The sequence below is a fragment of the Thamnophis sirtalis genome, unplaced genomic scaffold (assembly GCF_051295495.1).
Source record: "Thamnophis sirtalis isolate CommonGarterSnake01/CBP01778 unplaced genomic scaffold, rThaSir2_p1.2 scaffold_13, whole genome shotgun sequence".
NCBI lineage: Eukaryota > Metazoa > Chordata > Lepidosauria > Squamata > Natricidae > Thamnophis > Thamnophis sirtalis.
In genome coordinates, this window is record NW_028261393.1 from 9,230,427 (window position 1) to 9,370,802 (window position 140,376).

At 41.5% G+C, this 140,376-nt stretch overlaps 3 protein-coding genes and 4 long non-coding RNA genes across 7 annotated transcripts; all 7 read right to left on the reverse strand.

Annotated features, from left to right (window-relative positions):
* Positions 1–1,246: 1,246 nt before the first annotated feature.
* On the reverse strand, positions 1,247–17,651 carry LOC148043014 (uncharacterized). Its single transcript, XM_087727998.1, has 22 exons — positions 17,583–17,651; positions 17,452–17,499; positions 16,558–16,629; positions 16,412–16,459; positions 15,280–15,312; positions 13,802–13,849; positions 12,624–12,671; positions 12,459–12,491; positions 11,841–11,873; positions 11,638–11,667; positions 11,041–11,073; positions 9,401–9,433; positions 8,609–8,641; positions 6,577–6,609; positions 6,088–6,120; positions 5,085–5,132; positions 4,030–4,062; positions 3,922–3,948; positions 3,819–3,836; positions 3,701–3,733; positions 2,397–2,435; positions 1,247–1,306 (listed from the first exon to the last, which is right to left on the reverse strand). Exons 5-22 carry the CDS (start codon positions 15,280–15,282, stop codon positions 1,247–1,249), a joined length of 618 nt encoding a protein of 205 aa, XP_087584124.1. The 5' UTR covers positions 15,283–15,312; positions 16,412–16,459; positions 16,558–16,629; positions 17,452–17,499; positions 17,583–17,651.
* Positions 17,652–21,832: 4,181 nt separating this feature from the next.
* LOC148043015 (uncharacterized) lies at positions 21,833–22,276 on the reverse strand. Its single transcript, XR_015698266.1, has 3 exons — positions 22,227–22,276; positions 21,954–22,025; positions 21,833–21,870 (listed from the first exon to the last, which is right to left on the reverse strand). It is a non-coding gene; the product is annotated as an uncharacterized LOC148043015 (long non-coding RNA).
* Positions 22,277–22,935: 659 nt separating this feature from the next.
* Positions 22,936–40,125, reverse strand: LOC148043016 (uncharacterized). Its single transcript, XM_087727999.1, has 15 exons — positions 40,095–40,125; positions 36,623–36,661; positions 35,873–35,941; positions 35,282–35,320; positions 31,218–31,253; positions 30,960–30,995; positions 30,543–30,581; positions 28,934–29,011; positions 25,791–25,823; positions 25,316–25,363; positions 25,001–25,048; positions 23,830–23,877; positions 23,527–23,574; positions 23,189–23,236; positions 22,936–23,067 (listed from the first exon to the last, which is right to left on the reverse strand). The coding sequence occupies exons 1-15, from the start codon at positions 40,095–40,097 to the stop codon at positions 22,936–22,938; spliced, it is 744 nt and encodes a 247-aa protein (XP_087584125.1). The 5' UTR covers positions 40,098–40,125.
* A 318-nt stretch (positions 40,126–40,443) lies between these two features.
* Positions 40,444–44,601, reverse strand: LOC148043017 (uncharacterized). Its single transcript, XR_015698393.1, has 3 exons — positions 44,508–44,601; positions 40,646–40,678; positions 40,444–40,479 (listed from the first exon to the last, which is right to left on the reverse strand). It is a non-coding gene; the product is annotated as an uncharacterized LOC148043017 (long non-coding RNA).
* Positions 44,602–48,895: 4,294 nt separating this feature from the next.
* LOC148043018 (uncharacterized) lies at positions 48,896–78,261 on the reverse strand. Its single transcript, XM_087728000.1, has 21 exons — positions 78,126–78,261; positions 77,453–77,485; positions 74,235–74,270; positions 73,503–73,538; positions 72,364–72,402; positions 70,762–70,830; positions 69,952–69,990; positions 68,997–69,032; positions 67,795–67,830; positions 67,204–67,242; positions 65,774–65,842; positions 63,110–63,136; positions 61,853–61,894; positions 60,481–60,507; positions 58,243–58,281; positions 56,184–56,219; positions 54,903–54,935; positions 53,279–53,311; positions 52,305–52,334; positions 51,993–52,019; positions 48,896–49,155 (listed from the first exon to the last, which is right to left on the reverse strand). The coding sequence occupies exons 1-20, from the start codon at positions 78,174–78,176 to the stop codon at positions 51,993–51,995; spliced, it is 777 nt and encodes a 258-aa protein (XP_087584126.1). The 5' UTR covers positions 78,177–78,261; the 3' UTR covers positions 48,896–49,155.
* Positions 78,262–87,615: 9,354 nt separating this feature from the next.
* Positions 87,616–97,444, reverse strand: LOC106544670 (uncharacterized). The gene is made up of 9 exons (XR_015698332.1): positions 97,420–97,444; positions 96,891–96,914; positions 95,097–95,129; positions 93,144–93,167; positions 92,251–92,283; positions 91,215–91,241; positions 90,601–90,633; positions 88,901–88,924; positions 87,616–87,893 (listed from the first exon to the last, which is right to left on the reverse strand). It is a non-coding gene; the product is annotated as an uncharacterized LOC106544670 (long non-coding RNA).
* A 13,741-nt stretch (positions 97,445–111,185) lies between these two features.
* LOC148043019 (uncharacterized) lies at positions 111,186–113,528 on the reverse strand. The gene is made up of 3 exons (XR_015698313.1): positions 113,495–113,528; positions 112,769–112,801; positions 111,186–111,219 (listed from the first exon to the last, which is right to left on the reverse strand). It is a non-coding gene; the product is annotated as an uncharacterized LOC148043019 (long non-coding RNA).
* Between the last annotated feature and the right edge of the window lie 26,848 nt (positions 113,529–140,376).

Sequence of the window (140,376 nt, forward strand, 5' to 3'; positions counted from 1 at the left end):
ATCCTAACAGAGAGTACAATAATTACAAAAAAGATGGGAAAGGCATGGTAATCACTAGGCAATATAAAAAACAACACAGCAAGTCTAGTATTTATGGTAACAGATACTTTACAAAAATTCATCACTGCCAGTACTTTGCAACCTACTCTAAGGGGAAACAGGATGAATCAGTTCCACTCTGTTACAATAATCATCACTAACTGTAATTCTATCAATTCTGCTATCTTTAGAATATAGGATACCATCAGGGGTGGGTTCCTGCCAGTTCTAACCTCTTCTATAGAAGAGGTTCCACAAATGTACAGTGCTGTTTAGAACCACTTCCAGTTCCCTCCCCGCTGCCCATTCGCACATCATCAAGATGAAGAGCGAGAGGAGGAATTCTGGGAGTTGAAGTCCACAAGTCTTAAAGCTGTCAAGTTTGAACACCCCTGGTTTTTTTTTTTCTAAAGGGTTAGGAGTGCAAGGGTCTTGTAACTTGACAGCTTTAAGACTTGCACACTTCAATGCCAGAGTTTCTGAGCCAACATTTTGGTTGCTAAGCAAGAACGTTGTTAAGTGGGTTTCACCACATTTTACAAGTTGGCCACGCCCACCCAGTCACATGGCTGGCAAGCCACTCCCACCTGGTCACATGGCCGGCAAGCCACTTCCACCCGGTCACATGGCCAGCAAGCCACTCCCACAAAGCAGAAGAGGGTTCTAAAAATTTTGAAACCCACCACTGGATACCATGGTAGAGTTGGAAGAGATCTTGGTGGTCTTCTAATTCAAAGGGCATCAGGAAATCCTGATTATGCATGAACATTGACACGCATGCTACTGTATCATCACATAAATATGAAATTGCCTTCTCGATGTCACAATTCACTACAACTCGGTGTGGCTCATCATCACATGCATGCCATCACCTGCTCCTTTTCTCCACAAGCATATCCATAAATGAGATCTAAATCCCCCACCCCCATTGCTGCACAATTCTCAGGGGCAATTTTAACCTCAATGTGGCTGCTGGATTGATTTGTAAGGGGTCAATTGCAGGAAAGGAAGATAAAACAGGCCAAATATTTTGGCCCCAGCTGCTGTCATTATACCCTGGATGCTTGTTCAGATGGAAGAAGAGCATGAAAGAAAGGCAGAAAAGAAACAAAAACTACTTCCTCGCATTTGACCTCCACTGACCCCTTTTGTGCCCTAAAAGAGAAGCAAAAGGTGACTATTCCACTCTGATAACAAAAATGAATTTTTAAATCATGCCATCAGCACCATCTTTGGTATCTTCACTGTCTGATAAAATACGTATGTTCTTGCAAACAGCATTGAGGGAAAAGGTACAAAAAGATGCACATATATTCAACAGTTCTGAGAGAATCTTTTCTTCCTTGGTTGAAATATTCTTCTGAGGCAGGAGTGGGTGCACAGGTGAATCCACCAGTGGCTGGCCAGGTTAGGTGGTCTTAATAGAATGGACCTTATAAATTTATATTAGCTTGACTTTTCACTTTAGTGCACTTGTCTTGACTCCTAACTTCCTCATAAGTCTTACAAATATTACGGAGGAGTAAAGGAGGGGCACAGGAAGCCAGGCATGGGTGTAAGATAGAACAGAGGTGAAACGGCCGATAGCTTAAGACATTATAGGAACTTCTCTTTTTTGTATTTTTCCTATGTACTTCTCTGTTTGTAACATTCCAAAATGAACTTCTCCTTTTCGAAATGTCATGTTTGTCTCGTGTATGGAAACGCCTTGAGAATGCACAGTGTGGAACATGGCATAAAAGCAGCATCCTGGGCAGAGCCCAGGCAGTTCAGATTTTGGTGTGTGAACACGCTGAACTCTTGATGCATCAAATAAAGCTGTTTCTCTCGCACCTTCATGGTCTCGAGTCCTGGTCTTTCATAAGTAGATTGCTAAACCAACCTCAATCTGCTGCTACACTTCCACATTCACACAACCAAAATATTGCCAGAGAAATATCTTTGCATTACATTTGTAACATAAAGTAGTACAGTAGACATTTATTTTTACAATTCCAACTCAAGTGGCTACTGGAATGTTGGGAAATGCTTTAGAGAATAAATCTCTAGTGGGTATCGGGAGAGGTGGCATTCACTTACCTTCCCTACCGGTTCACAAATGTGACCACGCCCCATCTGGGCATGTGCTCAGCCTTCTGTGCATGCACTTCGGCTTTAAAAAGTGACAAAATGGGACAGCACAGAGCCAGTGTGGGTATGTGGGGGTGCCTTCCCCTGCGATTTCCACTACCAGTTCAGGTCAACTGGTACAAGCTGGCAGAATGCCACCTCTGGGTATCGGGGATACATACGCAAGGAACAACAAAGAAGCACAAACAAAAGAAAATGAGAGACATTAAAAATATATAATGACTTACAGACAATATCCTGAGGAGCAGATCACTTGGAGTTTGTTGCTGAAAGAAGGAGAACAACAGTCATCCTGGACCTTTTTGTAATTCTGTTCTGTTGGCTCATGTTTTTGGCACATGTGAGGGCCTGAGCCATGGCATTTTACCCAAATAAGATTGCTTCCTTTGAAATCCACAGAGGATATTATTTTAATTTAATCTGATTTATTCAATTTTGATGGCCTCCTCCCCACCCCCAACTTCAGCCTTGAAACCAACAACATAAAAGAAGGTACAATAATGAAAAGAGAATGAAAAATGGGAAAGGCATCATATGACCATAAAGCCACACCAACCATTACAAAAAGGAAATAACAAGGAACTGATACAAATCTATTATCTAAGAAAAACGCAAAAAGAAATGAGAAAAATGGCAGTAAATAAACAAAAATCAAACTTCCTTCTTGATCACAAATCACTGCAACTGGTCTAGAGGTGGAGCCAGGGGTGGGTTGCAGGCGGTACGCCCCAGTAATGGTGTACCAGAACCTGCCCGGAGTACTGGATACCGTTACGGTATGGTGCTCCGGAGGGCCCACCCGCCCGCTTGAGCTCCTTACTGGCCTTTTAAGTCTTTGGCGCTTCCGCGTATGTGCACGGTGCATACAGCACCTGCACGACGCTCCGCTGAGTAGCTGGAGTGTTTTGGAGGCACTAAGATGCATGCACATGTCCATGTGGACACCTCCAGGCCCGTTCCAGCGGTACCAGTTGGAACAGGATCTGGGACCCACCTCTGGGTGGAGAGCTTCTCTCCTTTTGCTGCTCAATCCCTAGGGAGAATTTTCACATTAACTTACCTGTCTGCTGCTCCTTTTTTAGGGATCAGTTATTTATTAATTAATTTATTTATTAATTAGACTTATATACCGCTTCATAGGGCTTTCAGCCCTCTCTAAGCGGTTTACAGATTTTTTAGCAAATTGAGTCAGCAACTTGCCCCCACAGTCTGGGTCCTCATTTCACCCACCTCGGAAGGATGGAAGGCTGAGTCGACCTTGAGTCAGTGAGATTTGAACCGCTGAACTGCAGATCACAGTCCGCTGAAGTGGCCTGCAGTACTGCACCCTAACCACTGCGCCACCTCGGCTCTTTATTGGAGAGGAAGGTAAAAACAAACTAAGTATTTGGCTCTTCTTCCTGAGATTATATTATGCAGCCTTTGGGGATGCTTTTCGATTAGGAGGAAGAAAGATGAAAGGGACGCATTTTGCTACAGAAGAAAAAATGAGACAGAAAGGAATGGGAGAAAATACTTTAAAAGTACTTACATTCGGTCCACTTTTTACACTGCCATGTGAGTGCTAAAAGATGAAAGGGTTGTTTTTTGAGACGGAAGCAAAAAATATAACAAAAAGAAATGGCAGAAAATATTTAAAAAGTACTTACATTAATTCCATGCACGGGCTAAAAGATGAAAGGATTGCTTTTTTAGACGGAAGCAAAAAATAGGACAAAAAGAAATGGTAGAAAATATTTAAAAAGTACTTACACATATTCCACCCTTGCCATGGGAGTGCTAAAAGATGAAAGGGTTTTTGAGATGGAAGCAAAAAATATGACAAAAAGAAATGGCAGAAAATATTTAAAAAGGACTTACACTCGTTCCACTTCCACCACTGCCATACAAGTTCTAAAAGATGAAAGGGAAACTTTTTGAGATGGAAGCAAAAAATATGACAAAAAGAAATGGCAGAAAATATTTTAAAAGTATTTACATTTAATCCACTCCCACCACTTTCAAGCAAGTTCTAAAAGACGAAAGGGGTACTTTTTGAGATGGAAGAAAAATATGAAAGAGGGAGGCCAGTTGGCATCACGATGAGAACATAGTGGAGCATAGTGGTGCTCCAGTGAGCTTAGTGAAACACACCTGGTATCTGCTGGTTCTTGGGGGCTCTGGAGATGCTTTTGAAACCATCACTTGGTATCACCTATATAAATTCATTCAACCTCAAGATTGCAAAGAGCTAATTCAGTTCTTTTCAGGATCCTTTCGGTGCCTGAGGTTTTAGAAGGCAATCTCAATCTTACATGAGAAAAGACCCAAATACAACAAGACCAGCATACCTACACCCGTTTATGTGTGTGTGCATAATGCTGCCTTGTTACATTTGTGTTGCGTTTGTGTTGCGTTTGTGTTGCATTTGTGTTGCATTTGTGTTGCATTTGTGTTGCCTTTATTTATCAGCACAAGTGCAACACACACACACACACAAGCATACATACAAACATACATACCTACCCCCATTTATATGTCTGTGTATAATGTTGCCTTGTTACATTTGTGTTGCATTTGTGTTGCATTTGTGTTGCGTTTGTGTTGCATTTGTGTTGCATTTCTGTTGCATTTGTGTTGCGTTTCTGTTGCATTTGTGTTGCATTTGTGTTGCATTTATTTATTTATCGCACAAATGCAACACATATATATACATACACACAAGCATACATACAAATATACATACCTACCCCCATTTATATGTCTGTGAATAATGTTGCCTTGTTACATTTGTGTTGCATTTGTGTTGCATTTGTGTTGCCTTTATTTATTTATTTATCAGCACGAGTGCAACACACACACACACACACACACATATGTACACACACATACATACATACAAATATACATACATAGACACACACACACTGACTTACATTTAGCATCTTCAACAATGAATTTTCTGTTGGGCTACTGCTGGTTTTCTACAAGATAGAGAACAAGAGTCATCCTGGATTGTGGGTCTCTTTGTAATTCTGTTTTGGTAGTTTGTGTTTTTGACACAAGAGCGTGGTTAAGCGAATGTCACCACATTTTGCAAATTGGTCACGCCCACCCAGTCACATGACTGCCAGCCACTCTTACTTGGTCACATGGCCAGCAAGCCACTCCCACCCAGTCACATGGCTGGCAAGCCACTCCCACAAAGCAGGCGACACCTACAGAAGAGGTTGTAAATATTTTTGAAACCCACCACTGCGTGCGCTACACCTGCATGCACAGTTTAAAGAAAACTTATCTTCCACATTACTGCTGGGGAGTAACAACAGCTGAGGCGCAGCAATCCGCTCTACTGCACAAATCAACTGAGAAGATATGGGTCAGTAGAACACAGGGACAGGCGTGGGCCCACCTGATTGTTGAAGCGAACCTGGTCGCTCCCAGCTGATCCTCGGAGCTATCAGTTTCCTGAACCGATCCAAACCAGTAGAATTCCCCACTCCCCCCCTGCTCTGCAGATGCTTTTGGCTTAGGAGAAAGCTGTAAGGGTTGTTCTTCAGAGGACGTGAAAAATACGAAAGAAATGAATTGCAGCTTCATCCTGGATTGTGGTTCTCTTTGTAATTCTGTTTTGGTAGTTTGTGCTTTTGACACATGTGAGGGCCTGACCCACTGCAATTTATACAAATAAGATGTATTCCTTTGAAAGCAACAGAGAATATTATATTAAATTTATTTTATCTGATTCATTCAATTTTAACAGCGCCTAACTCTAACAATGGAACCAACAACAGATCAAATATTTTGGATCTTCATCTTCTGATTGTGTTCACTGGAGATGCTTTTAGAACAGAAGAAAGAGAGGTAAAAGCAGGATTCTTCAGATGGAAGAAGAATGTGAAAGAAGGGAATGGCAGAAAATAAACAAAAACCACTTACCTGCCTTCCAGAAGGGCTATTACTAAACATGTTCTGAAAGGGAAAGAAAAGTTCAGTGTTGTCCTCTAATGAGAAAATACCCAAAACTTCCCCAACCATCATGACCACCCTTGGTATCTAATAGAACAATTCCTTCCTTCTTCAGGTAAGAAACATGCTGTTCGTTTGTTAATTCTTTTGAACAACCTTTTGGTTGATACTTTTGGCTTAAAAGGAAGGAAGGAAGGAAGGAAGGAAGGAAGGAGGGAGGGAGGGAGGGAGGGAGGGAGGGAAGGAAGGAAGGAAGGAAGGAAGGATGGAAGGAAGGAAGGAAAAAAGGAAGGAAGGAAGGGGAAAAGATCAATTATTTAGGCTCATCCTTTCTTATTTTTCTTCTGGGGACTCAAGACATGCTTTTGGTGTAGGAATAAGAGATAAAAGGAATTCTTGTTTAGGTAGAAGAAGAATGTAAAAGAAAACAATGGCAGAAAACAAATAAACACTACCTACCGTCGTTTGAGTATTATCATTTATTTTCATGCCCTAAAGAGAACCAAATGGGAATTGCTCAGTTGTGAAATCATAACACCTGGGACTTCTCAAAACCATTACATTCTTACCATCTTTGGAACCTTATAGAAAAATCCCTTCCTTCTCCAGATGGGAAAGGATGGTTTTTCACAGAACGTTTAATGATCGGGACCAAAAAGACACCAGTGTATTAAATTAATTCTTTTGAACAACCTAGCACCTCCAGCATCCTCTTATCTAGAGTAAAAGGGCCAAAGACAGAATCAGTTCTATTCAACGACAATTGCCATCCAAAAAGATTAGCCCAATTCGGCGGCAGGAAGCATTTTTTTTTTCACAGGTTAGCTGTTTGAATGGAATGTAAAAACAGGGCAAATATTTTAGCTCTGCCTCTACTAATTATGCCCTGGGGAGTCTGGAGCAGTGGTGGGAGCCTGGCAGTTTAACAACTGGTTCGGTGATTGTGCACACCCGCACCTAACGTGCACTCAGGGATGGGTTCCTGCCAGTTCTAGCCTCTTCTATAAAAGAGGTTCCACAAATCTACAGTGCCGTTTAGAACAAGTTCCAGTTCCCTCCCCCTGCCCGTCCGCACATCATCAAGATGAAAAGCAAGAGGAGGAATTCTGGGAGTTGAAGTCCACAAGTCTTAAAGCTCTCAACTTTCAATACCCCTGGGGGTTTTTTTTCCTAAAGGGTTAGGGGTGCAAGGGTCCTGTAACTTGACAACTTTAAGAGTTGCGTGCTTCAAATGCCAGAGTTTCTGAGCCAGCATTTTGGTTGATAAGCAAGAGCGTGGTTAAGTGAATTTCACCACATTTTGCAAGTTGCTCATGCCCACCTAGTCACATGACTGGAAAGCCACTCTCACTCGGTCACATGGTGGGCAAGCCACTCCCACCTGGTCATGAGTGCAACACACACACACACATAGATATGTACACACACATACATAGATACAAATATACATACATAGACACACAAACACTGACTTACATTTAGCATCTTCAACAATGGATTTTCTGTTGGGCTACTGCTGGTTTTCTACAAGATAGAGAACAAGAGTCATCCTGGATTGTGGGTCTCTTTGTAATTCTGTTTTGGTAGTTTGTGTTTTTGACACAAGAGCATGGTTAAGCGAATTTCACCACATTTTGCAAATTGGTCACGCCCACCCAGTCACATGACTGCCAGCCACTCTCACTTGGTCACATGGCCGGCAAGCCACTCCCACCCAGTCACATGGCTGGCAAGCCACTCCCACAAAGCAGGCCACACCTACAGAAGAGGTTCTAAAAATTTTTGAAACCCACCACTGCGTGCGCTACACCTGCATGCACAGTTTAAAGAAAACTTATCTTCCACATTACTGCTGGGGAGTAACAACAGCTGAGGCGCAGCAATCCGCTCTACTGCACAAATCAACTGAAAAGATATGGGTCGGTAGAGCACAGGGACAGGTGTGAGCCCACCTGATTGTTGAAGCGAACCAGGTCGCTCCCAGCTGATCCTCGGACCTATCAGTTTCCCTGAACCGATCCAAACCAGTAGAATCCCCCCTACCCTCTGCTCTGCAGATGCTTTTGGCTTAGGAGAAAGCTGTAAGGGTTGTTCTTCAGAGGACGTGAAAAATGCGAAAGAAATGAATCGCAGATTCATCCGGGATTGTGGATCTCTTTGTAATTCTGTTTTGGTAGTTTGTGCTTTTGACACATGTGATGGTCTGACCCACTGCAATTTATACAAATAAGATGTATTCCTTTGAAAGCAACAGAGAATATTATATTAAATTTATTTTATCTGATTCATTCAATTTTAACAGCGCCTAACTCTAACAATGGAAACAACAACAGACCAAACATTTTGAATCTTCATCTTCTGATTGTGTTCACTGGAGATGCTTTTAGAACAGAAGAAAGAGAGATAAAAGGGGGATTTTTGATGGAAGATGGAAGATGGAAGAAGAATGTGAAAGAAGGGAATGCCAGAAAATAAACAAAAACCCACTTACCTGCCTTCCAGAAGGGCTATTACTAAACATGTTCTGAAAGGGAAAGAAAGGTTCAGTGTTGTCCTCTGATGAGAAAATACCCAGAACTTCCCCAACCATCATTAGCACCCTTGGTATCTTATAGAACAATTCCTTCCTTCTCCAGGTAACAAACATGCTGTTGGTTTGTTAATTCTTTTGAACAACCTTTTGGTTGATACTTTTGGCTTAAAAGGAAGGAAGGGAAGAAGGAAGGAAGGAAGGAAGGAAGGAAGGAAGGAAGGAAGGATGGAAGGAAGGAAGGAAGGAAGGAAGGAAGGATGGAAGGAAGGAAGGAAGGAAGGAAGGAAGGAAGGAAGGATAGATGGAAGGAAGCAATAGTTATAGCCATAGTTAGGCTTATATACCGCTTCATAGGGCTTTCAGCCCTCTCTAAGCGGTTTACAGAGTCAGCATATTGCCCCCAACAACAATCCGGGTCCTCATTTTGCCCACCTCGGAAGGATGGAAGGCTGAGTCAACCTTGAGCCTGGTGGGATTTGAACAGCCAAACTGCTGAACTGCAGTGCTGCATTTAACCACTGCGCCACCTAGGAAGGAAGGAAGGAAGGAAGGAAGGAAGGAAGGAAGGAAGGAAGGAAGGAAGGAAGGAAGGGAAAAAGATCAATTATTTAGGCTCATCCTTTCTTATTTTTCTTCTGGGGACTCAAGACATGCTTTTGGTGTAGGAATAAGAGATAAAAGGAATTCTTGTTTAGGTAGAAGAAGAATGTAAAAGAAAACAATGGCAGAAAACAAATAAACACTACCTACCGTCGTTTGAGTATTATCATTTATTTTCATGCCCTAAAGAGAACCAAATGGGAATTGCTCAGTTGTGAAATCATAACACCTGGGACTTCTCAAAACCATTACATTCTTACCATCTTTGGTATCTTATAGAAAAATCCCTTCCTTCTCCAGATGGGAAAGGATGGTTTTTCACAGAACGTTTAATGATCGGGACCAAAAAGACACCAGTGTATTAAATTAATTCTTTTGAACAACCTAGCACCTCCAGCATCCTCTTATCTAGAGTAAAAGGGCCAAAGACAGAATCAGTTCTATTCAAGGACAATTGCCATCCCAAAAGATTAGCCCAATTCGGCGGCAGGAAGCATTTTTTTTTACAGGTTAGCTGTTTGAATGGAATGTAAAAACAGGGCAAATATTTTAGCTCTGCCTCTACTAATTATGCTCTGCTGGGTCTGGAGCAGTGGTGAGAGCCTGCCGGTTTAACAACTGGTTCGGTGATTGCGCACGCCCGCACCTAACGTGCGCTCAGGGGTGGGTTCCTGCCAGTTCTAACCTCTTCTGTACAAATCTACAGTGCCATTTAGAACCAGTTCCCTCCCCCCGCCTGTCCGCACATCATCAAGATGAAAAGCGAGAGGAGGAATTCTGGGAGTTGAAGTCCACAAGTCTTAAAGCTCTCAACTTTCAATACCCCTGGGTTTTTTTTTCCTAAAGGGTTAGGGGTACAAGGGTCCTGTAACTTGACAACTTTAAGACTTGCGTGCTTCAAATGCCAGAGTTTCTGAGCCAGCATTTTGCTTGATAAGCAAGAGCGTGGTTAAGTGAATTTCACCACATTTTGCAAGTTGGCCATGCCCACCCAGTCACATGACTGGAAAGCCACTCTCACTCGGTCACATGGTGGGCAAGCCACTCCCACCTGGTCACATGGCTGGCAAACCACTCTAACAAAGCAGGCCACACCTACAGAAGACGTTCTAAAAAAATTTTTAGATGCACAGTTTAAAGAAAACTTATCTTCCACATTACTGCTGGGGAGTAACAACAGCTGAGGCGCAGCAATCCGCTCTACTGCACAAATCAACTGAGAAGATATGGGTCAGTAGAACACAGGGACAGGTGTGGGCCCACCTGATTGTTGAAGCGAACCTGGTCGCTCCCAGCTGATCCTCGGAGCTATCAGTTTCCCTGAACCGATCCAAACCGGTAGAATCCCCCCCTACCCTCTGCTCTGCAGATGCTTTTGGCTTAGGAGAAAGCTGTAAGGGTTGTTCTTCAGAGGACGTGAAAAATACGAAAGAAATGAATCTCAGATTCATCCGGGATTGTGGTTCTCTTTGTAATTCTGTTTTGGTAGTTTGTGCTTTTGACACATGTGAGGGCCTGACCCACTGCAATTTATACAAATAAGATGTATTCCTTTGAAAGCAACAGAGAATATTATATTAAATTTATTTTATCTGATTCATTCAATTTTAACAGCGCCTAACTCTAACAATGGAACCAACAACAGACCAAACATTTTGAATCTTCATCTTCTGATTGTGTTCACTGGAGATGCTTTTAGAACAGAAGAAAGAGAGGTAAAAGCGGGATTCTTCAAATGGAAGAAGAATGTGAAAGAAGGGAATGGCAGAAAATAAACAAAAACCACTTACCTGCCTTCCAGAAGGGCTATTACTAAACATGTTCTGAAAGGGAAAGAAAAGTTCAGTGTTGTCCTCTGATGAGAAAATACCCAGAACCTCCCCAACCATCATTAGCACCCTTGGTATCTTATAGAACAATTCCTTCCTTCTCCAGGTAGGAAACATGCTGTTGGTTTGTTAATTCTTTTGAACAACCTTTGGGTTGATACTTTTGGCTTAAAAGGAAGGAAGGAAGGAGGGAAGGAAGGAAGGAAGGAGGGGGGGAGGGAAGGAAGGAAGGAAGGAAGGAGGGAGGGAGGGAGGGAAGGAAGGAAGGAAGGAAGGATGGAAGGAGGGAGGGAGGGAGGGAAGGAAGGGAGGGAGGGAGGAAGGAAGGAAGGAAGGAAGGAAGGAAGGAAGGAAGGAAGGAAGGAAGGAAGGAAGGAAGGAAGAAAGGAAGGAAGGAAGAAAAAAAGATCAAATATTTAGGCTCATCCTTTCTTATTTTTGTTCTGGGGACTCAAGACATGCTTTTGGTGTAGGAATAAGAGATAAAAGGAATTCTTGTTTAGGTAGAAGAAGAACGTAAAAGAAGACAATGGCAGAAAACAAATTTACACTACCTACCATCGTTTCAGTATTATTTCTTTTCCTGCCCTAAAGGGAACCAAGCAAGAGCGTGGTTAAGTGAATTTCACCACATTTTGCAAGTTGTTAACGCCCACCCAGTCACATGATTGCCAGCCACTCTCACCTGTAAGGGTTGTTCTTCAGTGGACATGAAAAATACGAAAGAAATGAGTGGCAGAAAATACTTAAAAGCTATTTACCATCATTCTGCCTCCATAGGTGCCATTCTCGCGCTATGAGACAACCAAATGAATAATTTTACTCCGATATGGTAAGTTAATTCAAAGGAATGTGAAAAAGCAAGATGTTTTGGCTCTGCCTTCTGTAATTATTCCCTGATGATTCTGGAAAAACCTTTATGTTAGGACAGGGGGTGTCAAGCTCACGACCTGGGGGCTGGATCCGGACTGTGGGATATGGCCCACGGACAGAGCCGCCCTGGAAACTGTGAAGGACCGGCCTGCAAGATGAAAATGGAGCTTGGGAGGGGTCACAAGCGGCCTTTCTGAGCTCTGTTTTAGCTGGCAGAGGGTTGCGGGAGGCCGTCACAGCCAAAAATGGAGCTTGGGAACCCATGTTGGCTGGCAGAGTGCTTGGGCCACCCCAGGGGCCCTGACTCAAGTGACCTAAGCTGGCCATGCCCATCCTGGCCACGCCCACCCTGGCCACATCCATCATACCCCTTCCCCCAATGTCAGACACAACCCTGATGCGGTCCTCAATGAAATCGAGTTTGACACCCTTGCTTGTTATGCTTGTTCAGTAGAATAATGGACAGGAAAGAAAGGAGTGGCAGATAACAAACAGAATATACTTACTCTCATTCCCGCTACAAGAGTGCCATTTATGTTCTGAAAGGCAAAACAAAGGACTACTCCACTACCCCAATATGACTTCTCCAACCCCTCCACCACTACCATCTCTAGTGGACAGAATTTCAATTCCTCAATTTATCAATTCTCAATTAATGAATAAGGACTTACCTTATGGGGATATGATCGTCTACTACCTCTTCTGCGGCTTCCTGGTGGCTGCAAGAAAAATAGTTTACCCTGGATTATACTTATCTTTGTAATTAATTTGTCATTATTTTTTCAACACATGGGTGGGATATGCCTGGGCCACTGCCATTTATGCAAATAAATGGGAGAGGGGCAGGGGTTTGAAGGCTGCAAAGAGTATCATCATCATCATCATCATCATCATCATCATCATCATCATCATCATCGAACGACCCCATAATCCCTTGTGGGGTAGTGTCTAGGCAACTGAATGAAGCTAACAGAGTGTTTTAATGGCCAGATGCCCTTCCTGATGCTAATGCAGAGGTATGTTCATCAAATATATTCTCATGGTACCCAGAGAGAGAAATATCAGCCTCTATCTAGAATCAAACTCACAACCTCCTGGAATATTGGGAGATACTTTGGAATGCCTGAGTTTCATGAGAACAATTATGGTTATGTACCCAAGGAATAGGATCACCAACATGATTGCCAACATCCAATGACAGATATGTGTTGTGGCCCAGCAGGAGCCGTTGGAGCTGCCACCAGACTCCAACAGTGAGGGGCCCTATGAGTCGGCTCTGGAGGTTGTGGAGTACCCTGGACAGAGTTCCGCCTCCGAACAGGGTGCAGAGAGGCTGGTTGGCCACCAGGAGGCGCCTGAGCCTTGGACCAGTGGGGAGGAGACAAGAGAGTGTGTTCCTGATGTCAACAGTGAGTTGTTCCTGGATGCCCGACACCAAAGAGCTAATAGGCATCAGGAACAGTTGCGCAAGTACAGGAGGTAATTGCACTCAGCTGGTGGTCATTAGGCTCTTCTCCAGACTATAAAAAGGACTGCTTGTGCACACACCACTCTTGCAGAAATCAACGCATTGACTAAAAGTTGGAGAACTTTTGTAACTAGCTTGGCAGGCTGGATTGCTGCCAAGGCTTGTCTGAGTTACTGCCAAGGTCCTTATCTGTTTGTTATGCTTGGCTTTCAGCCACCAAGGTTTTGGTTTCTTGCTAATAAAGTACATTCCAGTTAAGCTTATCTCGGCATTCGTTACTGGATGGAGGAGAGGGTCAGAACAAATATGGCACCAGAAGAAGACACAAAGAACAGAGAAAACATCAGGGAAATGGGAGACATTAAGCGCATATTGACTTACCCTGTTGTTACTTGGAAATCTACCAACCCTTCTGCGGCCACCTGAATTCTGCAAGCAGGAGAAAAATATGTCACCCTGGATTATGTATAGTAGTACCTTGGGTCATGACCATAATCCATTCCAGGACTTCAATCAGCACCTGATTTGCTTGGGACCAGAAGCAAGACAGACTGTGCATGCGGGTACACAAAAGAAAACATGGGTGCAGAAGAGAAAATCACTGCAGTTGTGTTTGATCGCCACCCGAGGATGTGTTTGTGAACAGAGTGAAACATTTAGTGGGTTTTTTTTATCGGCACCCAATTCGGTCAGAACCAATTATTACAGGTCCCACTGTAATAATTTTGTCATCTTTCCAGGACAGAGATAGGGCCATTCTGGGACCACTGTGTTTTATATCAATCAAATGGGTGGCCTTTGAAGGCTGCATAGCAGTAGACTTATATATACCGCTTCATAGGGCTTTCAGCCCTCTCTAAGCGGTTTACAGAGAGTCAGCATATTGCCCCCAACAATCTGGGTCCTCATTTTACCCACCTCGGAAGGATGGAAGGCTGAGTCAACCCTGAGCCGGTGGGATTTGAACCGCTGAACTGCTGATCTAGCAGTAGCCTGCAGCGCTGCATTTAACCACTGCGCCACCTTGGCTCATAGGGTATTAGTATATTTTAATTCCATTCAATTTATTCAATGTAGGCATCAACTAACCCCAACAATGAAATCAACATTAAACCATGCCAACCATTGGAAATAGGCAATATAGTTAGACTTATATACCGCTTCATAGGGCTTTCAGCCCTCTCTAAGCGGTTTACAGAGTCAGCATATTGCCCCCAACAATCCGGGTCCTCATTTTACCCACCTCGGAAGGATGGAAGGCTGAGTCAACCCTGAGCCGGTGAGATTTGAACAGCTGACCTGCTGAACTGCAATCAGCTGAAGTAGCCTGCAGTGCTACATTTAACCACTGCGCCACCTCGGCTCAAGGAAGCAAGACACCAAGTCTATGATTCAGGAAATGTACACGTAAGATTGTTATTTTAATGAAGATAGTTCTTGGGATCGAAACCAGAAATCAGAACCCTTGCAGAATGCCATCCCTGCTAGAAATAGGCATTATCAAGGAAGCCATGTGACAAGTTTATTACAAAAGGAAATGGCTACTTCAGAACAATCCAGCATCTGTGGATTCCCATGAAAAAAAGGGAAAAAGCTGGAATCACGTCTACTGTGATAAAATTGCCATCACAAACACGAGCCCAACTTGGATGCTGGATCGATTTCTAAAGGATCAGCTACTTCAACGAAATGTAAAAATGGGACAAATGTCTAGCTGTACTTCTTCCTGTAATTATGCATTGTTGACACTGGAGATGTGTGTGTGTGTGTAGGAAGAAAAGAGAAAAAAGGGATGCTTGTTCAGATCGAAGAAGAATACGAAAAAAAGGAATGACAGAAAATAAACAAAAGCTACTGACCATCGTTCCATTTCCAAGTGTAGTATTCAAACGCTGAAACAGAAACAAAAAGATTAAAAAGTAACACCAAGGAGGTCTCCAACTATGCCAACACTGACATCTTCAGTATGTAAGATGGCAGGATCAAATGCACAATCAGTCTGAGACCTATGCCCCCAAAAGAGACTAAATCATGTTATTGCCACTTCAACCTCCTACACATCCTTCGACTCCAATTAAATTAGAAAATGAAAAGATATGCAGTTATAAATTCAGATTTGTCTTGAATTGTCAAGATTTCGGCTACAAGATTTGCTATTGAGCTGGATTCTTCACTCAAACTTGGCAGGTAGATCCACTGATGATGACATCCATTACATCATGTCCAACTCTTGACATGATTCTATAGACTATGTCTCTCCATGTCTTCCAATCTTAAACTATTTCTTGGAGTTGTTTTATGCCCTGGCTGGTAGATCTATTTTTTAGGGAGTCATACATTGGAAGTGAGAGTAAAAATGAAACCAACTTTATGACTCTTCCTATTGTGATTATATCCTGGGGACTCTATGGAGGTGCATTTGTTGAAGGTGGAAGAAATCTAAGAAGAATATAAAGGAATCTCAAAAAATCAGCATAAGCTACCATTCTATGACCACTATTCATTGCCTAAGGTAAAGGTGAAGGTTCCCCTCACACATACGTGATATGTATTGACCCACTCCTAACCATACTGAGAGTCTAGGAATCCAGTGTCGAGGTCAGTTTTTCTCTCCAAATTCAAGGGGGCCTGACCCTAACCCTAAGTGGGGTTTTCCCCCCTATGGGATTTCCCAATGTATTTCACTGGGAACCATAGAGGGTGGGGGCTCAAAATGTCGACCCTCCCCTAACCATACCGTGGGACTAGGAATCCATTGGTAAGGTCAGGTTTGCTCTTCAAATTCAAGGGGGCCTAACCCTAACCCCAAGCTGGTTCCCCCCCCTATGAGATTTCCCTGGGAACCATAGAGGGTGGGGGCTCCACCTAGCTTCTGCAAGGTCAGGTCCAGGATTCCTTACACATTCATCCTTTAAATGTTTTCAACGGTAGAAAAGGAATAACATGGAGGGCATCAAGGAGATGACAGACATTGAATGGATATTGACTTACCGCTTGGTGAGTTGGAAATTGACCAGCAATACTGCTGCGAACTGGAGTCTGCAATGAGGACAGATAGGTAATGACTCTTAGCTTCTCTCTCATGCTTTGAGTTTCCAGAGCTTAAATATGTTTTGCCAACCATTCTCTCTGCCTACCTTCGGCAATGGCACATTTTGGGTTCTCTGGTTAGTTGGCAATTGAGCACCAGTATTGCTGCGAGCTGAATACTGCAAGGAAGAGAGACAGAATGACTCTTAGCTTCTCTCTCATGTTTTGGATGTTCAGTGTTTATCCTACTGCCTATCAGCTGCAAGGCTATGTCCTTGATTCTCTACAAATTCATTCTCTAGGCATTCCCAGACATGTCCAGAATCCTCTAGAGGTTCTTCTTGAATGCCAGGGGGAGTGAGTCCCTGGAGGCTGACTTTTGTTATAGTCACAAGGATTAACAGGGAAGATATGAATGATAGACATTGAATGCATAGTGACACCCTCTTGGCAATTGACCACCTGAATTCTGCAAGGGAAAAATGCCATCCTGGATTATTGACATCTTTGTAAATTATTCTGTCATGTTTTCAGCACAGGGGTAAGCCCTAGCTGGGCCACTGTGGTTTGCACTATGTAAATTGAGGGAGGGAATAAAGATTTACATGTTGTAAAGTGTATAGAAATAATTAAATTAAATTAAGTTAGGTTAAGTTAAATTAAATTTAGACATCACCCACCCCAGTGGTGGGATTCAGCCAGTTCGCACCTATTCGCAAGAACCGGTTGTTAACTTTCTAAGCAGTTCAGAAAACTGGTTGTTGGAAAAAATCTGTGTTGCTATGAGCTGAATACTGCAAGCAAGAGAGACAGGAAAAAGTGTTACGTTTCTCTCTCTAGTTTTGAGTTTCCGGGTTTGTGTTTTTGTCAACGAGCCTCTCTGCCAACCTCCTGCAAAGTCATGTTCAGGGTTCCCTACAAATTCAGCCTTTAAACATTTTTAACAGGAGGCAAGGAATAAAATCAATGAGATGACAGAGATTAAGTGCATATTGACTTACCGCCTGGTTAGTTGGCAATTGAGCACCAGTATTGCTTTGAACTGAATTCTGCAAGGAAGAGAGATAGGAATGACTCATGCTTTGAGTTTTCAGGGTTTAAATATGTTTTGCCAACCATCCTCTCTGCCTACCTTTGGCAATGGCACATTTTGGGTTCTCTGGTTAGTTGGCAATTGAGCACCAGTATTGCTGGGAGCCGAATACTGCAAGGAAGAGAGACAGGGATAATTCTTAGCTCCTCTTATATGTTTTGGGTTCTGGGTTGGTGTTTTTCCAACCCGCCTCTTTGCCAACTTCCTGAAGGTCATGTCAAGGGTTCCCTACAAATTCAGACTTTAAACATCTTTAATAGTAGGCAAGGAATAAAATCAATGAGATGACAGAGATTAAATGCATATTGACTTACCACCTGGTTAGTTGGCAATTGAGCACCAGTATTGCTTTGAACTGAATTCTGCAGGGAAGAGAGATAGGAATGACTCATGCTTTGAGTTTTCCTGGCTTAAACATGTTTTTCCAACCATCCTCTCTGCCTACCTTTGGCAATGGCACATTTTGGGTTCTCTGGTTAGTTGGCAATTGAACACGAGTATTGCTGGGAGCTGAATACTGCAAGGAGGAGAGACAGGAATAAGTCTTAAGTTTCTCTCTCTAGTTTTGAGTTTCCGGGTTTGTGTTTTTGTCAACCAGCCTCTCTGCCAACCTCCTGCAAAGCTATCATCATCCGAGGGTCATTAGTTCCTCATAGGATCCCTGCTCTGGAGCTTGTCGGGTGTGAGTCCTTGTTGGTGAAGTTGGACCTTGAGGGTCTAGTGGCCCTGTTGCTAACGTACCTTCCTCCCAACAGTGTTGTAACAGCCTTCCCCTCGCTCCTTGAGTCAGTAGCCGAGCTGGCTACTCTCTAGTAGCCGAGAGTTCCCCAGACTTATGATGCTGGGGGATTTCAACCTGCCTTCGCTCGGTGGACACTCTGGTGGGGCACAGGAGTCATGGCTTCCATGACAGCCATGGACTTGATCCAAGTAATCCAGGGTCCGACTCACTCAGCGGGGCACACACTTGACCTCATATTCCTCTCAGAGCAGTGGAGATGTGATCTAGATTTGAGGGGCATTAAGATCTTGCCCTTGTCATGGTCTGATCACTTCCTACTGAGGCTTGACTTTTGGAGACCAATCCCCCACTGTAGGGAGGAGGAACCGATTAGGTGGTTCCGCCCCAGGTGCCTGATGGACCCTATGGGATTTCAGACAGCACTTGGAGAATTACCTGACACTCTCGTCCACAATCCGGTAGAGTCCCTAGTCGCTGCTTGGAATACAGCGGCGGTGGGGGCCCTAAACCGGATTGCGCCTTTATGGCCCCTCCGAGGTAGTGGATCCAGGAGAACTCCTTGGCTCACAGAGGAACTCCGGGAGATGAAGCGCCAAAAGAGACGCCTAGAGCGCTGCTGGAGGGCCAGTAACTCCGAGTCAGACCGAGTACTGATGAGAGCCTTTATCAGGAGCTATTTCGTGGTAATACGGGAGGTGAAATGTGAGCATTTTGCCGCTCTTATTGCATCCGCTGAATCGTGCCCAGCCAACTTGTTTAGAATAGCCCACTCCCTCTTGAAAGGGAGGGATGCGGATGACCCTTTACAGGGTAGAGCTGAGGAATTTGTTCAGTTTCTAATGGATAAAGTCGCTCGGATTCGGACTGATCTGGACTCCAATTGCACGGTACCAGCCGAGGTACCAGGGGAAGGTCTTGAGCGAATTTTATCGAGCGAGTTTCAACTTGTCACTCCTGAAGAAGTGGACAAGGCCATGGGAGCAGTGAGTGCCTCCACCTGTATACTGGACCTGTGTCCCTCCTGGCTGGTCTCGATCGTGGCTGGATCCAGACAATAGTTAACACCTCTCTCCGGGAGGGGTCCTTCCTGCACCTCCTAAAGGATGCGGTGGTGAGACCCCTCCTGAAGAAACCTTCTCTGGATCCAGCCATTTTGAGTAACAATTGTCCAGTCTCCAATCTCCCCTTTGTAGGGAAGGTTTTTGAGAAAGTGGTGGCCTTTCAATTCTGACGGTCCTTGGATGAAACTGATTATCTGGATTCCTTTCAGTCCAGTTTCAGGCCTGGTTACAGCACGGAAACTGCTTTGGTCGTGCTGATCGATGATCTCTGGCGAGCCAGGGATAGGGGTCACTCCTCTATCCTAGTGCTTCTTGCCCTCTCAGCGGCCTTCAATACCATCAACCATGGTATCCTTCTGCGACGGTTGCGGGAGGTGGGAGTGGGAGGCACCGTTCTTCGGTGGTTCTCCTCCTACCTCTCGGACAGGTCGCAGTCGGTGTTGGTTAGAGGGCAGAGATTGACCCCTAGGCCCCTCAATTACGGGGTGCCGCAGGGTTCGGTCCTGTCCCCCCTTCTATTTAACAACTACATGAAGCCACTGGGTGAGATCATACGCTGGCATGGGATTAAATATCATCAATATGCGGACGATCCACAATTGTATCTGTCTGCCTTTTGCCAACTCAGTGAAGCGGTAGAAGTGATGTGCCAGTGCCTGGAGGCTGTCAGGGTCTGGATTGGAATGAACAAGCTTGTGCTCAATCCTGACAAGACCGAGTGGCTATTGATGCTCCCTCCCAAGGATGGTCCAGCTATTCCTTCTCTCAGCCTGGGAGTGAATTATACGCCCCTCGGAGAGGGCTCGCAATTTGGGAGTCCTCCTGGGTCCACAGCTGACTCTAGAACATCATCTGTCGGCTGTGACCAGGGGGGCCTTTGCCCAGGTTCACCTGGTGCACCAATTGCGACCCTATCTGGACCGGGAGGCCCTTTGGATAGTCACTCACGCTCTCGTCACCTCAAGACTGGATTACTGTAATGAGCTCTACATGGGGCTGCCCTTGAAGAGTGTTCAAAGACTTCAGTTAGTCCAGAATGCAGCCACGCGAGTGATTGTGGGTGCACCTAGGTACACCCACATTACACCTATCATCCGCGAGCTGCACTGACTTCCCATTGGTCTCCGGACACGCTTCAAGGTGCTAGTCGTTACTTTTAAAGCCCTACATGGTATCAGACGTGGTTACCTTAGAGACCGCCTCCTGTCAGTCACTTCCCAAAGACCTATTAGATCCCACAGACTAGGCCTCCTCCGGATTCCATCTGCCGGCCAATGTCGGCTGGTGTCCCCCCAGAGGAGGGCCTTCTCTGTAGCTGCTCCGGCCCTATGGAGTGATCTCCCCATTGAGATTCGGACCCTTACTACCCTTCCGGCCTTCCGCAAAGCAACTAAGACCTGGCTGTTCCGGCAGGCCAGGGGCTGTTGAATTATCCAGCCCCATTCTATGTTATGACTGTTGCTGAATTTTTAATTGTTGTTTTTATTCTTGTACCCCGCTTCCCTTCTTATTGTTAGCTGCCCTGAGTCTCCTGGGAGTAGGGCGGCATACAAGCTAAATAAAACTCAAACTCAAACTCAAACTTAAACATTTTTAACAGTAGGCAAGGAATAAAATCAATGAGATGGCCGAGATTAAGTGCATATTGACTTACCGCCTGGTTAGTTGGCAATTGAGCACCAGTATTGCTTTGAACTGAATTCTGCAAGGAAGAGAGATAGGAATGACTCATGCTTTGAGTTTTCAGGGCTTAAATATGTTTTGCCAACCATCCTCTCTGCCTACCTTCGGCAATGGCACATTTTGGGTTCTCTGGTTAGTTGGCAATTGAACACGAGTATTGCTTTGAACTGAATTCTGCAAGGAAGAGAGACAGGAATAAGTCTTAAGTTTCTCTCTCTAGTTTTGAGTTTCCGGGTTTGTGTTTTTGTCAACCAGCCTCTCTGCCAACCTCCTGCAAAGTCATGTCCAGGGTTCTCTACAAATACAGACTTTAAACATTTTTAACAGTAGGCAAGGAATAAAATCAATGAGATGGCCGAGATTAAGTGCATATTGACTTACCGCCTGGTTAGTTGGCAACTGAGCACCAGTATTGCTTTGAACTGAATTCTGCAAGGAAGAGAGATAGGAATGACTCGTGCTTTGAGTTTTCAGGGCTTAAATATGTTTTTCCAACCATCCTCTCTGCCTACCTTTGGCAATGGCACATTTTGGGTTCTCTGGTTAGTTGGCAATTGAACACGAGTATTGCTTTGAACTGAATTCTGCAAGGAAGAGAGACAGGAATAAGTCTTAGCTCGTCTTATATGTTTTGGGTTCTGGGTTGGTGTTTTTCCAACCTGCCAACTTTTTCCAACTTCCTGAAGGTCAAGGGTTCCCTACAAATTCAGACTTTAAACATCTTTAACAGGAGGCAAGGAATAACATGGAGGACATTTATGAGAAGACAGACATTGAAGGCACATTGACTTACCGCCTGGTTAGTTGGCAACTGAGCACCAGTATTGCTTTGAACTGAATTCTGCAAGGAAAAGAGATAGAAATGACTCACACTTTGAGTTTTCAGGGCTTAAATATGTTTTGCCAACCATCCTCTCTGCCTACCTTCGGCAGTGGCACATTTTGGGTTCTCTGGCTAGTTGGCAATTGACCACCAGTATTGCTGGGAGCCGAATACTGCAAGGAAGAGAGACAGGGATAATTCTTAGCTCCTCTTATATGTTTTGGTTCTGGTTGGTGTTTTTCCAACTCGCCTCTCTGCCAACTTCCTGAAGGTCATGTCAAGGGTTCCCTACAAATTCAGACTTTAAACATTTTTAACAGGAGGCAAGGAATAAAATCAATGAGATAACAGACATTAAGCGCATATTGACTTACCGCCTGGTTAGTTGGCAATTGAGCACCAGTATTGCTTTGAACTGAATTCTGCAAGGAAGAGAGATCGGAATGACTCATGCTTTGAGTTTTCAGGGCTTAAATATGTTTTGCCAACCATCCTCTCTGCTTACTTCCTGCAAAGTCATGTTTTTGGTTCTCTACACATCCGTCCTTTAAACACTTTGAACAGTATTCCTACTGTAATTTCTCCCCAGATATTGGAGAGTGAATCTGTGGAGGCTGGCTTTGGTTAATCATACAAAAGGGGAGACATGAAAGGAGATGGGAGACATTAAATACATATTGACTTACCCCCTTGTCAGTTGGCAATTGGCCAATATTGTTTTGAGCAGAATTCTGCAAGGAGAGACAAGAATGACTCTTAGCTTCTCTCTCATGTTTGCTGTTCCAAGGCTTACATTTGTTTTGCCATCCTCTCTGCCTACCTTCAGCAATGGCACATTTTGGGTTCTCTGGTTAGTTGGCAATTGAGCACCAGTATTGCTTTGAACTGAATTCTGCAAGGAAGAGAGATAGGAATGACTCATGCTTTGAGTTTTCAGGGCTTAAATATGTTTTGCCAACCATCCTCTCTGCCTACCTTCGGCAATGGCACATTTTGGGTTCTCTGGTTAGTTGGCAATTGAGCACCAGTATTGCTGTGAGTTGAATACTGCAAGAAAGAAAGGGATAGTTATTAGCTTCTCTCTCATGCTTTGGGTTTCTGAGTTTGTGTTGTTCCAACTCTCTGCCAGCCTTCTGCAAGGTCACGTTTTGGGTTCTTTACAAATTTGAGCTTTGAAGACTTTTTACAGTATCCAAATTCCTTGTGGAATTGCTCCTGAAATATTTGGAGATGCTTTGGGAGAGTGGATCTCTGGAGGCTGACTTTGGTTATGTTCACAAGGAATAATGAGAAAGATGCCAGTAAAACATCAAACATTCCATGTATATTGACTTACCCTCTGGTTAGTTGGCAGTTGACCATTAGTATTTCTATGAGCAGAATTCTGCAAGAAGGAGACACAGGAATACCTCTGAAGCTTCTCGCTCTTGTTTTTGGGTTTCTGAGGCTTAAAACATGTCTTTCCAACCATCCTCTTTGCCTAACTTCTGCAAGGTCATGTTCAGGATTCCCTACAAATTCATCCTTTCAACATTCCTAAAAGTATCTAAATTCCTACTAGAATTGCTTCTTGAATATCAGGAAACTTTTTGGGAAAGTAAGTCTCAAGACATTCACTATATATAAAAGGAGGACATCAAAGAGATTTCAGACATTTAAGATATGTTGACTTACCCCTTGGTTAGTTGACAGTTGACCACCATTCGTGCTGACACCCGAATTCTGCCAGGAGAGTGAAAAATGTTATCTTGGTTTATAGATGGCTTTATATGGTACACAGAGGGCACCAATATGATGGAGAGCTGTTCTGAAATTCAGTTTCATTAAGCCCTCTTTGTTTTGTCACTTCTACCTCTATCTCTCCATTGGGAAATACTTTGGTAGAACGTGTCTGCAGAAGCTGCCTTTGGTTAGCATGCAAGGAATAACAAGGAAGACATCAAAGTGATGTCAGGCAATAAATGCATATTGACTTACCATTTGGTTAGTTGGCAATTTAACATCAGCACCACTGCCCCCTGAATTCTGCAAGAAGTGGGAAATGTTAGTCTTGGATTATAGATCCCTTTGTAGAGTCCACATGGGACATCTTTACCATGGAAAGTTGTTTTCTAATTCAGCTTCACTAGATCCTCTCTTTTGTGCAGGGGTGGGTTTCAACCGGTCCACATGGACCGGTTGGTCGGTGAACCCGGAAGTAAGTAACTTCCGGGAATGCCGAATGGGCCACCCGCCCACCCGCGCTCCTTACCGGTCTTTGAAGGCTTCTGCGCTTCCACAGAGGCACATGGCACATACAGCGCCTGCACAATTCTCCGTGAGCAGCTGGAACATCACGCAGGTGCTAAGACGCATGTGTGAACTGCACACGTGCATGAGGACGCCACCACTGCTTTTGTGTTACCTCTATCTTCTCTCTCTCTCCAACAAATATCAGGAGATGCTTTGGGAGAATGAGTCTGAAGAAACTGATTTTGATTAGTATTCAAGGAATAACAGAGAAGACATCAAAGGGATATCAAAATAGCAATAGCAATAGCAGTAGACTTATATACCGCTTCATAGGCCTTTCAGGCCTCTCTAAGCGGTTTACAGAGAGTCAGCATATTGCCCCCAACAATCTGGGTCCTCATTTTACCCACCTCGGAAGGATGGAAGGCTGAGTCAACCCTGAGCCGGTGAGATTTGAACCGCTGACCTGCTGATCTAGCAGTAGCCTGCAGTGCTGCATTTTAACCACTGCGCCACCTTGGCTCTTTCCAACCATCCTCTTTGCCTAACTTCTGCAAGGTCATGTTCAGGATAACAATAAAAGCATATTACTTTCTGCTTGGTTAGCTGGTAATTGACCACCAATATTGCTGGGGCCTGAATTCTGCAGAGTAGAGAAACCTCATGCCCCCAACAATTTGGGTCCTCATTTTACCCATCTCAGAAGGATGGAAGGCTGAGTCCACCTTGAGCTTGGTGAGATCTGAACTGTTAAATTGCCGGCAGCCGGCAGGCAGCAGAAGTAGCCTGCAGCACTGCATTCTCACCACTGCGCCATGACAGAATGAGTATCAAGAGGTTGATTTTGGTTACTGATGCAATGAATAACAGGGAAGACCTCAACATGATGTCAGACAATAAATGCATATTGACCTACCGCCTGGTTAGTTGTCCATTTACCACCAGTACTTCTGCCATTTGAATTCTGCAAGGAGGAGAGAGAGAAAATGTTATCGTGGATTATAGATGCCTTTGTATAGTCTACATGGGACATCCTTACCACGGAAAGCTGTTTTCTGATTCAGCTTCAATAGCTCTCTCTGTTACATCACCACTACTTCCTCCCTCTTGATCAAATATCAGGAAATGCTTTGGGAGATAGCATCTCAAGAGGCTGACTTTGGTCATGTTGGCAAAGAATAATAGGGAAGACATCCATGAGATATCAGACAATAAATGGATATTGACTTACCGCCTGGTTAGTTGGTAATTTAACACCAGTATTGCTATCACCTGAACGCTGCAAAATGGAGAGAGAGAAATGTTATCCTGGAGTAGTAAGTAAGTCACAAAATGAGAAAATAGCCATGGTTTTATATATAACAATAATAATAATAATGAGAGAGAGGGGGGGGGGTAGGGAGGGAGGGAGGGAGGGAGAGAGAGAGAGAGATTTCTCTCTCCGTCAAGTTCTTCTCTACATGACTGGCCATGTAGCTGCTAAGACCCCAATGGGAATATTCACTCAACTTGGCCACTGGATCTATTTTTCATGGAAGGGATGCTAAATACTGACCAAATATTTTGGCTTTCCTTTTTGTCATTATGTTCCCAGGGTTCTGGAGATCATTTTTATGTATGGGAAGGGGAAAAAAAGCAGGTTCTTGTTCAGAGGGAAGAGGAATAAAAAGAAAAGGAATAACTGAAGTTAAAGGAAAGCTACTTACCGTTTTTTCATCTCTACCCTTAGTGAACATATTCTAAAATGGAAACAAAGGGATACGTTCATAATTACGATATGGCAGTGTATGCTATCAGCATTTTTGTAGGCCATGTTATTGCAATGTCTTCAAATCAATGGTGGTTCCTTGATCACCAGAGGGTGTATTAATATCAATGATATCTTGTGGTGATATAAAGCCATGATAACCAAATGAAATAGGCAATGTCCAGAAAGAGACACTGGAAGATTATTATTCAAGGAAATGACTCCTTTCCAATAATTGAAAATCACATGACTTCTCTCAGCAGGTCATAATTCCCATCTTCAATATTGTATATTAATATCATATTTATAATGATAATTATATTTATATCTCATCCCTCAGATAGGAAAAATATGTCTTATTACAACGTAGAGGGATTGGGGCCAAAGAGGCAGACAGTGTTCTGTGAAGGGTTTTTTTATATCTTCTTTTTTTGAGCAAAGGATTTCAGACATTTTTTTTTTCAGACATTTATTACGATTTATAGGCCGCCCTTCTCCCTGAGGGGACTCAGGGCGGCTTACAATCACGGGAGGGGGGCGCAATAATACAAAACAAACAGTGAGTAAACAAGATAAATTATAAAACACCAACTTGCATTCAACAGTCAAGCAACACTCGGGCGGGTAATTTAAAAAAACTTATCCCCAGGCCTGCTGGGAGAGCCAGGTCTTAAGGGCTGTGCGGAAGGTCTGGATGGTGGTGAGGGTACGAATCTCAACGGGGAGATCGTTCCACAGGGTCGGAGCTGCAACAGAAAAGGCTCTCCTCCGTGTAGTCGCCAGTCGGCATTGACTGGCGGATGGAATCCGGAGGAGGCCCAATCTGTGCGATCTTATCGGTCGAAGGGAGGTAATCGGCAGAAGGCGGTCTCTCAAGTACCCAGATCCACTACCATGGAGTGCTTTAAAGGATTTGATCCTTTTTCTTTCAAAAAGACAAATTACCTACTATTCAAGAATGGACGCTAAAAGTAACAAACTTAGCAGAGATGGCTAAAATATCAGCATATCTTAAGGACTATTCAGATGAGAAATACAAGCTGGAATGGAGAAGATGGATTGACTATATTCAGAATAAATATGGGACTAAGAAACTCCAGATAGCTTATGAGTGAATGAGCAAGGAAGGATACAACTTGTTTAAAGTTAGCTGTACAAAAGGGTTAAAGTACAAGTGAGGGATGATGCTAAAGTCTGTTAGCTTATTTTAGAATATGGATGTTAATGTTTATACCCTGTATTTGCTCTGGGAGGTTGGGGGGGGGGAGGGTTGTGGGGAGTTGGGTTGGGGGGGGAGGCATATATTTGTAAAACTTTTTTCTTTTAAAATTTTCAATAAAAAAAGACAAATTATTGAGTAGGTCTTGTAAAGAGTTCTTTCTTTATGTATGTCTTTAGTTAACTAATTTGTTTAGAAGACACTGGTATGACTGGTATTTGGAAAATTTGAGATTGTGCTGAAATGGATAGATTAACTTTAAGAATTAAAGATAAAGAAGACTCAAAATATTATCGGACAGGGAATAGATTTTGTGAATCTATAGAGACAAGAGATAGAAATGAGAGGGAAAATAAGTTTACGAATGTCAATAATTATTAGTATAGAAAATAAAGATGTATAAAACTATGACTATAGTATGGGAAAAATTGTAAATAGGCTAATGTAAGTAGACATTTAGCTAAAGCTCCCTTTCTTTTCTTTTTTTGGTCATACTACTATAATTACTGTTATTATATTATGGTTGTAGTTATTAGCTTATGTGTTAAGATTTATTATTGACTTTTCTTTGGCTTTGCTTTATTTGTAATTGTTATCCTGACATGGCACTGTCTTTTCAATTAAAATAAATAAAAACAATAAAAAAATAGAAGAATGGTATGGCTATCCATTTGAAGGCCACAACTCTGAATGGTTCACAGCAGTTGTACTAAAATCCGACCACCATTAAAAAAAAACATAAAGCTAGGAAAAAAACGGGCTTCCATCATTGCCCAACCCAACTACACAACCATCTTCAGCCACAAATTTAATCCAATCCAGTGCTTAGGAAAAGAGCAAGCTCTCCACATCCTTACAGAAGGCTAAAAAAGATGATTGCAGAAGGCTCGCTGGATACCAGAGGCAAAGATATTTCACAGGGTAGTGGCTGCTATGCAAAAGAAATTCTAGGTTCCACCATTTGAAGTATGGACTTCAAATCCCAGAACTCTGCAGACAGCATATTCTCACTCTACTCAGCTAAATGGTAGTTTCAAAAACTAGTCCATCTAGTTTTTTTAAAAAACACCACACCAAATAGCAATCATTACTGGAAGGGATCTTAAAGCATACCTGCTTTACCGTTCTGTCAATCTGATAGAATGGGAAGATACCTTCAGGAACAGTACAAATATTTATGGAGCTTCCTGCCCTCTTTTTTTTAAAGCTGTTCTTCTAAGCCCCAGAAAAGACCTGTGAAGCCAGAAACTTTCAAATTGTGATAGACTAGACTAGACTAGACTAGAATCGAATCGAATAGAATAGAATGACAGAGTTGGAAGGGACCTTGGAGGTCTTCTAGTCTAAGCCTGTGCTTAGGCAAGAAACCCTACACCACTTCAGACAAATGGTTATCCAACTATCTTCTTAAAGACTTCCAGTGTTAGAGCATTCACATCTTCAGGAGGCAAGCTGTTCCACTGGTTAATTGTCCTCACTATTAGGAAGTTTCTCCTTAGTTCTAAGTTGCTTCTCTCCTTGATTAGTTTCCACCCATTACTTCTTGTTCTACCTTCGGGTGCCTTGGAGAATAGTTTGGGGCAGCCCCTGAGATATTGGAACCTTGCTATCATGTCACTCGTAGTCTTTCTTTTTATTAAATTAGACATAAGCAACCCCAGCAACCATTCTTTAGATGTTTTAGCCTGATGGTAGTCATAATGATGCTTTCTTTTAAATATTTCCTAGAGCTTATAGTTAGTTTCCTCCCGGAATTGTTCCTGAAATGTCTGTAAATCCTTGGGGTTTTGAGTGAGTCTCAAAGGGACTATTTTGATCACATTTAAGAATGATAACATAAAAAAATAGAAGAAATGAGAGAAATTAAGTGCGTATATACTTACAATCACTTTGCTACAAGCAGCCTTCCCTCCAGTACATTTAGCTTTCTTGACAATAGATTGTATTTTTTTCCCTATTGACTATAAGGAATAATAATAATTAAAAAAAAACATTACGGATCCTTTTGTTAGTTGTACTAATGCATGATATAAGCATCTGTGTGGGTCTAGTCTGAGCCACTGCATTCGTTTAAAACAAAATGGCTTGAAGACTTTATCTATATTTATTTATTTAGTTTGTCACTCATGTACAAGATAACAGCAATAAGAATAAACATGAATAAGAGCACAGGAAATGGGTAAAAAGAAATGGGGACAGTAGGACAGGGACGGAAGGCACGCTGGTGCGCTTATGCCTGCCCCTACTGACCTCTTAGCAGGGGTGGGTTTCAACCGGTTCGCGGCGGTCCCTGCGAACCGGTTGGTTGGCGAACCCGGAAGTAAGTAACTTTCGGGAACGGCGAAGGGCCCACCCGCGCGCCTGCGCTCCTTACCCGGTTTTGACGAGTTCTGCGCTTCCATGCATGTGCAGGACGCATACAGCGCATTCGCGATCCTCCAGGAGCAGCTGGAGCATTGCACAGACGCTAGTACGCATGCATGCACGAGGACGCCGCCAGCCCCATTCCAACCGAACCGGTTGGAACGGGGCGAGAAACCCACCCCTGCCTCTTAGGAATGGGGTGAGGTCAACAGTAGACAGTTTAAGGTTAAAGTTATGAGGGTTTGAAGATGCAACAACAGAGTCAGGTAGTGCTGGCTTTCCAAAACATATTCTGATAAAAAAGAGTCCCGGGAAAGGAAATGTGGAAAGATATCTTACTAGTAAAATGGTATCTAATGGAAAGACCATTTGAACCAACAATTTACCATTTTAGAGAGAGGAAAAACTGCCAGCAGGCAAAGGAACTTTGCAAGAAAGCCTTCCCATCCAGCATGTGTCAATTCCAAAATATAAATTTCTCCCCTTGCTACTTTGAACCCAGGGGCACCAACACTCCAATTCTGGAGCCTGTGCTTTTTTTTTTAAGGGCTGCAGTAAGTATTTTAGCTGCTTGAGAAAGGAAAGTTGAAACAGGTGAAATGTTTTGACCCAGCCTGCTCTGCTTCTTTTTAGGGCTCCCTCATTTTGGGAGGTATGGTAGGTATGGAATAAGGAAAGGGATATTTTTTATTCCATGCAAAATAATATATATTACTCAGTGGTGGGATTCAGCCAGTTCGCACCTATTCGGGAGAACCGGTTCTTAACTTTCTAAGAGGTTCAGAGAACTGGTTGTTGGAAGAAATCTCCTTTTGTGTTTTTCCCCACTTTACAGGGCTAATCCTGTAAGGAAGGCAGGAAGGAAACATTCTGGTGTTGTTTCTAGCCTTTATTGCCCTGCTTACAGAAACTGCCTCTCCGGTTAACCCTTATTGCATTGTAACAGCTAAGGCAAAGTGTCCATCAACCTGAGTAACGTTGAGTTGGCCACGCCCACACGGTCCCATGACTACTAAGCCCCACCAACCCACCTGGTCATTAGGGCAGAGAACCGGTTGTTAAATTATTTGAATCCCACCACTGATATTACTCCAAGAAATGACAGAATATGAACAAAAAGATACCTACCACTAACTCAAAAGGACGAAGTTCAATTTTATTGGAATCCTACAAGGCAAACAAAAGGCATTTTATTTTGAAGGGAGAGGAAACATGACATCTCAGCAGGTGACACAAACGTCTGTGATTGCAGGGGACATCCATGGACATGTCATATCTTGCCACAGGAACAGCCATGGCTGAAATCTACTCCCTGCCTTTACTCCTCCTTCCCCAGGGAAAGCATCACCCAATTTTGCAGTGGGTGTTTGTTTTTGCTTTAAAAAGAAAACAAGGGAAATGTTTTGGTCCCAACTGCTCTGTTTACACTCTGGGGAGTCTGGAGATGCTTTCTAGGAGTGGGAGAATCACAAAAGGGATGTTTCATCGCATGCAAAAAGAATAACACTCAACAAAGGAACAGAAGATGAAGAAGGAGCTACTTACTATTAATTTTCCAATTTCTTTTGCATTCAAAGCTTTCTACAAAGGAAAGGAGCACATCGAATACTGTATCATAGCTTTCATTATAAAATAAGATAGCAATCCTTTCAAATATATAACATGGCAATATCTCAGGACTTTGTATATTACTACTGAATTTTGCTGGGGTGGGATAGAATTTGAAAGGAGCTGTTTCATCAGTTTCAAGACAGAGATGTCACAAAAATGGGGAGAAGATGATTAAAGAGCTTCCGTACTTACAATTACTTTCACTGCGTGTTCCTCATCCATTATTGCCTACAATGGAAACAAAGGGCATCAGTTCTATTCTCACAGGAGAACGTATATAACTTCTCCAACCATTCTATCTCTGCCAATTCATGCATCATAAAGATGAATTCCATCATTCTTCAGATAACAATTATTACAGCAGGAACTGAAAGCGTAAATACTTTGGCTTCATGAAGTATGTTGGATCGGATTCTCTTCTCTTTCTGGATTGGCAAACATATGCCCCCAAAATAAACTGTGGAACAGGAGGTGCAGAAATCTGCCTTACCAGCAAAATTGCACCTGATGAAGGAACTATTAGATGAACGACAAACATTAGGAATGTCTATGGAGCTTCTCAGTCATCCAGGCCATGGTTATCCCAAAGGTGCTTTTTCAAAAGGCAGTTCAAAAGACTTTGCTCCTGATACAAGAGCCGAGGTGGCGCAATGGTTAAATGCAGCACTGCAAGCTACTTCAGCTGACTGCAGTTCTGCAGTTCGGCTGTTCAAATCTCACCGGCTCAGGGTTGACTCAGCCTTCCATCCTTCCGAGGTGGGTAAAATGAGGACCCGGATTGTTGTTGGGGGCAATATGCTGATTCTGTAAACCGCTTAGAGAGGGCTGAAAGCCCTATGAAGCGGTATATAAGTCTAACTGCTATTGCTATTGCTATTCTTCAGTTCAGACTTCTTCAGTCAGAACTGAAGGAGCTTCTTGGATGAGAAGTGAAACATCTTCAAGGAGAAAACAAAGTACAATTACCTTTTTGAAAAAGCACCTTTGGGACAACCATGCCCTGGGTGACTGAGAATCTCCATAGACATTCCTAATGGTTGCCACTCATCTAATCGTTCCTTCATCAGATGCAATGTTGCTGGTACGACCGATTTCTGCATCTCCTACCCAGTGGTGGCTTTCAAATTTTTTTAGAATCTCTTCTGTAGGCATGACCTGCTATGTAGGAGTGGCTTGTCGGCCATGTGACAGGGTGGGAGTGGCTTGCCAGCCATGTGACTGGGTGGGCGTGGCCAACTTGTAAAATGTGATGAAACTCACTTAACAATGCTCTTGCTTAGCAACTAAAATGTTGGCTCAGAAACTCTGGCATTTGAAGCATGGAAGTCTTAAAGCTGTCAGGTTACAAGATCCTTGCACCCCTAACCCTTTAGAAAAAAAACCCAGGAGTGTTCAAGCTTTAAGATTTGTGGACTTCAACTTGCAGAATTCCAGTCATGTTGGCTCAGGAACTCTGGCAGTGTGGTACACTCAGGAAGTGTGCAAGTCTTAAAGCTATCAAGTTACAAGACCCATGCACCCCTAACCCTTTAGAAAAAAACCCCAGGGGTGTTCAAACTTGACAGCTTTAAGACTTGTGGACTTCAACTCCCAGAATTCCTCTTCTCGCTCTTCATCTTGATGATGTGCAGATGGGCGGGGGGAGGGAGCTGGTTCTAAATGGCATTGTAGATTTGTGGAACCTCTTCTATAGAAGAGGTTAGAACTGGCAGGAACCCACCCCTGCTCCTACCTTTGGGACAATCATTTGGAGCAGAAACTAGCCCAAGGCCATTGGTTGTCAACCTTAGCAACTTTAAGCTATGTGGACTTTAAATCCCAGAATTCTTCAGTTAGCATACTTTAAGATGTATAAGGTAAGGGTTCTCCTCACACATATGTACTAGTCATTCCTGACTCTATGGGGCAGTGCCCATCTCCATTTCAAAGCGGAAGAGCCAGCGCTGTCCAAAGACGTCTCCGTGCTCATGTGACCAGCATGACTTAATGCTGAAAGCGCACAGAATGCTGCTACCTTCCCACCCAAGGTGGTTCCAATTTTTTTACTTGCATTTTCTTATGGGCTTTCAAACTGCTAGGTTGGCAGAAGCTGGGACAAGTCAATGGGAGCTCACTCCATTATGTGGTGGCAGTGATTCGAACCACCGAACTGCTGGCCTTTCTCATCGACATGCTCAGCGTCTTAGCCACTGAACCACCACCTTAAGATGCATAGATTCCAATAACTCCCCTTTGTTGGTTGAGGAATTATTGGAATTAAAGTCTACACATCTTAAAGTTGCTGAGGTTCAGTAGACAGAGAAAAACTCTGTCTACCCAGGGTTTCCCGGGAACATTCCAAAATGGCTTAGCTGGCATAAACCCTAGAAGGAAATCTGTTCGCCTGCATGAAGTAAACTGGTCTATGAAACCCAGTGGTGGGTTTCAAAAATTGTTGGAACCTACTCTGTGGATGTGGTCTCCTTTATGGGAGTGGCTTGTCACCCATGTGACTGGATGGGAGTGGCTTGCTGCCCATGTGACTGGATGGGAGTGGCTTGTCACCCATGTGACCGGATATGAAATTATGAATTAGTACTTAGGTCGGTCCAAGTAGCTATTCAGAAGTTAGTGGTTAGAAGCAATCGTAAAGCAAGATATGGAATTAAAACCAGAAATATTTTGTTGGCTATTTGAAAGGGAGTATAATATATATTTAATTTTACACATGTTAGCAGCTGCTGGAATTGTGTTTGCACAACAGTGGAAAAACAGAGATATGAATATGAATAAATATTACAATGTGCAGGAATAAATAAATTGACAATTAAAATCAAGAAGGCTTTGAATACTTTTTCACGTGGGATTGGTTTTAGCAATTGCCAACTAATGGAAACAGAAATTAGAAATCCAAAAGTATGAAAGAAAACACCAATTATGTAAGGAAAGGTCCCTAAAATGTATAAGGAAATATTACTAGATCATTATTAATCCGTAGATAACTGTGGGATATTACACACCCACCGGAGGTGGGTTTCAAAATTTTTTGGAACCTCTTCTGTAGGTGTGGCCTGCTTTCCGGGTCCACTGGTGGAACCTCTTCTAACCAGTTCAGTAGATTTGACGAACCAGTTCTACTGAATAGATACGAACTGGTAGGAACCCACCTCTGGTGAACCCTCACAATAGAATCTCCTGTCCTTTTGAAATTCCTACAAGGACATCAGTTTTTTTTTCCTGATTTGCTTTCTTAGGAATATCTTGATATTTATTTCATGCTATTGAATTATATGAGTAAATGATAGGTCATTCGGTGTATTATAAAAAAAAATGAAGGACAAGATTGCAAATGGTATGCTGTGAGAAGATAAGGTCCATCCTCTGCTACATGGTCAAGCAGGAGCATTCACAACTTATGAAGATGCAGAAATGATGACACGGGTGCCAATGTCATCACACAAGGGCCACAAGAACCTTCTTGCTGACACCACTCACAATAGTTGAAACCAGAGGTGGGTTCCTACCAGTTCGCACCAGTTCGGTTGAACCGGTTCGTCAAATCTGCCGAACCGGTTAGAAGAGGTTCCACCAGTGGACCCGGAAAGCAGGCCACGCCTACAGAAGAGGTTCCAAAAAAAATTTAAACCCACCACTGACACACATACACACACACACACACAGAGAGAGAGAGACAGACAGACACAGAGAGAGAAAGAGAAAGAAAGGAAGAAAGGAAGAAAGAAAGAAAAAGTGAGAGATGAAAGAAAAAAGGGAAAAAGGGACAGAGAGACAAAAAGAAGGAAAGAGAGACACACAGAGAGAAAGAAAACACATGGCCGGCATGCCACTCCCACCAGGTCACATGGCTGGCAAGCCACTCCCACAAAGGAGTCCACACCCACAGAGTAGGTTCGAAATTTTTTTGAAACCCACCACAGGTTGAAACAGGACATCATCTTGCACATGTGACCACATACGTGACCACTCATCCACACAGGGACATCCATGTCAGAGATCAAAATCTTTTTTTTTTCTCTAGTATTCAGCCCAGGGGGAAACTTCAGTCTAATTTACCTGGTGGGTTTATCTTTTTGTTTTAAAGGGGTTGCTTTAAGCTGCTTAAAAAAACAAGTGTAAAAATAAGTCAATCCAGTTTGCTGGGTTTCTGTTCTTACTGGAGATACTCTAAGGGTTGAGCGAAGAAAAATATGTGCTTGTTCCAAAGCAAGAAAAATATTAAAGAAAGAAATGGAAGAAAATAAATCAAAGCTACTTACTACGATAGTGCCCATAATACCATCTTTGACAAATGTCTTCTACAAAGGAAACACAAGGGATCAGTTCTATTCTGGCAAGATAAGTATCATTAAATATATGTATACTATCCCAGATATCTTCAATACTATATATCAATTTTATCTGCATCGGTCGTTCTCCAGAAAAGAAATGTGTCTTTCTGTTCATAAATGGTGTGATAAAACTCAAAAGACCCCATGAATGAATAGCATTCCGAGAGTTATTGTTATTGCGAGCAACGTTTTTGTAACTTTTTTTTTGTTAAATTATACATTATTGTGCAGCTCTTCTAGAGTTTTCCTGACATCCTCTTTTAAGCCTAGGTTCCAGATCTGTGAAGCCAGACTGTTTCAAATTCTGAAATAGTCAAAATGATGCTGTCCTTTAAATATCCCCAAGAGTTTATAGCTTCCTGCTGAAATTGTTCCTGAAATGTGTAGAGATCCTTTGGAAAGAGTGAGGCTCAAGAGGATTTCTGTGGTCACATGATAAGATGGAAGGCATAGAAGAAATGGAAATACGTAAGTGTGTATGTACTTACGATCAAGTTACATAAGTGTGTATGTACTTACGATCAAGTTACATATCTTTCTATCGCCATCAAGTCCCTTAAGAACAAAGATCATGTTCTTCATAACTTCCTATGAGGAAGAAGAAAAACCATTATCCTCTTTTAAGGATTCAAGTTGCAAACGCATTGACTTCCTTCCTTAAGTAACCTATGTGGCCCTTGAATAAGGGCTGAAATTAATATCGCTGGGGTTATTTTTGCTAAATGACACAAGCATGTGGCCTCACATCTTATGACTGTGTTGCTTAGCAACTGCCATCATAATGCAAGGATTACCTGTACTTTGATTAATAGTACTATACACAACAGCAACAACAATATTGTATAATCCCATTGAGTCTTCCCCATTGAGTACCTTACTTTATGGCAGGACAGGTGGTGGATGCGTTTTTAAACTACAAAGCAGGGCCTCAAGCTGCTTATCCAGTTCCGATGTAAAAGTGGGGACCCCCCCCCCACCGCCCCAAAACCACAGTTCTGAATTGAGTATTTTTTTATCTCCATCACAAACACCGGTATGAACTGACTTCCATTAATAGGCAATTCAGAGTCAAGACTAACTGTCCAGTAACTGTCCCTTCTTTTTAAACTGTTCCCTAGCTCCGTCCACCCTCTAGTCTTCTCTAAGCCAAGTGGGGAGAATTGTGATGGCTGCTGAGGGTGGGAGTGGAATCACAAAAGTGGTGCTTGATCACATACGAGAAGAATATTTCCCAAGGAAAAAACAGAGGATGAACAATGAGGTACTTACCAGGAATTCAGAAATTTCACACTCACTATCTGTGCATTCCTGGAAAGGACACAAAAGTATTACCTCTATTCTGATACGATATCACAATATGATTTCTCTGATCCAGTTTCTACTGCATAAGATGGGTAGCTATGTGTTGTGGCCCAGCAGGAGCCGTTGGAGCTGCCACTAGCCTCCGACAGCCAGGGCCCTATGAGTCGGCCTTGGAGGATGTGGAGGACCCTGGACAGGGTTTAGACTCCGAGCAGGGTGCAGAGAGACTGGTTGGCCACCAGGTGGCGCCTGAGCCTTGGATCAGTGGGGAGGAGACAAGGGAGAATGATCCAGAAACCAACTGTGAGTTGTTCCGGGCTGCACGCCATCGAAGGGTTACTTGGCGTCAAGAACAACTATGTAATTACAGGAGGTAATTACACTCAGCTAATGATCATTAGGCTCCTCTCCAGACTATAAAAGAGACTGCTTGTGCCACGCCCTTCTTGCAAAAGTCAACGCTTTGACTAAAGAGAAACAAACTTGGCAGGCTGGATTGCTGCCAGAGTTTGTCTGAATTGCTGCCAAGGTTGGTCGGACTTGCTGCCAAGGTCCTTATCTGTTTGTTTACTTGGCTTTCAGCCACCGAGAGTCTGAACTTGTTATTAAAGGACATTCTCATTTAAGCTTGTCTCGGCCTTCGTTACTGGATGGAGGAGGGGGTCAGAACAGCTATGTAAATCTTTGAACGAAAGAAATAGCTACGCCATTACTACCATCTTTGACATAACATCTGTGAATCGCTTAATTCTACAGATTAGCTACACTCATTTAATATCAGAACAGATTCTGATAGGGCAAAAAAGGCACACGTGAATGAATTGTGTTTTAAAATACTTTGTTTCATTTGCTTTTCAGTATTAGTCTATTTTCACACAAAGTAGACAAATACTGGGAACCTCCTTTGCACTCGATCTGAGGGAGCCTCTCGCTTTGTGAGGGAGATCGCCTTTCTCCCTCCGCTGCTCCGATGCTTCCCCTCTCCACTGGTCCTCGCACCTCGAAAAGACCTTGCCTGCTACAGCCACGCTCGTGCAAAAGGTCGGGAGAACCAAGCAGAGGATCTGTCGGCAGCTCGCACCGGCGTGATGCCAAACCGGAAGTCCCAGACTCATTTCTTCTGTTGTTCATGTGCCTACATATTGGGCTCTTGACAGCCTTTTGCAACACCCTGTTGCTTAAAGACTGAGGTGTTTGCTTAATGACCACCACAAAAAATTCATAAAATCAGTTAGGTCATCTGAGTGATTCAATTTCATTTCATTTCATTTATTAAATTTATAAGCCGCCCAATCCCGAAGGACTCCGGGCAACTTACAATGAAAGAAGAAAAAAAAGAAAAACAAAATAAGTAAAAAACAAAATAGTTTAAAATACACAACACACATACGTTCTAATTGGGGCTGGACCTTAACACTAAGGTCAACATCCCCAGACCTGCCAGAACAGCCAGATTTTAACGGCTTTCCTGAAGGCCATGAGAGTGGGCAAGGTCCGGACCTCTGGGGGTAGCTCATTCCACAGGGCCGGAGCAGCCACAGAGAAGGCTCTCCTCCGGGGGCCCGCCAGCCGACACTGTCCGGCTGACGGTATACGAAGGAGGCCCAATCTGTGAGTTCTTATCAGCCATTGGGAGGTGTATGGCAGTAGGCGGTCTCGCAGATAGGCTGGTCCTAAGCCATGTAGATTGGAGGGGGGGTGAGAAGGAAGGGAGGGAGTAGACTGGGAGAGAGGAGTGGTAGAGGGGGAGGAGAAGTAGGGTAGAGGGGAATGATGGAGGAAAGATGGAAAGTTGGAGGGAGTGAAAGAAAGAGGTGTATGGAGGGTCGAAGGGGTATATTGGGTTTCTATTTTTGGGGATATTGTTGATAAGAGGAATTGCTGTGTTTATTGTTTAATGTTGTATGGCCCCGGTTATGCACAGTATATATGTGACTGTATGAAAATGAAAAATGGAAAATAAAAAACACATTAAAAAAAAGATTTGAAGAACCAATAATGATGGATACATGGAAAAAGATATGGGTAAGAAAAGTAAAATTTATGCAAGCCCAAAACCTGAGAGAGAATTTCTACGTTTTATAGATGGCATTTAGATCCTAAAAAATTGGCTTGTATGTATCCGAATTTACAACCTAAATGCTGGAGATGTGATTGTGTTGATGCTACATATTACCATATATGGTGGACTTGTAAAAAGGTTAAAGCATTTTGGATAAAAATATGGTGGATTATGCAAAATATTCTTAAAAAGAGGATAAAGTTTACTCCTCAGTTATTCCTGTTAGGTATAATTACAGACTGTACAGTTATAGAGACTAATTTGATTTTGAATCTTACGACGGCAGCAAGACTGTTGGTGGCGCAGTACTGGAAGAAGGAAGAATTGCCTACTATTCAAGAATGGACATTAAAAGTAACAAACTTAGCAGTGATGTCTAAAATATCAGCATATTTTAAGGACCATTCAGATGAGAAATACAAGCCGGAATGGAGAAGATGGATTGATTATATTTGGAATAAATATGGGACTAAGAAACTCCAGATAGCTTATGAGTGAATGAGCAAGGAATGATACTACTTGTTTAAAGTTAGCTTTACAAAAAGGGGAGTTAAAGTACAAGTGAGGGATGATGCTAAAGTCTTTTAGTTTATTTTAGAATATGGTTGTTAATGTTTATACCCTGTATTTGCTCTGGGAGGTTAGGGTGGGAGGTTGGGGGGAAGCTGGGTTTGTGGGGGAGGTAAGCCACACAGGCAATAGCAGTTAGCAATAGCAGTTAGACTTATATACCGCTTCAGAGGGCTTTCAGCCCTCTCTAAGCGGTTTACAGAGTCATCATATTGCCCCCAACAATCCGGGTCCTCATTTTACCCACCTTGGAAGGGTGGGAGGCTCAGTCAACCCTGAGCCGATGAGATTTGAACAGCCGAACTGCTGAACTGCAGTCAGCTGAAGTAGCCTGCAGTGCTGCATTTAACCATTGCACCCCAGGCAAGACCCATCAATAAGAGAGAGAGATTTCCGGGAGAGAAAGAGATTGCCCACTTTTCCCCAGTGCAAAACAATTCCTTGGTGACAGTTCGGAAAGGGCCTTGTCCACCCATACAACAAAATGTACCATTTCCCTGAAAATAAGACATCCCCGGATAATAAGCATGCACTAAAATAAGCCCTCCCCCCAATATAAGCCCTCCTCGAAAATATTGCAACACAGCAGCAGCCATAAGGTGACCTTCCTCGCCACTTCCTTACCTCAAAAGTAATAAAACCTCCCTGAAAATAAGACCAAGGACTTATTTTGAGGGTCAAAAGAAAATAAGACCAACATGGTAGTGAGTTTTGGGTCGATGTTGTTATAACACAGGGAATGCTTCACTTCAGGCAAGAAGTATATTAATCAAAGAAAAGGCAAAAGATGAAAAAAGAGCTACTTACCATGAATTTATCATGATCGTTTTCATTCAAGTTAGTCTATAAAGGAAAGAAGCATGTCAAATTCTGTTTTGACACAAAGACCCTTGATCTGTTTATTTTTGCCATCATTCCAAAGACCTTCTGAGTGGGTGGAAGCACTCAAGACCTTTCTTAAAAATGAGCATCATGGCTCTTGTTATAAAGCAAGATAACTATCCTCTTAGAGATACAATCTGGTTATATCTCAGGGCTTTGCCTATAATTGCTCATCTTTGGTGAGGGTGGGATAGCAGCCCAAAAGGGCAGCTCGATTGAATGCAAGAAAGATATTTCACAAGGAAGGGGAAGAGACGGTTGAAGAGCTACTCACCATTACCCGTGTAAAAGTATCCTCACCAAGTGCATTCTACAATGAAAACAAAAGTTATCAACTCTGTTCTAACATGATAACATATATGACATTGCCAACCATGCTGTCTCTATCATTACATATATCACACCCATAAATAAGTAAATTAATAAAACTGAGATTATGCAAGGAAAGACCATAAGATAAACAAAGAATGGCTCACCATAATTTTGTCCAGCATTCCATTGCCATATTCCTGCAAGGGGAATGAAAACTATCAGTCTTATCCTCACATGATAACATATGTAACTTCTCAAACTGTTCCATCACCATGTGAATGGCTGCATTCTCCAAATAGAAAACACATATTTTTACTGCAAGAGCAGAGGTGCAAAACTGGTTGTGGGTGGGGGCAGGAAGCTCTGCCCGGTTCCACCACAAAACCGCGTTCGACTAAAGCGCACTCAACGAAACCGCATAGCTGACATCATCAACAAGGCGACAACAGCACGGAGACAGAAGCACGCTGTAAACGCTAAACCTAAAATTAACCCCTAAACCTAAACCTAACCCCCTAAACCTAACCCTAACCCTAACCCTAACCCTAACCCTAACCCTAACCCTAACCCTAACCCTAACCCTAACCCTAACCCTAAACCTAACCCCCTAAATCTAATCCTAATCCTAAACCTAACCCTAACCCTAACCCTAACCCTTAACCTAACCCTAAACCTAACCCTTAACCTAACCCTAAACCTAACCCTAACCCTAACTCTAAACCTAACCCTAACCCTTAACCTAATCCTAACCCTTAACCTAACCCTAAACCTAACCCTTAACCTAACCCTAAACCTAACCCTAACCCTAACCCTAACCCTAAACCTAACCCTTAACCTAACCCTTAACCTAACCCTAACCCTAACCCTAAACCTAACCCTAACCCTTAACCTAACCCTAACCCTTAACCTAACCCTAAACCTAACCCTAAACCTAACCCTAAACCTAACCCTAAACCTAACCCTAAACCTAACCCTAAACCTAACCCTAAACCTAACCCTAAACCTAACCCTTACCTTAAGTTGAATCGGCTTGCTTTCAAAGCGCTATTTAAAGCACCCTTCTTTCTCCGCGCTCGCTGTTGTCGCCCTGCTGATGACGTCAGCGACGCGGTTTAATCGGGCGCGCTTTAGTCGAGCGCGGTTTTGTCGTGCCACGGTTCTGCCCACCTGCCCTGGTGTAATGCATGAGTACTGCGAACATTTGCGAACTGGTAGGGAAGGTAAGTGGAATCCCACCACTGTGCAAGAGGAAGTGATGGAGTTAAAAAAAACCAAATATGATTTCTTACTGTTCTAAGATCTTTTTATCTATCCTTTTTCCTTTTAGTATTCTTCCACATTTATACAACCACATTATGCTAAGGCCCCCCCAAAAACCAAATCTGAATTAATTATGTACTGTGACTTTCTTGTTTCTTTTTCATATTTTTTTCTTTCTTATTCTTTTTTCCTTTTCCTTATTGTTCTTCCCATTTCTTAAGACTTTATCGTGGTTGAAAAAATATAATAAAAATATTGCAAATTGCCAACAGTAATTTGGAACTGAAATGTCATTCAGGAAAAAAAAAGTATTCTGCCTTTTGTCATGGTTAGGATTAAAATCATTTACCCCCCATATATTTTGTATCTCAAACAACCTGGCAGGATGCTCCTTAGGGAAACACAATCTGTTATATATTTGCTGTGATTTTTTCTGAAGAATGATGAATTAGAGTTTAGTGGAGCTGAGGCACCATTTCATTTATGGCAAAGTCATTATCTGTGTAGGTGGGGAGTTGACACACCAGCATTCACCAGAAGCTGGTAGCAACTACTCTCAAAAGCCCACCTCATTCTCACAGGAGTTTTGGAGGCTGTGGTGGTTGAGAAAGAATGTGGTGTATTCCTACACAAACTCTAGACCCTCCAGTAGTTGTGCAAGAGGGATGTCCTCTTAGGAAGCCTCCAGAGCCTCCAAAAATCATGCAAGAACAGGGCGTGCTTTCTTTTTACTTTACTTTTTTACTTTTGCCTTTATTTGTATGCCGCCCTTTTCCCTAAGGGCTCACAATTCAAAAGGGAGGGGGAAAAAACAAACAATAGACAATACAGCATGTTAAAAAAAGAAAACACAACAATTGCACAATTCGAGTGGGGCTACAATCTTAACCCCAGGCCAGCCGGGACAGCCAGATCTTTACAGCAGCGCGGAAGGACTGGAGGGTGGTGAGGGTCCGAATCTCCACGGGGAGTTCGTTCCAAAGGGATGGAGCAGCCACCAAGAAGGCTCTCCTCCGGGTAGTTGCCAGTTTGCACTGGCTAGAAGATGGAATTCGGAGGAGGCCTAATCGATGCGATCGAATCGGTCTGGTGGAGGTAATTGGCAGTAGGCGGTCTCTCAAGTACCCAGGCCCACTACCATGAAGGGCTTTATAGGTGTTAAGTAGCACCTTGAAGCGCACCCGGAGATCCCTTTCAAGGATGAGCACTCTCAAAAAAACACTTCAAGAATGAAGGCTTTGTGTGAATCCAAGTAGCTTTGGGTGGGCCACAAGGCCTATCAAAGGAAAGATAACAGTGCCTGAAATTCAACAATGTGTGGTAGATCTTGGGACTTGGGTTAAACGTGCCATTTCACAAAGCTCACAAACGTGGAGAATGGTAGTGAGAAGATCTTTTTGAGTGGCAGCAGTGGCTTCAAGGTGAAATACAAAATACAGCCTTATTCAGTGTGCAGATGATGCAAAAACTACAGCAAAGGCTAAAAGGAGGTGTGTCTCTTTGTGGCTCTTGAGTTCTTCCCATCCTTGCTGTTATTCTAAGTGACTGTATTCACCTCCAGTGCCACGTTTTACACTCTCAGGCCACAAGCTTCATTGCCCAAACCCAATGCCTCCATTGTCATTTCATTTACAAGGAAAGGTTAAGCTTCAATTCCATCATGCACCTTGCCCACAGTCCAGGGGTGGGTTTCTCGCCCCGTTCCAACCAGTTCGGTTGGAATGGGGCCGGCGGTGTCCTCATGCACGTGCGCGGTGCACGCATGCATACTCGCGTCTGCGCGACGCTCCAGCTGCTCCTGGACGATCGCGCAGGCGCTGTATGCATCCTGCGCATGCGTGGAAGCGCAGAACTCGTCAAAACCGGGTAAGGACTGCGGGCGGGCGCGCCCTTCGCCGTTCCCGGAAGTTACTTACTTCCGGGTTTGGCGACCAACCGGTTCGCAGGGACCGCCGCGAACCGGTTGAAACCCACCCCTGCCACAGTCTAACATCACGGAAGAAATACCCAGGTGGTCCTCTTTTGCTAAGGATAACCAGAGCTGAGCTGATTAGTAAAATGTCATTGCTTTATTTCTAAAACGTGCATACATAGATGAAATTTCTACCTCCATCTATGTCGATCAGAGTCCTCTGCAGAATAAAAACCATAAGAAGAGATCTGGCCTCCTCAAATATTGCAGCCCTTCTTCCAAGCATTGCCTCAAAGTTTTTGTTCATGTAACCAAGTAAATATATAAATATTTTTGGGTATTTCAAAATTGACACCATACGAATTAAGCATAATATAATAAGCTCCTTTAGATGTGTGCAGGTAATATAAGCACATATCACATGTGGCTTAGGTGCCAACGAACCTATGAAATTTCTTCCAAACCCTTATTTTTATGCATCTTAAATTCTTCCCATTGTAACTAATATTTTTCCAACCAAAGAAATGTTCAGCCTTTTATATTGGTCCAACTCAGTAGGTCCAATAAAAGGTTCAACAAGAAGTTATCTCTGACTCTCACGCTAAGGTAAACATTGAGAAAGCAGAGATGCAGAGAAGAGGATGCCAACCTGAATTCAGAACCACCGATACAGTTGAATTTCTGATGATTAAAAGTCTAAGTACTCAAAACCCTCTGGCTGATTTTTTTTCCAATCCGTTCAAGAAGAAATGTGTTAATTAAAGCATGAGGACAAGCTCAGCAAAAGGCTTCCTCGTTTCATCTGCAGGCACCTCAACTGAAAGGCTTTTGCAACCCACAAAATTTAGCCTTACCATCTGCGTAGAAAGCGCAAAAGTCGAAGCAAAGATTAAAAGGAGATACATCATCTTGCTGCTCTTCAGCTCTTCTGGTCCTTCTTGTTCTTCTCAGCTCCACTGCCACATTTCAATATCTTAATCCTCTGGCCTCATTGCCCAAACCTAATGCCTCTATTGTTACTTGATTTACAAGGAAATGTTAAGCTTCCATTGCATCATGCCCAATTATGCCCTCGTCCATGATCTAATTGAAGTTAAAAGGCAGAGGTTGTGTCTGCCCACTTTGAAGTTCTAATATCATACAGGTAAAATATAAAGTAAAAGTTAGAAAAAAAGTTGCACATAGGTGTGGCGAAAATTATGACATAAATGGAAATAACAGATGTCAGGTCTTGTTGGACTTAAAAATATTACCTTAGAACTGACAAGGTATAGTCATAACAGGTAGTCTTCAACTTATAACAGTTCATTTAATGACCATTCAAAGTTACAGTTTTGGACTCATTTGTGGTCATAAGTCATAAGGGCCATCTGTATATTCAGCATGCTTTCATTTGTGGCATGTCTTTTTGACACAAGGAACCCAAAACTGTTGTGGCCCAGCAGGAGCCGTTGGAGCTGCCACCAGACTCCGACAGTGAGGGGCCCTATGAGTCAGCTCTGGAAGATGTGGAGGACCCTGGACAGGGTTCTGACTCCGAGCAGGGCACAGAGAGGCTGGTTGGAGGCACCAGGAGGCACCTGAGGCCTGGAGCAGCGGTGAGAGCCAAAGGGAGTGTGATCCTGACGTCATGCATTGGAGCAGTGGGGAGGAGACAAGGAAGTTGGTCCTGAATGCCCGGCAATGGAAGGCTAATAGGCGTAAAGAACAGTTACGCGGTTACAGGAGATAATTGAACTCAGCTGGTGGTAATTAGGCTCCTCTCAAGACTATAAAAGGAATGGTTTTCTACAAGCTCATCGCAGGAATCAACGTATTTACTAGAGCTGGAGACGCTATTGTGGCTATCTTGGCAGGCTGGATTGCTGCCAAGGTCTAGTCTGTATATTAATAAATTCTTGAAGTATCTTTGTCTCGGCGTCCTTTGGTGTATGAAGAGGGGGGGCAGTTATTTATTTATTTATTTTCACCATTTAACGACTGCATAATTCCTTTGCTGGGTGGAGTCGGGGCAACTGAATGGAGCTGAGTGTTGACTGGCCAGATGCCCTTCCTGTCGCCAATGTGGAATTTTGCAGCAGATATATTCTCAGTGTGAGAACCCAGAGAAAGCCTCTATTGAGGATCGAACTCACAGCCTTCTGATTGTGAGGTGAGAGCTCCACCTTTAAGGCCTGAAGCGGTTATATCATTAGTAAAGTGACATCAACCCCGTCTCATTCCCCTATATTCCGTACTGTAATATAATTCAGATAAGAGCATTATGATACTCCAGGCCAGCCTTTGCAGATGAAGTCTACTGTAATGTTACATCAAAGATCTTGGGAAACGTAATGCTTCGTAAAATTGCTAAATTATTCTGTGATTTTGTTCTGAACCCCCCCCCCCCACACACACACACACACAAACACACCAAAGCATGCTGAGACAAAGATACTTCCAAGGATTTATTAACACACAGACTAGCCCTTGGCAGCAATCCAACCTGCCAAGCTAGCCACGAGTGTTCTCCAGCTCTAGGAAATACGTTGACTCCTGCAATAAGCGTGTGCACAATCATTCCTTTTATAGTCTTGAGAGGAGTCTAATTACCACCAGCTGAGGGCAATTATCTCCTGTAACTGCATAACTGTTTCTTATGCCTATTAGCTCTCCGTTACCGGGCATCCAGGACCACCTCCCTTGTCTCCTCCCCACTGCTCCAATGCATTACGTCAGGATCACACTCCCTTGTCTCCTCCCCACTGGTCCAAGGCTCAGGCGCCTCCTGGTGGCCAACCAGCCTCTCTGCGCCCTGCTCGGAGTCGGAACCCTGTCCAGGGTCCTCCGCATCCTCCAGAGCCGACTCATAGGGCCCCTCGCTGTTGGAGTCTGGTGGCAGTTCCAACGATTCCTGCTGAGCCACAACATATTCCCTTCCGTACAATGTTTTTGTTTGGGTGTCTCTTAGAATAAAAAAAAGGTGTACGTATATTTCAAAGGCATAAACACTCACTTTCCCCAGTTATTCAAAGGTGAGCTTCTTTGTTTTTATTAAAATCCTTGCAAATTGTGACTTGATTAAATTAACAGTTAGTGGGTCAAAATCTGTTTTAAGCAGTGAAAACAAATGCAGTTTTATGCTTAATAATGAAAAAATGAATACTGTGTGTCTCTGTGTAGCCTTATTTTTGTCCTGCACCTGTTCCTCCTCCTGCATCATTTAATTAATTATATCTTTCAAGAGGTCCAGGCCAATGTGAAGATTGACAGTTTAGACTGGCACCCAGAAGATCAACATCTATGACAATTCACCACAATCAATTCGCTGTGGCCAACTTGCCATGGCCAATTTGCTACAGGACAACTTGCTACAGTCAACTCGCTGTAGGAGAAGAGTTACACTAATATCAAAGCAATAGTGGAATAGAAGAGAAGAAGCGAAAGGAGGGACAGAATGAAATGTGAATGGTAAAAATTAAAATATTTTTAAAAATTATTTAAAGTAATTACGTAGAATTGTTAAATTGTCCTGCAGTGAAATGTCCCAAGGCGAGTTGGCCATGGTCAGTTGGCATTGGCAAGTTGTCCCATTATGAAGGTGCGTGTTTGCAGGAGTATGGTTTTGCTAGCAACCCTTTAATTAATCATGGCAAGGTTTGAAATGTAATGCTGATGCTTATCGATTCGTATAATGACTGAACCAAGTTTCCAATATTCTAATTTAACATTTAAAAAACCCCGAGAAGCCACAGCTTGCAATTTGGTGCCAATGTGCTTGGTGATAAATTAATACACAGATACTAAAAATAATCATTCATAAGGACCACAATCCATGGCTGTGTATGTGTATGCTTTCGTTCCATCAGTACATCCTGGTCTTTGTGCATTTTACGTATGTGCTGAATGCTTATCATTCATTGCAGTGATGGGATTCAAATAATTTAACAACTGGTTCTCTGCCCTAAGGACCAGCTGGGTAGGCAGAACTCGGTGGTCACATGACTGGATGAGCATGGCCAACTCAACATCACGCTTCACCTTAGCTGTGACAATGTAATAAGGGTTAACCGGAGAGGCAGTTTCTGTAAGCAGGGCAATAAAGATTAGGCTAGAAACAACACCAGAATGTTTCCTTCCTGCCTTCCTTACAGGATTAGCCCTGTAAAGTGGGGAAAAACAAAAGGAGATTTCTTCCAACAACTGATTCTCCAAACTGCTTAGAAAGTTAACAACTGGTTCTCCCGAATAGGTGCGAACTGGCTGAATCCCACCACTAATTCATTGCCATATAGAATAAGATTTAGATAAACATATAGACTTTTTTTTATTGATCGCAAAGATATTTCCTCTGTTCCTCTGAGCCAAGGTGGCGCAGTGGTTAAATGCAGCACTGCAGGCTACTGCTAGATCAGCAGGTCAGCGGTTCAAATCTCACCGGCTCAGGGTTGACTCAGCCTTCCATCCTTCCGAGGTGGGTAAAATGAGGACCCAGATTGTTGGGGGCAATATGCTGACTCTCTGTAAACTGCTTAGAGAGGCCTGAAAGGCCTATGAAGCGGTATATAAGTCTACTGCTATTGCTATTATTCCTATTAATGCCCAGGAGAAATAGCAATAGCAATAGCAGTTAGACTTATATACCGCTTCATAGGGCTTTCAGCCCTCTCTAAGCGGTTTACAGAGTCAGCATATTGCCCCCAACAACAATCCGGGTCCTCATTTTCCCCACCTCGGAAGGATGGAAGGCTGAGTCAACCCTGAGCCGGTGAGATTTGAACAGCCGAACTGCAGAACTGCAGTCAGCTGAAGTAGCCTGCAGTGCTGCATTTAACCACTGCGCCACCTCGGCTCTAGAAAGAAATTAGCCTAAATGTTCCTGCAAAATACATGTCTCCATCAGAGGGAAAAGATTTCTAAACTCTTCTTTTGCTGAGTTTTCCAGTCTAGAATATGGCCCTTTTGACAATTCCGCCCCTCCCCAAGAAATTCATTTTGTCTCCCTTGATGTCCAATTCTCAGTCAGTCTTTTTAACTTTTTATAGAGTTGGTATCTATACCTCTGAAAAATGCCAAGATTGAGAAACTATACAGGACTCTGCAGCTTTGCAGGTAAGAAGAGTGGAATCCATCCCAAAAACAGCACAGGAGTGGAAGATTTTTCGTCTAATTTTAATTATATTCCGTGGCAGCATTTAGGGCCACAATCTGCAATGACATCAGCATCAAAACTGTTCTTCATACATGCAAATCAAACAAGTGATGTTTATGCAATTGGGATTTATTTGTTTCATTTTCACAAAGTTTTTCCCCACACCAAGGAGCGCAAACTATTCTGCTACAGGAAACAAAATCAAACCATAGACTCTATCTACTGCCACCATCACCGTCAAGCGCTGAGCAGAATGGATCATTGGATGCCCTTGAGAAGAGCAGCCGTGTTCATTTTGCAAACGTGTAGAAAGCTGCTGGACCTTTCCAGCATATTCAGAGATTTCCGTCCTTTCCATCATTTCGGGCTCACTTTTGGGTTCAAGATCAAAATGAAGTGAGAGAAAGAATTAGCAATAGCAATAGCAGTTAGACTTATATACCGCTTCATAGGGCTTTCAGCCCTCTCTAAGCGGTTTACAGAGTCAGCATATCGCCCCCCCCCACAGTCTGGCTCCTCATTTCACCCACCTCGGAAGGATGGAAGGCTGAGTCAACCTTGAGCCGGTGACATTAGAACCGCTGAACTGCAGATAACAGACAGCTGAAGTGGCCTGCAGTGCTGCATTTAACCACTGCGCCACCTTTTGAAAAGATAATTGCTGAATGATTATAGGAATAGAGCTCTGTTGGGCTCACCAAGATTGATTTTAAAAAAAACTGGCAGATCTTTTGAACAAACAGTTATGACTCAGCCAACACAATGCATTCATCTGTTAATTAATAAGCCCTTATAATTCTTCCTTCAAGGAATTTGCATAATTAAGGAACTCATCTTCCCCCTTTCTTCCTTATTTCATCTCAATGAATCCCACAATTCTCAAACCCTTCCATTTGTATATGATGAACATGAACATTTAAATAAAATTCTAGTTTCAGAAGCTGCTACTGGAATGTCTCTTTGGGCTCCCTAGCTAGGTTCCCCATGCTGGCTGAGGAATTCTGGGAGTTGAGGTCCACACATCTTAAGTTGCCAAGTTTGAAAACACTGCAGTAGGTCAGGTGTCAGGGCTGTAAATTATGTGGGGTCAGAGTTGGCTTGATGTCAGGCTTCTGACCATGCCCTAATTAAATCAGGAGCCTTGAGTCAAGCTTCAAAAGAAATCCAGTTATTTATTAGGAGCAGAGGTGGGTTCCTACCATTTGCACCAGTTCGGTAGAACCGGTTCGTCAAATCTACCGAACCGGTTAGAAGAGGTTCCACCAGTGGACCCGGAAAGCAGGCCACACCTACAGAAGAGGTTCCAAAAATTTTTGAAACCCACCTCTCTCTCTCCCTCTCTCTCTCTCTCTCTCTCTCTCTCACACACACACACACACACACACACACACACACACACACACACACACACACACACAGAGAAAGAAAAAGAGAAAGAAAGGAAGAAAGAAAAAGTGAGAGATGAAAGAACAAAAGGAAAAAGGGACAGACACAAAAGGAAAGAGAGAGAGAGAGAGAGAGAGAGAGGGAGAGAGAAAAAACACATGGCCGGCAAGCCACTCCCACCACGTCACATAGTCGGCAAGCCACTTCCACAAAGGAGGCCACACCCACAGAGTAGGTTCGAAAATCTTTGGAAACCCATCACTGATTTTGAGCTTCATGTCAGCACATTCCAAGTGAAGCCAACTCAGATCCCACAAAATTTACAGCCCAGGCTTGACCCTGTTTCCCTCCTCTCCCCAGGGTGTGTAATCAGTCACATTAGCCAACAAAGCAATTTTGAGGGTTGTAGAGATCACTCCCCTCTGGCCACTGTGGGTAAGCCAAGGAGATGGTCTTGACAGTGATGTGTATGGAATGTGCTTTTGTTTTTGGCTGCCGTGCTGCTTCCTCATAGCAGCAAGTTTGTTTTCCCATTCGCCTTGCCTATGGCAACTCAAGAACAGGCCAGGAATGCTTTGTGAGTTGACATTAGGTTTGGTTCCCCAAGAAAAATTTCCTGGGGTCAACAGGCAATAGAAAAGATGGGAAATTATACTGTGTGATGATAGCATGACATCCATGACATCACATTCCCCATTATTTTTCTCCCCATGGACAATCATACACCCACTTTGCAGAACATGCATGTCCCAAAGTCTCATGTTACCCCTTAGAATGATACTTTCCAACAGAGAAGAAAAGTGGGAAGGGAAGAGAATTTATTATTGGGAATCTTAGAATCAGCCCATGGAACAAAATAGAGTAAGGAATGCTTCCTTGGCAAAATTCAAAAAAAGGTCACCTGTGTAAAAAACATAAAATGAAAAGGGGTTGTCTTAGAGCAAGACAGTCAGTAACCCATGGCTCTGGAGCCACATGTGGCACTTCCATCCCTCTGCTGTGGCTCCCTGTCGCAAGTCAGTGTCACAATTTTGAGAGGAACTTGGGGGGGGGGGAAGCATAGCATGCCAGGAGAAGACTCTATGACAAGGGGCGGATTTTCTGGCCAGCTCCACAATTGATTATAGAGTTTCGGTTATGATGGGTAGAAGATAAAGGATGCTGTGCTAGGAGGAGACTCTATGGTGGGGAAACCAAACTTCCAGTCAGCTCCGGAATTGAACAGGGGACTTCTGGTTAGGAACTTTGTGGCTCCTGGTGGGTTTTTTCTGTGGGAAACAGATCCAAATGGCCCAAGTGTTTAAGGTTGTGGATCCTTGACTTAGAGATCACTATTCTCTGAACACAGCAGCTGCTTTTTGGTTGGCTAAAGGGTTTAGCAAGCTATGAGAACCGAGCAGTGAGCAAAGATGTTCTTTCTATATTTTGCCTGGGAGATCCTTATCGGGGAAAAGCTGATTTCTGGTTTGGGCAAACTAGACTTTCTGTCTTACTCCACCTCCACCTCCACCTCCACTATCCTCCAATTAAATGATCATCACGATTGTATGTACAGATTTTGCTCTACATCAATGCCTCCTATCCATAACTTCTCATGCAGCTATGCAATCTCCATGGGAATCTTAATCCCAAATCGGGTAAGGGGTGTGTGTTTATTTTTTAATATGTCGATTATTGGAAAGCAAGATGAAAATGTTCAGGTCTTCTGGGCACCCCAGAAGTGCTTTTGGAGAAGAAAGATGAAAGGAAAAATGGACATATAATATTCGTGGAAGAAGAACATTGAAGAAGGGAATTGCAGAAAGCAAAAAAAGGTACTTACCTAAGATTGTCCACCTTTAAACAGGTTCTAAATGGGAAATAAAAGGTAATGATCCTCATCTTATATGATACTAACCAGCTGAATACCACCTCTGTTCAAGAGCTTAAAACATGTTTTTACAAGAATACCCCCTACCCGATTTCCCCATGTTTCATGGCTCTCTACAAATTCATATCTTTTTACATTTCAATCTCCAAATTCCTATTAGAAATGCCCCTGGAATATCAGGAGTTGCTTCAGGGAATTGAGTCTCAAAAAGATGTCCATGATTACATAAAGGAAATGAGAGACATTATTTCCAAATTGACTTACTGCAAGCAGATTGGCTAATTGTTGGTCACCCTGCAAGAAGGAGAAAATAAGGTCATCCTGGATTATGAATGCTTTTGAAACTACATTGTCACAGTTCATGTTTTGACACCGGTGTGAACCTGGGCCTCTGTTGTGTAAGTAAGTGAAGGAAAAGCCTATCAGCTACATTTACACAACATCCTATTCTTGAACAGTTTTCATCCCAGTTGTTGTCCTTTTTATTGCTTTTTGAATGACTATGTGGTGTGAATTTGAATTATTTGGCTTGCTTGTTATATAATATATTACGAAAATGGGCAGATTCCTCTGTCCATTGAGATCTCCCTTACATGATTTCCTGTACATCTCTATAAAGCAACCCAGACTCTGAAATCCCAAGGAAGAATGTCATGACCTCTTCTAATTTCCAACAAATGTTTAGCTCAAATTCAGATTTTTGCTGATCAGAAAAAAAAACACCAAAAGGAGCTAGGCTACCCTGAGTCCTAATGCATATCTTCATATAGATCTGCAAGCTGGGTCAATGACACTTCCCTGTGGGAAATGAGGAAGAAATTATGGGTTTGCAGATACATAGAACATTCATAGGGCAACAAATAATAATAGCAATAACACTCTGATTTATATACCACTTTATAGTGCTTTACACCCTCTCTAAGTGGTTCTTACATATTCATGCCCAACAATTTGGCTCCTCATTTTACCCACCTTAGGAGCATAAGTCAACCTGCAGGATGTCAAAATGGCCACATCCATGCCCAGTCAGCTCCTTAATGCCAGTGTCAAACACCACCCTAAGGAGGCCATCAATGAAATCACTTTTGACCTGTGTGCTCTAAACAATTTCCCGTGCAGATTCTGACACTCTAAAGATGTTTTCGGTGTAAAAAGAAGAAGGATAAAAGTATTGCTCATTCAGGTGGAGGAACAAGGTAAAAGGAAGAAATGGTAGAAGGGAAACAAAAATTACTTACCTGCGTTCCTCCTCCACCTCCACCTTGCATGCCCTAAAAGGGAACCAAAAGGGAACCATTCTAATCTGACATGATATCATCCATGACTTCTCCAAACATGCCATCACTACTATCTTTAGTGTCTTGTTTTTGAATTGCTTCATTCTTCAGAATTTTTTTTAATAAATGTGCTGCTTTGCACAACCTGGAGGGGAAGATTCCCTAAAACACAAATGTGTTCTGAGACAGTTTTCCTTCTCGTTTACAATATTCTTCCACCTTCACACAATCAACATATCTGTAGAGAATTCTTCTTGCATTCAATGATTGCTTGTTTCCGCCGTACAGATTAATACCTACAGGAAGCCTCAAACTGAGAAAACAGGAGCTCTAGCACACTTTACTCTTGGATTTCCATCTCTCTTGGGAAGCTTTGGGTGCCGATTACTCCTGGGATATTTCATGCTATGCTACTACTGGTAGCTCAGCTTCACTTGACCCTCTCTCTTCTGCCGATTCTACCTCTATTCGATCTCCTTAAAGGTAAAGATTCCCCACACACATATGTGCTAGTCCAGTGGTTCCCAATATGGGGCTCCCACCCCACAGGGGGGGGCAATTTGATATTTAATGTGGGGCAATTTGGAGCTTGTTAAAATCAAGTTAATGGCCTTTCAGGCTTCCTCTGCATGAGTAGAGTTTACTTTTTGAGTAAAGCAAGAATGTCATGGGGGGGGCATCAGGGTTTTAGAGATGCTTAGGTGGGGCATGGCGCAAAAAACATTGGGAACCACTGCGCTAGTCCTTCCCAATTCTACGGGGCGGTGTTTATCTCTATTTCAAAGCCGAAGAGCCAGCGCTGTCTGAAGATGTCTCTGTGGTCATGTGGCTGGTATGACTAAATGCCGAAGGTGCACGGAGCACTGATACCTTCCCACGAAAGGTGGTTCCTATTTTTCTACTTGCATTTTTACATGCTTTCAAACTGCTAGGATGGCAGAAGCTGGTTCAAGTAACAGGAACTCACTCCGTTACGTGGCGCTAGAGATTTAAACCTTTCTGATCGACAAGCTCAGCATCTTAGCCAATGAGCCACAGTGTCTGTTCTGCAATGGCAGACTAGTTTACGTATGCATGTATGTATGTATGTGTGTGTGTGTGTGTGTATATATATATGTATGTATGTATGTATGTATGTATGTATGTATGTATATATATGTATATATGTATATATGTATATATGTATATATGTATATATGTATATATGTATATATGTATATATGTATATATGTATATATGTATATATGTATATATGTATATATGTATATATGTATATATGTATATATGTATATATGTATATATGTATATATGTATATATGTATATATGTATATATGTATATATGTATATATGTATATATGTATATATGTATATATGTATATATGTATATATGTATATATGTATATATGTATATATGTATATATGTATATATGTATATATGTATATATAATTATATATATATAATTTTATTAAACATTTTAGATGTATTAACATATCTCCTTTCCGGATTCCACAAAATTTCCACTTGGAATAAACCTTGCAAAGACAAAAAAGCTGAGAAAATCCATCTTAATAAAAGCTACTTACAGGCATTTGACTTCTACCACCGCCATTCATGCCCTAAAAGGAAAAACAAAGTCAACCTATCTGCTCTATTAGGATGACACCATGGCTTTTACAATCATCACAACCATCTTCTGTATCTTGTATTTCAATTCCTTCAGTGCCCAGATTAAAACAAAAAGAAAGCTGTTATGAAACCCCTCCTTCACGCAAAGAGTGTCCCTTGGGAGGATTCAGAAAACCTCTTTGGAGCACGTAACACAAAACGAAGTGGGGACATTTTCCTCTGAACCCAGCAGCTGGATTTAGTTGGTTAAAGAATTAAGCAAGCGATTAGGGCAAAGCCTTCCATTCCCTACTATACTTGGGGCATCCTCGTCTTAGAAAGCTGCTTTCTGATTCGGTTTTACTAGACTTTGTCTCTTACACTACCTCTACCTCCTCCACCTCCCTCTACTCCACCTTCTTCTTCTTCCTAGCATATTCCTACAGATGCAGGGTCCACTTTTCAGATCATTGAACGCCATTTTGCACAGTCAGCTGCATCTCCAGGGAGCAGGCCCATATCTTTGTTGATGGTGTCTTGCCATCTCTGTTTTGGGCAACTGCAGTGTCACTGGCCATTGACTTCTAGTTGGTAGGCAGTCCTGGGGAATTTGGAAGGCGCTGCTCTCTGGACAGGTCCATATCATTTGGAGCAGGCCTTCTCTCATCTTCTCTAGAATTGGTGCCGCACCAAAAATGCTGTCAGATGGTGTCATTTGTGATGTGGCCAAGAAGGGAGTTGTCCAACATCCAACAAAGCATTTGCATTTTCATTGCATGGAGAGAGCTTTCGGGCCCTGTTGTTACTGCCTACCATTCAGTGCCATTCAGTGCAACAGGGCGGATGGTTGTCTTATAAATCTTAGATTGAAGATGGGTTGGCATTCATCTGAGCATTGAGCAGGCAGGCAGGGCAAGCGAGTGGCGACCAGGCAACCAGACTGGGGTGGGGTCATCCAGAAGTAGTTATTGATTCAGGGAACCAGATCAAATTTCCCCTGCTGTTTCACCCAAACCGATGCGAATCAGCTGAATATCACTTCTGTTCAAGAGCTTAAAGCATGTTTTTACAAAAATCCACTCGAGCTGGTTTCCTTATGTTTCATGGCTCTCTACAAATTCATATTTTCTACATTTCAATCTCCAAATTCCTATTAGAATTCTACCTGGAATATCAAGAGTTGCTTCAGCGAATTGAGACTCAAAAATGTCTATTATTACATAAAGGATATGAGAGGCATTAAATCGATATTGACTTACTGCAAGCAGATCAGCCAGTGACATTTGTTGGCCGCCCTGCAAGAAGGAGAAAATAAGGTTATCCTGGATTTATGATTGCTTTTGAAACTACATTGTCACAGTTCATGTTTTGACACGGGTGTAAACCTCTGTTGTGTAAGTAAGTGAAGGAAAAGCCTATCAGCTACATTTACACAACATCCTATTCTTCAACAGTTTTCATCCTAGCTGTTGTTCTTTTTATTGCTTTTTGAATGACTTTGTTGTGTGAATTTGAATTATTTGGCCTGCTTGTTATTTAATATATTATGAAAATGGGCAGATTACTTTGTCCATTGAGATCTCCCTTACATGATCTCCTGGGCAGCTCTGTGCAACAGCCCAGCTCTGAAAATCCAGGGAAGAATGTCATGACTGCTTCTAATTTCTAATAAATATTTAGCACAATTCAGATTTTTGCTGTCAGGACAAAAACCCAAAAGGAGTTAGGCTACCCTGATGCCCATCTTCATATAGACCTGCATGCTAAGGCGATAAGGAAATTCTCCTGTGGGAAATGAGGAAGAAATTATGAGTATGCAGATGTATAGATAATGTACATTCATAGGACAAACAGCATGATGTGTGAAACTATGGTGCAGGGCTTTGATATAACAAGTAGCTAGAAAATCTGACTGCGTTTTCTCCTCCCACCCTGTGATCCTCTACTGAAATGAGGCAAGATTAACTCTTAGCTTCTCTCTCATGCTTTTTATGCGTCCAGAGCTTAAATCCTGTTTTTACAAAAATCCCCTGTACCTGGTTTCCTCAGTGTCGTGTTTCAACAAATTCATAGTTTCTACATTCCTTATAATATCCAAATTCCTATTAGAATTGTTCCTGGAATATCAGGAGTTGCTTCATGGAATTGAGTCTCAAAAAAAGTCTATGGTTACATATATCTCAGTGGTAGGTTTCCATTATTTTCATTAATGGTTCGCTTTTGCATGCATGCACGATGCTTCTGCGCATGCACAGAAGTGTCCAGGTGGGTGGGCGGAGCCTCTCACCACAGCCACTATTGGTTCATCCGATCCAGGCCAAACCAGAAGCAACCTGCCTCTGATTTAGCAATAGGATTTCCCTCTCCATGCAAAAAGTCTCCCTTGAGAGGATTCAGAACATGTCTTTGGAGCCCATAAGAAAATAAGATAACACCCTGAGTTCTGTAACTATGCCATCACTATCAACTTCTGCATCTCATATTTGACTTCCTTTGGTGTCTAGATACTTTTTAAAAAAATGTTTAATTTCATCCAATGAAATGTGAAAGGAGACAAAAAATTGCACGTAGGCATCATGTACATTAGATCAAACGTGAGTGTGAAGGAGAGAAACAAACACTAGACAAAAAAAAATTATTCCGAGGTTCCTCCTCCATGCAAAAGAGATCTTGTCAGAGGATTAAGCACGTGGTGTGAGATTGTGTAAAAGACCCCTTCCAAGAATATGGAAAAGAGGAATTGTGGTACACAAACAAAAGCTACCAGTACTTCCTCCTCTTCCGCCTTAAATGGAAAACAGTTGCCAGATGAAGGGAGGAGCTAAAGAACAGGGGTCGACTTGGGAGTAAGGCCAACAGGTAGACGATGAATGCCCCCCCCCAAGGAAATAAAAGAGAAGCGGAAGGGGAGTGGAGTTTGCAGGAGACCATTAGTTCGCTTAATTGGTTCGTGACTCTCCGAGGCTCCTTGCCAAGTTTTGCAGATATCGGCCTGGCAGCTCTCCAAGCTAGATAAGGTCTGTGACTGTAAATCCTCCCTTGAAAGACTTTGCTGGATGTGAATGGGCAGAATGCACAGTAAATTAATAAAGGGTTTTTTTTTGTCAGGGCAAGGAATTTGCTTCATGCTCTTGAGAAGCCTCGGTCAGAACAAGTATATACTGTAAGTCTAAATGCTAGTGCTACAGTGCTATAATTTTAATATTTCATGTTTTATCTTGGTTTTTTTTAAAAAAAACTTAGTTTCAAGCTGTCTAAAGTCACCTCTTGGTGACATGGGTGGCATATATGTTTAATACATAAATTATATTGACTTACCCCTTGGTTATTACCACTTCTTGTGCGACCTCCTGAATTCTGCAAGAAGGAGGGGAAAAATCATCCTGAATAATAAATGTCTTTGTAATTCTTTTGTCATATTTTCAGCACGTGTGTTGTGGTCTGCCAATGGCCAGCAGAGCTGGCAATAGATTTGGACAGTGAGAAGGTTGGGGAACATGGGCCAGTCCTGGAGTCTGGGGAAGGCCACAGGTGGACGATGAACGGCCCCTCCCAGAGGAAATAAAAGAGGAGCGAAGGGGGAGTGGAGTTTGCAGGAGACAATTAGTTCACTTATTTGGTTTGTGACTCTCCAAGACTCCTTGCCAGGTGTTTTGCAGATGTCGGCCTGTCAGCTCTCCAAGCCAGCTAAGGTCTGTGACTTTAAATCCTCCCTTGAAAGACTTTGCTGGATGTGAATGAGCAGAATTCACAGTAAATGAATAAAAAAGAGTTTTTGTTGGGACAAGGAGTTTGCTGCATGCTCTTGGGAAGCTTCAGCCAGAACAACATGAGGAGGAGGCCGTATCTGGTTCACTGAACTTTATACAAATAAAATAGGAGGAGAACTTTGAGGGCTGCAAAGGCTATATTTTATTTATTCAATTTATACATCATCCAAACCCAATAATGAAACTAACAACTTTAAATAGAGCCGAGAAGAGAATAAAAGATAGGAAAAAAAAAACATAACTGAAGTAGGTAAAGCCATATCAACTACATCATAAAAGCAATACACTAGATCTGTTATCCTGGGAAGCCACTACTTAGAAAAATCTACCATTGCCAGCTCTCCCCAACCTACTCTAAAGAGGAAACAAAAGGAATCAGTTCTACACAACATGAGGAGGAGGCCATATCTGGTTCACTGAACTTTATACAAATAAAATAGGAGGAGAACTTTGAGGTCTGCAAAGGCTATATTTTATTTATTCAATTTATACATCATCCAAACCCAATAATGAAACTAACAACTTTAAATAGAGCCGAAAAGAGAATAAAAGATAGGAAAAAAACATAACTGAAGTAGGTAAAGCCATATCAACTACATCATAAAAGCAATACACTAGATCTGTTATCCTGGGAAGCCACTACTTAGAAAAATCTACCATTGCCAGCTCCCCCCAACCTACTCTAAAGAGGAAACAAAGGGAATCAGTTCTACTCTAATAATCATAACAATTGCTAATAATAATCATACGATCCCTGCCATCTTCTATATTGCATACCAATTTCACATCTATCTTTCATTCACCAGATTGAGATCTGCTTTTCTTTTGATAACATGGAATGTCTCATTTGAAGATCAATCATGATCATTGAAAAACAATGACACTTGTGGGAAGTTATAATTGCATAAATATAGGCATTAGTTCCTTGCTGATACATCATAGCTGTTAACCATTCAGTTGTGTTCAATCCTTGGCCACTCTATGGATCATCCAATTCACCAGAAATTAGCAGGCATCACCATGTACATTGCATCCCTTACTATCTTTCCCACATGGAGATCATTGACTGAGATCTAAATCCCCCACCCTTTGCTGCTCAGCCCCCAGGGGAAATCTTTAACCGCATGTGGCTGCTGAGTCTATTTTTAAATATTGAAATTACTTCCTTGGAGTAACCCAACTCACTCATGGTGAGTCTAAATGGCTTAGATAAAAGGTAAAACCCCAATATAAAAATTGATAATCCCCCAATCCTCCTGTGACAAACAGATGAGTGTGTGTGTGTGTGTGTGTGTGTGTGTGTGTGTGTGTGTGTGTGTGTGTGTTGTGCAGTGGTGGGATTCAAATAATTTAACAACCAGTTCTCTGTCCTAATGACCAGCTGGGTAGGTGTGTCTCGGTGGTCATGTGATTGTGGGCGTGGCCAACTCAATGTCACTCAGGTGGATGGGAGCTTCTCCTTAGCTGTTACAATGTCATAAGGGTTAATCGGAGAGGCAGTTTCTGTAAGCAGGGCAACAAATCAGAATGTTTCCTTCCTGCCTGCCTTCCTTACAGGATTAGCCCTGTAAAGTCGAGAAAAACAAAAGGAGATTTCTTCCAACAACCGGTTCTCCGAACTGCTTAGAAAGTTACCAACCGGTTCTCCCGAATAGGTGCGAACTGGCTGAATCCCACCACTGATGCTGTGTATATGTATACCATATGTATATGTATATAAAATAAAAATAAAATAATAAGGAATATGAAAGAAAGAAATGGCAGAAAACAAACAAAAGCTATTTACCCTCATTCCACGACCACCATTCCTGCCCTAAAAGAGAAACAAAAGGAAATTGTTCTAATCTGATATGAAATCACTCATGATTTTTCCAACCATGCCATTTTTGGTATCTTATATACAATTTCTTTAGATAAAAATCATATGCTCTTTCACACAACATGGATCTTTACAACCATGCATTTGTATTAAGAGTTCCGAGAGATCCTTTTTTTCAATATTCTTCCACATTCATAAAAAGACAGAAAGATTCTTGCCCTGAATTCATGCCTTAATGCACAAGTTTATTGCTGAGAACAAAGAACATTTAATAGACATAGCTCTGGGGTTAAATCTCTTCCAAGAACAATGTCATCCCATTTCACATGTGAATTTGCGTTCCCTAAGTTCCCTAACCAACTTAAAGGCACGCCGAGTACTGTAAATGCATTTACACATCAATCTTAAACATGGATATTTTTCATCTTGATTGGGTTTCTTGTAATTGTTCTAGGGAGGTTCGGTGAATGTGAACTATTTGATCTGGTTACAACTTAATATGTTACAGACATTCCAGAAAGATGGTTAGACTAAGAGCCAGAATAAGTGCTTTGCATTGTTCTGTAACATGAAGGAGGGTGACCAAGGTAGACTTTTACTTTATTAAATATTTCAAATCATTTGGAAAAAAAAATTCTCATTTTGGGTTCTAAAATATTTCCAGGTGAAATAAGCCCTGGAAAAGGAAGTGAGGGAAACCACTGCATCTGAATTCCATTGCATGCAAAATTACATCTTTTGGGTCAATGTAGATAATTCAAAAACATCAAGGACTGAAACAACACTAGATAAAAAAGGAACCTTTAAGAGGATTCAGAAAGGCCCTCTTCCTACATATCCCAATATGTGTTTGGTTGGCTACAAGCTTTAGCAACCAATCAGTCAATAATGACTTCCTTCGCACATTATAACTACAACATTCTCCTCATCAAAAACTTCTGTGAGGTTCAATTTCATCAAGACCCCTCGCAATCTCATCTTAACCTCCACTTCCTTCTGCTCCAAGTTAGAAAATTTTTAAAAAATAGACATAGTTTCATATGCAGATTTATCTGTCCATTGAGATCTCCTTTACATGATTTCTTAGCTTCCAAGTCAAGCTTTCTCAGTTTCCAGGTCTTCAAATAAGTTTTTCGAACCATCTTATCTTCCTAGCTTCTTCAACATCATGTCCATGTTTCTCTGCAAACATTACTAACTTTATCCAAATTCCTCCTGGAATACAGGGAGATGCTTTGAAGGAGTGAGCCTCGAGATGATGGCTGTTGTTATATTCACACACAAAAATATCTGATAAGACTTCAGGGAAATGAGAGACATTAAATGCATATTGACTTACCCCCTGGTTATTTGATCGTCTTCTGTTATTCATTTCAATTAGCTGCAAGAAGAATTAACAGGTCAGTCTGGATTATGAATGCTTGTGAAACCATCTTGTAAACGTTCATGTTTTGGCACATCTGTGAACCAGGGCCTCTACAGCAGTGTTTCTCAATCTTAGCAACTTGAAGATGTCTGGACTCCCAGAATTCCCCAGCTAGTGAATGCTGGCTGGGGAATTCTGGGAGTTGAAGTCCAGACATCTTCAAGTTGCTAAGGTTGAGAAACACTGCTCTACAGTTTATTAAAATAAAATGGAAGCTTACTATGGTTCAGAAAGCAGAAATTAGAAATTCTAATTAGGTCACTGCATGGAGGACTACTTGTGTTATTAAAGAAAAACTAGGAGTTTTGAAATCCATAGGAGATATACAGATAGAAATAGAAAATTGGAAGAGACAATGGAAGTCTTCTAGTCTGTCGGCTCAAGCAGGAGTCCCACATCGTTCCAGGCCAATGATTGTCTAAACACTTTTTGAAAACCTTCAGTGATCAGGCATCCACAACTTCTGGAAACCATAACGGTTCTCACTGTCATGTCACCCCTAGCCCTTCTTTTCACAAGACTAGACATATCCAGTTCCAGCAACCATTCTTTATGTGTTTTATCCTTGAGTACCCTAATCATCTTTGCTGCTCTTCTCTCCACTCTTTCTAGAGCCTCCACATCTTTTTTACATCGTGGCGACCAAAACTGGATGCAGTGTTCCAAGTGGGGCCTTACCAAAGCATTATAAAACCCTTTACGTGATCTTGATTCTATCCCTCTGTTTATGCAAACTAGAACTGTGTTGGCTTTTTTGGCAGCTGCAGCACACAGCTGGCTCATATTTAAGTGATTGTCCACTCGGACTCCAGTCGCCACTATTGAGTGAGGAACCACATATACTTTACCTATGCATTTCGTTTTTCTTGCTTTAACGTAGAACTTTACTTTTTTTTACCATTGAATTTAATTTTCTGAGATAGCACCTAATGTTCAAGTCTGTCAAGATCCTTCTGTATCTTAAGCCTATCTTCTGGAGTGTTGGCTATTCCTGCTAGCTTGGTGTTATCTACAAATTTGATGAGTTCCCCATCTATCCCCTCGTCCAAATCATTGATGAAAATGTTGAAGAATATTGGGCATAAATTGAGCCCTTGGATACCCCAGTGCATACCTCCCTCCATGTAGATGAAAGAAAGGGATAGCCAATGTTGCACAAAAGCTACTTACTGTTTGTTCAGCATTTTTGATTGTCTTCTAAAATGGAAAAAAATGTCTCCTTTAAGCGGTTTACAGAGTCAGCCTCTTGCCCCCAACAATCTGGGTCTTCATTTTGCCCACCTCGAAAGGATCGAAGACTGAGTCAACCTTGAGCCTGGTGAGATTTGAACTGCTAAATTGCAGGCAGCCGGCAGTCAGCAGAAGTAGCCTGCAGTACTGCACTCTAACCACTGCACCACCAAGGCTCTTAAACACACACTGCTCTCATCACGCCATCATTCCCATCTTTCATATTATGTATCCACATCATATATTTATATTTATCTTGGGTTGTCTGGGCCTGGATGTTGTTGCAGCAGAGGTGGGTTCCTACCAGTTCGCACCTATTCGGTAGAACCGGTTCGTCAAATCTACCAAACCATTTAGAAGAGGACCCGGAAAGCAGGCCACACCTACAGAAGAGGTTCCAAACTTTTTTTGAAACCCACCACTGGTCCTTGGATATGATTATTCTACACTATCATGCTCATATTTATAAAACTCAGTGCCTCTGTGAAAGGTAAGGATGACTACTGTGTTTGTGGTGCAATCAGAACATTGCGTGTGTTGAAGTTGTTTTAACGCAAACCAAAGATGCCTTTTAAAAAACAAGTTTACATCATATTCTTATGCATGCCAGTGCTGTGTGTGAGGTAATTTAAGGTGGTTCTAACAAGTGTCGTCGGCATCTTCATATCCGGTCACATGAGCAGCAAGCCACTCCCATCCAGTCACATGGGTGGCAAGCCACTCCCACAAAGGAGGCCACACCCACAGAGTAGGTTCAAACAATTTTTGAAACCCACCACTGTGTGGCAGGCATGTTTAGCTGCTTTCATTTGCTTATTAGAGAAAACTTCCCTCTCATTCACTAAATGCTTTACTAGCTGGAGCAAAAAGCTGAAGTACAAGCTGGCTCTCAAATGGTGAAATTAAAACTTTTTAAAGTTAAAACTTAAAAAGTGATTTAAAAGTAGAGAGAGTATTTTAAAAAGAGCAAAAATAGGTAGTAAAAAAGAGAGCAAAGCTCAAAGCTGCTGCTCACTTTCACCATCTTCAGCTGTAGGAAGCTTTTATATTGAATAATTATATTTACATTTTCATTCCTCAGAGAGAAAATATGCCTTTCTTTTCCCAACATAGAGTGATTGGGCACAAAGAGACACGTGTTAATTAAGACTCTTCTACAAGGGTTTCTATTGTGGCTCGTCAGGAGCCGTTGGAGCTGTTGCCAGACTCCGACAGTGAGGAGGCTTACGAGTCGGCCTTGGAGGAGGTGGAGGACCCTGGACAGGGTGTCGACTCCGAGCAGGGCGAGGAGGGACTGGTTGGCCACCAGGTGGCGGCAGAGCATTGGATCAGAGGGAGTGTTCAGGAAAACATTTGGGAGTTGTTTCAGGATGCACGCAGACGCAGGGCTACTTGGCATAAAAAACAACGGAGTAACTACAGGAGGTGATTACGAGCAGCTGATGCTGATTAAGTTCCTCTCCTGAGTTTAAAAGAGACTGTTTGTACCACGCCCTGGTTGCAGGAGTCAATGTTCTCATTCACGTTCACAAATTAAGAAAAACCAACTTGGAGAGGTAGGTTTGCCGGAAGAAGCCTGTTTGCAGTGCTGTGTTTGTTTATAGGACTTTTTGCCAGAGTGATTATCTATTTGTTTATTTTGGGCTTGCAGCCAACAAGAGCTTGGACTGATTAAAACATTCTTTTGCACGTCTGTTTTGGCTTTCGTTCCTGGACGGAGAAGGGGGCGGTCAGAACAGGTTTCATATTGATTTTACGCACAAAGGTTTGGAGCGGGTTTTTTTTCTTCCTTTATATATATTTCATCAGTTAATTAATTCCTGTAAAAGACAGGTGTGGTCACCCATCTTAACACACAAATCTTGGTGAAATTCTAAGTCCCGTTACATAACTATTTTTCAAACCTGGCAACTTTAACAAGTATGGACTTCAAAAGCCAGAACTCCCTATCCAGCATGGTCTGAGTTAAGTTCTACACATTTGCTGTAAATCTAGTTTGAAGAACTAGTTCATCTAGTTTGAAAAACACTGCATACATGGGTAGAGGCCTTAAAGCAGTGGTGAAATTCAATTTTTTTTAACTACAGGTTCTCTAGGTGTGGCTTGGTGGGCGTGGCAGGGGAAGGATACTGCAAAATCCCTATTCCCTCCCCACTCCAGGGGAGGGGTATTGCAAAATCTCCATTCCCACCCCACTCCGGGCCAGCCAAAGATAGTATTTGCCGGTTCTCCAAACTACTCAAAATTTCTGCTACCGGTTCCTCAGAACCTGCTGAATTTCACCACTGCCTTAAAGCCTACCTACTTTATACAATCTGGTAGAATGGGCAAAGACCTTTAAAAATACAAATATTTATAGAGTTCCCTGCCCTTTTCTTTCTTCTAAGCCAAAGAAAAGACCTGCGAAGTCAGGAATCTTTCAAATTCTCATAATAGTCATAATAATGCTCTCCTAAAAATATTCTCAGGAGCTTAGAATCCTGCTGAATTATTCCTGCAATGTCTTAAATGCTTGGGAGATTGGGAGTGAGTCTAAGAAGATGGTTGATTACCTCTAAGAAGGATAACACAGAAAGGAGAGAAGCTGAGTATGTATATACTTACAATCAGTTCAGCCACCTTTTCGCCAGACTTAATTTTCTCGATAATAGGTAATAGCTTTTTCCCGAGTTCCTATAAGGAGGAAGCAAAATCATTAGCCCCTTTATGAATTCCTTAATAACATCTAACGTAGTAGGATTTATTTCCATTCCTCTTGGAAATAATGCCTCTTGGAAAAACCATTATCCTCTTTTATAGATTCCTTCATAACCATGTGGTATTATTCCTTTTTTTAAAAAAAATATAATTTTTATTAAACATTATTACCTTTAAAAAACAAGAAGAAAAATACAACGACATAAATACAACGACATAAGCAAGACAAATCATACATAACAATATAAAGTAAAACATACAGATACAAATGCCGTTTTAAACATACAACCCCCCCTCCCCCCCCAACGGTGACAGTCATTCACAGCCCAGTTTTTTCTTTCTTTCCTCATTATTAGGTCTCTAAGCCACATCTTCTCATTGCAAGATTCAGGGATCTATTACGGTACCTATGTTAACTTTCCCCATTTTAAGTCCCTGCTGGTATTATTCCTTTTCAAAGACAATATAGTCAAGTTGGGTTTCCAAAACATATTCGGATCAAATAAATCCTTGGAAGGGAAATGAGTGAAGACGTCTTACTAGCAAAACTGGAACTGACAGAAAGAGCATTTGAGCCAACAATTTACCATTTTGCAGAAAGGAAGAACCCCAAGAAGGGAAACTTAACTTTGGAGCAACCTTTCCCATCCAAGAAGCATCTCTTGGGGACAGTCCCAAATACAAGTATTCTCCCTTTGCTGCTCGGTACCCAGGAGTACCATCAATTTGAGAGCTGATGTTGTCTTAAAATGTGTAGAAGGTATTATAAGCTGCTTTAAAAAGGGAAGTTAACAGGTGGAATGTCTATGGAGATTCTCAAGTCATCCAGATCATGGTTTTCCCAAAGGTGCTTCTTCAAGAGCTAACTGGACTTCCTGGTTTTTCTCTGAAGGCATTTTGCTTCTCACCCAAGAAGCTTCTTCAGCTCTGACTGGGTGGTGGGGAAATGGAAAGATTTATACTTCTTTCAGACAGCTGGTCATTTGCATCCTTTTAGAAAGTAGTTGAGGCAATTTGGAGGTTTGTTGTGTCCTCAGAGTCACCTGAGTGGTGCAAATGGGTGTGGAGCCTTCTTGGAACTGATCCAGTCAGAGCGGAAGAAGCTTGTTGGATGAGAAGAAAATGTCCTCAAAGAAAAACAAGAAAGTCCACTTGCCTCTTGAAAAAGCACTTTTGGGACAACGGGTGAAATGCTTGGGCCCTTCCTGCTCTGTTTCTAGTCTGGGGTCTCGGAAGATGTATTCTGGGGTGTGTGGAAAAACAAAAGGGACATTTTATTGAATGCCAGATGCATAGTACTCAAAAAAGAGGCAGAATATAAAACAAAATCTACTTACTACTATGTCATTAACCCTAGTTTGGCCTTCATGGAGATGCTACAAGGGAAGTAAAAAATATAACTTTTATTTTGAAGTAATATCACACATGTTTTCTCTATGCCATCACTGCCATCTGTGATATATGTATTATTGCAAATGGTATGATTTCATAAAATGTATTGTAGTCTTCTGCTCCCACAAGCTGGATCATCAGAGACTTAAAATGACACAGAAATGATATGCATGACATAAAAGTTGTAAGTATCTACTTATCTCAGCAGGTAACACAAATCCCAACAACTGCAGGAATATGACATTGTGAATATGTTGTGGCTTGCCCCTATTTCCCATAGAAACACCCATGGCTGAGACCTGGTCCCTACCCTTTCTATTAATTTCCCAGGGGAAGTTGTTGTTGTTGTTGTTGTTTTGATAGATAAATTGTTTCAGAAAGGAAAGATGAAACAGGTGAAATATTTTTGCCTTAGCTGCTATATTTATGCTCTGGGAAGATGCTTTCTGGGAGGGGTAGAATTAGGAAAGGGATGCTTCATCCCATGTAAGAACAATATCACTCAACGAAAAGGCAGAAGATGGAGAACTACTTACAATTAATACGTCCAAAAGTTTTGCACTCAATTCATTCTACAATGGAAAGAAGCACATCAATGTCTGTTCTGACATGAACACAGCCAGCTCCTCTCTACCCATGCCATCACTACTACCTTAAGATATCATGTACATGAATTGCTACTTCCCTCCCCTTAGGAAACACACTTTCCTTGTCCCAACCGGGAGTGTTTAGTCTAAAAATCAAATTTGAATTAACAATGTTTTGAGGCTTCCATTATCTTTTCTTTCTCTTTTCAGTTTTCTTCCACATTCACGGAATCAAGATACCAACTGAGAAAACAGAGGAATAAGGGTTGTACTCTATGCCTGAATAGTTAAGATGATTGCTTAGAACAGAAGAGCTTTGGTAGACATGGCACTTATGGGCAGGACTCCTTTGGAAATATTGTTCTTTTTTTATTTTGCTTAGTTCCTCTTTGTCCTACACTCTCTGACTCTTCCTCCTCCAAATAAGTTGAAATACACTCATGCATATTAACTATGCCACTTTGAGTCACCACCTATATATGTTCTGCTTGGTTTTTAATGTAGCCATGTCAAGAAAAAGGACTATTGAAATCCTACAATAGCATCTCATTTCTTCTTTCAACTGCTATAAGAATATCAGCTCAGTTTTGGAGCATTTGTTGGTCAGAAAAACGGTCCCAACAAGATTTAGGTCACCTTGAATGCTAAAGCCCCTATTTTAGCAATAGTAATAGCAATAGCAATAGCAATTAGACTTATATACCGCTTCATAGGGCTTTCAGCCCTCTCTAAGCAGTTTACAGAGTCAGCATATTGCCCCCAACAATCCAGGTCCTCATTTTACCCACCTCGGAAGGATGGAAGGCTGAGTCAACCCTGAGCCGGTGAGATTTGAACAGCCGAACTGCAGAACTGCAGTCAGCTGAAGTAGCCTGCAGTGCTGCGTTTAACCACTGCGCCACCTCGGCTCAACCCACTCAATCCATCAAAGTTTAAAGAAGGCAGACATACTTTTTAACGACTATCATAGCTTTCATCATAAAACAGGATAACTATCCTCCTAAATATATAACATGAGTATATCTCCCTGCTTTGTATACAAATACTAAATTTTGGTGGGGGTAGGGTGGAATCCAAAAAAGGTTGCTTCATCACATGCAAGAAAGATATTTCACATGGAAAAGAGAGAAAGTCAACAGAGAGTTACTTACAAATATTTTTATAATGACTTCCTCACGCACTTCAATCTACAATGGAAACAAAGGGCATCAGCTCTGTTCTCTCATTAAAGCATACAGCATGTGACTTCTCCAACCACGACATCTCTACCATTTCATAGATCATAAAAGTTAATTCCTCGCGCCACATCATGAAGCAGGGGCGTCCACAACTTAGGATGATGCAAAAATGAAGATATATGTGTCATGATGTCATCGCATAAAGGTTGCAAGTACCAACTTGCCAGTGGTGGGTTGCAGGCGGTATGCCACGGTACGGGCGTACCGGATCCTGCCCGGAGCACTGGGTACCATTCCGGTATGGTGCTCCGGAGGGGCCCACCCACCCGCCTGAGCTCCTTATCGTGCTTTAAAGCCGTCAGCACACGTGCATGGCATGTGCAGCGCCTGCGCGATGCTCCGTTGAGCAGATGGAGCGTTGCGGAGGCTTGTGGAAGCGTTGTTTCCAGCTACAACACATGCACACTCTGCGCCCGTGCATTTGGGTGATGCCGGGTCTGTTCCAAGCATACCAGTTGGAACGGAATCCGGAACCTTCCACTGCTACTTGCTGATGTCACTCACAACAACTGCAACATGACATCATCTTGCACACATGATCACTTTGTCCCTCGTCCACATAGGGACATCCATGTCGGAGATCAAAATATTTTTCCTTAGTATTCAGGCCAGGGGGAAACTTCAGTCCAATTTAGCCGGTGGGTTTTTAATTGTTTTCTGAAGAGGCTCAAAGGGGTTGTTTTAAGTTGCTTAAAAAGCAAATGTATAAACAAGTCTAAATGTTTTGATTCCATTTTCTAGGTTTGTAATTTCTGGGCTCTGGAGATGCTTTAAGTGCTGGGCGAAGTAAAATTAAAAAAAAAAGGTGTCTGTTCAAATACAAGAAGAATATTAAAGAAAGAAATGGAAGAAAATCAAAGTTACTTACTACCAAGTAGTACAGATAGCCCTTTTTGATGAACTCTTTCTACAAAGGAAATGAAAAAGATCAGTTCTATTCAGACAAGATAAATGCCACTAAATATAACTATACCATCCCATATATCTTTGATACCATATGTCAATTTCATGTATATCTTTCACTCTCCAAATAGAAACTGTGCTTTTCTAATCACAAATGGTGTGATAGAGCCTAAAAGACCACTTGAATTAATAGCTTTGTGAGACTTTATTGCTGTTATTGTGAGCAAAGAATTTTTCATATTTTTTTATTAAATTGGCAATAGCACTTAGATCTATATATTGCTTTGCAATGCTTTACAGCCCTCTCTAAGTGGTTTACAGAATCAGCCTCTTGCCCCCAACAATCTGGGTCCTCATTTTACTGACCTCAGAATGATGGACGGCTGAGTCAACCATGAGCCTGGTGAGATTCGAACTGCCAAACTGCTAGCAATCGATAGCACCTTGCGGTACTGCATTCTAACCACTGCACCATCATGGCTCTTATGTACATTATTACACAATAATTCCACATTGTTGCAGAGCTCTTCTAAGGGGTTCCTGACATCTTTTAAGCCTAAGCCACAGGCTCTTTCAAATTCTGACAATAGTCAAACGATGCCCTCCTTTAAATGTTGCCAAGAACTTATAGCATCCTGCTGGAATTGTTCCTGAAATGTGTAGAGTTCGTTTGATGGGTGGGAGGAAGCTCAAGAGGGCTGCTGTGATCATATCTAACAAGGATAACATAGAAGATATAGAGGAAAAGAGAGAAGGTAAGTGTGTATGTACTTACAATCAATAAATATCCCGCTTTTCCGCCATTAATTCCCTTAATAATTTCTAACACCCTAGATATTATTTCCTATAAGAATGGAGGGGAAAAAAAACACCAGTAAGGGTATATGTAGGATTTGTTTATGATTTCCTGTGAGGTTATGTGAAGAACTGTTTTTACCACAGCTCCTGCCAACTTAACAGTTCAAAAGCATGCAAATGTAAGTAGATAAATAGGTACCATTTCAGTGGAAAGCTGACAGTACTCCATGATGTCATGCTGGCCACATGACCCCGAAAACATCCTGATGGCCTTTAAACAGAGTTGAGCACTGTTCCCTATAGTCGGCAATGACCAACAAAGTAAAATCTGCCGGGACTCTTTTACCTATGTTAAGAAAGTTGGCCTTTGAAGTGCTGAGTAGCATCTGCCTATCCCAGGTTCTTGGGAATGACTTGACAGGTGGATAAAAATGCCAGATCCAGTCTAAACATCTAGTTAGCTATGCAAACAACTATGATAATAATATTGCCATCGCCAGCTAAAGAACTGGTAGCTGTGATTTCACATTGTTTTGTACATTAATGATAATGATATAATTTATTACATTTATGTGATGCCTGACTCCCAGAATGTCTGGGCAGTTGGTATGAATTTGTTGGGTGTCTTAGAGCTTGCCATGCCAATCCTAATTTATGGGCTATGGTTATTCGGATCATGGGTTGTAAGTTTCTAGGTTAAAGTTTCTGGATTGTAAATATACACCCTGTAGAGTCCTTGATGATGACTGAGCTTAGTTGCTTGCTTGCAGACATTTCAATCCCCTACTGGATAACAAAATCAGTGTGAATCTACACTGATACACAAATAAACACCCTATCACAATTTCAGTTGATCCAGAAGGGATATAATTGCAAACATCATGGCCTCACAAAAAGAGATGCTACCCTAAGCTACATCAAATCAAGCAGAGTTGACAGCAAATTATGAATTCTGATGTTTCCTACTGGCTTCCTCTAAACAAATTCATTGGGGAAGCCATCAGGAAATCAGAAGTCACAATCACATAAACTCCTTCCTATGCAGCCCTTGTTTAAGGAAGGCAACAGGAACTGGTGGAATTGCTGTTGTTAAATGACATGATCACGAATCCTTGTGCTTTATCAATGTGTTACTTAATGACAGAGTTCTCAGTCTCCCTTGCCATCTTAATGCAAGGATTACCTGCATTTTACGTAACTATACTACTGATAACAACCCCCTCCCTTTTTATTGTAAGCCGCCCTGAGTCTTCCAAGAGTGGGCGGCATACAAAACTAATAAATAATAAAATAATAATAATAATCAACAATCCATTGTTGTTGATGGTGTTGTTAGACTCTTCTTAACTTTGGGGTACCCTGTTTTGCAGCAGTGCAGGTGGATGTATTTTTAACAGGTAAAGCAGTGTCTCCAGCTGCTTCATCAGAAATGTCTCAATCTTTTACCCGTGCCTTCTTTTTTTGGTGCCCTGGAGAAAATGGGGATGGTTGCTAGGGATGGGAGTGGCATCACATTGCAAGTAAATATGCAAGAATATTTCACAAAGTAGGAACATAGAATGAACAAAGAGGTACTTGCCAGGAATTTTTCATCTGTACACTCCTGTTCTAAACAATCCTGCAAATAAAACAAAAGGTATTACGTTCCAGTGGAATATCATGCTTGTATTGAATTTCTGCCTCAAAAATGCTTGTTGACAAAAGAGAAATAGAAAGAGTTAATAGAAAGGTCTGGTGGGATTCAAGCTACTTGGGAACCTGGCATTAAATCACTACATTCCATATTTGTAGTCCTTGACTTATGATTGATCACTTAATGACTGCTGCAGGTTATGACAGATCTCTCTGGGTGTACGTTTTCAATCTTTTGGAAAAATCCTCTTTCTGGCTTCTACAACATGGCCAGATAAAACAGACTCTGAAAAGGAGATAAGGAAATAGCAATAGCACTTAGACTTATATACCACTTTACAATGTTGTACAGCCCTCTCTAAGTGGTTTACAGAGTCAGACTATTGCGCCCAACAATGTGGGTCCTCATTTTACACACCTGAGATGGATGGAAGGCAAAGTCAACTTTGAGCCTGGTGAGATTCGATCTGCCAAGTTGCAGGCAGCTGGCAGTCAGCAGAAGTAGCCTGCAGTACTGCACTCGAACCACTTCGCTACCATGGCTCACTTACAAAAAAATAAGGTGGCATAGCATGAAAGACTGTTTTTGTCTGAATACACCAGCTGCCTTTGGTTGGGTAAATGTTGCATTTGACTACCAGAGATAGCAAGCTTTGAGAAGGTGTGAGTAATGTGGGTCCCCATTTTACCCACCTCGGAAGGATGGAAGACGGAGTCAACCTTGAGCCTGGGGGGATCTGCCAAATTGCAGGCAGCCAGCAGGCAGCAGAAGTAGCCTGCAGTACTGCACTCTAACCACTGCGCCACCACGTCTCATAAATAAACCATCTTATCAACAAAACTGTGTTTGGACCAAACAGATGACTCTCACCAACAAGGGACAGAAATTACAGGGAGAGAAAGAAATTGTTCGGGCGACTCTTGCCCAATGCAAAAACCTCCTTAGGCTCAATTCTGAAAAAAAGTGTTGTCCACACTTACAACCAAATAAAGTGGATTTGGATTTAGGGTCAGTATTGTCCTAACACAGGGATGCTTTATTACGGGCAAGAAGTAACAGCACAAGATGAAGAAAGAGCTACTTACCATTAATATGTCAAGTTTACTGTCCTCCAAAGAATTCTACAAAGGAAACAAACACATCAAGTTCTATTCTAATAGAAGGTACCCAGGTCCTTTCTCTCCATGCCATCACCACCATCTTAGCTATCACACTCATGAATTGCCGTTTTCTTCCACTTAGGAAACACATATTTCTTATCCTAACAGGGAGCGGTTACATTAAAAAAATAGAATTTGATTAATGGTCAATTTCTCCGCTCTTTCTCATTGCAATGTTCTTTCGTAGTCATGGATGTATAATATGAATTGAGAAACCTAAGGGATCACGGTTCTATCCTATTCCTCAATGTACAAAATGATTGCTTAGAAAAGAGAAACTTTTCTAAGAGACATGGCACTTGGGAGATAACACTTTTTTTAGAACATTGTCCATATTATGTATCCAGTGTAGACTTTTCAGTTACACACCTATGCACATAAGACATCCCTATGATGGAATATTGTTTTTTATTATTATTCTATCTACTCCATTCTATTTTTCTTTTATTCTTTTATTATACTATTATTCTACTTCTCCATGCCTTGCTCTTTTCTACCTCCTCTGCTCTTCCTCCTCCAAGTACAAGATAACCTCCTCCTAAATATTCAGCCTGGGTATATCTCAGTATATATAATTGCTAAATTGCGAGGTTCTTGATTGCATGCAAGAAAGATATTTCACAAGGAAAGGGAAAAAGATTGTCAAGAGCTACTTACCATCAATTGTGCTAGACCTTCCTCACCTATTGTACGCTACAAGGGAAAGAAAGGGCATCATCTCTATTCTCATATGAGAACATATATCACTTCTCCAACCATGACATCTCTGCCATATCATATGGGATAAAAATGAATTCCTTCCGTCTTCAAATAGGAAAGGACCAGTCATGTCTAGGTCAGAACATCCAAGATACATGACTACTACTACTACTACTACTACTACTACTACTACTACTACTACTACTACTACTACCTCCTCCTCCTCCTCCTTCTCTTCCCCTTCTTCTTCTTCTCCTCCTCCTCCTCCTCCTCTTCTTCTTTTTCTTCTTCTTCCATATCCATCATTGGATGTTGGCAATCCTATTTTTATTAACAGCCACACAAAAAAATGCTGTTGTTTTGTCCAAACCAGTTCCTTAGATTGTGAAGCAACGATGTTCTTCCTCTGCCTGGACCTCGTTTGCCTTCAATCTTTCCTTGGAGGATTAAGTGTCGTATGCCACATTTTTTCTGGGTGTCGCATGTCCGAGATATTCTAACTTTTGCTTTTTTATGGTTTTTTTCCATCTTTCGTTACATCTTGTAGAAAGCGTGCCGTTTGGTTACAAATACATTCCGTGAGTTTCTTCCACAATCCTTACATATACTTCATTCAAATTGAATTGTACATTTTAAATAAAAAAAGAAAACTTATGTATTTTACTATCACTGTACCACAATTCTCATTTAATTACAATTATTTAAACGTTTTTTTTAAAATCATTTGTATTTAAAGACACAGCCACCTATAGACATTTATTCTCAGTTTCAATAAACCTCCAATAACATTACACCTTTATGACATATTCTGAAACAAATTCAGTTAGTAAGATATCTAAGCATACTCCCACTTTTTCCCCTCAACTCACAGTTTAAAGCTTATATCCAATTTGCTTTTATTAGTACAACACACACGCATACAGATACACACATATGTGTGTGCGTGTTGCATTTGTGCTGATAAATAAATAAAGTAAGACTAGTATAGATCTATTTCAAGCTATTTAGCTCTCATCAGCTAACCATACTCTTACTGGGAATTGAACCTGTGCTGTATTACATATTAAGCAGTTGTGTTAACCACTAAGCCACAAGGTTCTCCTCCTTATCAGCTGAGCCAGGGAAGTAGGTATGTATTTAGTGTCACAACCCCTGGTATATCCAAATATGGGAGGAATCAGACTGCTTCCTTTCTCTGTCTATGGGCTCGTCACAAGAGACCATCCAGACAGAAACCCAATATTTTTATTGTTGCCTTTGTTACATTTGTGTTGTATTTGTGCTGATAAATAAATAAAGGGAGACTAGTATAGATCTATTTCAAGCTATTTAGCTCTCATCAGCTAGCCATACCCTTACTGGGATTCGAACCTGGGCTGTATTACATCTTAGGCAGATGTGTTAACCACTAAGCCACAAGGTTCTCCTCCTGTATCAGATGAGCCAGGGAAATAGGTATGTATTTAGTGTCACAACCCCCTATTTATTTATCAGCACAAATACAACACAAATGTAATAAAGGCAACAGTAAAAATATTGGGTTTCTGTCTGGATGGTCTCTTGTGATGAGCCGATAGACAGAGAATGGAAGCAGTAGACTTCCTCCCATATTTGGGCATACCAGAGGTTGTGACACAGGAGGAGAACCTTGTGGCTTAGTGGTTAACACATCTGCCTAAATGTAACAAAAAGGCAACAGTAAAAATATTGGGTTTCTGTCTGGATGGTCTCTTGTGACGAACCGAAGGACAGAGAATGGAAGCAGTTGGCTTCCTCCCATAATTGGGGCTTACCAGGGGTTGTGACACTAAATATATACCTTCTTCCCTGGCTTCAGCTGATAAGGAGGAGACCTGTGGCATAATGGCTAAGTCGTTTGCCTAAGATGCAATACATCACAGGTTCGAATCCCAGTAAGGATATGGCTAGCTGATGAGAGCTAAATAGCTTGAAATAGATCTATACTAGTCTTCCTTTATTTATTTATCAGCACAAATAAAACACAAATATAACAAAGGCAACAGTAAAAATATTGGGTTTCTGTCGTGATGGACTCTTGTGACGAGCCGATTGACAGATGATGGAAGCAGTTGGCTTCCTCCCATAATTGGGGCTTACCAGGGGTTGTGACACTAAATATATATATATATATATATTAGATTTTTTACAACCCCTGGTAAGCCCCAATTATGGGAGGAAGCTAACTGCTTCCACCATCTGTCCTTCGGCTCGTCACAAGAGTCCATCACGACAGAAACCCAATATTTTTACTGTTGCCTTTGTTATATTTGTGTTGTTGTTTTTTTCAGCACAAAAAAAAACAAAACACACACACACACACACACACACACACACACACACACACACACACACACACACACACACACACACACACACATATATATATATATATATATATATATATATATATATATATATATATAAATAATTAAACATTATCCATTAACATTTCCTTGTTATTATTGTAGTTAACTAAAATTTATTTACTATTTATATCACAAACTACTGAAAGAAGATTGAATTAGTAGCCAAAATGAATGTTTTGCATGATCTCAATAATATTAAGTAGCTAACTACATAACCTTGACTTTGATTTTATGAAATATTTTGGATCATCTGAAAAATATCTCCTGTGTTTGCAAATGTGTCCCAGTAAAATAAACCTGGAAATAGGAAGTGAGGAAATCCATTTACCAACAAAATTGCATCTGATGAAGGGAATATTACACACAACCCCGAGTCACAACCCTGAGGGATAGAAACTACAACTAGGCCAGTGTTTTTCAATCTCAGCAATTTTAAGCTATGTATGTGGGCTTCAACTCCCAGAATTCCCCATAGTAGCACCCTTTAAGATGTAATGAACTCTAATAACTTCCCTTTGTTGGCTAGGGAATTCTGGGAATTGAAGTCCACACATCTTAAAAGTTTCTGAGGCAGAGAAACATTTCACTAGAGAAAGAAAAACTCTCCATAGGCTCTCCATGAAAGAGCTAAAATTCATGGCAGAATCTACAAATTGGTCTTTTGTGAATATGTGTAGAAATAAAAATCTATAGGTTGATGAGGGTTGCTTTTTACCCTCCAGGCTATAAAATAATCAAGGACTGAGATTATGCAAGGAAAGAGCATAAGATAAAAAAGGAGTTACTTACCAAAAATCTTTCCAACATTCTATCATTGTCTTCCTATAAGGGAAATGAGGGAAATCAGTGTTACCCTATGCCAGTAACTACATCTTCCAATACTGCAGCCTTTCTTCCAAGTATTCCTCAAACTTTTTGTTGATATATCCAAGTAATAAATAGTCACTGTAAAGATATTTTGGTATCCAATAAGACTCGACACAAATGTAAACATCAAACATCAAGTGAACTTAGATGCCTCCTTCCTTAATAAAACCACACGTGAAAGGTACTAATGAACTTGTGAAATTTGCTCTGACCCATGTTCTATCCCAAACTCTTCCCATACCTCGCACAGTTACTAATATATTTTAAACCAAAAGCATTTTCAACCTTCTGTATTGATTCAATTCAGCAGATCCAACAGGAAGTTCAGCAAGAGGTTATCTCTGATTCCAATGCTAAGGTGAACACTGAAAAAGCTAATGCAGAGAACAGAATTCCAGCTTAAGTTCAGAACTACAGGCACGGTTGAATTCCAGATGATTAAACCAATGACTCTCTGCCTGTTTTTTTTTCAATCCCTTCACAAAGAAATTAAATGTAATTAAAATATGGAGACAAGTTCAACAAAATGGTTACTCATTTCATCTGCAGGCACCCCAGCTGAAACGCTATTGCAACCCACAAAATTGAGCCTTACCAGCTGCGTAGAAAGCGTAAACGTTAAAGCAAAGATTAAAAGGAGATACATTTTCTTGTTGCTCCTCAGCTCTTGTGGTCCTTGTCGTTCTTCTAGGTGACTTTACTCAGCTCCATTGTCACATTTGAATATCTTAATCTGCAGGCCTCATTGCCCAAACCCAATGCCTCCATTGTTTCTTGATTTACATGGAAATGTTAGGTTCCCATTGCATCATGCACAATTATTCCATCATCCATGTTCAAATTGAAGCTAAAAGGCAGAGGTTTGTGTAACGTTCTAACATCATAGAAGTACTCAAATGGGCTTCTTCCTGTAAGGCCTACAGAGCAAAGCTTCATAAATCCGGATGACCACTTAATGGCAGCACAAATTTGGAATTGCTCTAGGGATTGTCCAAACTTGAAGCTAGATTTAGTACTCCAATACTTTACAGCAGATATATATTTGGAATCTTTTTTCCTGCTGGCAACATAAGCCGTCCTAAACATTGTACTATAATAGAGGGTGTGTGGACCCCTTCAAATATGGCTCCCCATATCTGAAAAGTCCCAAATAGAATTAAGCCAATTGCATAGTCCTCCATCAGATCCCTGTTTATAATTCTTTAACAGAGGTTAGCTCACTATTGCAAACCAGAAGATTATCTCTTCTGAAACACTTCCTTTTGAAGGAAAACAATGTGGTGGCCTGAACTGATTGGTTTGAAAAATTGTATAGAAGCAACACAAAAAAGTATCTCATACATACACCATCATCAAGATGAAGACGAGGGGCCTACAAGTTCCCTGATATGATTGTAACTGTCAACAGAGCTAATGCAGTTCCCAAAATGACACCAAACCAGAAGTTGTATATAGGTCTGGCAAAAACAATACCAAACCCTGGATTAAAGGGAAGAAAAAGAACAGGTTTCAAGTCTTGCAGTCTTGGGGTTTTTAGTTGCAGTCTTAATTGGTGCATTTCTCAGTTTATTGTGTGGTCATCTGAAACATATGATCAGGGCCGGATTTAGATGAAAAGAGGCCCTAGGCTATTCCACTTATGAGGCCCTTTCACCTTCCATTTTTAAGTTTGTAAATTACACGAGAGACAATAAAATACATCATTAGATTTTTTTTTGTAGATTTTATTGTCATTTATAGGCTGCCCTTTTCCCTGAGGGGACTCAGGGCGGCTTACAATTCGTGGGAAAGGAGTGCAAGACAAAACATGAAATAATATGTGAATAAAATAAAACAATAAAACACAACATTCATTCAACATTTGGGTGGGGCGGATGAAAATCTTATCCCCAGGCCTGACGGGATAGCCAGATCTTAAGGGCTGCGCGGAAGGTCTGGACGGTGGTGAGGGTGCGAATCTCTACGGGGAGATCGTTCCAAAGGGTCGGAGCTGCTACTGAGAAGGCTCTCCTCCGCGTAGTCGCCAGTCGGCACTGACTGGCAGATGGAATTCGGAGGAGGCCCAATCTGTGCGATCTGATGGGTCGAAGGGAGGTAATCGGCAGAAGGCGGTCTCTCAAGTACTCAGACCCACTACCATGGAGGGCTTTATGGATGGTGAGTAGCACCTTGAAGCGCACCTGGAGATCAACAGGTAGCCAGCGCAGCTCGCGGAGGATAGGTGTTATGTGGGCGAACCGAGGTGCGCCCACTATCACTTGCGCGGCCGCATTCTGGACTAGCTGAAGTCGCCGGATGCTCTTTACTCATTACTGTGATATATATCAATATATATCAATATATATGGCTGGCCTCCCAACGGAGGGCGGCTCTGCTCTGCAGCAAAGGCAGCGCCTCCCCTGCTGCGCTCAGCTGCCCGGCTCGACCCCCTCGCCCTCACCTGCCTGGCCTCTGGTGGGCTCCGCATCGATGGCTACAGGGAGCGGCCGTGCCTCTCGTCCGACCGCCAGTGCCGGGAACATGGGCAGGCTCCCCAACTGCCATGGCGCTGGAACGATCTTAACCAATACATTTTTATGTTTGTTTATTAGTCCTATGCATAGAATTTCTCCTTATTTTCGGTTCAGTGTTTTAGTGTTCGCTGTTTTTAGAATAGTGTAATTTTAATTTTGCTAACAATTTGAATGTAGGCCCCTCTTGATCTTGAGGCCCTAGGCTGAAGCCTAGTTAGCCTATAGGAAAATCCGGCCCTGCATATGATCCGGCCCTGCATATTTTGAAGGAAATCCCGTTTGTTTTATTCTTTTTTTTTTAATGGCCTATTTTAAGGAGCCTGAAGTGGCTGTTGTAATGAAGTTAGGCAAGTGGCAAGAAAGTGTGTGTGTGGGGGGGAGGGTCTTACATAAATAGATTCTTTGGGTTGAGCAAGGAGAAAAGCAAAATGGACTGCTAAATTGGCCATGACCACTCAGTCACATGACCATTCAGTCACATGACCATCCAGCCGGTCCAGCCCCCCAAATGTGTGAGGGACCGTGAATTGCCCCCCTGTTCAAAAAGTTTGAAGACCCCCTGGTCTAGAAGCTTTCTTGATTGTTGAAAAGCTCATTTATCTATCGGTGACCTGAACTGGCATGATGGTGTGGGTGACCATATCTGATGGCCTTTACTTATCAAAAGTCATGTTTCAACCGCTTCCTCTTTTGACAATAGGTTCATTGATTTGGACTCACTGAAGCATGCCAGGTGAAGTGTAAATTGCTTACAAACCACTATTATCAAGAGAACTTCAGTATTTACAAGAGCAAAGAGTGGAGGAGAGGCACAATGTTCCATTCATTGCTTGCTTGTTTTTTATGTTTTTTGTTTATTTTATGATGATTTGCAAGAGAGGATCTATCTAGGCCAGGGGCGTCAAACTAAGGTGGCAGGCTGAACCAAAGTAGGCCTCAAGCCTGAACCAAACTAGGGTTTCATGATATTAAGCTTTAACTGTTCATATAGAAATTGCAAGGTTTGCTTTTAGAACAAGGTGCGGTTAGACACGGGTTGGAAGGAAGTCTGCACATGAAATATGCTGAAGCGAAGCATCTATTTTAACCTATTTGCTGGCCTGGCTGTTAATCTGTTTGGTGGACACATATTGTTAGTTCCTCAAAATACATGCTATGTCTGTCCGTTGGCTGATCTATGTATTATGACATCCTGTAAACATACTTTCTGTAACTCAAGGGCAAAATCTTGAGGGGTGTTTCCAAAACTAACAGATGGCTTCAGCTGAAAGCGATAAACTATATAAGGAATTTCCTGACATTCACTCATTGTTCAGGCCATTCATTCTGAACCTGCGCAAAATAAACATTTCCTTCTCTGAAGAGCTGGCTTGCGTGTCCTGTCTTTTCAAAACTCAATTTCATTGAGGGCTGCATCAGGTTGACTTCGGGGGGGGGGGCTGGTTGGGCATGGCTGACTGGGTGCGTGTGGCAAAACTGGGTAGGGTGTGGCCAAATTGACACCATTCCCCAAATTACTGGCATGTTTCCTCTTTGCATTGGGTAGACTTGGCCGAAGCAATGCTGGCTGGTGGCCCTTATATTTTTCAGGACAGCCCCCCAGGCTGGATCTGACCACATCCGTTGAGGTGTTGAGCGTAGCTATTTAGTAGGATTTTGCCAAACTTTTAAGAAGTGGTCCATTTTGAAGCAGGTTCACATTACTGAAGACACTTCAAAGTTCTTGAGTAATGGGGACACCCTTCCTGACTCTAAAAAGAAATGGTAGATGCCAGCAGTGAAATGCTCTGAAGTCTGCTACTGGTTCGCTTCATGCACGCATGCATGCCAAACATGTGCTTCACACCCAATGATCAGCTATGTGACAATCAGCTGTGCCACATGATCATCGGAACTTTTTAAAAACTTTTTAAAGCATTTTTCAACTACCAGTTCAGGCAAACCGGTAGCATTTCACCTCTGGTTTATGCCTTGTAGTATAAATAGCCAAATGAGACATTTACCTGTGGGCAGAAACCACTTCTGGTTCTTGCCATCAATTATTGGAAGATATGCTTCTCCGCTAGAACTGTAGGATGAAATCCCAGGATGGTTGAAACTGCCTTCAAGAGACAAATTGACAAATTGCAACAAATGTTGTGATCCCCAGAAAGAATCCATTAGTCTCTTTGAAAGAAAGATTATTTTTCTTGTAATAGAGGCACAAGCCCTTAATCCTGACCTGTCATACAATTAGTCAATATGTTTTGTTTGATCTTCTTATGACAATGTTTTTGGTGCATTCAATATTAGGCATCACCTCTTCTTCTGCCTTCCCCTTTCTCTCCCCTCCACCCATGTTTTCCTCCTCCCAAAACAAGGTCATCTTTAAAAAAAATAATAATGAGGACTAGGGGTTCTCATAGAAGATTAAGTTCTAACTCTGCTATAAAACTACATGCTTTTCTCTATAATAAAAGGTGTAAAAGGGCTCGTTACAGCTTTAAACAGAATTACACTCTACTTCTTTTCAGTGTCCAGACCAGGGGTGGGATTCAGTCAGTTCGCACTGGTTCAGTTGCGGAAGTCCGGAAATGGGCCCAGGGGAGGCCATTTTCACTCTCTCAGAGGCTCAAGGAAAGCCTCCAGAGCCTGGGGAGGGCAAAAATTCCCACCACCCGCCCACCGTGAGGCTGAGTAGGTCACACACCGCATGGCCACGCCCACCCAGCAACCGGGCAGAGAATTGATTGCTAAAAATTTTCAATCCCACCCCAGGAACAGACTATAAATTCTTCTAAATCCCCCCCCCTCTCTCTCCTTGTCGGAATTAACCAGATCTGATTTGATCAGGGCAGCAATGTTTCCAGAATCTTAACAATTTTTACATATTTTTTGTTTTTCATATTCATAATGTTATTTCATCCAGTTCTACCTGTGTGGGGTGGGGTTGGGGCAGTGGTGGGATTCAAATAATTTAACAGCCGGTTCTCTGCTGTAATGACCAGCTGGGTAGGTGGGACTCAGTGGTCATGTGACCGGGTGGGCGAGGCCAACTCAACGTCACTCACGTCAATGGGCACTTCGCCTTAGCTGTGACAATGCAATAAGGGTTAACTGAGAGGCAGTTTCTGTAAGCAGGGCAATAAAGATTAGGCTAGAAACAACACCCGAAGGTTTCCTTCCTGCCTTCCTTACAGGATTAGCCCTGTAAAGTGGGAAAAAACAAAAGGAGATTTCTTCCAACAATCGGTTCTCCGAACTGCTTAGAAAGTTACCAACCGGTTCTCCCGAATAGGTGCGAACCGGCTGAATCCCACCACTGGGATGGGGGATTGAAATCCCCCTCCTCTTTCTTTCTCTTTTTCTCTGAGGGAATGACTCCCTTTAATATTTTTATTTTATTTTTACTGTATATAGTTAGAGAGAATGTGCCGGGCTGGAGAAGGTTGCGCAGCACAGTTGACAGTTCCAGGAGGGATTCCTTCCCATTTATCATGCCTCTTCCTTGGGGGCTTTGTTATGAAATTGTGGCTGAAATTGATCATTCGAGAGCGCTCCATTTCAGGTTCCTTTTCTTCTTTATTAGCTGATCGGAAAGTTGCCTCTAATTTCAGCATGACTTCTCACTCAGGAATTATGCAAACGAGTGGTGGGTTTCAAAAATTGTTCGAACCTACTCTGTGGATGTGGCCTCCTTTGTGGGAGTGGCTTGCTGCCCATGTGACCAGACGGGAGTGGCTTGCCGCCCATGTGACCGGATATGAAGATGCCGACGACACTTGTCAGAACCACCTTAAATTACCTCACACACAGCACTGGCATGCATAAGAATATGACTTGTTTTTTTAAAAGGCATCTTTGGTTTGCGTTAAAACAACTTCAACGCACACAATGTTCTGATTGCACCACAAACGCAGTAGTCATCCTTACTTTTCACAGAGGCACTGAGTTTTATAAATATGAGCATGATAGTGCAGAATAATCATATCCAAGGACCAGTGGTGGGTTTCAAAAATTTTTGGAACCTCTTCTGTAGGTGTGGCCTGCTTTCCGGGTCCCCTGGTGGAACCTCTTCTAACCAGTTCGGTAAATTTGACGAACCAGTTCTACCGAATAGGTGCAAACTGGTAGGAACCCACTTCTGATTCAAACTTTTTTGTCACATTCTTCAGAACGCAGGAAGCCTGATCCTGACGTTGAAAACAAATTCCGGATTTCTGGATGTGCTTGGAAGGACTTTATTATTAGCCAATCTCTTCCTTTCAAAAGCGCCACAAATCTCCACCTTCCCACTGCCTTGCCATGCATCTGCAGTGTTCAGCCAAGGGGCTCCAGCGGGGAACTTCTGGGAGGCAGCACTGAATCGCTCCTCTGCTTTCTTTGGTCCCATCCACTGCACCCATCCCCCAAGACCAGAAGAGAAGCCCCCTCACTCCAGACCCAAATTGAAGTGGCAGGGACACTGGCTGATGCTCCTATCCTGCTCAGTGTTGCTGGTGCTGCCATCACCACTTTCCAGTCACCTGCAAGGTGCTGATACACCTTGTCAGCAAGTCAAAGCGCAGTGGGTTGTGTCACTCCACTTTTTGCCAAGGGAAATAAACGCACCCCGCCACAACCTCTCCAGTTTCCACTTCAGGAAGCTGAGCCTGTAGGACTGCATCCAATTGAAAGGCAGATTCCTGCCCTTCTATGCATGTATTGGCTGCTGGGACATGTGGCTGCATGTCCCATGCTGCGAATTGGCTGAAGACAAGGTTGCCTCTACCTGGGATGAGGGTGTGGGGGAGGAGTGCTGGAGGGCCAGCTGAGCATGAATGCCCATGGTGGGTTGGCTGCAGTGGGGGTGGGGGGTTTGGAGGTGAAGCAGACATGGTCATGTGGACATGGCTAATTGTCCTAGAACCAGCAGTTGGACTAGAAGACCTCCGAGATTACTTCCATGACTCTGTGTTCTATGATGTCTTGCGGGTGCAAATGAATGAAAGGAACAGCTTTTAAATTTGCTTCAATGTTTTCAAAAGAAACAATCTGCTTCCAACACAAGGAAAGACCATCCACGACCAAAAATAAATCATGGAAATGTGTGTTTGTGTGGGATTTCTAAGGTCTGGGAGCTTGAGACATTTTGTGTTAGCATTTCTGAAAGTGTGGGTGTGATCTGAGCAACGACCATTTTTATAGCTCTTATGGAAATTTATTTGCAAAAAATACATGTTGTGAGCACCTAACTAGTTACATCCTATCCGGAGGAGAGTGCAAGTGTCCATACTCTGTGCATGTGTGCTTGTGAACAAAAGCAAAGGGAAATGACCCAGATTAACAATATGTAGACTAAGAGTAGGCAGGGTGATGACAAAGGGGGACAAAGTTAAATCCTTATTTGGTGTCTTTGTCCTACTTAACCATGTGGTCAGAGGCTCATGTGGTCTTAAAGAATCAACTTCATGAAATGAGGAATGTCTAACACAATGTTTCTCAGCTTTAGCAACTTTAAGACGTGTCAACTTCAACTCCCAGAATTCTCTAGCTACCACACTAGCTACGGAATTCTGGGAGTTGAAGTCCAGAGATCTTAAAGTTGCTGAGCTTGAGAAATCCTGGTGTAACATACATATAATATATGCTCACTCTATACCTGCTCACCGTATTCTTTAAGGTTAGCAACCCAATTTCTATACACCAGGAAGTTGTTACGGATTTTTGTGTAAGTCTTCAGGTGTTGAAAAGTGCATCTATGTAAAAAGATGTTGAGACTCTAGAGACTCTAGAAACAGTTCAGAGAAGAGCAACAAAGATGATTGGGAGGCTAAAACATATCAAGAACGGTTGCTGGAACTGGATATGTCTAGTCTTATGAAAAGAAGGACTAGGGGTGACATGATATCAATGTTCCGATATCTAAGGGTTTGCAACAAAAAAAGAGGCAGTCAAGCTATTCCCCAAAGCACCTGAGGGCAGGACAAGCAGCAATGGATGGAAACTAATCAAGGGGAGAAGCAACTTAGAACTAAGGAGAAATTTCCTGAGTGTTAGAACAATTAAGAAGTGGAACAACTTGTCTCCAGAAGTTGTGAATGTTCCAACACTGGAAGTTTTAAAGAAGAGATTGGATAACCATTTGTCTGAAGTGGTGAAGGGTTTCCTGCCTAGGCAGGGGGCTGGACTAGAAGACCTCCAAAGTCCCTTCCAATCCTGTTATTCTAGTCTATCCTATAAAAAAGAGTAGCTTAGTGTTAACGCTATATGTAGAGATGAAAAATCTGGTGGCAACCTCTGATTAATCACACATTTTAAAACATACATTTTTGAGAAAGTCTAATTTAAATGGTTTCCCCTTAGAACTGACTGAGAGGAGTGTTTAATTTTTTAAAAAGATGAGACATTATTGTTCATCTCTATTTCTTAATTACTTATTTCAGAAAAGACTGTTATTTTGTTGAGAACATTTGAATCAAGGAAAAATGACCTTCTTTTGCTTACAGAATTTAATCACAATATATCCATCCACCCCCCTGCCGCTTTCTAATAATTCAATTTTTGGCCCTTTAAAAAAATATGTTTGTTTTATTTCTTTGCGGTTTGCTTAGTTTGTGCAGTTAGTCAGAAGTAATTTTTCCTGTCTTCAGTAGCTAAGTGTCTGTACATTTGTGCTTTAAAGTATATAACCATAAATCTTAATATATAGGATTCATTAAGCATTACACTATTCATTATAATTTCTTTATGCCTGTGTTAACTTCTGGATTATTTCCTGCAGTTTTCTTGGCAACATTTAAGGAAGTGGCTTGCTGTTGTCTTCTTCTTGGGCTGAGAAGAATGACTAGCCCAGGTTTACTCCGCTGCCTTCATGCCCAGACAAGAGTAGCATTCATAATCATCTGGTTTCTAATCTAATATCCTAAACACTATACCAGGGGTGTTAAACTTAAGGCCTGTGGCCTGGATGCACCCCATGGGATGCTTAGAACTTGCCCGTGGGGCCACCCTGAAAACAGTGAAGGACTGATCTACGGTGCCTCTGCCAGCAAAAACGAAGCTGGGGTGGGCTCTGTTTTCCCTGACAGAGGGCTGCAGGAGGCCGTCATGGCCAAAAAGAGAGCTTGAGATCCTGTGTTCGCTGGCAGAGCACTCAAGTCATAGGCGCCCTCCCCTGACATGATCGAGGACAAGCTGGCCACGCCCCACCTGGCCATGACCCCCGCCTCCCCTGAGGTCAAAGACAACCTGGATGCGGCCCTCAATGAAATTGAGTTTGACACCCCTGCGCTATACCGAGTTGGTGCTTTTTCTTTCAATTATATGGATGAATATCTGAACTATATATTCAATTCTCTTCAAATATTTGAGCATTGCTGGCTGGGGAATTCTGGGAGTTGACGTCAATGCATCTGAAAGCTGCCAAGGTTGAGAAACATTGGACTACACAGCTTTGCAGTTAACAAGAGTGGAATCCATCCCGAACCAGTTCAGAAGTGGGAGACTTTCCATCGAACTTTAGTTGTATTCTGTGGCGCCATTTAGGATTGCAGTCTGCAAGAACATGAGCATCACTACTGTTTGTCATAGATGCACGTCAAACAAGTGATGTTTATGCAATTGGGGTTTATTTCTTTTTATTTTCACAAAGGTTTTTTTTTCTCACATCAAGGGCAACAAACTATTCTATTACAGGAAACAAACTAGCATCAAGCTATATACTATATCTATTGCTCCCGTCACCATCAAGTGCTGAGTAGGCCGGATCATTGGATGTCCTTGAACAGAACAATGTTGTTCATTTTGCAGATATGGGGAAAGCTGTTGGACCTTTCCCAGGATATTCAGTTATTTCCATAATTTCTGCAACTTCCGTCATTTCAGCTTCTCTTTTGTGTTTCAGGTAGAAATGAAGTGAGAAAAAGGAAAATAATTACTAAATGAAACTTTGGAAAAGACAATGGTCTTACAGGAGAACTGTGTGGTGGTTAGCAAGATTCACAAACAATCTTCTAGAACTTTTTGAAACTAACAATTTCGATTTAACCACCCCAAAAGGATTCTTAATGCATTGCAGTGGTGGGATTCAGCCAATTCGCACCTATTCGGGAAAACTGGTTGGTAACTTTCTAAGCAGTTCGGAGAACTGGTTGTTGGAAGAAATCTCCTTTTGTTTTTTTCTACTTTACAGGGCTAATCCTGTAAGGAAGGCAGGAAGGAAACATTCTGGTGTTGTTTCTAGCCTAATCTTTATTGACCTGCTTACAAAAACTGCCTCTCTGGTTAACCCTTATTACATTGTAACAGCTAAGGTGACATGCCCATCGACCTGAGGGACCTTGAGTTGGCCATGTCCACTCAGTCACATGACCATCGAGCCCCACCTACCCAGATGGTCATTAGGGCAGAGAACCGGTTGTTAAATTATTTGAATCCCACCACTGATGCATTGCACCTGCTGATTAAATAAATTTCCCTTTATTCGTCTTCCCATAGACAGTCGTAGACTCAATTTGGAGCACATTCATGCCCCAAAGTCTCATATTGGCTCTTAGAGTGATACTTTCTAATGAAGAAGCAATAGCACTTAGACTTATATACCACTTCACAGTGCTTGCAGCCCTCTGTAAGCGGTTTACCGAGTCAGCCTCTTGCCCCCAACAATCTGGATCCTCATTTTACCCATCTTAGAAGGATGGAAGGCTGAATCAACCTTGAGCCTGGTGAGAGTTGAACTGCTAAATTGCAGTCAGCAGAAGTAGCCTGCAGTACTGCACTCTAACCATTGCGCCACAGAGGCTCTAGAGTAAAGAATTTATTGTTTGGAACTTAGAAATGTTCCTTTTCTGTCAACCCCCTTAAACATTCCACTTTTTTTTTTCTGTGGAGGACTTACCTATTTTCTGGAGTTCTCATCGTCCTGGGAGGAAAGCACACACGTGTAAATTCTTTACTAGTTTTCCTTCCATGTAAATAATAAGCACATTGTCTTGCTGTTTGAACGAGGGTCACACAAAGGCTACCTTCACACAACTTGCTTAACTGGGTCAGTAATAATTACAGCCGCTGCATTTTCACCATGCGGTACTCTTAACTAGCAAACATTCACTTGGGTTCGATTCTTAGTGTGCTGCCCAAATCTGGTTAATATGTGGCTTAATATACTGCACAAATACAAAAAAATGAGATGCACTAAAAAGGGAAAGCTTGTTGTGTGTAGAAAGTACTGTATTTTTTGTTTTTTAAGAGGCAATTAAAAAAAAAGGTTTTGCACGCTGCATACCTCCCCAAAACAGTCCATTTTCTGCAAAAACTGACCCGTTTTTTCCCCCCAAAATGGGCATGAATAACTTTTAGGAGGCTTGTAGAGTGTTCCTGGTGGGATGGGGGCCCTCAAAACGAGCAAAAAACCCCCCATTTTTCACAAAAATGGGTCCGTTTTTGTAAAAAAAAAGGGGGGGGGCATTAGGAAGCTTATAGAGTGCTCCTGGGAGTTGGGGGTGGCAAAATTGAACAAAAAACGGCCCATTTTTTGCTCATTTCTGCCATCCCCAGCTCCCAAGAGTACTCTGGAAGCCTCCTAAAGGCTATGCATGGCCATTTTGGTGAAGGGGGCGGGGTTTCAGGCGCCAAAAATATATATGCTATATTCAGTGTATAAGACGCACCCAGTTTTTCATCCTCTTTTTTGAGGGAAAAGGTTGCGTCTTATACTCTGAAAAATACAATAAGTGTGGACAAACCAAGCAACTTAAGACAAGGCAAACAAGATAAACATCCCTTCATTTGGTAATTGCCACTTAACAAATTTGGCTGGCCAAATTATTATAAGCGGTTTTTGTTCTTTTTTAAATTTAATCAGTTTTCTGACAATTTTTTTAGGGTGGCTTGCAGGATGTGAGCTCATCAGAGAACAGGTGGGCAACTGGTGACATCCCAGATATGGAACTCTCAATTTACCTCTAAGAATATAGTAAACAGAATGAAAGATTGCATCAGAGATATTTGGAAAGTATTTTTATTACACTAATGGGTCCATTGTGGGAAGACAAGGAAAGCAAGGTTGGGGAACGATTGCCCTGAAGAAATTCCATCGATGTGGTTGCCAAGAGTTGATAAACAAATTTTAAGGCATGCAATGAATGAATGAATGAATGAATGAATGAGCTTATATTTAGTTGTGGTGCAAGATCTATTGGGCAGACCTGAAAGCCATTTTATTTAGAGCTGTTCAGAGGTACCCAAGAGAATTAAGCAAAAGGTGGCCCAGAGATGCTTTTGGTGAAGATACATGTTCAGGTGGAAGAAATGCAGATGGAACAACCATTTGTCTGAAGTGGTATAGGGCTTCCTGCCTAAGCAGAGGGTTGGACGTGAAGACCTCCAAGGTCTCTTCCAACTCTGTAGTTCTATTCTATTGTATTCTGCTTCTATTCTATTCTATTCTATTCTGCTCTGCTTCTACTCTATTCTTCTCTGCTTCAATTCTATTCTGCTCTGCTTCTATTCTATTCTACTCTGCTTCGATTCTATTCCATTCTATTATATTCTAGGTATAAAGAAAGGAATGGCAGAAAATAAATAAAAACTACTTACCATCTCTTCACCTCCATTGTCGCTATTCGTGCCCTAAAAGGGTAACAAAAAGTTTATATATATATATATATATATGTGTGTGTGTGTGTGTGTGTGTGTGTGTGTGTGTGTGTATGTATGTATGTATGTATGTTTGTTGTATTTGGGAGACTAAAGGGACACTAATACAACACAAATGTAACAAAAAAGCAACAGTAAAAATATTGGGTTTCTGTCATGATGGTCTCTTGTGACGAGCCGATAAGACAGATAATGGAAGCAGTTAGCTTCCTCCCATAATTGGGGCATACCAGGGATTGTGACACTATATATATGTGTGTATGTGTATGTGTGTGTGTGTATGTATGTACACACACACACACACACACACACATATCCATCAAGTTTCTGATACATGATTTTCCATGCACTTGCTCAGTCTCCAGAGAGAATAGTGGCTTAGGGATCTATTTTTAATGGTTATTGGAAAGAAAGGTAAAAGAAGATTGAATATTTGGTGCCTCTTCTTGGGGTCTCTGGAGATGTTTGGGGGGAAGAAGGACACAGGAGTACATCTTCACGTGGAAAAAGAATATGACAAAAGAAATAGAAGAAAGTAAATAAAACCTGCTTACCTGCTTTCCACTGGGGCCATTCATGCCCTAAAATGAAAACAAAAGGTAACTGTTTTACTCTGATACAATAAAAGCATGCCATCTCAATGTCACTTGTGTCATGGGCACCTGTGTTGGCCCAAGTACTCCGCCAGCAAAAATGGGCTTCCGACTCCATTTTCGCTGTCAGAAGCACCGCAGGCCAGACCTTTGCTGTTTCCAGGATAACCTTACAAGCCAGATCTAAGTACCCTGTAGGCTGGATCTGGCCCCTGGGCTTTGAATTTGGCACCCCTGCTCTATAGCAACATTTTGAGGGTAGAAGTTGAAACAATTTATGTCCAGGATATGAGGTAGATATTTTCTGTAGATATTTTCACAGCCCTCTTTTTGACTTGTGCAGTATACAGGTCCTCAATGGAAGGCGGGTTGGTAGCAATTGTTTTTTTCTGCAGTTCTGATTATCCTCAGAAGTCTGTGTCTCTCTTGTTCGGTTGCAGAGCCAAACCAGACAGTTATGGAGGTGCAGATGACAGACTCAATCATTCCTCTGTAGAACAGAATCAGCAGCTCCTTGGGAAGTTTGAGCTTTTTGAGTTGGCACAGAAAGAACATTCTTTGCTGTGCTTTTTTTGATGTTAGCTGTCCATTTTAAGTCTTGAGATGTGATAGAGCCTAGAAACTTGAAGGCCTCTACTGTTGATACTGTGTTGTCTAGTATTGTAAGAGGTGCTAGTGTAGAAGGGTTTCTTCAAAAATCTACCACAATTCTACCTTTAGAGTGTGTTTAGAGTGTGTTCAAGATTGTTACGGTTGTATCACAAGGCTAATTGTTCAACTATTCACTGACTCACCCCTGCCAAGATTCCATGAGAACTCAGATTCAGAAGATGCCATGGGGAAGGCAACTACAAAATTGCCATTGAAGAGAGGGGGTCAGGCTGGACGGGAGGGTGATGCGTTTAGTGAAGGAGGGAAAAGGATAGAAGAGATACTTCTTCAGATGGAAGAAGAATATGAAGAAAAGAATGGCAGCAAATAAATGGAAGCTACTCACCATCCTTCCACCTCCCTGCTTGTCCTGGCGTCCCTAAAAGGAAAACTAAATGTAACTCTACTTTCTGATATAACATTCTTGACTTGTTCAACTATGCCATCAATACTATCTTTGGTGTCTTGTATATTAATCCCTTCATTCTAGATATTTTTTTTAAAAAAGTATTTTCATACAACCTGGAGAGAATGGGGGCTAAAAAGATACAGATATGTTAAAACTGCTCTGAGATATATGTTCCTTCCTTTTTTCAAGAATCTTACACATTCACACAATGAAAATATCAACAGTGAAATATGCTTGCATATAAATTTTTTGCTTGTATTAGATCAGGGGTGAAATTCAGCAGGTTCTGGAGAAATTTAACGGAAAGCATGAGTAGTTTGGAGAGCCAGCAAATACCACCTCTGGCTGGCTCCAGAATGGGGTGGGAATGGAGATTTTGCAGTATCCTTCCCCTGCCACACCCACCAAGCCACAGAATCTGTAATAAAATTTTTGAATTTCGCCACTGTATTAGATGTATAGATCAACACAGAAACCAGGATCTTGAATAGTATAGGCCTATAGCTCTTTCCAGAACTTTCCACAATATAATGACATCTGACACGTGGATTAATGAAGTCAATGTCATGACACAACCCCCCCTCCCTTGGAAGAACCTTCCAATCCAATCAGTTATGACAATGAAAGAGACTATAGAAAAACCAGTAGAGAAAAATATGTGAAAATCATCCATTCATCAATGTGAAAATGGTGGCTTGAGGGGAGTCACATTGTGTGATCGTCACTTTTCTCTAAACACAGAAGCTGCATTTGGTTGGGTAAAATGTTTAAAACAAGCTATGAGAACTGAACAGTGAGTAAACGAAAGAAAATAAATAAAAGCTACTTACTCTCCTTCTACCTCCTGGCGCTCCCTAAAAGAGAAACAAATGGGAACTGTTCCAATTGGACATGATAACAGTCATCTCTTCAACAAACAAGACATCTCTACCACCTTCTGTACCACAGCTATGAATTCATTCAATTTCCAGATTTTTAAAAAATGCCTAATTTCGCATAACCATGGAGTGAAAGAGTCCAAAAAGATTCATTTGTGTTGATCAGTCATGCCATAAAGGAAGAGACAACCACTAGGGAAAAAGCTGTGCATTGTCCTCTCTTGTATGAAAAAATAATACTCAGAGAAGATTCAAGAAGGTCTTCCATGGACATAACGCAAAATAAAGTGGGATTGCTTTATGCTTCTCTTTTTCTTTGAACATTTGGTTGTCTAAAGGATTTAGCAAGCAATGAGAACCCAGCAGAGAGTAAAGACTTCTTTTGCCGGCATATCTGGGACATCCATAGTCTGGAAAGGTATTTTCTGATTCAGCTTTACTAGAGGCTCATAATCACAATAATCATGGCGGTCCTATATACTGGTTGGTCTCTCCCTCAAGAACTCCACTGCACAGGACTGGGCTGGTATGAGTTCACCTGGATTTGGGAGAACCCATAGCTAACATTGTGGCTGATTCGGAGAACATTCAAATCACACATCTGGCTGGCCCCACCCACCCCACCCCTCTCCTCCCAGGAGTCTCCACCCAGACCATTTTGGATGCAAGGTCAGTAAAGGGTCAATGCGGAGGCTCAGGGAGGGGGAAAAATGGACCTCCTGGAAGTTCCAGGAGGCCAGAAACAGAGCCTCCGGAGCCTGGGAAAAGCAGTTTTGGCACTCCCAGAGGTTTGAGGAAAGACGAAAGAGGCCTGGGGAAGACAAAAACATGTCTTCTCCTGCCATGGTGCAGGAGGCCAACTAGGCTATACCCACCACGGCCACACCCAGCCAGCAACTAGGCAGAGTATCCTTTGATGAAATTGTTGAAGCCCACTCCTGCCTCAACATCAGTGGTTCCAGTGGTGGGTTTCAAAAAACTTTGGAATCTACTCTGTGGGTGTGGCCTCCTTTGTGGGAGTGCTTGCCAGCCATGTGACCTGGTGGGAGTGGCTTTCTGGCCATGTGTTTTCTCTCTCTCTCTCTCTCTCTCTCTCTTTCCTTCCTTTTGTCTCTCTGTCCCTTTTTTCTTTTTTCTTTCATCTCTCTCTCACTCTTTTTCTTTCTTTTTTCTTTTTTTCTTTATTTATTTCTTCCTTTCTTTCTCTTTCTCTCTCTCTCTGTGTCAGTCTGTCTGTCTGTCTGTCTGTGTGTGTGTGGCAGAGGTGGGCTTCAAAAAATTTTGGAACCTCTTCTGTAGGTGTGGCCTGCTTTCCAGGTCCACTGGTGGAACCTCTTCTAACCGGTTTGGTAGATTTGACGAACCGGTTCTACCAAACTGGTGCGAACCGGTAGGAACCCATCTCTCAGTGGTTCCCAACCTTTTTCTTGGCCATGCCCCCACCTAAGCATCTCTAAAATTCTGATGTCCCCCCCCCCCCCCCCCCGGTGACATATAATTCTTACTTTACTTCAAAAGTGAACTCTATTCATGCAGAGGAAGCCTAAAAAGCTATTAACTTGGTTTAAACAAGGCTCTAATTGCCCCCATTAAAAATCAAATTGCCCTTCTGTGGGGTGTGGGCCCCACATTGGGAACTACTGTTCTACATGATTTCTTATGAAGCTGCTCTCTCCAGAGGGTCTCTTTACCCACATTGCCTGAGGAACTTATTTTTAGTTGTCAGATATTGGAAAGGAAGGTAAAACAGGCCCAATGTTTTTGGCTCTGCCTGCTAAGATGATTCTCCTGGCACTCTTGAGATGGTTTTGTTGAAGGAGGGGAAAGGATATATAAGAGATACTTCTTCAGGCGGAAGAAGAATCTGAAGAAAAGGATGGAGGCAAATAAATAAGAGCTACTCACCCTCATTCCACTTCGCTGCATCCCTTGGGGGCCCTAAAACAGAAACAAATGGTTAATGTTTGACTTTAATATAATAACACTCCTTACTTCTTCAAGTATGCCATCAATAACATGTTTTGTGTCTCCTATGTGAATTTCTTTATTCTACAGGTAAAGAAAAAAACATATGTACTTTCTTTTTTTATAAAGATTTTTATTAACAAACATGTAAAATACACACACACAAAAATTAGACGTACACCACATTATACAATACAATACGAACAGGAACTTCCTGTTCTTTATAATAGCAATCATCAATGGATACCGCTCACTTTATATTATTTCCCCTTCTATTGTATTTCATTTGGATTTTACCATTCTTAGCCCTCTCATTTTACTCATAACTATTATTTTTGAGTTTTGTTATATTCTTTCATTGATTTTTGTTTCTTTCCTCCATCAATCTATACCATTTATCCCATATCTGGTAGAATTCTGATTCTTCCTTTCCCTGGATTTCTTTAGTTAGTTTATCCATTTCGGCACAGTCCATAACCTTTCTTATTATTTCATCTTCGCTTGGGATTAATTTGTTTTTCCATTTCTGGGCAAAGGCAATCCTTCCTGCCGTAATTATATATAATATTAAATACTGGATTTCCTTTTTGTATTTCACCGACATAATTCCTAATAAAAAAACTTCAGGTTTCCATTCTATTTTAACCCCTGTTATTGCCTCCAGCTAATTTTTGATCCTTTTCCAAAAAGATTTTGCCTCCTCACAGGTCCACCATAAATGGTAATATGTTCCGTGTATTGATTCGCATTTCCAGCATTTTGGGGAGGTATTTGTTAAGATTTTAGCTAACCTTGTTGGTGCCAGGTGCCATCTGTAAAATATTTTGCACTGGTTTTCCTTGTATGCAACTGATAGTGTCATTTTTAAATTTATTCCCCAAAATTTTTCCCATTTGTCTAATTCAATATTATAGCCAAAGTTCTGTGCCCATTTTATCATTTGTTCTTTCATTTGTTCTTTAGAGCCGAGGTGGCGCAGTGGTTAAATGCAGCACTGCAGGCTACTTCAGCTGACTGCAGTTCTGCAGTTCGGCTGTTCAAATCTCACTGGCTCAGGGGTGACTCAGCCTTCCATCCTTCCGAGGTGGGTAAAATGAGGACCCGGATTGTTGTTGGGGGCAATATGCTGACTCAGTAAACCGCTTAGAGAGGGCTGAAAGCCCTATGAAGCGGTATATAAGTCTAACTGCTATTGCTATTGCTATTTCACAATTTCCTCTTCTATTTTATACTTCAGGAGGAATGTGTACATATGTTCTTTCACACAACCTGGAGTGAAAGCAGTCAAAAAGACAGAGATGTGCTAAACTGCTCTGAGAGATATTTTCCTTCCTCTGTTCAATATTCTTACACATTCACACAATGAAAATATCAACACAGTAATGTCTGCATTGAACATTTGCTTGCATTAAATTCAAAATTGGCAGAGAAGTTGGTTCAAGGTCTTCCGGGAAACCTCCAGAACATAATCACATCTTACATGTGAACCTGTGATCATGTTGGCTGTCTAACCAGGTCAAGGATAAGCTGCTTTGACACAGCAGCGTAAATTGTCAGCAATTGGAAAGGAAGGTAGAAACAGAACAAATAATGTGGCTCGGCCTGCTGTGATTATTCTCTGGGCACTGCTGAGATGCTTTTGGTGAAGGAGGGAAATGGATAGGAAAAATACTACATCGGACTGGAGAAAAATATGAAGAAAGGAATGGCAGAGGATAAATGAAAGCTACTTACCATCTGTCCTACTCCTGGCATGCCCTAAAAGGGAAACAAAAGATAACTGCTTAATCTGCTACCCTGTTTCCCTGAAAATAAGACCTCCATGGATAATAAACTCAACTGGGCTTTTGAGTGCATGTGGTAAAATAAGTCCTCTCTCAAAAATATTGCGACACAGCAGGAGCCATGAGCCCTCTCTAAGCGGTTTACAGAGTCAGCATATCGCCCCCACAGTCTGGGTCCTCATTTTACCCACCTCGGAAGGATGGAAGGCTGAGTCAACCTTTGAGCCGGTGAGATTTGAACAGCCGAACTACAGAGAACAGTCAGCTGAAGTGGCTGCAGCACAGCACTCTAACCACTGCGCCACCTCGGCTCTTTGAGGTGGCATACTCCACCTCAAAAAAGCCAAGCGCTTATTTCAGTGGTTAAAAGAAAATAGACCCTGTCTTATTTTTGGGAAACATGGAATAAAATTGCCAGGATTTCTCCAACCACGCTATCACTAACCCAAAAAACAGAGATATAAATAAAAGCTACTCACCGTCTGCCATCCTGCTGACATGCCCTAAAAGGGAAACAAAAGACAACTATCTTAATCTGCTACAATATCACCCATGATTTCTACAACCACCCTGTGACTAACAACTTAATATCCCATTTGAATATGAATATCTGACAATTGAAAATAGATCCCTCAGCCAAGTGGCGATAATGACCCCTTCTTGTGCCCAGGCAATAATCACAGCAGGCAGAACCAAATTATTTGGTACTTTCCTTTCATACAACACCCTGTGAAAGAAACCAAATACTTCACATTGGCATCACATTGATTGCTCATGACCCTTGAGGACAAAGAAGAACCACTAGTGAAAAAGCTCTTCAGAGGCCTCCAGGGCTTATTACTCCTGCTTGGTTGATGGATCAATTTTCAATTGTCAGCTATTGGAAAGGAAGGTAGAAACAGAACAAATAATGTGGCTCTGCCTGCTGTGATTATTCTCTGGCCACTGCTGAGATGCTTTTGGTGAAGGAGGGAAATAGATAGGAGAAATACCACATCAAGTAGCAGTTTTTTAAACAAACCAATGCAGACAAAGACATAAAACACATACAACCTTCTTCCATTTCATATAGCATGTCATTTGGTTACAAGATTTTGTGGGTCCTTTCCATGGTCACCACTTACAATTATGTATTGAATCACAAATTATTCATTAAGTAAACATAGGTACATTATTATCATTATCTAACTATTCAGTTTCTTTAAGCCTCCTCTTTTATGCCACTTCCACCTCCTTCTACACAATATAATCTAGAAAATGAAATGATTGTCATGATTGTATATAGAGTTTTATCTCTCTACTAGTATCTCCTCTATATGATTTCCCTACAACATATCGGTCCCAAGAAGGGGTCGTTACCGCCACTTGGCTGAGTGATCTATTTTTAATTGCCAGATATTGGAAAGGAAGGTAGAAACAGAACAAATAATGTGGCTCTGCCTGCTGTGATTCTTCTCTGAGCACTGCTGAGATGCTTTTGGTGAAGGAGGGAAATAGATAGGAGAAATACCACATCAGACTGGAGAAGAATATGAAGAAAGGAATGGCAGAAGATAAATGAAAGCTACTTACCGGCTGTCCTCCCTGTGTGCCCTAAAAGGGAAACAAAAGAGAACTATCTTAATCTGCTACAATATCACCCATGATTTCTCCAACTACCCTATCACTATCCCAATAAACACACACACACACACACACACACACAAACATACACATACACATACAAATGTATATGTATAAGTCTCTCTGTGTGTGTGGTGTGTGTGTGTGTGTGTGTGTGTGTGTGTGTGTTGAATATGGTATTTGGGAAGCAATGAGGACTCAACAGTGGGTAAAGACTTCTTTTGCATCATGAAATAATACTTTCCACTTCACTTCCTCTATACCAGTGGTGTCAAACTTGATTTCATTGAGGGACGCATCAGAATTGTGTTTGACCTCGGGGGGGGGGGGGTGGGTGGGTGGCCAGAATGGGCGTCGTAACTATAGCCAGCTCAATGTCCTGCAGCCCTCTGCTAGTGAAAACGGGCCTTGGGTGAGCTGGTAGAGGCAATGTGTCCCAAATACTTCACTGTGTTCTGGGCTGCCCTGCAGGCCAGATTAAAGTAGCCCATAGGCCAGATATCAGCTGTGGGTCTTGAGTTTGAGACCCCTGCTCTAGACCCTTTCTCTCACCCAATCTCTACCTCCTCCATCTCCTTCTGGTCCAAATAATTTAGAAAATTAAAAAAAAATTATCTGGGTTGTATGTATAGTTTTATCTCTTCACCTGTATCTCCTCAATATGATTTCCCTGCAACCTCTCAGTCCCAAGAGGGAATAGTTAACACTGCTTGGCTGATGGATCAGTTTTCAATTGGCAACTATTGGAAAGGAAAGTACAAACAGACCAAATAATTTGGTTCTGCCTGCTGTGATTATTCCCTGGGCACAGTTGAGACCCTTTCGGTGAAGGAAGGAAATGGAGAAAGAAGTATTTCTTCAGACTGGTGAAGAATATGAACAACGGAATGGCTGAAGATAAATAAAGGCTACTTACCCATTGTCCGGGTCCTCCTCCTCCTTGCGTGCCCTAAAAGGGAAACAAAATAGAACTATCTTAATAACATATAATTTTCCTATTTAGTTTCTTTTTTCAATTTTTTTAAACAAACAAATACAGACAAAGACATAAAACACATACAACCTTCTTCCATTTCATATAGTGTGTCATTTGGTTACAAGATTTTGTGGGTCCTTTCCATGGTCACCACTTACAATTATGTATTGAATGACAAATTATTCATTAATTAAACATAGGTACATTATTATCATTATCTAACTATTCAGTTTGTTTAAGCCTCCTCTTTTATGCCACTTCCACCTCCTCCACCTCCTATACACAATATAATCTAGAAAATGAAATGATTGTCATGATTGTATATAGAGTTTTATCTCTCTACTGGTATCTCCTCTATATGATTTCCCTACAACATATCAGTCCCAAGAAGGGGTCGTTACCGCCACTTGGCTGAGTGATCTATTTTTAATTGCCAGATATTGGAAAGGAAGGTGGAAACAGAACAAATAATGTGGGTCTGCCTGCTGTGATTATTCTTTGAGCACTGCTGAGATGCTTTTGGTGAAGGAGGGAAATAGATAGGAGAAATACCACATCAGACTGGAGAAGAATATGTAGAAAGGAATGGCAGAAGATAAATGAAAGCTACTTACCGGCTGTCCTCCTTGTGTGCCCTAAAAGGGAAACAAAAGAGAGCTATCTTAATCTGCTACAATATCACCCATGATTTCTCCAACTACCCTATCACTATCCCAATAAACACACACAAACACACACACACACACAAACACACACACAAATGTATATGTATAAGTCTCTGTGTTTGTGTGTGGTGTGTGTGTGTGTGTGTGTGTGTGTGTGTGTGTGTATGTTGGATATGGTATTTGGGAAGCAATGAGGACTCAACAGTGGGTAAAGACTTCTTTTGCATCATGAAATAATGCTTTCCACTTCACTTCCTCTATACCAGTGGTGTCAAACTTGATTTCATTGAGGGACGCATCAGAATTGTGTTTGACCTCGGGGGGGGGTGTGTGTGGCCAGAATGGGCGTCGTAACTATAGCCAGCTCAATGTCCTGCAGCCCTCTGCTAGTGAAAACGGGCCTTGGGTGAGCTGGTAGAGGCAATGTGTCCCAAATACTTCGCTGTGTTCTGAGCTGCCCTGCAGGCCAGATTAAAGTAGCCCATAGGCCAGATATCAGCTGCGGGTCTTGAGTTTGAGACCCCGGCTCTAGACCCTTTCTCTCACCCAATCTCTACCTCCTCCATCTCCTTCTGGTCCAAATAATTTAGAAAATTAAAAAAAAATTATCTTGGTTGTATGTATAGTTTTATCTCTTCACCTGTATCTCCTCAATATGATTTCCCTGCAACCTCTCAGTCCCAAGAGGGAATAGTTAACACTGCTTGGCTGATGGATCAGTTTTCAATTGGCAACTATTGGAAAGGAAAGTACAAACAGACCAAATAATTTGGTTCTGCCTGCTGTGATTATTCCCTGGGCACAGTTGAGACCCTTTCGGTGAAGGAAGGAAATGGAGAAAGAAGTATTTCTTCAGACTGGTGAAGAATATGAACAACGGAATGGCTGAAGATAAATAAAGGCTACTTACCCATTGTCCGGGTCCTCCTCCTCCTTGCATGCCCTAAAAGGGAAACAAAATAGAACTATCTTAATAACATATAATTTTCCTATTCAGTTTCTTTTTTCAATTTTTTTAAACAAACAAATACAGACAAAGACATAAAACACATACAACCTTCTTCCATTTCATATAGCATGTCATTTGGTTACAAGATTTTGTGGGTCCTTTCCATGGTCACCACTTACAATTATGTATTGAATCACAAATTATTCATTAAGTAAACATAGGTACATTATTATCATTATCTAACTATTCAGTTTCTTTAAGCCTCCTCTTTTATGCCACTTCCACCTCGTCCACCTCCTATACACAATATAATCTAGAAAATGAAATGATTCTCATGATTGTATATAGAGTTTTATCTCTCTACTAGTATCTCCTCTATATGATTTCCCTACAACATATCAGTCCCAAGAAGGGGTCGTTACCGCCACTTGGCTGAGTAACTTTTAATTGCCAGATATTGGAAAGAAAGGTAGAAACAGAACAAATAATGTGGCTCTGCCTGCTGTGATTCTTCTCTGAGCACTGCTGAGATGCTTTTGGTGAAGGAGGGAAATAGATAGGAGAAATACCACATCAGACTGGAGAAGAATATGAAGAAAGGAATGGCAGAAGATAAATGAAAGCTACTTACCGGCTGTCCTCCCTGTGTGCCCTAAAAGGGAAACAAAAGAGAACTATCTTAATCTGCTACAATATCACCCATGATTTCTCCAACTACCCTATCACTGTCCCAATAAACACACACACACACACAAACACACACACACATACACATACAAATGTATATGTATAAGTCACTCTGTGTGTGTGGTGTGTGTGTCTGTGTGTGTGTGTGTGTTGAATATGGTATTTGGGAAGCAATGAGGACTCAACAGTGGGTAAAGACTTCTTTTGCATCATGAAATAATGCTTTCCACTTCACTTCCTCTATACCAGTGGTGTCAAACTTGATTTCATTGAGGGACGCATCAGAATTGTGTTTCACCTCGAGGGGGGGGGAGTGGGTGTGGCCAGAATGGGCGTCGTAACTATAGCCAGCTCAATGTCCTGCAGCCCTCTGCTAGTGAAAACGGGCCTTGGGTGAGCTGGTAGAGGCAATGTGTCCCAAATACTTTGCTGTGTTCTGAGCTGCCCTGCAGGCCAGATTAAAGTAGCCCATAGGCCAGATATCAGCTGTGGGTCTTGAGTTTGAGACCCCTGCTCTAGACCCTTTCTCTCACTCAATCTCTACCTCCTCCATCTCCTTCTGGTCCAAATAATTTAGAATTTTTTAAAAAAAATTATCTGGGTTGTATGTATAGTTTTATCTCTTCACCTGTATCTCCTCAATATGATTTCCCTGCAACCTCTCAGTCCCAAGAGGGAATAGTTAACACTGCTTGGCTGATGGATCAGTTTTCAATTGGCAACTATTGGAAAGGAAAGTACAAACAGACCAAATAATTTGGTTCTGCCTGCTGTGATTATTCCCTGGGCACAGTTGAGACCCTTTCGGTGAAGGAAGGAAACGGAGAAAGAAGTATTTCTTCACACTGGTGAAGAATATGAACAACGGAATGGCTGAAGATAAATAAAGGCTACTTGCCCATTGTCCGGGTCCTCCTCCTCCTTGCATGCCCTAAAAGGGAAACAAAGGAGAACTATGTTAACCTGATATAATTTTCCTATTCAGTTTCTTTTTTTAATTTTTTTAAACAAACAAATACAGACAAAGACATAAAACACATACAACCTTCTTCCATTTCATATAGCATGTCATTTGGTTACAAGATTTTGTGGGTCCTTTCCATGGTCACCACTTACAATTATGTATCGAATCACAAATTATTCATTAAGTAAACATAGGTACATTATTATCATTATACAACTATTCAGTTTCTTTAAGCGTCCTCTTTTATGCCACTTCCACCTCCTCCACCTCCTTCTACACAATATAATCTAGAAAATGAAATGATTGTCATGATTGTATATAGAGTTTATCTCTGTACTAGTATCTCCTCTATATGATTTCCCTACAACATATTAGTCCCAAGAAGGGCTCGTTACCGCCACTTGGCTGAGTGGATCTATTTTTAATTGCCAGATATTGGAAAGGAAGGTAGAAACAGAACAAATAATGTGGCTCTGCCTGCTGTGATTCTTCTCTGAGCACTGCTGAGATGCTTTTGGTGAAGGAGGGAAATGGATAGGAGAAATACTACATCAGACTGGAGAAGAATATGAAGAAAGGAATGGCAGAAGATAAATGAAAGCTACTTACCGGCTGTCCTCCCTGTGTGCCCTTAAAGGGAAACAAAAGAGAACTATCTTAATCTGCTACAATATCACCCATGATTTCTCCAACTACCCTATCACTGTCCCAATAAACACACACACACACACACACAAACACACAGACACATACAGATACAAATGTATATGTATAAGTCTCTGTGTGTGTGTGGTGTTTTTGTGTGTGTGTGTTGAATATGGTATTTGGGAAGCAATGAGGACGCAACAGTGGGTAAAGACTTCTTTGGCATTATATCCCTGGGACAGTCACATCATGAAATAATGCTTTCCACTTCACTTCCTCTATACCAGTGGTGTCAAACTTGATTTCATTGAGGGACGCATCAGAATTGTGTTTGACCTTGGGGGGGGGGGAGTGGGTGTGGCCAGAATGGGCGTGGTAACTGTAGCCAGCTCAATGTCCTGCAGCCCTCTGCTAGTGAAAACGGGTCTTGGGTGAGCTGGTAGAGGCAATGTGTCCCAAATACTTCACTGTGTTCTGGGCTGCCCTGCAGGCCAGATTAAAGTAGCCCATAGGCCAGATATCAGCTGTGGGTCTTGAGTTTGAGACCCCTGCTCTAGACCCTTTCTCTCACCCAATCTCTACCTCCTCCACCTCCTTCTCATCCAAATAATTTAGAAAATTAAAAAAAAATTATCTGGGTTGTATGTATAGTTTTATCTCTTCACCTGTATCTCCTCCATATGATTTCCCTGCAACCTCTCAGTCCCAAGAGGGAATAGTTAACACTGCTTGGCTGATGGATCAGTTTTCAATTGGCAACTATTGGAAAGGAAAGTACAAACAGACCAAATAATTTGGTTCTGCCTGCTGTGATTATTCCCTGGGCACAGTTGAGACCCTTTCGGTGAAGGAAGGAAATGGAGAAAGAAGTATTTCTTCAGACTGGTGAAGAATATGAACAACGGAATGGCTGAAGATAAATAAAGGCTACTTACCCATTGTCCTGGTTCTCCTCCTCCTTGCGTGCCCTAAAAGGGAAACAAAGGAGAACTATGTTAACCTGATATAATTTTCCTATTCAGTTTCTTTTTTTAATTTTTTTAAACCAACAAAAGCGGACAAAGACATAAAACACCTACAACCTTCTTCCATTTCATATAGCGTGTCATTTGGTTACAAGATTTTGTGGATCCTTTCCATGGTTACCACTTACAATTATGTATTGAATCACAAATTATTCATTAAGTAAACATAGGTACATTATTATCATTATCTAACTATTCAGTTTCTTTAAGCCTCCTCTTTTATGCCACTTCCACCTCCTCCACCTCCTTCTACACAATATAATCTAGAAAATAAAATGATTGTCATGATTGTATATAGAGTTTTATCTCTCTACTAGTATCTCCTCTATATGATTTCCCTACAACATATCAGTCCCAAGAAGGGGTCGTTACCGCCACTTGGCTGAGTGATCTATTTTCAATTGCCAGATATTGGAAAGGAAGGTAGAAACAGAACAAAAAATGTGGCTCTGCCTGCTGTGATTATTCTTTGAGCACTGCTGAGATGCTTTTGGTGAAGGAGGGAAATAGATAGGAGAAATACCACATCAGACTGGAGAAGAATATGTAGAAAGGAATGGCAGAAGATAAATGAAAGCTACTTACCGGCTGTCCTCCTTGTGTGCCCTAAAAGGGAAACAAAAGAGAACTATCTTTTCTTTTTTTTTAATAAATGTTTTTTTTAGTTTTAGTTTAAAACAGGTACACATCTTTCTTTACATCTGTAGAAAATGTATCAATCAATTACAGATAAGTTTTGGTACATCTCCTCCACAGTCAACCAATATAACTCATATTAACTAAAACATTATTATATATCCATTTTCATTTAACTGTAATTATTATTTAGAAATATTGATGAAAGAAATAATCTTAAACAATCCCTGCCCACACCGGTGGGAGAGGAAAAAATCAAAAAAAAAAAAAAAAAAAGAAAGGACAGATAAAAAATAAAAAATAAAATAAAAAATAAAAATAATATAAAAATAGACAAAAACGACAAGAGATAAGGCAGGAAAACAAAACAAAACACAGGTGTCTATCATGAGAAAAAAAAGAAGTATATCAACTGGTTACAACATGCTTTGGTGCTTCTCTTCCATTAACTCATATTAATTCAAATATCTTAACTCGAATATTTACCATATCAACATCATTATACCTCCAGTTTTAATTACCTATGGTTATTTAAACATCCTTCATCCTTAGCTATGCATTACATAATTAATCCATAACACATGCTGACAATTCATTTACTTATTTGTAAAATCCTCTATTATCATCAAATCCTCATATCCTATTTTAGCTGGACATCCATAATATTTAATTATATCATATATCATAACATTTTCCCAGTGTTGATTAACATTTAATTGTATGTATTTTATTTAGTTTTTTAATAGTGATAATTATTGTAGTTAATACTCTTTATGTATAATCTTCCAATTGTTAGTTGTCATATCAACTCCACATTATATACATTACTATCAATATCAATTATTATTCAACTATATCTGTTACAAGAAAAAGCAATTAGGTTTAACTAGTTTTCAATTGTATTCTTCAATCTATCAGCCAGTTCCAAATTATATATATTACTATCCATATCAGTCATTATTCAGCTATATCTATTACACATTAAGGTAATCAGATTTAGCTAGATTTTAAATTACGTTCTTCCATCTATCAGCCAGTGTCTCTCCAATAGCAAGATCTTCTCCAGCCAATTGCCACGCGTTGGATAAATTTACCAAATGTTTTCATAAGCAAATCCAGACAAAGATATTTTGGCACCTTTGGACTCTGAATGTCAGTGATGAAATAATAATGTTGTCCTAGGCTTGCAAAATTCTCCAAATTAACTTTAATTCTCAAGGGTGGATTTTCCATTCCTCCTGCACTCTGTCTTTTTAAATGAGTCTTCTTTATAACTCCCCCCCTCCTTTCTTCCTCTGAGATAGACCAGACACCATTTCTCACATTTTCCGTTTGTATTTCAGGAGCATTTAAACATTCAACGATCTCAGTTTTTGCTTCATATTTTAAAATCAGATGATCCAATTTTCTTTCCAGTCTTTGATAAGAATCAAAGAGTCCTCTGCATGCGGAAAAAAGTATCTGAAATGAAATCTTAGAAGTATTTTGGGACGCCATGATGTGTCGCAGTTAAAAATGGCAAGCTCTTTTTTTTTTTCCACAGACTTCTTAGTTTCTTACAGGCTGTGCAATCTTATCTGATCGTAAACAAAGCGAAGTAATAAAGTAATAAAAGTGTCGAATCGTGACGGACTAATTAGTAGAAAATAAATTTTATGATCCACTTAGGGAGATTCAGAGGGGGGGGGATGTCGAGGAGTTTCTTGAAGCATTTAAGAAGTAAAGTAACCACCAGCCATAAATCCATTAAAAAAGCCAATTCGCCGCTAAGTTTTCCTGTTCTTTGGTTTCAGTTATCTTAAGTTTTTAACGCGAACAGTCTCTCTTGGATAATAAAATCAGCTTACCAGATGACATCACTTCTACCATTCTTAGGGGCAACCTGCAGTTTCAGTTAGCACGCAGCTAATCCAAAAAGGAATTGGCACGAGGAGTTAATACCCCCCCCCCAGAGACTTGCGGGTGTCTCTGAGGTCCTGGGTCTCTCCTCACCTTCACTGTCGTCTACGGGACAGCTAGAGTTCAAAGAACCCGTTCAAAAATCCTTCGGTATAGAGGAATTTCAGGAGTAGCCTGAAACTCCATCTTCTCACTGCTAAGCCCCGCCTTCTTCCCCAAAAGAGAACTATCTTAATCTGCTACAATATCACCCATGATTTCTCCAACTACCCTATCACTATCCCAATAAACACACACACACACACACACACACACACACACGACATATATGTATATGTATAAGTGTGTTTTTGTGTCTGTGTGTGTTTGTATGTATGTATGTGTGTGTGTGTGTGTGTGTATGTATGTATGTATGTATGTATGTATGTATGTATCTATCTATCTATCTATCTATCTATCTATCATCTATCTATCTATCTATCTATCTATCTATCTATCTATCTATCTATCTATCTATCTATCTAGCTATCTATCTATCTATTTAGATTTTACAACCCCCGGTATGCCCAAATATGGGAGGAAGATCATTACTTCCATTCTCTGTCCTTTGGCTCGTCACAAGAGACCATCCAGACAGAAACCCAATATTTTTACTGTTGCCTTTTTGTTACATTTGTTGTATTTGTGCTGATAAATAAATATAAACAACATATATATGTATGCATGTATAATGTTGGATATGGTCTTTGGGAAGCAATGAGGACTCAACAGTGGGTAAAGACTTCTTTTGCATCATATCCCTGGGACAGTGTCATCATGAAATAATGCTTTCCACTTCACTTCCTCTATACCATGGTGTCAAACTTGATTTCATTGAGGGCCACATCAGAATTGTGTTTGACCCCGGGGGGGGAGGGGCAGAGTGTGCGTGGCCTAAATGGGCGTGTTCCCAATTGGCAATTCACAATTTAATGGGTTTATATCCTGCCCAATCCCAAGGGACTCCGGGCGGCTTACGAATACGAAATAAAATAAAATAACACATAGGGGAAAGAATACAAACAATTTAAAATAAAACACAACATACATTTAGTTTAACTGGGGGTTGAATCTGATTTAAAAATCAGCAACCCCCGGCCTGTCGGAACAGCCAGGTTTTGGTGGCTTTTTGGAAGGCCACAAGGGTGGGAAGGGTCCGGATCTCTGCTGGTAGCTTGTTCCATAGAGCCGGAGCAGCTACAGGAAAGGCTCTTCCCCGAGTGATCGCCAGTCGGCACTGTCCGGTTGATGGCACCCGGAGGAGGCCTCGCCTGTGGGTTCTTATCGGACTTTGGGAGGTGTGTAGCAGGAGACGGTCTCTCAGATATCCAGGTCCAATGCCATGTAGGGCTTTAAAGGTAATCACCAGCACTTTGTAGTGCGTCCGGAGACCAATAGGGACCCAGTGCAGCTCGTGAAGGATAGGTGTAACATGGGTGTACCGAGGTACACCCGATATCGCTCGCGTGGCTGCATTCTGGACCAACTGTAGTCTCCGAACACTCTTCAAGGGCAGCCCCATGTAGAGTGCATTGCAGTAATCGAGCCTTGAGGTGACGAGGGCATGAGTGACCATTTGAAGTGCCTCCCAGTCCAGATAGAGTCGCAACTGGTACACCAGGCGAACCTGGGCAAAAGCCTCCCTGGTCACAGCCGACAAATGATGTTCTAAAGTCAGCTGTGGATCCAGGAGGACACCCAAGTTCCAGGCACTCTCTGAGGGGTGTAAACTTTCACCCCCCAGGCTAATAGATGGAAAATCCAGACTATCCTTGGGAGGAAACATCAAAAGCCACTCGGTCTTGTCTGGATTGAGTGCCAACTTGTTTACTCCCATCCAGACCCTAACAGCCTCCAGGCACTGACACATCACTTCCACTGCTTCGCTGAGTTGGCAAGGGGTGGACAGATACAATTGAGTATTGTCCGCATATTGGTGGTACCTGATCCCATGCCGGCGAATGATCTCACCCAGCGGCTTCATGTAGATGTTAAATAGGAGGGGGGACAGGAGGGGGGAAATATGGCACCCCATATTTGAGGGGCCTAGGGGTTGACCTCTGTCCTCCAACCAACACCGACTGCAACCTGTCAGAGAGGTAAGAGGAGAACCACCGTAAAACGGTGCCTCCCACTCCCACCTCCCCCAGTCTTCGCAAAAGGATACCATGGTCGATGGTATCGAAGGCCACTGTGAGGTCAAGAAGCACCAGGATAGAAGAAAATCCTCTATCCCTGGCCCGCCAGAGATCATCGGTCAGCGCGACCAAAGCAGTTTCGGTGGAGTAACCAGGCCTGAAACCCGACTGGAAGGGATCAAGATAGTCAGTTTCATCCAAGGACCATTGGAATTGAAAGGCCACCACCTTCTCAACAATCTTCCCAACAAAGGGTAGGTTGGAGACTGGACGATAGTTTTTTAAGAATAGCTGGATCCAGAGAAGGTTTTTTAAGGAGTGGTCTCACCACTACATCCTTTAGGGGGTGCGGGAAAGATCCCTCCTGTAAAGAGGTGTTAATAATTCTCTGGAACCAGCCTCGTGTAACCTCCTTGCTGGTGGAAATTTAGCAACAAAAACCTGAGGCCAGGGCCCTGATCACCCTTGGTTTTGAGATGAGCTATCGGGGCCGAAACGAGGGACCGCTATGATGTAACGAACCCTCCTTCCCAGGTAATGGCCTGCCCTGAAGCTCCCGCCATACCTGCCTCTCCCAAATGTAACCGGGATGCTCTTGCCCTTCCCCCTATCCGTAGACACCTCTCCCCAAACCATGGCCCCCACATTCCTCGGCAGGCCATTCACCCCAAACACTCCGGGATGAGAGGCTGTTCCGGGCCCGCATCCACTTCTGCTTCTGCACTCAGCGGAGGTCATGGTAACCATAGCCAGCTCAATATCCTGCTAGTGGAAACGAACATACAAACAATATCCTGTTTGTATGTATAGTTTTATCTTTCCACCAGTATCTCTACCAGTATTTTGCAAGCAACCTCTCAGTCCCAAGAAAGAGAAGTTACCCCCCCTAGGCTGATGGATCAGTTTTCAATTGTCAGCTATTGGAAAGGAAGGTAGAATATGAACAAAGGAATGGCAGAAGATAAATAAAGGCTACTTACCCATTGTCCTTGTACTCCTCCTCCTTGTGTGCCCTAGGGAAACAAAAGGGAAACAAAAGAGAACTATCTTAATCTGCTACAATATCACCCATGATTTCTCCAACCACCGTATCACTATCTCTCTCTCTCTCTCTCTCTCTCTCTCTCTCTCTCTCTCTCTCTCTCTCTCTCTCTCTCTCTCTCTCTCTCTCTCTCTCTCACACACACACACACACACACACACACACACACACACACACACACACACAATGTTGGATATGGTATTTGGAAAGCAATGAGGACGCAACAGTGGGTAAAGACTTCTTTGGCATCATATCCCTGGGACAGTCACATCATGAAATAATGCTTTCCACTTCACTTCCTCTATACCATGGTGTCAAACTTGATTTCATTGAGGGACGCATCAGAATTGTGTTTGACCTTGGGGGGGGGGGAGTGGGTGTGGCCAGAATGGGCGTGGTAACTATAGCCAGCTCAATGTTCTGTAGCCCTCTCCTAGTGAAAACGGGCCTTGGGTGATCTGGAAGAGGCAATGTGGCCCAAGTCCTTCGCTGTGTTCTGGGCTGCACTGCAGGCCAGATTAAAGTAGCCCATGGGTCAGATATGAGCTGTGGGTCTTGAGTTTGAGACCCCTGCTCTAGACCCTTTCTCTCACTCAATCTCTACCTCCTCCATCTCCTTCTGGTCCAAATAATTTAGAATTTTTTTAAAAAAATTATCTGGGTTGTATGTATAGTTTTATCTCTTCACCTGTATCTCCTCAATATGATTTCCCTGCAACCTCTCAGTCCCAAGAGGGAATAGTTAACACTGCTTGGCTGATGGATCAGTTTTCAATTGGCAACTATTGGAAAGGAAAGTACAAACAGACCAAATAATTTGGTTCTGCCTGCTGTGATTATTCCCTGGGCACAGTTGAGACCCTATCGGTGGAGGAGGGAAATGGAGAAAGAAGTATTTCTTCAGACTGGTGAAGAATATGAACAATGGAATGGCTGAAGATAAATAAAGGCTACTTACCCATTGTCCTGGTCCTCTTCCTCCTTGCGTGCCCTAAAAGGGAAACAAAACAGAACTATCTTAATAACATATAATTTTCCTATTCAGTTTCTTTTTTTAATTTTTTTAAACAAACAAATACAGACAAAGACATAAAACACATACAACCTTCTTCCATTTCATATAGCATGTCATTTGGTTACAAGATTTTGTGGGTCCTTTCCATGGTCACCACTTACAATTATGTATTGAATCACAAATTATTCATTAATTAAACATAGGTACATTATTATCATTATACAACTATTCAGTTTCTTTATATATATAGCATGTAAGTAAGTAAGTAAGTTTGTTTGTTTGTTTGTTTGTTTGTTTGTTTGTTTGTTTATTATTAAATTTTATATGCCGCCCAATCCCGAAGGACTCCGGGCGGCTTACAAAAGAAGTAAAAGAAAAAATAAGAAAAAAGAAAGTTTAATAACACAAAACCACATGCATTCATTCTAACCGGGGCTGGACCTCAACAATGAGGTAAACAGCCCCAGGCCTGCCGGAACAGCCAGGTTTTTACAGCTTTCCTGAAGGCCATGAGAATGGGTATGGTCCGGATCTCTTGGGGTAGCTGATTCCAGAGAGTCAGAGCAGCCACACAGAAGGCTCTCCTCCAGGGGCCCGCCAGCCGACACTGTCTGATTGACGGCATCTGAAGGAGGCCCAATCTGTGGGATCTTACTGACCGCTGGGAGATATGTGGCAGTAGGTGGTCTCGAAGGTATGTATGTATGTATGTATGTATGTATGTATGTATGTATGTATGTATGTATGTATATAATGTTGATATGATATTAGGGAAGCAATGAGGACTCAACAGCGGGTAAAGACTTTTTTTGCATCATATCCCTGGGACAGTCTCATCATGAAATAATGCTTTCCACTTCACTTCCTCTATACCAGTGGTGTCAAACCTGATTTCATTGAGGGACGCATCATAATTGTGTTTGACCTCGGGTGGGGGGGAGTGGGTGTGGCCAGAATGGGCGTGGTAACTATAGCCAGCTCAATGTTCTGTAGCCCTCTCCTAGTGAAAACGGGCCTTGGGTGATCTGGAAGAGGCAATGTGGCCCAAGTCCTTCGCTGTGTTCTGGGCTGCACTGCAGGCCAGATTAAAGTAGCCCATAGGCCAGATATCAGCTGTGGGTCTTGAGTTTGAGACCCCTGCTCTAGACCCTTTCTCTCACTTAATCTCCACCTCCTCCATCTCCTTCTGGTCCAAATAATTTAGAAATTTTTTAAAAAAATTATCTGGGTTGTATGTATAGTTTTATCTCTTCACCTGTATCTCCTCAATATGATTTCCCTGCAACCTCTCAGTCCCAAGAGGGAATAGTTAACACTGCTTGGCTGATGGATCAGTTTTCAATTGGCAACTATTGGAAAGGAAAGTACAAACAGACCAAATAATTTGGTTCTGCCTGCTGTTATTATTCCCTGGGCACAGTTGAGACCCTATCGGTGGAGGAGGGAAATGGAGAAAGAAGTATTTCTTCAGACTGGTGAAGAATATGAACAACGGAATGGCTGAAGATAAATAAAGGCTACTTACCCATTGTCCGGGTCCTCCTCCTCCTTGCATGCCCTAAAAGGGAAACAAAAGAGAACTATCTTAATCACATATAACTTTCCTATTCAGTTTCTTTTTTTATTTTTTTTTAATCATATCACATCATATCCCTGGGACAGTCTCATTCTTTTTTAAATTTTTTTAAACAAACAAAAGCGGACAAAGACATAAAACACCTACAACCTTCTTCCATTTCATATAGCATGTCATTTGGTTACAAGATTTTGTGGGTCCTTTCCATGGTCACCACTTACAATTATGTATCCAACCACAAATTATTCATTAAGTAAACATAGGTACATTATTATCATTATCTAACTATTCAGTTTCTTTAAGCCTCCTCTTTTATGCCACTTCCACCTCCTCCACCTCCTATACACAATATAATCTAGAAAATGAAATGATTGTCATGATTGTATATAGAGTTTATCTCTGTACTAGTATCTCCTCTATATGATTTCCCTACAACATCTCAGGCCCAAGAAGGGGTCGTTACCGCCACTTGGCTGAGGGATCTATTTTCAATTGTCAGATATTGGAAATGAAAGTACAAAGAGACCAAATAATTTGGTTCTGCCTGCTGTGATTATTCCCTGGGCACAGTTGAGACCCTATTGGTGGAGGAAGGAAATGGAGAAAGAAGTATTTCTTCAGACTGGAGAGGAATATGAACATAGGAATGGCAGATGATAAATGAAGGCTACTTACCCACTGTCCTTGTTCTCCTCCTCCTTGCGTGCCCTAAAAGGGAAACAAAAGAGAACTATCTTAATCTGCTACAATATCTCCCATGATTTCTCCAACCACCCTATCACTATCCCAATAGAAACATTAAATATATATATGTAGTAAGTAAGTAAGTAAGTAAGTAAGTTTGTTTGTTTGTTTGTTTGTTTGTTTGTTTGTTTATTATTAAAATTTATATGCTGCCCAATCCTGAATGACTCCGGGCGGCTTACAAAAGAAGAAAAAGAGAAAGAAAAAAGAAAAAAAGGACAGTTTAATAACACAAAACCACATGTATTCATTCTAACTGGGGCTGGACCTCAACAATGAGGTCAACAGCCCCAGGCCAGCCAGAACAGCCAGGTTTTTACAGCTTTCCTGAAGGCCATGAGAATGGGTATGGTCCGGATCTCTGGGGGTAGCTGATTCCAGAGAGTCGGAGCAGCCACACAGAAGGCTCTCCTCTGGGGGCTCGCCAGAGGTTTAGAGGTGGTTTAGAGGTTTATTGTCAGCTATTGGAAAGGAAGGTAGAAACAGACAAATAAAGGCTACTTACCCATTGTTCTTGTCCCCCTCCTCCTTGCTTGCCCTAAAAGGGAAACAAAAGAGAACTATCTTAATCTGATATAACTTTCCTATTCAATTTCTTTTTTTAATTTTTTTTAAATATATATAGAGTTTATCACTGTACTAGTATTTCCTCTATATGATTTCCCTACAACATCTCAGGCCCAAGAAGGGGTCGTTACTGCCACTTGGCTGAGGGATCTATTTTCAATTGTCAGATATTGGAAAGGAAAGTACAAAGAGACCAAATAATTTGGTTCTGCCTGCTGTGATTATTCTCTGGGCACTGCTGAGATGCTTTTGGTGAAGGAGGGAAATGGATAGGAAAAATACTACATCAGACTGGAGAAGAATAGGAATGGCAGAAAGGAATGGCAGAAAAGAAATGAAAGCTACTTACAATCTGTCCTCACAAAAGACGATTATCTTAATCTCCTACAATATCACCCATGATTTTTCCAACCACCCTATCACTAATAACTTTAGTGCTCCATATTTGAATTCCTTCATTTTCCAGGAAAAATATGTGTTCTTGCACACAACCCGGAGTCTAAAAGTCCCAATAGACACAGATATATTCTGCATTGTCAGATATATTTTCCTTCCTCCTTTCAGTTTTCTTAACATTCATACAATGAAAATATCCATATAGAAATACTCGCCTTTAATTTTTGCTTGTGTTAGCTGTATAGATTAACACAAATTGTTTACTGAGAAAACAGGTCCTTTAACATAGAATGCTCCTTTGAATAAAGCTCTGGATAGAACCTGGTACAACGTGATCACACTTTATATGCAAACCTAACATCAATTTACTCATACACCATCAACTATCTGCTGTGAGTATTCTCTGGGGATTCTGGAATTGCTTTTGATGTAATAGGAAGAAAGAGGAAACTGGTGTATGTTCAGATGGAAGATGAACATGAAAGAAAGAATTGATAGAATAGCAGGAAAAGCTTCATACCCTTCCACCTCTGCTTCCGCCAGCCCTGCTCTGAAAAAGGAAACAGAAGTAAGTGTTCAAATCTCATATAATATCACCCATGTCTTCTCCAACTCTGTCCTTACTACTATTTCTGGTATCTGGTACATGAATTCCTACATTCTACAAGTAAATTATTTAAATTATTTCATATACGGGAAGGAAAATGACTCAAATCACACATGTGTATACAATTGTTCAGATGTTTTTCCTTCATCTTTTCAATATTTTTACCCATTCACACAATGAAAATATCTACACAGAAACATGATTGCAGAGAATTTGTTCCTGTATGAGGTTTATAGATTAACACAGGAGCCAGTTAGTGAATAAATGGGATATTTAACAGCTGTTTGGATTAAAGCTCTTCCAGGAACCTTTCACAATACAATCACATTTTATCACATGGATTTCAGTTCAAGTTACTCACCTAATCAAATCAAGGACAAGCCTACCAGCTGCATTGACCCATCAACTTTTCAATCTGCTTGGTTTTTTTAATAAAAAACTTCTATAGATTACTAGGTTTTGTGCATGGAGGTTATTTGATCTGCTTACCATTTAATGTATTATGGAACCTGCAGAAAAATGGTATGCCAGATCGTGTTGTACACAAAGTAGTAGACTAGCTTATTAAGATTAGATAGATAGATAGATAGATAGATAGATAGATAGATAGATAGATAGATAGATAGATAGATAGATAGATAGATAGATAGATAGATAGATAGATATATATATATATATATATATATATATATATATATATATATATATATATATATATATATATATATTTACTTTATTAAATATTTTGGAACTGTTCATACATCTCCCTTTCTGGATTCCACCAAATTTTCAGGTGAAACGAATCCTGGAAAAGGAGGTGAGGAAATTGACCCTTAGCAACAACATTGTATTTATTGGGAAGAATGCTTGAATCCAATAGACGAGTGGTTCCCAAGCTTTGTGGCTTAGCAGCCCAGCTGGGGAGTGGAGGAGAGGAATTTGGTCACATGATTGGTACTTGGTAGGCATCAGGGGTGGGTTCCTGCCAGTTCTAACCTCTATAGAAGAGGTTCCACATATCTACAGTGCCGTTTAGAACTGGTTCCAGCTCCCCCCCCCGCCCATCCACACATCATCAAGATGAAGACTGAGAGGAGGAATTCTGGGAGTTGAAGTCCACAAGTCTTAAAATTGTCAAGTTTGAACACCCCTTGGTTTTTTTCTAAAAGGTTAGGGGTGCATGGGGCTTGTAACTTGACAGCTTTAAGACTTGCATGCTTCAAATGCCAGAGTTCCTCAGCCAACATTTTGGTTGCTAAGCAAGAGCGTTGTTAAGTGAGTTTCACCACATTTTACAAGTTGGCCTTGCCCAACCAGTCACATGACTGCCAAGCCACTCCCACTCGGTCACATGGCTGGCAAGCCACTCCCGCAAAGCAAGTCACACCTACAGATGAAGTTCTAAAAATTTTTGAAACCCACTACTGGTAGGCATGCAAATACATGCCAATCTTCCACTTGCATGAGTGAGCTGCCCTGTTCCGTCTCTGGTGCGCCAATCACATAAGTGGAGCTCAGTGGTGGGTTTCAAAAATTGTTGGAACCTACTCTGTGGGTGTGGCCTCCTTTCTGGGAGTGGCTTGCCACCCATGTGACCAGATGGGAGTGGCTTGCTGCCCATGTGACCAGATGGGAGTGGCTTGCCGCCCATGTGACTGGATATGAAATTATGAATTAGTACTTAGGTCGGTCCAAGTAGCTATTCAGAAGTTAGTGGTTAGAAGCAATCGTAAAGCAAGATATGGAATTAAAACCAGAAATATTTTGTTGGCTATTTGAAAGGGAGTATAATATATATTTAATTTTACACATGTTAGCAGCTGCTGGAATTGTGTTTGCACAACAGTGGAAAAACAGAGATATGTAAATGAATAAATATTACAATGTGCAGGAACAAATAAATTGACAATTAAAATCAAGAAGGCTTTGAGTACTTTTTCACGTGGGATTGGTTTTAGCAATTGCCAACTAATGGAAACAGAAATTAGAAATCCAAAAGTATGAAAGAAAACACCAATTATGTAAGGAAAGGTCCCTAAAATGTATAAGGAAATATTACTAGATCATTATTAATGCATAGAGAACTGTGGGACATTACACACCCACCAGTGGTGGTTTCAAAAAAAAAATTGGAACCTCTTCTATAGGTGTGGCCTGCTTTCCAGGTCCACTGGTGGAACCTCTTCTAACCGGTTCGGTAGATTTGATGAACCAGTTCTACCAAATAGGTTCGAACTGGTAGGAACCCACCTCTGATGGAGCTGCACATGCACATGTGTCCCAGCCCATCGCTCGGACATGGCTCTTGCTAGACCAGCTTTGACCATTAAGGATTGCAACCAACCATAGAGACAAAATAGTGTATTTCCAAGACATCTATATAAAGAGGAAGACTTGAGAGGATTCAGAATCCTGTGTACATGAGCCTCATTTGGTTGGGCACAAGATTTAGCAAGGCAAGTGAACCCAGCAGTGAATGAGGATTTCATTTGTACAGTATATCTTCCCCCCATCTCATCATGCAAAGCTACTTTCCAATTCAGTTCTGTTAAGCCTCCTCTTTTATGCCACTTCTAGCTTATAATCTAGAAAATAAAATAGCCATTATTGTATATAGAGTTTTGTCTCTCTACCAGTATCTCCTCTATATTATTTCTCATGCAGCCTTTCAGTCCCAAGAAGGGGTCGTTGCTGTCACTTGGCTGAGGGATCTATTTTCAATTGTCAGCTATTGGAAAAGAAGGTAGAGAGAGGCCGAATGTTTTGGCTCTACCTGCTCTGATTGTTCTCCAGGCACCCTTGAGATGCTTTGGGTGAAGGACAGAGAAGGATATGAGAAAAAACGTCTTCAGATGAAAGAACAATATGAAAAAAGCAATGGCAGAAAATAAACAAAAGTGACTTACCCTCTTTCCTCCTCTTTGCCTGCCCTAAAAGGGAAACAAAATGCATAAGGATAAAATGGGTGCTAGTTCAGGTAGAAAAAGAACATGAAGAAAGGAATAGCAAGGAATAAACCAAAGCTACTTACCATTCCACAAAATTTAATTTGATATCCTATCACCCGTGACTTATTCAACTATGCCATCATTATGGCCTTGGGTGTCTTGCACCTGAATTCTGTCACTCTCCAGATTAAAAAAAAATACGTGTTCTTTAACACAACATGGAATGAAAGAATTCAAAATGATGCACCTATGGTAAACTGTTCTGGCAGAGTTTTTCTTTCCTCATTTCAGTACGGATTCTTCCACATTCGCACAATCAAAATGTCTACCCAGAAATATGCTGGCATTGAATATTTTGCTTGTATTAGATTTATAGAAGACATGGGTTGGTTACTGAGTTGATTAGTAAACCATAGCTCTTGGGATTAAAGTCTTCCAGGAATCTTGTATAATGGGATCATATTTGATATGTGAACTTGGGGTCATCTTAATTATCTAACCAAGTCAAGGAAAACCTGCAGGTTTGACACAAACCTGAATAGTTTTCAATTTGCTTGTGTTTTTTTTTAATGTTCTATGGATCATTACCTTGTGTGAATGTGAGCTATTTGATTTGCTTTCTGTTTAATATACTGTATTATGGAAACTGCAGAAATGTGGTTAGAATTGCATGTACTCCGTAACATGAAATGGCAAGCTAGGCTAGCAATATAGAAAGGATTTCTACTTTAAAGTAATAAAGGCTATGGTTTTTCCAGTTGCAATGGATGGCTGTGAAAGTTGGACCATAAGAAAAGCTGAGCACCAAAGAATGGAGGCCTTTGAACTACGGGGCTGGAGCAGTGGTGGGTTCCTAACCAGTTTACTACCGGTTTGCTGAGAGAGGGTGTTTTGGGTGTGCGCCAAACAAAGCTGATCTCTGAATCCCAGAGAAGAATCCCATCTAATTTCAGCTCAATTTCAGATTTGTGGTAATAAGAAAGATTGCCAAGGGACCTAAGCCATCCTGTGTCCTAACACATGTCCTCATACAGACATCATATTATGACAATCATGGAATTCAACTGGAGGAAACAAAGAAAAAATATGCATCTGGAGATTTGCCCACAAGGGAGATTGTTTTGACAACTGGGATTGAATCTTTTGAGATTCAATCCTAATGATTGAAAAACCATGGCATTTATGTAATGGAACACCTAGATTTTGAAATTACTTCCTTGCTGATACAATTCATCACAAATCAGCAGGCATTACTAGGCACATCTTATCCCCACACGTGGACATCCAGTGTCATCTTCCCCACGTGGACATCCAGGGCTGAGATCTAAACCTACCTTTTGCTGCTCAGTCCCCAGGCTGGTGGCTCTATTTTTAATGTGTCAGCTACTTTGAAGGAATATAAAAACAGGCCACATGTTTTGGCTCTGCCTACTGTAATTATGCTCTGCTTATATACCACTCCATAATACTTTACAATACTCTCTAAAAGGTTTACATAGAGTCAGCACCTTGCCACCAACAATCTAGACCCTTATTTTACTGAACCTCGAAGAATGGAAGGCTGAGTCAACCATGACTTATTCAATTAAGTCATCAGTGCCCTATTTGGTGTCTCGTATATGAACCTTTTATGCTCCATAAAAAGAAAGAAAGAAAGAAAGAAAGAAAGAAAGGAAGGAAGGAAGGAAGGAAGGAAGGAAGGAAGGAAGGGTGCAAAACAAATGAAACCTACTTACTTGCATTCTATTTTCACCACCGAATTTGCTTTTCTAAAAGGGAAAAAATTGAACTGTTTTAATCTGATGTCACCCATGACTTATTCAATTAAGCCATCAGTACCATATTTGGTTTCTTTTATATAAATCCTTTATGCTCCATAAAAAAAAAGAAAGAAAGGAATGGTCCAAAACTAATAAAACCTCCTTATTTGCATTCTGGCGGCTCCCATATTCATGCCCTAAAAGAAGTGGGGGAGAAATGGAACCATTTTAATCTGATATATCCCTCATGTCTTTTCCAACCAGTCGGTATCCAATTTGGCTCTTGTGTATGAATTCTCCATGCTCTAGAGGGAAAATACGTGTACCTTCGCACAACCTGGAGTCAAAATGTCTCAAAAAACACAAATGTATCAGACTGTTGTGGGGTATTTTTTTCCTTTCCCTTTTCAAAGTTTCTTCACATTCGCCCAGTCAAAATATTGACACAAAATACTTTTGCATTGAATTTTTGCTTCTATTCGACTGGTAGATTTTCAAAGAAGCAGGTTATGGAGAAAACAGGACCTTTAATAGCAATAGCAGTTAGACTTATATACCGCTTCATAGGGCTTTCAGCCCTCTCTAAGCGGTTTACAGAGTCAGCATATCGCCCCCACAGTCTGGGTCCTCATTTAACCCACCTCGGAAGGATGGAAGGCTGAGTCAACCTTTGAGCCGATGAGATTTGAACTGCCAAACTGCAGCTTAGCAGTCAGCTGAAGTGGCCTGCAGTGCTGCACCCTAACCACTGTGCCACCTTGGCTCTTCTCTCTATTTCTCTTAATAGAAATAGCTCTTGGGATTAAAGATCTTCAAGGAACCTTTTGCAGTGCGATCATATTTGATGTGTGAATCAGTGATCACAGTAGTTAACAAAGTCAAGGCCAAACACACCTGTTGCTTTGACCCAAGTATCCTAAACCTGTATATATTCCAGCTTGTTTCTTTTCTTAAATTATTCTATGAATCACTTTGTTACATAAATGTGAAGTATTTGATCTGCTTAACATTTAATATATTATGGAACCTGTAGCAAGGTACTTAAATTAATAGGCAGAATAACCATATTGCACATGGTCTGTACTTTGAAGTATTAGACTAGATCAGAAAGGCAGACTTTGTTAAATGTTTTATAATCTATTGAAAAATCTCCCCTTCTATATTCCACAAAATTTCCAGTTGAAATGTTTCCTGGAAAAAAAAGGCAAGGAAATCCATGCCAGCAAAATTGTATCTGTTGGGAAAAATATTTGGACTCTGTAGATCAATCATGACTATTAAGGAGATAAACCATCAACAGAGAAAAACATCCCAAAGGTGCTTTTTCAGGAGGCAACTGGGCTTCTTTTTTTGAAGATATTTCACTTCTTATCCAAGAAGCTTCTTCATCTCTGACAGGATAGTGGGGAATAGAAGGATTTATATTCTTTACAGACAGACAGAATATACATTCTTCCATTCCCCAGTATCCTCTCAGAGCTGAAGAAGCTTCTTGGATGAGGAGTGAAACATTTTAAAAATAACAACAAAAACAATAACAACAACAACAACAACAAAAAAAGCACCTTTGGGACAACCATGGCCTGAATGACCGAGAATCTCTACAGACTTGAAACAGAGACAAAGTTGTGCAGTTGCCACTCATCTTCATGAAAACAGTGCCTGGAGAGGATTCAGAATATCAGGAGTTGCTTCAGGGAACTGAATCTCAAAAAAAGGTCTATGTTGACGTAATAGCAATGGCACAGATTCATATACCGCTTCAAAGTGCTTTTAGAGCCCTCTCTAAGTGGTTTACAGAGTCAGCATATTGCCCCCAACAATCTGGGTCCTCATTTTACTGACCTCGGAAGGATGGAGGGCTGAGTCAACCTTAGCAATAGCAATAGCAATAGCAGTTAGACTTATATACCGCTTCATAGGGCTTTCAGCCCTCTCTAAGCAGTTTACAGAGTCAACCTATTCCCCCCAACCCTCTGGGTCCTCATTTCACCCACCTCGGAAGGATGGAAGGCTGAGTCAACCTTGAGCCTGATGAGATTAGAACTGCCAAACTGCAGATAGCAATCAGCTGAAGTAGCCTGCAGTACTGCATGCTAACCGCTGCGCCACCTTGGCTCATAAAGCAAGTGAAGGAAAAGTCTACCAGCTACACTTACACAACATCCTATTCTTGAGCAGCTTTCAGCCTGGTTGTTTTCTATTTTTTTTATTTTTTGGACTACTATGTTGTGTGATTGTGAATTATTTGGGTTGCTTACTATTATGAAATTTGTAGAAAGACACTAACAAAAGAGAATATGTGTAGCTCAGGATTAACATGCGGGGCAGAGTTGAGTTCCTACTGGTTCGAACTGGTTTGGCTGAAGCGGCAGTGGTTTGGCGGCCAGGGTTACTGGAAGCACCCCAGGCCTGCCATGCCCCCGAGCCGGTTCTCCTGGCAGTGCCTAGGCTGCCACCATCTTATTTTTTGCTTCTGTGAATGCACAGAAATTTTTGTATTTCACATGTGAACCAGCAATAGTGACTGCCGGAACCCACCCCTGATGTGGGGCCCTTTGGGGTTCTCTGAGCTTGCTTGTTTTCTTGCAGACGTTTCACTACCTAAACTAGGTAACATCATCAGTGCAAGGGCTGGGCTACCCTGAGTCCTAATGCACAACTTCATGTGGGAAATGAGGAAGAAATTATGGGTTTGCAGATCCATAGATCATTCCTAGGGCAAAGAGCATGAGGTGTGAAAATAAGGCTCAGGCTTTGATATACCAAGTAGCTAAGAACACTTGACTGGGTTTTCTCCTCCCTCCCTGTGGTCCTCTACCGAATGAGGCAAGAATAACTCTTCGCTTCTCTCTCATGCTTTTTCTGCTTCCAGAGCTTAAAACATGAATCCCCTGTACCTGGTTTCCCCATGTTTCATGGCTCTCTACAAATTCATATTTTCTACATTTCAATCTCCAAATTCCTATTAGAATTGCACCTGGAACATAAGGATTTGTTTCAGGGAATTGAGTCTCAAAAAATGTCTATGATTGCATAAAGAAAATGAGAGACATTAAATCCATATTGACTTACTCCAAGCATACCACCAAGTGCACCTTGACCACCCTGCAAGGAGGAGAAAATAAGGTCATTCTGGATTATGAATCTTTTGAAACTACATTGTCACAGTTCATGTTTTGACACGGGTTTGAACCTGGTCCTCTGTTATGGAAGTGAAGGAAAATCCTATCACCTACACTTACACAACATCCTATTCTTCTTCCATTCCCCACTTTCCTCTCAGAGCTGAAGAAGCTTCTTGGATGAGGAGTGGAACATTTTAAAAACAACAACAACAACAACAACAACAACAACAACAACAAGAAAGTCCAGTTGCCTCCTGAAAAAAAAGCACCTTTGGGACAACCATGACCGGGATGACCGAGAATCTCTACAGACTTTCAACAGAGACAAAGTTGTGCAGTTGCCACGCATCTTCATGAAAACAGTGCCTGGAGAGGATTCAGAAATGGCCTTCTTCACACTTACCACCAAATAAAGTCATATTGTATCAGGACCCTCTTTTCCCTGAACAAAGTGATTGCATTTAGCTAAGTATAAGAATTAGGAATGAACGAGAAACCAGATATAAGTAAAGACTTCCTTTGCACATTATACTTGCAAAGTATCTGCATCATGGGAAGTTTCATTATATTCTCTATTTTCTATTACTTCCACATTTTCCTGCTTTCTGTTTCCAGAAGCTTAATTTTTTTCCCCCAACCACCATCCCTATCTAGCTGCTTCAAGGTTGCCTCCATGGTTCTCTACAAATTCATCCTTTAAGCATTCCGAACACCTTCCAAATTTCTGTTGGAACCTTTCCTGGAATATGCTTACAGAAGCGGTAAAGACTTCATGGAAATGGGAGACATTAAATGCATATTAACTTAACCCTTGTTTATTTGCCCATCTGCTCCCTCTTCTGCCACCACTACCATCTGCATTCTAAAAGAAGGCGGGCGGGGGGAGTCGAACTGGATTACAGATTCCCTTGAGTTGGACTTTGTTGGACCACTGCAGTTTCTAGAATTTAAAATTTGCAAAGGGTATTATTACGTTTAAATTTAATTTATTCAGTTTAGACATTGTCCAACAATAAAGCAACATAAAAAAGAGAACAATAAAAGAATAAAAGATGGGGAAAGGTGACATGGCCAAAGTCGGTTAAGCCATGACAACCATTAGAAACATGCAACATCAAGGAAGCAATAAGCAAGTCTATTATTTAAGGAAAAATCAAGCCAAATATTTTGGCACTGCCCAATTTGGTTATGCTTTGGAGATGGTTTTGGTATGGGGGGAAAAGGTCAAAGGGGTGCTTGTTCAGACCTAAGAAGAATATGAAAGAAAGAAATGGCAGAAACTAATTAAAAAAACTACTTGCCATCATTCCAGTTCCTCCTCCTCCTCCGCCAAGACCACTAAGTAAGCCCTAAAGGGAAACAAATGGTAACTCTGATTACACCCATACCTTTTTAAACCATGTGATCACACATTTTCAGTATCTCACATATGAATTCATTCATTCTTCTGTTAATGTACATGTGTTTGTTTTAACACAGCAAGGACTGATAGGGACCAGAAAATTTTTGCATGTGTACTAAATTGTTTTGAAAGGTTTTCTTCCTCCTGTTTCACAATTCCACAAACTCACACCAACAATAAAAATGGATCTTTTTCTTTTGGTGATTCCCTCATTTAGCAAACGTTATAGTGATGGGTGTGATGATATAGTAATTGCAACCAATCCTCACATGATTGTCAAAGGTTGGTCAAGAAGAGCAAAGTTGAAGTAAGATGGTAAGGACATTCCTGAAATATCCTCAAAGTGGAAATTTGCTTGCTGAATCACTTTTACCAAGCCCTCTCCCCTAGGCCAACTCCATCTCCGGCTCTCCCTACTCCAAGTAAGTTAAAAAATTAAAAGGGAGTTGTGGTTATAGAAGCAGGTTTCTCTGTCCACTGGCATCTGCTTTACATGATTTCCTGTGCAGCTACAGGAAGTAAAAGGGATCTAGGTCATCTTGAGTCCTAATAACTAACTCCATATAGACCTCATGCAAAGACAATAGTGGAATTCCTCTGGGATAAACCAAAAGGAAATTATGAAGAAATGCATAAATGCAGATCAAATGGCATGATGTGTGAAAATATGGTGCAGGGCTTTGGTTCTCTAAGTAGCTAGAAAACCTCACTGGGTTTTCTCCTGCCTCTCCGTGATCCTCTACTGAATAGGCAAGAAGAACTCTTCGCTTCTCTCTCATGCTTTTTCTGCTTCCAGAGCTTAAAACATGCTTTTACAAAAAATCCCCTGTACCTGGTTTCCCCATGTTTCACGGTTCTCTACAAATTCATATATTCTACATTCCTTTCAATATCCAAATTCCTATTAGAATTGCTCCCGGAATATCAGGAGTTGCTTCAGGGAACTGAATCTCAAAAAAAGGTCTATGTTGACGTAATAGCAATGGCACTTAGATTCATATACCGCTTCAAAGTGCTTTTACAGCCCTCTCTAAGCAGTTTACAGAGTCAGCCTATTGCCCCCAACCCTCTGGGTCCTCATTTGACCCACCTTGGAAGGATGTAAGGCTGAGTCAACCATGAGCCTGATGAGATTAGAACTGCCAAACTGCAGCTAGCAATCATCTGAAGTAGCCTGCAGTACTGCATGCTAACCGCTGCGCCACCTTGGCTCATAAAGCAAGTGAAGGAAAAGTCTACCAGCTACACTTACACAACATCCTATTCTTGAACAGCTTTCAGCCTGGTTGTTTTTTATTTTTTTTATTTTTTGGACTACTATGTTGTGTGATTGTGAATTATTTAGGCTGCTTACTATTATGAAATTTGCAGAAAGACACTAACAAAGGAGAATACGTGTACCTCAGGATTAACATGTCGGGCAGAGTTGGGTTCCTACTGGTTCAAACTGGTTTGGCTGAAGCGGCAGTGGTTTGGCGGCCAGGGTCACTGGTAGCAACCCAGGCCTGCCATGCTCCCGAGCCGGTTCTCCCAGCAGTGCCTAGGCCGCCGCCATCTTATTTTTTGCTTCTGTGCATGCACAGAAATTTTTGTATTTCACATGTGAACCAGCAATAGTGACTGCCGGAAGCCACCCCTGATGTGGGGTCCTTTGGGGTTCTCTGAGCTGGCTTGTTTTCTTGCAGACGTTTCACTACCTAAACTAGATAACATCATCAGTGCAAGGGCTGGGCTACCCTGAGTCCTAATGCACAACTTTATAGCAATAGCAATAGCAGTAGACTTATATACCGCTTCATAGGGCTTTCAGCCCTCTCTAAGCGGTTTACAGAGAGTCAGCATATTGCCCCCAACAATCTGGGTCCTCATTTTACCCACCTCGGAAGGATGGAAGGCTGAGTCAACCCTGAGCCGGTAGGATTTGAACCGCTGAACTGCTGATCTAGCAGTAGCCTGCAGTGCTGCATTTAACCACTGCGCCACCTTGGCTCATATAGACCTGCATGCTGGATCAAGAATGAAATTCCCATGTGGGAAATGAGGAAGAAATTTTGGTTTTGCAGATCCATAGATCATTCATAGGGAATTCCTAGGGCAAAGAGCATGAGGTGTGAAAATAAGGCTCAGGCTTTGATATACCAAGTAGCTAGAACACTTGCCTGGGTTTTCTCCTCCCTCCCTGTGGTCTTCTACCGAATGAGGCAAGAATAACTCTTCACTTCTCTCTCATGCTTTTTCTGCTTCCAGAGCTTAAAACATGCTTTTACAAAATTCCCCTGCACCTGGTTTCCCCATGTTTCATGGCTCTCTACAAATTCATCCTTTAAGCATTCCGAACACCTTCCAAATTTCTGTTGGAACTATGCCTGGAATATGCTTACAGAAACAGTAAAGACTTCATGGAAATGGGAGACATTAAATTCATATTAACTTAACCCTTGTTTGTTTGCCCATCTGCTCCCTCTTCTGCCACCACTACCATCTGCATTCTAAAAGAAGGCGGGGGGGGGGAGTGGAAGTCGAACTGGATTACAGATTCCCTTCTAAGTATTCTGTCATGTTTTCAGCATGTGACTTGGACTTTGTTGGACCACTGCAGTTTCTAGAATTCAAATGGGAGTCTTTAAAATTTGCAAAGGGTATTATTACGTTTTAATTTAATTTATTCAGTTTAGACATTGTCCAACAGTAACAATAAAGCAACATAAAAAAGAGAACAATAAAAGAATAAAAGATGGGGAAAAGTGACATGGCCAAAGTCGGCTAAGCCATGACAACCATTAGAAACATGCAACATCAAGGAAGCAATAAGCAAGTCTATTATTTAAGGAAAAATCAAGCCAAATATTTTGGCACTGCCCAATTTGGTTATGCTTTGGAGATGGTTTTGGTATGGGGGGAAAAGGTCAAAGGGGTGCTTGTTCAGACCTAAGAAGAATATGAAAGAAAGAAATGGCAGAAACTAATTAAAAAAACTACTTGCCATCAATCCAGCTCCTCCTCCTCCTCCTCCTCCGCCAAGACCACTAAGTAAGCCCTAAAGGGAAACAAATGGTAACTCTGATTACACCCATACCTTTTTAAACCATGTGTCACACATCTTCAGTATCTCATATATGAATTCATAATGTGTTTGTTTTAACACAGCAAGGACTTATAGGGACCAGAAAATTTTTGCATGTGTACTAAATTGTTTTGAAAGGTTTTCTTCCTCCTGTTTCACAATTCCACAAACTCACACCAACAATAAAAATGGATCTTTTTCTTTTGGTGAGTCCCTCATTTAGCAAACGTTATAGTGATGGTGGTGATGATAAAGTAACTGCAACCAATCCTCATATGATTGTCAAAGGTTGGTCAAGAAGAGCAAAGTTGAAGTAAGATGGTAAGAACATTCCTGGAATATCCTCAAAGTGGAAATATGCTTACTGGTTCACTTTTACCAAGCCCTCTCCCCTAGGTCAACTCCATCACCGGCTCTCCCTACTCCAAGTAAGTTAAAAAATTAAAAGGGAGTTGTGGTTATAGAAGCAGGTTTCTCCGTCCACTAGCATCTGCTTTACATGATTTCCTGTGCAGCTACGGGAAGTAAAAGGGATCTAGGTCATCTTGAGTCCTAATAACTGACTCTATATAGACCTCATGCAAGGACAATAGTGGAATTCCTCTGGGATAAACCAAAAGGAAATTATGAAGAAATGCATAAATGCATAAATGCATAAATGCAGATCAAATGGCATGATGTGTGAAAATATGGTGTAGGGCTTTGGTACTCTAAGTAGCTAAAAAACCTCACTGGGTTTTCTTCTCCCTCCCCGTGATCCTCTACTGAATAGGCAAGAAGTACTCTAAGCTTCTCTCTCATGCTTTTTCTGCTTCCAGAGCTTAAAACATGAATCCCCTGTACCTGGTTTCCCCATGTTTCATGGCTCTCTACAAATCCATATTTTCTACATTTCAATCTCCAAATTCCTATTAGAATTGCACCTGGAATATCAGGAGTTGCTTCAGGGAATTGAGTCTCAAAAAATGTCTATGATTGCATAAAGAAAATGAGAGACATTAAATGCATATTGACTTACTCCAAGCATACCACCAAGTGCACCTTGACCACCCTGCAAGGAGGAGAAAATAAGGTCATTCTGGATTATGAATCTTTTGAAACTACATTGTCACAGTTCATGTTTTGACACGGGTGTGAACCTGGTCCTCTGTTATGGAAGTGAAGGAAAATCCTATCATCTACACTTACACAACATCCTATTCTTCTTCCATTCCCCACTTTCCTCTCAGAGCTGAAGAAGCTTCTTGGATGAGGAGTGGAACATTTTAAAAACAACAACCGCAACAACAACAACAAGAAAGTCCAGTTGCCTCCTGAAAAAAAAGCACCTTTGGGACAACCATGACCTGGATGACCGAGAATCTCTACAGACTTTCAACAGAGACAAAGTTGTGCAGTTGCCACGCATCTTCGTGAAAACAGTGCCTGGAGAGGATTCAGAAATGGCCTTCTTCACACTTACCACCAAATAAAGTCATATTGTATCAGGACCCTCTTTTCCCTGAACAAAGTGATTGCATTTAGCTAAGTATAAGAATTAGGAATGAACGAGAAACCAGATATAAGTAAAGACTTCCTTTGCACATTATACTTGCAAAGTATCTGCATCATGGGAAGTTTCATTATATTCTCTATTTTCTATTACTTCCACATTTTCCTGCTTTCTGTTTCCAGAAGCTTAATTTTTTTCCCCCAACCACCATCCCTATCTAGCTGCTTCAAGGTTGCCTCCATGGTTCTCTACAAATTCATCCTTTAAGCATTCCGAACACCTTCCAAATTTCTGTTGGAACCTTTCCTGGAATATGCTTACAGAAGCAGTAAAGACTTCATGGAAATGGGAGACATTAAATGCATATTAACTTAACCCTTGTTTATTTGCCCATCTGCTCCCTCTTCTGCCACCACTACCATCTGCATTCTAAAAGAAGGCGGGCGGGGGGAGTCGAACTGGATTACAGATTCCCTTGAGTTGGACTTTGTTGGACCACTGCAGTTTCTAGAATTCAAATGGGACTCTTTAAAATTTGCAAAGGGTATTATTACGTTTAAATTTAATTTATTCAGTTTAGACATTGTCCAACTGTAACAATAAAGCAACATAAAAAAGAGAACAATAAAAGAATAAAAGATGGGGAAAGGTGACATGGCCAAAGTCGGCTAAGCCATGACAACCATTAGAAACATGCAACATCAAGGAAGCAATAAGCAAGTCTATTATTTAAGGAAAAATCAAGCCAAATATTTTGGCACTGCCCAATTTGGTTATGCTTTGGAGATGGTTTTGGTATGGGGGGGAAAAGGTAAAAGGGGTGCTTGTTCAGACCTAAGAAGAATATGAAAGAAAGAAATGGCAGAAACTAATTAAAAAAACTACTTGCCATCAATCCAGCTCCTCCTCCTCCTCCTCCTCCGCCAAGACCACTAAGTAAGCCCTAAAGGGAAACAAATGGTAACTCTGATTACACCCATACCTTTTTAAACCATGTGATCACACATTTTCAGTATCTCACATATGAATTCATTCATTCTTCTCTTAACGTACATGTGTTTGTTTTAACACAGCAAGGACTGATAGGGACCAGAAAATTTTTGCATGTGTACTAAATTGTTTTGAAAGGTTTTCTTCCTCCTGTTTCACAATTCCACAAACTCACACCAACAATAAAAATGGATCTTTTTCTTTTGGTGATTCCCTCATTTAGCAAACAATATAGTGATGGTGGTGATGATAAAGTAACTGCAACCAATCCTCACATGATTGTCAAAGGTTGGTCAAGAAGAGCAAAGTTGAAGTAAGATGGTAAGAACATTCCTGGAATATCCTCAAAGTGGAAATTTGCTTGCTGATTCACTTTTACCAAGCCCTCTCCCCTAGGCCAACTCCATCTCCGGCTCTCCCTACTCCAAGTAAGTTAAAAAATTAAAAGGGAGTTGTGGTTATAGAAACAGGTTTCTCTGTCCACTGGCATCTGCTTTAAATGATTTCCTGTGCAGCTACAGGAAGTAAAAGGGATCTAGGTCATCTTGAGTCCTAATAACTAACTCCATATAGACCTCATGCAAGGACAATAGTGGAATTCCTCTGGGATAAACCAAAAGGAAATTATGAAGAAATGCATAAATGCAGATCAAATGGCATGATGTGTGAAAATATGATGCAGGGCTTTGGTACTCTAAGTAGCTAGAAAACCTCACTGGGTTTTCTCCTGCCTCTCCGTGATCCTCTACTGAATAGGCAAGAAGAACTCTTCGCTTCTCTCTCATGCTTTTTCTGCTTCCAGAGGTTAAAACATGCTTTTACAAAAAATCCTCTGTACCTGGTTTCCCCATGTTTCACGGTTCTCTACAAATTCATCCTTTAAGCATTCCGAACACCTTCCAAATTTCTGTTGGAACTATGCCTGGAATATGCTTACAGAAACAGTAAAGACTTCATGGAAATGGGAGACATTAAATGCATATTAACTTAACCCTTGTTTGTTTGCCCATCTGCTCCCTCTTCTGCCACCACTACCATCTGCATTCTAAAAGAAGGCGGGAGGGGGGAGTGGAAGTCGAACTGGATTACAGATTCCCTTCTAAGTATTCTGTCATGTTTTCAGCATGTGACTTGGACTTTGTTGGACCACTGCAGTTTCTAGAATTCAAATGGGAGTCTTTAAAATTTGCAAAGGGTATTATTACGTTTTAATTTAATTTATTCAGTTTAGACATTGTCCAACAGTAACAATAAAGCAACATAAAAAAGAGAACAATAAAAGAATAAAAGATGGGGAAACGTGACATGGCCAAAGTCGGCTAAGCCATGACAACCATTAGAAACATGCAACATCAAGGAAGCAATAAGCAAGTCTATTATTTAAGGAAAAATCAAGCCAAATATTTTGGCACTGCCCACTTTGGTTATGCTTTTGGAGATGGTTTTGGTATTGGGGGGAAAGGTCAAAGTGGTGCTTGTTCCGACATAAGAAGAATATGAAAGAAAGAAATGGCACAAACTAATTAAAAAAACTACTTGCCATCAATCCAGCTCCTCCTCCTCCTCCTCCTCCGCCAAGACCACTAAGTAAGCCCTAAAGGGAAACAAATGGTAACTCTGATTACACCCATATCTTCTTCAACCATGTGATCACACATTTTCAGTATCTCACATATGAATTCATTCATTCTTCTCTTAACGTACATGTGTTTGTTTTAACACAGCAAGGACTGATAGGGACCAGAAAATTTTTGCATGTGTACTAAATTGTTTTGAAAGGTTTTCTTCCTCCTGTTTCACAATTCCACAAACTCACACCAACAATAAAAATGGATCTTTTTTTTTGATGATTTCCTAATTTAGCAAACATTATAGTGATGGTGGTGATGATAAAGTAACTGCAACCAATCCTCATATGATTGTCAAAGGTTGGTCAAGAAGAGCAAAGTTGAAGTAAGATGGTAAAGACATTCCTGGAATATCCTCAAAGTGGAAATTTGCTTGTTGATTCACTTTTACCAAGCCCTCTCCCCTAGGTCAACTCCATCTCCGGCTCTCCCTACTCCAAGTAAGTTATAAAAGGGAGTTGTGGTTATAGAAACAGGTTTCTCTCTCCACTGGCATCTGCTTTACATGGTTTCCTGTGCAGCTACAGGAAGTAAAAGGGATCTAGGTCATCTTGAGTCCTAATAACTGACTCCATACAGACCTCATGCAAGGACAATAGTGGAATTCCTCTGGGATAAACCAAAAGGAAATTATTAGGAAATGCATAAATGCAGATCAAATGGCATGATGTGTGAAAATATGGTGCAGGGCTTTGGTACTCTAAGTAGCTAGAAAACCTCACTGGATTTTCTCCTGCCTCTCCGTGATCCTCTACTGAATAGGCAAGAAGAACTCTTCGCTTCTCTCTCATGCTTTTTCTGCTTCCAGAGCTTAAAACATGAATCCCCTGTCACTGGTTTCCTCATGTTTCATGGCTCTCTACAAATTCATATATTCCACATTCTTTTCAATATCCAAATTCCTATTAGAATTGCCCCTGGAATATCAGGAGTTGCTTCAGGGAACTGAGTCTCAAAAGATGTCTAAGATTGCATAAAGAAAATGAGAGACATTAAATCCATATTGACTTACTCCAAATACATCACCAGGTGCACCTCCTTGTTGACCACCCTGCAAGAAGGAGAAAATAAAGTCATCCTGGACTATGAATGCTTTTGAAACTACATTGTCACAGTTCATGTTTTGACACCGGGGTGAACCTGTGCCTCTGTTATGTAAGTGAAGGAAAATCCTATCAGCTACACTTACACAACATCCTATTCTTCAACAGCTTTCATCCTAGTTGTTGATCTTTTTATTGCTTTTTGAATGACTATGTTTTGTGAATTTGAATCATTTGGCCTACTTATTATTATGAAAATATATTATAGATTAATATATTATTTAATATATTATAAGAATGGACAGATTCCTCTGTCCATTGAGATCTCCCTTACATGATTTCCTGTGGAACTCTATGCAGCAACCCAGACTCTGAAATCCCAAGGAAGAACGTCATGACCTCTTCTAATTTCCAACAAATGTTTAGCTCAAATTCAGACTTTTGCTGATCAGAAAAAAAACACCAAAAGGAACTAGGCTACCCTGAGTCTTAATGCACAACTTCACATAGACCTGCATGCTAGATCAATAATGAAATTCCCCTGTGGGAGATGAGGAAGAAATTGTGGGTTTGTAGATCCATAAGTACTGTGCATTCATAGGGCAAACAGCATGATGTGTGAACATACGGTGCAGGACTTTGATATACCAAATAGCTAGAACATCTGACTGGGTTTCCTTCTCCCTCCCTGTGATCCTTTACTGAATGAGGCAAGAATTCTTAGTTTCTCTCTCGTGCTTTTTCTGCTTGTAGCGCTTAAACCCTGTTTTTACAAAAATCCCCTCTACCTGGTTTCCTCTACCTGGCCATGTTTCATGGCTCTGTACAAGTTAATCCTTTCAACTTTCCTTACAATATTCCTACTAGAATTGTTCCAGGACTTTCAGGAGATACTTTTGAAGGGTTGATGGTTGAAGCTCAAGAGGATGGCTGTGGTTATGCACACAGAAAATATAATGCAAGTGAAAGACATTAGATGCCTGTTGACTTACTCGTGACTTTTTCGAACTTTTTCCTCCTCCACCACCATTCTGCAAGAAGAAGAAAATAAGTCAGTATGGATGCAGGATAAGGACTTGAACATCCCAATGATGTAAATACAATGACATGCATGCTGTGGCATCATTGCATCAATTGTGAAGTGATTTCCTTGATTCCCTTTGCTGCTCGGTCCATATCTACTATAACTCAGTGGATATCATCATCCACATTTGATCTCTTGCCATCTTCCCCACATGGACATCTGTAATTATGTGCTTGTGATTCCGGAGATACTTTTGGTTTTAGAAGGAAGAAAGTTCAAAGGGTGCTTGTTCAGATCAAAAAAGAATATCAAAGAAAGGAATGTCAGAAACTAAAAAAAAACTCCTTACCTTATTCATACCCCGTCCCTTCAACAGCCCCTAAAGTGGACACAGAACGATACTTTCATAATTATTTTGTGGCAGTGTATGCTCATTTGATCTCTTGCCATCTTCCCCACATGGACATTTGTGGTGAGAGTCGAATACCCCCCTTTGCTGCTCGGTCCATAGTAGGGAAATCTTCCTCCCTATATGACTGCTGCATCTATTGCTAAAGGGTCAGTGATTTGAAAGAAAAATGAAAACCAAATGCTTTAGCTCAGAATCCTGAAATTATGTGCCCGTGATTCTGGAGATACTTTTGGTTTTAGCTCTTTTTTTCTTGCAGACGTTTCACTACCTAAACTAGGTAACATCATCAGTGCTAGGGCTGGGCTACCCTGAGTCCTAATGCACAACTTCATGTGGGAAATGAGGAAGAAATTATGCGTTTGCAGATCCATAGATCATTCCTAGGGCAAAGAGCATGAGGTGTGAAAATAAGGCTCAGGCTTTGATATACCAAGTAGCTAAGAACACTTGACTGGGTTTTCTCCTCCCTCCCCGTGATCCTCTACCAAATGAGGCAAGAAGAACTCTTCGGTTCTCTCTCATGCTTTTTCTGCTTCCAGAGCTTAAAACATGAATCCCCTGTACCTGGTTTCCCCATGTTTCATGGTTCTCTACAAATTCATATATTCTACATTCCTTTCAATATCCAAATTCCTATTAGAATTGCACCTGGAATATCAGGAGTTGCTTCAGGGAATTGAGTCTCAAAAAATGTCTATGATTGCATAAAGAAAATGAGAGACATTAAATCCATATTGACTTACTCCAAGCATACCACCAAGTGCACCTTGACCACCCTGCAAGGAGGAGAAAATAAGGTCATTCTGGATTATGAATCTTTTGAAACTACATTGTCACAGTTCATGTTTTGACACGGGTGTGAACCTGGTCCTCTGTTATGGAAGTGAAGGAAAATCCTATCACCTACACTTACACAACATCCTATTCTTCAACAGTTTTCATTCTAGATGTTATTTTTTTACTGCTTTTGTTGTGTGAATTTGAATCATTTGGCCTGCTTATTATTATTACAAAAATATATAATGGATTAATATATTATTTAATATATTATGGAAATGGGCGGATTCCTCTGTCCATTGAGATCTCCCTTACATGATTTCCAGTGCAGCTACATGCAGCAACCCAAACTCTGATATCCCAAGGAAGAACATCATGACCTCTTCTAATTCCTTCTAATCTCAATTCAGGAAAAACCACCAAAAGGAGATAGGCTGAGTCCTAATGCACAACTTCATATAGACCTGCATGCTGAATCAATAATGAAATTCTCCTCTGGGAAAGGAGGAAGAAATTTTGGGTTTGCAGATCCATAGATCATTCATAGGGCATTCCTAGGGCAAAGAGCATGAGGTGTGAAAATAAGGCTCAGGCTTTGACATACCAAGTAGCTAGAACACTTGACTGGGTTTTTTCCTCCCTCCCTGCGGTCCTCTACCAAATGAAGCAAGAATAACTCTTCGCTTCTCTCTCATGCTTTTTCTGCTTCCAGAGCTTAAAACATGCTTTTACAAAAATCCCGTTTCCCCATGTTTCATGGCTCTCTACAAATCCATATTTTCTACATTTCAATCTCCAAATTCCTATTAGAATTGCAGCTGGAATATCAGGATTGGCTTCAGGGAATTGAGTCTCAAAAAATGTCTATGATTGCATAAAGAAAATGAGAGACATTAAATCCATATTGACTTATTCCAAATACACCACCAGGTGCACCTCCTTGTTGGCCACCCTGCAAGAAGGAGAAAATAAAGTCATCCTGGACTATGAATGCTTTTGAAACTATATTGTCACAGTTCATGTTTTGACACCGGGGTGAACCTGGGCCTCTGTTATGTAAGTGAAGGAAAATCCTATTATGACTGCTGCATCTATTGCTAAAGGGTCAGTGATTTGAAAGAAAAATGAAAACCAAATGCTTTAGCTCAAAAACCTGTAATTATGCGCTCGTGATTCTGGAGATACTTTTGGTTTTAGACAGAAGAAAGTTCAAAGGGTACTTGTTCAGATCAAAAAAGAATATCAAAGAAAGGAATATCAGAAACTAAAAAAAAAAAACTCCTTACCTTATTCATACCACCGCCCATAAGCATTCCCTAAAGTGGACACAGAACAATACTTTCATAATTATTTTGTGGCAGTGTATGCTGTCAGTATTTGGCTGGTCAGATCTGGGCTGTTGCAATTTCTTCAAATGAATAGCATGCCCTGGATGGCCACAGAGGGTATTAATGTCAGAGAAACAGATACAACAGAGCTGTCATCCAAGGAAATGCTTTTGAACTGCTGGATGGGCAGGGCAGGAACTAGAGTTGAGGGCAGAGGTGGGTTCCTACCAGTTCACACCTATTCGGTAGAACCGGTTCCTCAAATTTACCGAACTGGTTAGAAGAGGTTCCACCAGTGGACCGGAAAGCAGGCCACACCTACAGAAGAGGTTCCAAAACTTTTTGAAACCCACCACTGACACAGAGAGAGAGAGAGAGAGAGAGAGAGAGAGCCAGACAGACACACACACACACACAGAGAGAAAGAGAAAGAAAGAAAGAAAGAAAGAAAGAAAGAAAGAAAGAAAGAAAGAAAGTAAAAAAGAAAAAAGAAAAAGTGAGAGAGATGAAAGAAAAAAGGAAAAAGGGACAGAGAGACAAAAGGAAAGGAAAGAGAAAGAGAGAGAGAGAGAGAGAGAGAGAGAGAGAGAGAGAGAGAGAGAGAGAGAGAGAAAGAAAGAAAACACATGGCCGGCAAGCCACTCCAACCAGGTCACATGGCCAGCAAGCCACTCCCACAAAGGAGGCCACACCCACAGAGTAGCTTCGAATTTTTTTTGAAACCCACCACTCTTTTAGGGATGGGAGTTCCTCCAGCCCCTGCTATGGGCAGACCATTTCTGCTGGACAGGTTCAGTGTCATTATGCCACTGGGCCACTGCCCCGAGCTCTTTTTTTCTCTGAAATGTTTTTTTAAAAACTTTTTGTTCTCTACATAAATTATAAGTTTACATTCACATAGTTATTATTCTCTTTTATATTCGCGGTTGTTATACATTTGTCATTCCATTTACAGGGTTATAACATACCATTTGGGTTGCTTTGTTTACCATCCCTCGCCTGTTTGGACACCATCTTCTTTTCCCTTTCTTTTCTCCCTCCCTCCTTTCTCTCCTTTCTTCCTTCCTCTCTCCTTTCCCTTCCTTCTTCCCTTCCCTCTTTCCTACTCCTCTCTTCCTCTTCCCTTTCCTACTCTCTCTCCTTCTCTCCTTCTCCCCTCCATCTTCCTCTCCTCACCTCTATCTTCCTTCCCTCCTCTTCCTCTCTTCCTTTCTTTTACTATTGGTGTAGGTGTCTCTTCCAGCTTTTAATTTGTATTTTCTTGGGGTGGTATTTCCGCAGACCCCAAAAGAGTCGAATATCATTTCTTGTTCTCTTTCCCTCTCAAATCTATCCTGATTATGCTTTTTCCCCTTTGTATCTTACTTTTGAATATATACTTATATATTATTATTTTATTCCCTGTTCCCCCCTCCCTTTTTTTTAACTTAATGGCATATCGTCTGGGTTCCAAATCTTCCCCTTTCTTTTCTGTATGTCTTTTTCTAACCATTCATAAAATCTTCCCCATGCCTTGAAGTACACCAATTTCTCTTTTATTCTTTTTTTTTTCATGGTCCCAAGCTCTTCATAGCTTTCCAGAAGGTTAAAAAGCTTATTCTGGGAGGCCTGCTGGATCCCAGGGGAAAGGTGTTCCATAGGACTGAGACTACTGTGGAAAAGGAATTCTAGGTCTCACCATTTGAAGCCATGATCAGAATAGAGATGAAAGGGAAGAGACAAGGTGGCGCAGTGGTTAGAGTGCAGTACTGCAGCCACTTTAGCTGACTGCTAAGCTGCAGTTCGGTGGTTCAAATCTCATTGGCTCAAAGGTTGACTCAGTCTTCCATCCTTCCGAGGTGGGTAAAATGAGGACCCAGACTGTGGGGGGCAATATGCTGACTCTGTAAACCGCTTAGAGAGGGCTGAAAGTCCTATGAAGCGGTATATAAGTCTAACTGCTATTGCTATTGCTATTGCTATTTTAGCTATTATCTATCAACTGCAGGATGAAAGCTTCTTCCACATGTGTCCAACTAATACGGTCCTGAGCTCTTCTTTGCCAATTGGGCCAGCAATACTTGCTGATGTCATCGATCCATCTTGTTCTAGGTCTCTTTTGTGGGCCCTTTTTATCAAGTGGGATCCATTCTATGACTCCCTTGGTCCACCTCCCATCAGTTCTTGTTATGGGATCAGCCATTTCACTTCTTTTACTCTCTTGATGATATCCTAATGCTTTTCAATGACATCATAATACCTACGGATATCATTTGAAGTATGAACTTCAAATCCCAGAATTCCCCAACCAGCATTCTCAGAGTTGAGTTTTACACTTCTAAACACTAGTTTGAAAAACTAGTTCGTCTAGTTTGAAAAACATTGCACTAAATGGCAACCTTCATGGGAAGAGGCCTTATAGCACACCTACTTTATCCAATCTGATAGAATGGGCAGATACCATTAAGAAAACTACAAATCTTTATGGAATTTCCTGCCCTCTTCTTTTAGGCCTTTCTTCTAAGCCCAAGAAAAGACCCGTGAGGCAGTATCGTTCAAATTCTGAGAATAGTCACAATGATGCACTCCTTTAAATTTTACAGTTTTCCTGCTGGAATTGTTCCTGAAATGTCTATAAAACCCTGGAGGGAGGGAGGAGCCTCAAGAGAACTACTGTGATTACATTTAAGAAGGATAACATAGACAACCTAGAAAAAAATGAGAGAAGGTATGTGCATATCTACTTACCATGAGATCCATCCCTTTGCCATTGTTCATGGTCGGAAGAATAGGAGCTAGCTTTGGCCACATTCCCTATAAAGAAAAAGGGGAAAAACCCATTATCCTCTTTATGCATTCCTTTGTAAGTTGTGCTCATGCATGATATAACCATCTCCGTGGGTCTTGCCTGAGTCCCTGCAATCCATTAAATCAAAATAGTCAGTCCTTGAAGATCACAGAGGATTTTGATATGAATGACCTCATTTCATCAGAGTAGATACATAAAGCAACACCAACTTTTTGAGGTAAGTAAAAGTCAAGGAAAGCCATGGCAGGGATTCAAGGAAAATGTTGTTGAGTAAGATAACAGAATTAATACAATACAATATAATACAATAGGAGAGTTGGAAGGGACCTTGGAGGTCTTCTAGTCCAACCCTCTGCCTAGGCAGGAAACCCTATATCGTTTCAGACAAATGGCTATTCAACATCTTAAAAACTTCCAGTGCTGGAGCATTCACAACTTCTGGAGGCAACTTCTGTTCCACTGATTAATTGTTCTAACTGTCAGGAAATTTCTCCTCAGTTCTAAGTTGCTTCTCTCCTTGATTAGTTTCCACCCATTGCTTCTTGTTCTACCCTCAGGTGCCTTGGAGAATAGTTTGACTCCCTCTTCTTTGTGGCAGTCCCTGAGATATTGGAAGACTGCTATCATGTCTCCCCTAATCCTTCCCAGTTCCTGCAACCGTTCTTCATATGTGTTAGTCTCCAGTCCCCTAATCATTTTTGTTGCTCTTCTCTACACTCTTTCTAGAATCTCCACATCTTTTCTGCATCGTGGCAATCTTGAAAGCCTATCCAAAACTTCACCATTCCTTTTCAAAGGAAAGCAAAATCAAGCTGGTTTCCCAAAATATACTGTATTCTGCTAAAATTAATTCTGGAAAGGTAAATGAGGAAAGACACCTTCCTAGCAATGCTTGCGCCCATATGCATGATGCTTCTGTGCATGCACAGAGGATTCCGTGCATGCACAGAAGCATCCAGGCAAGTGGGCGGAGCCTCCAGCCACTGCTACTACCAGTTCGGCCAATCCGGGTCGAACCGGCAGCAACTCACCTCTGATTTGAGCCAACAATTTACCATTTTGTAAAGAGAAAAACCACAAGCCGAGAAATTTTGGAGAAACCCTCCCCATCCAAAAAGTGTCCGTTGGGGACAGTCCAAAATACAAGCTTCTCCTTTTGCTGCTCAGTACGAAGGTGAAATGCTTGGGCCCTGCCTGCTCTGTGGGTCTCCGAAGTTGCTTTCTGGAAGATGTGGAATAACAAAAAGGATTTTTTATTGCATGCAAGAAGACTGTGATTCAAACAAAGGATACAATACGAACAAAATCTACTTACCATTAAAAACGTAATATCAACTTTGCCTTTCTGCAAGGGAAACAAAAGGTATAACTTATTTTGAAAAGATGTCACACATGATTTCTCTCATAATGCCATCACTACCGTGCTTGATGTCATGCATCTATAGAATTGCTTCATTCT

Excerpts from the sequence above, each read along its gene's own strand:
- LOC148043018 (XM_087728000.1), bottom strand. The coding sequence starts at position 78,176 with ATGTATCTCCTTTTAATCTTTGCTTTAACGTTTACGCTTTCTACGCAG. Across the intron at positions 69,033-69,951 it reads GCTATCTGTACTACTTGGTA|ATTGAAGTGCGTGAGGAAGT; the intron begins GTAAGTAACTTT and ends TTTCCATTGTAG. Across the intron at positions 52,020-52,304 it reads AATTAGCCAATCTGCTTGCA|AACCTGTTTAAAGGTGGACA; the intron begins GTAAGTCAATTT and ends TTTCCCATTTAG.
- LOC148043014 (XM_087727998.1), bottom strand. Across the intron at positions 12,492-12,623 it reads GACGATCATATCCCCATAAG|AACATAAATGGCACTCTTGT; the intron begins GTAAGTCCTTAT and ends TTTGCCTTTCAG. Across the intron at positions 1,307-2,396 it reads TGCTCCTCAGGATATTGTCT|AACATACGTATTTTATCAGA; the intron begins GTAAGTCATTAT and ends GCTGTTTGCAAG.
- LOC148043016 (XM_087727999.1), bottom strand. Across the intron at positions 25,049-25,315 it reads AATTACCAACTAACCAGGCG|AATTCAAATGGCAGAAGTAC; the intron begins GTAAGTCAATAT and ends TCCTCCTTGCAG. Across the intron at positions 23,237-23,526 it reads AACTGTCAACTAACCAAGGG|AATTCTGCTCATAGAAATAC; the intron begins GTAAGTCAACAT and ends TCCTTCTTGCAG.